Consider the following 119,449-nt stretch of genomic DNA (forward strand, 5'->3'; position numbering starts at 1 on the left):
CTCCGAGTGCTTGCAGGTCCTCCTCGAGCATGATCCATGTCTCGTGTCCGTAGGGAATGTCCATAAATTACGTCACGCTTCTAGGGGGGAGGGGGGTTCAGTAAAGTGTGACAACCCATACAAAAATTTCAGAGGTCTCATACAAAAAGTGTGACATAGGGGGGAGGGGGGTTGAAAATTGGCAATTTTTGCGTGACGTAATTTATGGACGCTCCCGTGGAGGTCCACCGGTCGTATTAGCGTTTTGTACATGGTGCATTTGGTGCGTGGGTGAATCTTTTTCGACCGCAGTTTCTTCTGGAGCCCGTAGTAGGCCCGACTTCCGCTGATGATGCGTCTTCGAATTACACGACTCACGCCGTTGTCAGCCGTCAGTAAAGATCCGAGGTAGACGAATTCCTCCACCACCTCGAAGGTATCCCCGTCTATCGTAACATTACTACCCAGACGGATCCGGTCGTTTTCGGTTCCGCCTACCAGCATGTACTTTGTTTTTGAGGCATTCACTACCAGTCTGACCTTTGCTGCTTCGCGTTTCAGGCTGATGTACAGCTCTGCCACCGTTCCAAATGTTCTAGCGATAATGTCCATGCCGTCCGCAAAGCACACAAATTGACCGGATTTTGTTACAATCGTTCCCCGGCTGTTGAGCCCGGTTGCATCACACCTTCCAGAGCGATGTTGAAAAATAGGCATGAGAGTCCATCACCTTGTCGCAGTCCCCGGCGAGATTCGAATGAACTGGATAGTTCACCCGAAACCCTTACGCAGTTTTGCACACCATCCATCGTTGCTTTAATCAGTCTAGTTAGCTTCCCAGGAAAGCCGTTTTCGTCCATGATTTTCCATAGCTCTGCGCGGTCGATACTGTCTTATGCCGCCTTGAAGTCGATAAACAGGTGATGCGTTGGGACCTGGTATTCACGGCATTTCTGGACGATTTGCCGTACAGTGAAGATCTGGTCCGTTGTCGACCGGCCGTCGATGAAACCAGCTTGATAACTTGCCACGAACTCATTCGTTTTAGGTGACAGACGATGGAAGATGATCTGGGATAGCACTTTGTAGGCAGCATTCAAAATAGTGATCGCTCTGAAGTTCTCACATTTCAAATGGTCGCCTTTTTTTGTGAATGGGGTAGATAACCTCTTCCTTCCACTCCTCCAGTAGCTGTTCGGTTTCCCAGATCCTGACTATCAGCCGGTACAGACAGGTGGCCAACGTTTCTGGGCCCATCTTGATGAGTTCAGCTGCGATACCATCCTTACCGGCTGCTTTGTTGGTTTTGAGCTGATGAATGGCATCCTTAACTTCCCTCATCGTGGGAGATAGTTCGTTTCCTTCCTCCGCTGCACTGGTGTCGTCGTTTCCTCCGTTGCCGTGGTCTCCCGTGCCTACGTTCTCCACGCCATTCAGGTGCAGATCGAAGTGCTGCTTCCACCTTTCGATCATCTCACGTCCGTCCGTCAAGAGGCCTTCGTCCTTATCCCTGCACGTTTTGGCTCGCGGCACGAAGCCGTTGCGGGATGCGTTGAGCTTCTGGTAGAACTTCCGTGTTTCTTGGGAACGGCACATCAGTTCCATTTCTTCGCATTCCACTTCTTCCCGGCGGTGCTTTTTCTCCCGGAAGACGCGGGTCTGCTGTTTCCGCTTCTGTTTGTAACGTTCCACGTTCTGTCGGGTCCCGTACTGCATCATTACCGTCCGCGCTGCGTTCTGCCTTCACTGTACTCCAGCAGTCCTCTAGAGGGGCCTCATCTAGCTCGCCCTCGTCTGGCAACGCGGCCTTGAGATTCTGCGCGTATGCTGAGGCGACATCCGGTTGTTTCAGTCGCTATAGGTTGTACCGTGGCGGTCGCCGGTACCGTACATTGTTGATGACGGGGAGTTTTAAGCGCAGTTTGATCATCACCAGATAGTGGTCGGAGTCGATGTTGGCGCCACGATAGGTTTTGACGTCGATAATGTCGGAGAAGTGTCGTCCGTCATTCAGAACGTGGTCGATTTGAGATTCCGTCTGCTGTGGTGATCTCCAGGTGTAGCGACAAGAGAGGCTGTGTTGGAAAAAGGTGCTACGTATGGCCATGTCTTTGGGGGCGGCGAAATCAATGAGTCGTAGGCCGTTTTCGTTCGTCTACTGGTGGGCACTGAACTTTCCAATCGTCGGTCTGAATTCCTCCTCCTGGCCTTCCTGAGAATTTAAATCTCCTATGATGATCTTGACGTCGTGGCTTGGGCAGCGGTCGTACTCGCGTTCGAGCTGCGCGTAAAATGCGTTCTCGTAAATTGGAGAATCGGCCCTTGATCCTCAACCTGCACATTCTTTCGTCGATCGGCCACTAATCGATCACGCGCCTCTGCATATCACCCATCACGTTCCTAGCTCGCGTGTGTTGCCGCAGCTCTGGTAGATGGTATGATTACCTCTAAACGTTCGCACCATAGATCCTGTCCAACACACCTCCTGCAGCGCTACGATGCCGAACCCGCGATCCTTCATTAGATCGGCGAGTATGCGGGTGCTCCCAATGAAGTTGAGAGATCGGCAGTTCCACGTACCGAGTTTCCAATCTCAAGTCCTTTTTGTTCACTGGGGTCGTTGCCGTTGGGTTTGGTTCGTATTATTCTGTTGCTGATTTTCCGTAACGATGTTTTTTTACGGCTGGCTCGTAGGGCCTGACACCAACCTCCTACTTTCCGGAGGACCATAGTGCACAGTTGAGCTTAGAGTCCTTCCCTGGCACTAACTTGAGGATCAGAAGCTGTTGTGAGCCGCTCCTCCTGGAGAACAGACACTCAGGTTTACCGAAGAACCCCCCCCCCCCCCCCCTTCCCTGTCAGCCTACGACCTAAGTTCCCACCGGGGTTCGTTACCCGATCTTTCCTAAGGTTGCTCATAGTTTCCGGTCGGTACCACGAGGAGGTAGGGATAGGAGATGCTGGGCAGAGGCTAGTAGATCACAATGGGATCTGAATTTGCATTTTGTATGAGAACCTATTGAACACGGTGTAGTTGTCACCTTTCCCTCCCTGATAACGATGGCACTAATTTCCCAAATGGAGGAGACGTGCCTCTGGAGCCGACTTACTGATAGCTGGTGACGAACTAAATTAACCATTTCAAGCTGACGCAAGGACGTGGCCAGGACAGCTCTCGATCGATGGAGTATTGCATCAATCTTTTCTTGAGTCAGTGATTATCCCGAAATCACTTTGTTTTGGTAAACTTAGCGACTGGCTTAATGCTGATGTCGATGCTAATGTTTTGAATACAAGTTGAATCACTAGAAAGTCGAGAGAAAGTTGTTTTAACCTTCACGTACCCGACTCCCGACAACTCATTTTCAAAATGCTGACATTTCGTCAATTTTCATCCGATGTTTTTTTTTTAAGTTGCCGTCAATCAATCATAAATTGGTGCTAGTTTATTATATTCAAGTGGCCATATCTGCAATATCTGGAACTATTCCAGGGATATTTCGGATTGTGCTGGGGTCAGGAGGGTTGCCAAAATGGCTAAAAGTGATTATTTTGTGTATTATTGTGTTTGAACCATCGATTTTCAGCGATTTTTTTACTGCGAACAGTGAAAAACAACTGCGATAACCAGATTTGAATAAGTTGCCCCAAGAGACGAACCAGCCAAGGGCTGAAAATCTCTTTATAAAGACAAATCAATCAATCTATAAGTAGCCCCATCCGGATTTGCCGTGACAGGTTCCGCGGTGCCCCATTGGGGACACTTCTGGTTTTCAACCTAAACATGCTGTGCGACATATCAATCTTCATGATTTCAAATGACTGAGTCAGAAACGATAGACTGAAGTCTGTATCAACTAATTTCGCCACCCTGGAACATCTAGCATAGGTTCCACGGGGGTGTCATCAGGGACATTTCTGATTTGCAACCAAAACATGCCTTACGAAGTATCAATCTTCATGATTTCGGAACAATGGGGCAAAAAAAAATTGACTGAAGTATGCATCAACTGATGTGGCCGTTCCGGAACACCTGGAACAGGTTCCGCGGGGTCCTCTCAAACACAATAGCACATAAAATAATCACCCGCATAATCAAAAACACTTTACCTTGTGGTTGTAACTGCAAATATCATTTATGCCATATTGTGGCTTTTCGTGTTGTCGTTTGTTTATCATTCCAATCTGTGTTTTTCTCGACATTCAAATATATCTAACAAAGACTCAACATCATCACTTGTAGTAAATGTGTGACATATTGCCGTTTAATTGTTGCTCATTGTTCAGATTTTCAAAACTCAACTGCATGAAATTCAAAAAAATGTATGCTTACTATCTCACAAGGTGTAACATTATGTCAAATGTTTTACATATAATTGTTATTGTCATTCAGCAGTACGACGACTGCCGCGCTCTCACAAACACATTGAAACAATTTATTGTTCGATTTTTGCTGGACCACACCTGATATGGTTGAACATCAATTGTATGCGTGTCAATTTATTGTGCAAAAAGTTTTGCCTTCAATGCGCGTTGTCTTGTTTATCGCAAAAAAGTTAAACCCATTTTCGTCAATTTTGAGCAATATAATGCTATAGTTTCCCTGTACCGATGTGAGAGTTAATTGATAAAAATGAAGACGTTTATCCAGGTAAGAGTTTTAAATAAAAATAAATTATAAAATAACATCTGATTAACAGAACATTCCTTTGATTTTTAGCGCTCAAGGATGTTGACTTGGAGTGGACCTACGAGTGGAACCGGGTGTTCCTAGGAGAACTCATCCCAAACCCAATCAAAATGAAATGCTCCGTAAGTCAGCCAGCATTGACCGGAGAAGAATAAGCCCCACCGTGCCAGCGACTGCCGCTGTCCGCAACAATCGCATCCCGAAAGTGCTCCTGCGGTAATCGACGGAGACGTACTCGTGCCAAAAGCACTGCATTCCGCAGAGGACTACGAAACCGCAGGTAAATCGAACAAAATGTACCCGCATACAAACAGCTCGTTAACAGCTCTTGTCACGCCCCCACAGCCGTTGTAAACAATCATCCATCAGTAACAGCGAGCGATGTCCTCATCGGATGAAAAAGACGACGGCGGCGGCGGTGCCGAGGATCGATCATCCGAAGAATCGGAAATCAAAATCAAGGAAGAACCAGATGACGTCATGACGGACGTTGACGGATCCCCGCCGCCGGCGTTTGGACCAGCTGCGCTGGGTTTGCACCCGGTCGGGACAAAGTTCCCGGAGAAAACCACTCCGACGCAGCCAGTTCAGGCGTTGAACGCGCGCGGGATGCCCGCCAGGATACGGAAAAAGAACAAGCTGTTCTTCGATGACGATCTGCTGATTACGATCGGATTCCACCGAAGGGAAGCCCCCGAAAGGGCGGAACGCCAGGTGGATCGGCAACTTCTTCGCCACAGAAGGGATTGGTGACACCGGGGAAGACGCTGACCCGTTCCGGACAGAAGAAGAAGATCTTGTCGCGGTATGTCAAGATGAAGGACAGTTTGAAAAAGCGCAAGGAGGATCCGGATGAAGGCACGAGCAGTACGCCCCTGCGGGTGATCAATCCGATTGCCCTGCTAGACAAAAAGGCGAGCCAACGGATTGGACTGCGGTTGAGGAATCTGCTGAAGCTGCCGAAGGCGCACAAGTTTGTGAGCTACGAGTGGTTCTACAGCAATATCGATCGGGCACTGTTTGAGGGCGAGAACGACTTCCAGATGTGCTTGCGGGAGATGTACCCGGATTTGAAGACGCGACATTTGACGAGGTGAGTTTGGGGTGATTGTTGAAAGGTAACACCTTTGGGTACCCCATGTCAAATGTTGCTTCTCAAGAGAGCATTTGAAATCATTTTAGCAGGAGAACCAAAGATTTGTAGTGGAATTCAATTTGCATTTTATCTTGTCTCCATTTCAGGGCCGAATGGAACCGGATTCGCCGAACCATGGGAAAGCCGAGACGCATTCCGTCTGAGCGGCATCCTCGCGGGGGAACTTTACGATGGATGGACGAGACTGTTTGCCGAGTTGTTTTGTGCAGTTTGTGTTTGCGAGAAGTGATCTATCCGGAGGAATCAAAGTCGGACACCATTTTCGGTACGGTTGGGGATAAGAAAGTTCCAGAAGGCGATGGACAGGTCATTTACATCAAGATGTCATCGGGAAGCATTATCGATCTGGCGCATTCGACAGCGATTCCTCCTTATTAAGTATTAAGTTTAGAAACATTTCGAGATTTTTTTAAATATTAACATGTGATTTGTGATGTGATTGTGAAATGTGATAATAACGGAATTTCAATATATTACCGAGTAGTTACTTTATTATGTTTTCCACTGGATTATTGCATCAATTTTCAGGTGTACATCGCGAGTAAGTACAACTCGATCAAAGACACCCCACTTATGATAATTGTCGAGTCGTACTTTTACTCACGAGGCACACCTGAAAATTGATGCTATAATCCAGTGATAAATAAAATCCAATAGAAATAAAATCAATACAATATGCCGTTACTAATACCATACTGCACAATAAATGAACAACGACGTTTAATGTTATCAAATTTATGGTTCAATAGTTTTGCAACAATATAGCTTACAATTATGCTTGCGGAAAATGAATTATATATCTACAACTTGGCATATTGTTTTGTGAAAATTTTGTTCGAGAAAAATGCTGATTTTTTATTGTAACCTAACTTAACCGCCTATTCGTCATATTGTTATTTGGCCCATTACAATTTGCGAAGTGGTATGCTACAATATACTAACAGTACCATAAGAAGTGATGATGCATTACGTGTCATATTGGTCAAATATAGTCTCAAGTGGTTAAGGACAACATATGAGATAGTACGCTTTCTGTTCACAGCTATGCGGGCACTTTAAGCCATTTGGCAAAACAGACGCCTCTCCCAGACCCCCTGACCCCAGTACAATCCGGAATATCTCCGGAATGGTTCCGGACATGGCCACTTGAGTATAATAAACTAGCACCAGTTTATGATCGATTGAGGGCGACTTCAAAAATATCGGATGAACATTGACGAAATGCGAGCATTTTGAAAATGAGTTGTCGGGGGTCGGGTATGTGAAGGTTAAGGATGTTCATTATATTCTTTTTTTTTTCAATGAAACACAGCATGAAACGAGCTCACCCATTTATGTACACCCATCTTTCTCTCCATAGCTAGTTGTCTACGTTTTTCGACAGAAAACGAAACACAAGCCGAAGCCTGGAAAAATCTTTGAATAGGGTAGTGAACCACTTAGGCAGCTGCCGGTATTTTGGGCACTCTTCGCTATAACTCAGTCAATTCCAAACCAATTGACTTGAAATTTTGTACACGGCTAGATACTATACGTATCTCATCGCGTGTCAATTGTGTCAATTGGTTCAGAATTGGCTGAGTTATAGCAGAAAAGTGCCCAAAATAGGACCCCTGCCGAGATGGTTCCACTTCCCTATTCGGGCGACTACGATATATGGTATGCTCTCCTGCTGCCAAGGCATTCATTGGCTTCATGAATTGAGCTAGTTTTGAATTGAGCTAGTGAACGAATTTTACACTGGGGGGTGGCAAGGCAATCAATTTGTGAAAATGCGATCAGTCTTGCTCTACTACTTTCAACAGATCAGACGAAGAGATGCATTAATTGGGCGACATATCCTGATCTCGCCACTCGACCTTCTCCGTGGGAGTCATGATAATTGATTTGTATTTACATAGGGATAGCATATGATTAGCTTAGATTTATCCTCAAGTAAGGGGCTTTCGCTTTCAACAAGGTTCTCATATATTTCAAAAAAATGGAAAAGGGAAAAAATCCCTTTGAGTGATTTTCTTAACGTTCTCATGTCGTTCTATGGAATCATATGCGCAGCGTAGTCTTTTCGTCTGTTCATTAGTGTGCGAGTTTCCTTTCATTAGGCGGTGATTACTCATTCTCAGTCACCGTGTCATAAGTTATGGTCTCTACCAGCTCCGCTTTCGGCCCTTTGAACTTTTCGGTTCGTTTTTTATGATGTTATTGCCGTTCGTCTTTTTTAGTGGACGTCGCCTGAGCGCATATGATAGGTTTTCAATCGAATCGGTGGCTCCGCGAAGACGAGACGAGACTCGTGGGATTAATGACGAAAAAATCTCGAATCTATTACATAGTATAAATCTCTACGAAAGTAGTCGAAGGAATTAAGCTGAAGTTTTTCTCACTTCACAAGACTTCATTGTTATTGCTCCCTTGAATTGCTTATATCTAAAACAGTTTTTGAGTATTTGAATAACAAAATTCTTAGATATTGAAGTTGATATTTGATTCCTGAATGAAATAGTACTTTTGTTCAACCAAGTCTTAGATTAAAAGTTTCCCATAAAACATTTTTCTACAAATCTTCCACACTTCACATCGTTTCGATCATGGTTGATTTCGGCTTTCGGCAGCACAAAGCGACCTTCTAAACTGTTGTTCTTCGATAATCCATCATCGGTCGGATGCGTTGCTGCGATGTGTGAGTTCGTTTATTTGGGCATTTGGGGTTTCCTGCTGCAAGCAAGAGGGTATTGTATTTAGTGCGGTAGGTAGGTAAGACAGACGAGGAACCCTCTCTTCCCAAAGCTTCGAGCTGATCCGATCATTTTGGGCTGTTTGCATCCACCACCGCCGCGCCGTTCTATGAATGAATGGAACAAATCCGGTGAAGATGATGATAAACACAATTCCACTTGTAGTAATGCGTTGCATGCACGCATAGCCTTCAACTCCATACCTCTCATGTCCCTGCAGTGACGCATCGGCGTGTTTCGTTCTGTGGCTGATGATTTGAAGATTTGAGGTACATATGTACCGAAAGCTTAAGATTCCGTTCTGTGTTTGGCTATTATTAATCATCCCGTTAAGTGCAGCTTAAACGATAATAATAGAAAATTACCTGCTAAGGTATTCTGCATTGCTACGTTAGTTTTGATACGTACGGTACTTGATCTTAGTTCAAAAAGTAGCATTCTAGTAATAGTGATTCTAGTCAGAATATATCCCCTATTTTTAGTGTTATCTAGAAGCATGAGGGTTTGTTGAGATCTTTTTTCCCAGAAGTCTTTATTTTTATTAATTGGGCTTTACTTATTTAACCGATCAGGTTAAGGCCGGGTTGACCTCTGCTGTACATAGTAGCTGTCTCCATTCCACTCGGTCCATGGCTGTTTGTCTCCAGTTTCGCACTCTGCGTAGGGTCCGCAGATCGTCCTCCACTTGGTCGACCCACCTAGCTCGCTGCGCTCCACGTCTTCTTGTACCGGTCGGATGACTCTCGAGAACCATTTTAGTCGGGTTGCTATCCGACATCCTGATGACGTGACCCGCCCACCGTAGCCTCCCGATTTTCGCGGTATGGACGAGGGTTGGTTCTTTCAGCAGCTGATACAGCTCGTGGTTCATTCGCCTTCTCCAAGTCCCGTCTTCCATCTGCACTCCGCCGTACTGCCGGAGATGGTACGCAACACCTTCCGTTCGAAAACTCCAAGGGCGCGTTGTTCCTCTGCACGTAGGGTCCATGTTTCGTGCCCATAATGAACGACCGGTCTAATCAGCGTTTTGTAGATAGTTAACTTCGTGTTACGGCGAACTTTATTCGATCGTAGAGTTCTGCTCTGCGGTGTCCAAAGTAAGCGCGATTTCCGGCCACAATGCGCCTCTGAATTTCTCTGCTGGTATCATTGTCGGCGGTCACCAGGGAGCCCAAGTAAACGAATTCTTCAACAGCCTCGATTTTATCACCGTCGATAGAAATTCTGGGTGGCGGGCGCGGTGATTCCTCCCTGGAGCCCTTTGCCATCATGCACTACAGTTGACTCTCTACATCTTGATATTGAAGGGACCATCGAGATAGGGAGGGATCGAATCTAAGAACCAATTTGTAATGCACACTAGATTGAAAAATCGTCCGTAGCTATGAAAAACCGTCAACAAACAGATGTCACTTCACCTTCCCAGAATGTTTTGATCTAGCAACCTGTAAAAACGGGCATATCGACATATGGAGAGAAAATCTTGAACAAAAACGAACGAGATCGCATCGAGATAGAGAGATATCGAGATAAGGAGATATCGACATGTAGAAAGGTAAAATGTATGCAGATTGAAGGGACCGACCAAACCATCGAGATAGGGAGAGATATCGACATGTACACCCTTAAATGAAACAACACAGCACACGAGTAACTTTCACGCAGCGACCGAAAAGACAAAAGAATTTTCACGCAGATTTGTGTAACACCGGATCAGCACATTTTTTGTGTTGATCCAGTGTTACACAAATCTGCGTGAAAATTCTTTTGTCTTTTCGGTCGCTGCGTGAAAGTTACTCGTTGCGCTGTGTACATCGAGTTCTGCGTGTAGAACATCGACATTAATGACTAATCCGATTCGTCTGGCTTCACTCTTTAGGCGGATGTACGTTTCCGCCATCGTCTCAAATTTTCGAGCTATAATATCAAAATCATCAGCGAAACCAAACAGCTGAACGGACTTCGTGAAAATCGTCCCACTCGTGTTTATCCCCGCTCTCCTTATTACACCTTCTAAGGCAATATTAACTCAAAAAGGGATACCTTCATGGTTTCAGTTTCGTCACCTCGTTAAGTGTGTTCCATCAAAGATGAGCTCTGAAAGGCGCCTGAGGTCCAATGGACCCCAGGTATCCCTTTTAGGGTTAAACAGCAAACACGAAAGACCATCACCTTGCCGTATCCCTCTGCGAGATTCGAAGGGACTCGAGAGTGTCCCTGATACTCGAACTACGCACATCACTCGATCCATCGTCGCCTTGATCAACCGTGTCAGTTTATCCGGGAATCCGTATTCGTGCATAATCGGCCATAGCTGTTCTCGATCGATTGTATCATACGCCGATTTGAAATCGATGAACAAGTGATGTGTGGGCACGTTGTATTCGCGGCATTTCTGCAACACCTGGCGGATGGCGGATGCAGAGCCATGTCAACATAGATTTTTATACTCGAGAACTGCTCCAAAGATAATTATCGCCTGAATCTCATGATTCTGGAGGGGGCCAGGCCCCCTGGCCACACCCTGTTTACGCCAATGTCTATAACGTGCCTCATTTGCCTTTGTATGGTTGCAACATTCTCGCCCATGCTGCATTCTTCTCGTTTTCAACTGTTCACATTCGCCGTCTGGTACGTTTCAACGATTCGGAGGGATTTCTTCTACAAATGTTTCAAGGATTCCTGCTGGAATTCCTCTAGCGATGTGTTCCAGAATTCCTCCAGGGATTCCTTCCGCAATTCCTGTAAGGATTCCTTCCGGAACTGCTACAGGAATTCTTTCAAGAATTCTCATGGGATTTCTTTAGGAATTTCTCCCGACTATTTTCCGGACTTTCACCTGCAATTATTTACGGAATTCCTCCAGAGATTCCTTCCAGAATTCCTCCAGGGATTCCTTCCGCAATTCCTGTAGGGATTCCTTCCGGAATTGCTTCAGGGATTCTTTCCGGAATTTGTCCTGCGAATCTTTCAATATTTACACTAGATATTACTTTCGGAACCCTTCCAGGAGTTTTTTTTTAGGAATTTACCAAGATATTCCTTCAGAAATTTCTACTAAAATTATTCCAGCAATTCTTTCCGGAATTTCTCCAGAGAATACTTCAAGAATGTATCCACAGAAGACCCTAGATGCGAAGCACATCCTGTGATATTCAAAGTACAAGAAGTTCAAGAATTATGGAAGCACCCGGATAAAGAATTTAAAAGCATCCCATGAGAATCTTAGAAGCACCTAATAAGGAATCATTCCATAAGGATTCTTAAACATCCCAAAAGCATTCTGGAAGCATTCCTGGGGGATTCTGGAAGCATTCCATAAGAAATTTTGTAGCATGCCAGAAAGATTCCGGAAGCAACCCAAAATAATTCTGGAAGAATTCCAGAAGGAACCTGGAAGTATCCCTTATGGATTCTGGAAGCATCCCTGAAGGTTTCCGGAAGCATGCCTAAAGGATTCTGGAAGCATCTCATAAGTAATCTGGAAGCATCCCAGAATGATTCTGAGAGCATCCCAGAAAAATTCTGGAAGCATCCCAGAAGGATTCTGTTAGATATGGTCAATCTTTATTGGAATCAGAACTTAAACTAATTATTACAAAGTAATTTTCATCTACGGTTACTCTGATGATTGTTTGGACGCCGCAGATCGAGTCGTCGCGTTGAACGCAACACGTCGCAGAAACGCTAGTCGCCGCTCCAGATGCAATACGCCACAACTACTCTTCCCCCAAGCGACGTGGTGGCAGCACAACTCGATTGTACCTAGTTGCGTACGACCCGGCCGGTGGTGGTTGCTGTCTGGCCCGCTCCTCCGTGTCTGACTCATCCAACGAGCCGTATTCCGACTCTTCACTAGATGCATCTTTCGATTGCGCACCTGCGCCTGTGGATTGTCTTGCTTCATCGTCATAGTAATCGAAAGGGTATTTCAACAACTGATGGCTCCTGCGCTTGATAATTCCTAGATCGTCCGAAACGCATAGGACAGCTCCAATCTTCTTGACGATCCATGCTCGTACCCATAGTGGCTTCTTCGGATTTCGGTAGTCTCTTGCATAGACTGTCTCACTAATCTTGAATACCGTTCTTTTCTGTTTGAGGTGGTGTTCTTCAATCTTCTCGCGTTGTCGTTTCTCATGATTAATCTTCAGTTTGTCGAAACGGATTCTCATCTCTCTTCCGAACATCAACTTGAAGGGACTTTCACTGGTTGTCGCGTGCTTGGTGGCGCGATACATCTCCAGATATGCGCTCAACTGCAACGATACCGACTTTCGCTGGAACGCCGGATCCGATGATAGCTTCTTCAATGCGTATTTAGCTGTTTTGACTGCGTTCTCTGCGGCACCATTGGAACAAGGGCTGTAGGGTGCTGTCCGCAAGTGCTTGATTCCTCGGGATGAACAAAAATCTTGAAACTCCTCCGAAAAAAATGCAGTCCCGTTGTCGGACACCTGTGTACCGACGGAACCGAATCTGGCGATGAATTCGGAGATCTTCTCCACTGTTTCCTTCGAAGTCAGCGTGCGGACACTTCGATTCACTTGCTGTGGCTATCCACCATCACCAGGAACTCAGCACCATGAAACGAGAAATGATCAACGTGGACTCGATCACAGGGGGTGCTGGTTAAACGCCACGGGGAAATTGGATCGCTTCGCTCCGGTCGCTGCTGCATGCACATCTCGCACTTCTTACCCATGTCCTCGATTTCTTTGTCCAGGGATGGCCACCAAAAATATGACCTGGTCAAACTCTTCATCTTCACGATCCCCAGGTGGACTGAATGGAGCTCGTCTAGCAAACTTCCTCAGCTTGGTTGGAACTACGATCCGGTAGCCCCAAAGTAGCACTCCTTCTTCAACGCTCAGCTCATCTCGCTTTCGGTGGAAAACCTTCAGGTCCTCTTCTTGGATCATTTGCGGCCAACCAGATTTGACGTATTCAGCTACACGGCTCAACAACTTGCCACGGCGGCTTTCGACGATGAACTGCTTGCGCTCCACCAATGAACGGGTCTCAGCTTCCGCAAAATTCAGGGAACTTTCCGCTTCGTCCTCGTCTTCTTCGCTTCCGTCGTTATCAATGGGGTGCCTTGACAAAAAATCCGCTGGAATGTTTCGAACTCCTTTCACATGTTGAATCTCGTAGTTACAGTTCGACAGGAAAACTGCCCATCGTTGCAAACGTCCAGCTGCTGTCTCCGGAATACCCTTAGGACTGAAGAAGCTTGTCAAAGGCTTGTGATCCGTCATGAGCTTGAAGTGGCGTCCTTGCAGGTAAGTGTTGAACTTGTTGATTCCGTAATAGATGGCCAGTGCTTCTTTGTCGATCACGGAATATCCTGCTCCGTGCTTCTTGAACACTCTCGATGCAAATGATATTGGTCGTTCACTCTTGTTCGGAAACTCATGAAGCGTCACAATAGAGCTTGATCGGTATGTCCGAGTTGTAATGCACCAGTACCGTGTCCTCCGAGAGCAGTTTCTTGATGGCTGCAAACGCTCTCTGCCGATTCTCCGTCCAAGAAAACTTCACGTCGTCGCTCAGCAGCTCGTACAACGGTTTCATGCACTGGGCCAAACTTGGACAAAACTTCGCATAATAGTTCGCTAGGCCCACGAATGCTCGAACTTCCTTGACAACCTTCGGCGGTTTGACATCCATGATAGCTTGAACTTTTTCAGGGTCCTTGTGCAGGCCATCCTGGTCGATGACGTGACCAAGGTAACCGATTTCTTGTTTGAAAAATTCACACTTCTGCATGTTCAGTACAAATCCCGCTTCCTTGAGTCGCGTTAGCACCGCATTCAGGTTTTCCAGGTGTTCTTCCACGGTTCTACCTGACACCATAACATCATCCAGATAACTGACTGTGCCACGACAGCCTTGCAGAACTTTCTCCAACGTCGCTTGAAAAATGGCACAGGCTGTCTTGGTTCCGAATCCGATAATCTGCACACAGTCTGATAAACGAATCCTTCTTGAGAACGGGGACTAGCGGTGTACCCCATTCTATTTCTGATGATGGCGCTTTCGAAATAATGCCAGACTCTTGCAGTCGATCCAGTTCCGCTTCCACCTTCTCCTTGAACGCGAACAGAACCTTTTTTGGCTTGCAGAACTTAGGAACTGCTTCCTCCTTCAGGGACAAATGCACCTTGCCATGCTTGAAACAGCCCAACTCACCTTCGAATACTTCAGCATGCTTCAGCAGCAATGGCTTCAACTGCTCCTTGCAGTCAACCTTCTTCTCCGACACGTGGCAAAAATCGATCTTCAAATTCCAACGGCACATTGTTGCCGTCCGAGCAGTGGCTGCCTCGTTCCCTCGAAAACGTAGAGCTCTTCTTTGGACACGTGCTCTTTGTACCGCAGCTCCGCCTTGAAAGTGCCAACCGCACGTAAACCAGACCCGTTGTAACAGACGAATACCTCTCTCGAATCGGTGTCCAACGGTATCGCAGAAAACAACTGGTCATACAGATCCTTCGATATGGCGTTCCCGGAGCTCCCGGTATCCACCTCAAAGCGTATCCGTGGTATCCGTTGACACTGATACCAACCATAACCGGTGGGGGCACTTCCAGCTTGTTGATCATCAAATAACTGATCCTGGGTCCTCGCTTCTGTCCACACGGCTTCTTCTTCTCCTTTGGTTGTTCCAACTCCTTAGTGGGACACACCTTGGCAAGATGTCCCTTCTTATCGCAAAGTTTACTCACGTAACTCTTGTATGTATTGGCATTTCCGGAAATCGTGATCACCTCTTCCGCAGGCGAAACACCGTGAATCACTCTTGCACTGCTTCTTCTCCGCACCTTGCTGGATCTTGTGCACGTCCAAAATACCACGCTGTTGGAGAGTCGATTCTTTCTTCAGGGTCTTCATCAAAACGTCGAAGCTGGCTTTCGCTTCTTCCTCGCATACTCGCTCGAAGTCCAACCACGAATAAGTTCTTGATGAACACGTCCAGATCTTCTCCAAAATCGAAATTGACTGTTAGCTTCTTCAACCTCGTGGACCATTCCATTATCGATTCCGCATCACCTTGCCGGGCTTCGAAAAACCGTGCTCGCTCTTGAAACACAACCAGCGTCGGGGCAAACCACTGCTTCAGCAAGTCGCAGACCTCGGAAAACTTCTTTTCTTCAGAATGCACAAATTTTTCACGATTTGATAGACTTCCAAGGAAACCGCAGTCAACAGGAAAGCAGCTCGCCGTTCGTCTTCCGCTTCTTCGATTCCATACGCCACAAAAAATCGCTTCATGCGTTCTTCATAAAGCGGCCACGAATCTACAACGTTGAATTCTGGTGGTTTGACGAAATTCATTTTTCCGGAACTTCAATTTCCTTTCTTGGTCGTCGCCAGAAACTGTTAGATATGGTCAATCTTTATTGGAATCAGAACTTAAACTAATTATTACAAAGCAATTTTCTTCTACGGTTACTCTGATGATTGTTTAGACGCCGCAGATCGAGTCGTCGCGTTGAACGCAACACGTCGCAGAAACGCTAGTCGCCGCTCCAGATGCAATACGCCACAGATTCCTAAAGCATTCCAGAAGGATTCTGTAAGCTTGATGCATACCTGAAAGAGTAAGTAAGTAAGTAAGTAAGTAAGTAAGTAAGTAAGTAAGTAAGTAAGTAAGTAAGTAAGTAAGTAAGTAAGTAAGTAAGTAAGTAAGTAAGTAAGTAAGTAAGTAAGTAAGTAAGTAAGTAAGTAAGTAAGTAAGTAAGTAAGTAAGTAAGTAAGTAAGTAAGTAAGTAAGTAAGTAAGTAAGTAAGTAAGTAAGTAAGTAAGTAAGTAAGTAAGTAAGTAAGTAAGTAAGTAAGTAAGTAAGTAAGTAAGTAAGTAAGTAAGTAAGTAAGTAAGTAAGTAAGTAAGTAAGTAAGTAAGTAAGTAAGTAAGTAAGTAAGTAAGTAAGTAAGTAAGTAAGTAAGTAAGTAAGTAAGTAAGTAAGTAAGTAAGTAAGTAAGTAAGTAAGTAAGTAAGTAAGTAAGTAAGTAAGTAAGTAAGTAAGTAAGTAAGTAAGTAAGTAAGTAAGTAAGTAAGTAAGTAAGTAAGTAAGTAAGTAAGTAAGTAAGTAAGTAAGTAAGTAAGTAAGTAAGTAAGTAAGTAAGTAAGTAAGTAAGTAAGTAAGTAAGTAAGTAAGTAAGTAAGTAAGTAAGTAAGTAAGTAAGTAAGTAAGTAAGTAAGTAAGTAAGTAAGTAAGTAAGTAAGTAAGTAAGTAAGTAAGTAAGTAAGTAAGTAAGTAAGTAAGTAAGTAAGTAAGTAAGTAAGTAAGTAAGTAAGTAAGTAAGTAAGTAAGTAAGTAACGTAAGTAACGTAACGTAAGAGCATGATGCAGATAGTTTGTCTGTAAAGTTAGTTGGCCACATTCAGCTCGGAAGGTTCATTACTAGTTTCCGATTGACATGTCCTAATCATCTGTTAAAATCAGACCCTCGAGGTCATAGAAGCCAGCATGAGACGATTTATTCAGACTTGTTCTACTTTTAATCCAGCATCAATACAACCACTTCCACAAAACATCTAAACTCTAAACCTCACTAGTACTGTGATAACTGCTAGTCGTTTCCTAAGTACATATAGTTGTTGAATGAAATAAAAGCGCAAACGAGCATTAGAACCGCAATGAATCCGTGTATTTACCCCACGAGTAAAGACCCACCTGGAACCCCATGTGAAGGGTCTCTCTCTTTCGAATGATTCAAGTACCGCTTGTTAGCGAGCTCTTTGCATATAAGCCACTCGATGCGCAATGCACAGACGGACAGTGTATAGGCTACATAAACATAAACTTTATTCCTTATGGACTACTAAACCTTTCGACGACTTGATACCGGGAGCAAGCAAAGCGGGGCGCAAGGGCAAGTAGTTGCAAACTTCGATTCGTTCATATGGTGAGGTGATTCCGAAAAGAAGCATGTAACGAGGAAGTGGAGAAGAGGGTGAGATATAAAAAAGGAGACTGAGCTGGTAGGCCGACAAAATGTAAGATCACTTTTCTGTGCGCTCATTGCTACTCGATTGCTCTCTTGCCCTTCATCGAGTGCTGGAGGCACACTGTGTTGAAATTGAAACTTTTAAAAATTTCGAACATTTGGAGGCATTGTATTTCTTTGAGCATCTTTTTCCCAAGGTTGCTCTATAGGTTGAAAAAAGATTTTTAGGGAATTCCCTCATGAACTCATCCAGAGATTTCACCCAGGGATTCGCTCAGAGATTCTTCTCTCCACAACATTCTCAAAACCAGCAACCAGTTTCTGCTCTTTCTTTATGAGGTTCATCGAGAAATTATTCAAGGGATACCTTCCGAGATTCTTCCTCTAGCTTCCAACCTCCTTGATACTAACAATGCAGAGCCTGTCTCTGTCCCTACCTGCAACCATGTATACTTAGATTTCGTTAAGTTAATAGGCTGTATTTATTACAGTTAATGGATACCCAATTCTACAACCCCTTCCAGGACAGTGTTCTGCTCTTTCTGCTACTTGTTGGATCTCGCAGGTCCCAGGCCTGGAGCAGCAGCCAGCAGCGACATGCAACAGAACACCTCGCATAAGGAGCACGGCACGATCAACAACAGCCAGAGCTCAACATCAACACCATCATAATCACTTTGGCAGCCTGGCAGCGTAGGGTTTCTTGCGTATCTCACCGTCGTCGTCGCCTCCTGAGAGAGGGAGAGACCAAAATGCAGCGACACCAAAGGAATGTGTCTGCCTGCCTGTCGGTTGCTTTGCGCTGGCCTGACTCAAGAGAAGGAAACCAGTTTTCAGTTTAGGTCGGTTCGTTGCTCGGCGTGGAGTGTGCGATTGCGTCCGGGCGAATAGTTGAATTGAAGTGCTGCGCGACGACCGTTGTGAATCATAATTTTCGGGCAGTTCGTTTCGTAGGTAACCTAACGTTTGGGAGATTCAAATTTCGTTTTATGGGTCCCACAGCGTGAATGGCCGATAGTGTTTTAACGATCGATTGATGGCGTTCCAGAATTGCGTTCTAGTTGGGTCGTAAAGAGCACGAGTGGTTTTATTAGGGCGGACTAGAGGTACCGTGAGAGTGTTTCTTGATCGTTGTCGCCGTCGTCGTAGTGTTCTTTTTAGCATTTTCATTGCTTAATTATAGTTGTACGACGACGTGAGGTGCTGCAGCGCTCCCATCATCTTTTGCGGAAACTTCCTGCCATTGGATCTCCCTCTCTCCAGAATAGCAGTAGCAAGCGGAGGCGCAAATCTGGGCCCATAACCCGCGATAGTTTATGACCTATCAACTCTCAGAAGGTGGAGTGAACGACATCCCATGAAGTGAATGAGAATATTTCAAACGAAAATTTCCCTCATCCGGCCTCTCGATGGTCGTCATTGAAACAGAAGAAGTGGTCGGTTCAGAAGTTTAAGAAGATCTCGCCGTTTGCTGCTTAGAAGAATTCAATTAAGCCCATTAGTGCATAGTGAAGAATGATGCGGCCGAACGGCGTGCGAAAAGTATGCGTGCTTCGAATGGTTATTAAATCACTTAATTAAGATAGAAGAGTCTCGTGCCGGGCTAGGAGGAGACTTAGTGTGCGCGATCGTTCCAAGAAGCCATTGAAGATTTCTCATCCCAGATCCACAGTGCCTGTGACGGCGGTGTACAGCAGTGATTTACTTTCATATTCGTACCAGGGCGATGTTTTTAGGTTAAACTGGTCAAAATTCGACGAACATTTCATCACATTGAGAATACTTAATCCATTAAAATGATAATAAATCAGAAATAACTTGTCTGCAAAATTAACGCGTTTTCAAATAATTACCAAATTCAGAGATCATTTGTTTATCAGTTGTGCCCTTGGTTGTATATTTTTTGTAAAAAATCTCTATAGGGTCTTGTACCATTGGGGCAAGTGTACCTAAGTAAATTTCAAACCAATTGATCTGAATTTTTGTGTTGGGTTACGTATAAAATTAGGTTATTAGGTATAAAACTGACTTAGTTACCACGTGCCCAAAATAGGTACACTTGCCCTGAACCCTGACCCTATTTGTTTTTCGCAGCAGAAAATCTATATTTCAAATCTGTATCAGCAATTATTGAGACAGATCCGAACAGTTTATTTTCAGTTGCTTTTAAGCTAAAAAAGGTGGAATTCATTTAGACTAATCTTAACGATTGATTTAAGTATAAGTGTCTTACAATTTCGGTGACTTCTAGTGTTTAGCGGTTCAAACTTTCCTTTTCTTGCGATAAATTATCACTGCACTGTAATCTACATGAACAACGATCCTTCAAATTCAATTGCATGAAAAAGAGACTTACAAGTAATGAGATCGAACTGAGGTTACTCTACGATTCTAGTTCCAATCCGTTACGACCGCAGTATAAATAGCTGTAATATTAGTTACAAGATAGTTTCATTGGCCTATTTTACTTCAATTGTACTTACAGTGCCGAATATGTAGTTTTATAATAACAAATTCAATAACGACAATAACAACTCCTATCGTTTTCGTATAAAATTAATCCAAAATAAACAAGTTGGTAATGATGTCTGCCTCTGCTGATAGCTTATCAAATTTTCCAGTCATTATTTGACTGCTTTGATCTTCAGTCCCACGGTTGTCAGATTGAAGAGTGATGAAGATCGCCACTGTCTGTTGAACATGCTTGCATGCGACCTTCCGTGTTGCCAGTACCAACAATATCTGTAAAATTAGTATAATTTCCAAGTTTCCAAAAAAAACTGTAATTCTCTATACACAGAATCTGTATTGAAAAATATCCTCGGAGAGATGGGCATTTTATTTCTTTATTTTCGAACAGTACTTGAGCAATATGAAAAAAAAGTTAATGTTAGCAACCAAAAAAAGGTTACTTTTTATAATTGAAAAAGCAGCTTCTTTCCTCTTTTCAACAACATTTCGTTTAGAGGTGGTTTCTGGAGAACCTTTCGAGTTATAACGGTTTAAATGAGCCACCATTTGACCAAAATCGAGGGGTCTCTAACTAACGGGGGGTCTATCAATTTGGTTACCAATTGCATTTTCCTTACTTTTTGGAGAGGACTTTCAGTAAATCGCCACGTTTTTGAAGACAAGGTGTAAATAGTGGGCCGTTCTCAGCGAGAATTACTCAGCTGTACTTTGTTACAAAAATAAAAGAAATTAATTACTACAAAGGATTAACATATCACAACACATAGAACCTTACAAATGCACAAATAAAAGACAACAAAATTTGACGCAGCACAGCACATTACATAAATGTGCCCTGTTATTCAGATGGATAACATCTTCCGATCACAGGATGACGAGGTTTCATGTATTGGTTTGGGTCCATCAGTCATCCTGGAATTGTATTTTATTTGGCGGTATGCCTTTTAGTTCACAGCATTTGTTGCTGTGTTCATTGCTTGGTTTTGTCTAGGAAAACTAATCCTAATCGGGCATCCCATTTCGAGTTTCGACACTTGAGCTCAATAACTTGAAGTCCGTGGCAGGGAAAGGTTTTTGTCTCTAGTACTTGACCTCTGCCCGAAATGGCCTGAAAGTTGGCAATCAATATTGGATTGCATTTCATGGGCCTCTATTTTTCCAGAACTCTATAAATGTGTATTAAAATTCGGGGAGTATTTACAAGTTAAAATAAAACATGTAACACAAAGAACGCACGAATATAGAATTTATAACACATTTAACAATTATTCTGTCTTATAATTGTAACAAATATTTATACCCGTAACAACTTACACTTTGTACAGCGCCTAAATGTATTCTATTCTAATTCTACTATATCGAACTGGTTGCTGTTGCGCTGCTTTTGCTTTCTACCCTATCATGGTAGAATGATGAGCACGAGGATGTTGATGTGGGGTTGTTGGTTGTTCCTTTTTCCAGTCTGATTGGGGGTCCATTATGAGTTGCCGTTTGCCGATGTCCAAGTATCCGGGTACGTTTGAACCATGGGCTCAGAAGAGGGTCAGTGTCAGCTGCTCTCAGACGGAAAGAGCAACTGACAAAAGTGCCGGGGCTGGGATCGAACCCATGACCATCTGCTTATGGAGCAAACGTGTAACCAATTGCGCCACGGGCCCCGGCTAGAATCATTACTTGTCCAATATTTTTGAACGCAGGAAGTGGAAACTAGTCTTTAACTGTGAAAATTATCGACTCGACATGGTCTCCGAAAATTTTTATCCACGATCTGAATACAGTCACAGCTTGAATACGAGGGGAGTAGTGTATCCGTAAAGATAATAAATGTCCCAAGTAACCACAAGCATTATATCATAACATTAATTCAATCGTATTATAGTATGGCTAATGCAAGATAACATTTACTCTACATCTGTCAAGTAATGAAGCGTTTAATCTACATTATGAATGCAATGAAGCATTACGGTTTTTTGACAGTTAAATTTAGTTCTATATGGCCGTTGTTTAATGCTTTTTTTCATTATCATATTAAAAGCTTTATAGCAAACTATTATGCAAGCATCTCATGCTCTATATGTACCATTACTAAAGTTTACATCATTTGCATCCATTGTAAACAAAATGAACTTTATGTTCGAGAAAACTGAAGAATCGCTTTTGAGAAAATAAATATTCACAAGATAAAAAAAACACATGGAGCCCAATTCATAGGGATTGCGACACACTCAGATCATCATGCTCAGATGTTGCTGTATGAAAAGTGATGATAACATTTTCAGGATGTAGGACGTCAAGGTAATCAGGCGCCGTGAACACTAAAATGATTCAGCAAAACTTTTTTGTTAAGGTTTTGAAACCACAACTCGGTAAGGTTTGAGCAGAGTATACGTTACTTAATATTGCGCATTCTTCCACATGAAAATACAAAGTAATTATAGCACACAGTGTTAGCGCGTCCGGGTTTCATCATGGTACAGGATCAGCGATTTAGGTTCGATTCCCGATACAGAAAAAAAAACTCATCAAAGCGATAGAGTTGGAACAAGTAGATGTAGTTTTTTTTTTCTTCTTTTTTCTCATGATGCCTTACGTATACATTCTATACGATTTCATTGCATTAGCTATATTTGACGTTTCTGGTACAAGCATTTTAAATACTTTAGCAATGACTATAGTAAAGCTTGTTGATGAAGCTTTATATTCACAATAGTAGCGCCACTTTCGACTTTAAATCTACTTTAATGGTATCTTTATGGCAAAACAACTTTATATCGCATGTCACATAATAAACTATAAAGTCAAATTAATGCTCCATATACGGCTTCATGGTTACTTGGGTAATTTGTGGACGGCACCTAAACGACAACAGACTTGCACCACAGACAAACAGACGTTTCACTCCACTCACTTTCCATCGTTTCCCTTTTTATTGGATTATTCAAATATTCCGTAGTTCGCAAATCGCTCGCTCATGGCGCTCGCATCGTTTTTGCTCCTGTTTGACCCTAGCTCACTACCATCTGAAACTCCATAATATGACCTGGAATGTTGTAACACACCCCTGATCAAGGCTGTTAATCGATAAATCATCGTTATCACAAATAAAGTGCAAGCATAGACGTCTCACTTGGAACAAAATGCGATAAAAATCATCGTCACGAAAACGTAATCGCCCATTGCTAATTACGCTGTGGTTCAAAAACCCTCCTGAGTAGATGGTGTTTTACTTTTACATCATTCCAGGTCATATTATGGAGTTTCAGATGGGGTTTTTGAAGCGTTATAGCGCGTTTGAGGAGGTTTTGGGATATCTTAGTACACAGCAAATAATTCTGTAATATCCAGGCGCGTATTTTCTGGCGACGTATCCAATTTCTAACGTAATTTCACTCTGTTGCATCGTTTTCCAACAATTATCACACTCATCATGTACACCGTAGTTGGCACCGAAAAGTGTCAACAAACCTATTTCAGCAGATACCTAGAAGCAGTATCATATTTATTCCCTTCCTCCTCCTCTCTCCTCTCTTCTTGGCGTAACGTCCTCACTGGGACAAAGCCTGCTTCTCAGCTTAGTGTTCTATGAGCACTTCCACAGTTATTAACTGAGAGCTTCCTCTGCCAATGACCATTTTGCATGTGTATATCGTGTGGCAGGCACGAAGATACTCTATGCCCAAGGAAGTCAAGGAAATTTCCTTTACGAAAAGATCCTGGACCGACCGGGAATCGAACCCGTCACCCTCAGCATGGTCATGCTGAATACCCGTGCGTTTACCGCCTCGGCTATATGGGCCCTTCCTCCTAACTCGGTGAAATAGCCGAGAGGTAAGGGATATGTCTCACAATCAACGGTTCAGTGTACGAATCCATGCCAATATTTTACTTATATATGATTCATCTATCGATCCGGTTCTAGCGATTGCTAGACCCACTTTAAAGCTGCGGCGGGTAATTTGCTGCATGGGAAGGATGTAACTCTACATCACTTTTACGACGTGACTGATGTGCAGCGAAAATGATGTGATATCACAAGAATTTTTTGCTGTGTAGTCTCAGCACGCTTATGGGGCTTTTCAATTTCGTTTCAGGGGTTTCGCGGGCAATTTAAGACGTTTCAGAGGGGTTTCAATGCCGTTTTGGGTATTGTCAGAGGCGTAAGGTTTCAACGGGTTTATAAGAAGGGTTTCAGGGGAGTTTCAGAGCTCACCAGGACGTTTCAAGGGATTTCAGTATGGTTTTTAGAAGCATTGCAGGGCGTTTCAGGAGGTTTCAGGGGCGTCTCATGGAATCTCAGGGGTGTACAGAGCATTTTCAAACGATCTGGGGTTTCAGTGGCGTTTTAGGAAATTAGTCGAGCTCAACTGAGTGTGTAGGGGAATTTCACTGTGTCAGGGGATCTCATAGGGTTTCAGGGGATCTCAGGGAGTTTCATAAGCGTTTTAGAGTGTCTCAGTGGGCTCACGAGGTAAGGGGGTTTTCAGGTGCAAATTAGAGCGTTTCGGGGGTGTCGACACATCTTCGCGGGTTCCATGGAATTTTCATGGGGCGTTTTATTGAAACTCAAGGTGCAACGGATACGTTTTTCAACCAGACGACCGCCCGGATAGTACTCATCCCGAAATACGCAATATTAAGAAGAAAGTAAAACGGCAGCTCCTGAACCTTCCTGGAACCTCCCAGTAACCCTTTCAATCGCATCAGAAACGCAGCTGAAACTCCGTGAACCACCTAAAGCCCTCTTAAATCCCCTTGAAGCACCCCCTTAAACTCCCTTGAAACTCCTTCCTTTCAGGCTCCGATGAAACGTCTAGAAACCTCCTTGGCACCTCCAATCTTCCAGGAGCAATACCTGTACATATATGGTAAAATTAAATAGGACATCAGGATTTTAATATATACTACAGGGCGACGCTCAACTTTTTTGGGTTATCCACTATTAATGCATCAGTATTTTGTGAGTATATACTTATGATGGGCAGTGTATATAGCATGGCATTTGTGTTTTCTAATACTTAAAATTTATCTATCTATTATATATTCGATTTTGGTAGGATAGTAATTATTGGAAACAAATGTTTCAGATTTAAAAAATATCGCCTTGTACGCATATGAAAGTAAGCCACTGCAATCAATACGTTATGATGACCGTTCGCTACTACAGTCGGTTAGTTTGTGGTGTAAAATAAACCAGTTTGGTAATCAGAGGAGAAAAGCAGCATCCAGAGTCGAGCCATCACCGGCGGGTTGCGCGCACCCAAAGTGAGCGGAATGTCGCACAACGAAGGAGAAGAAATTTATCACTAAAAGTTCGAAAAAGGAAATTGAATACGACGACCACTACCACTTGGTCTGGGTCCCATAAGTGAACGACGGGAATTTTATGAATTTTGTGTCTTGACCTGGTGTCCAGGACCAGGCTGCTTGCTAGTGCATAATGTAGTGGGACCCGGATGGTGACCAGCAGTGTGATCAATACATCAGAGAAAAAAAAGCAGTTACAGCTGAAGCGATTGCACGTCCCTTGGGTGGGACCCTACAGACAGTAGACAGACGATCCAGTATCCAGGCGACCGGCGAGAGGATAAAACGTAAGTGAGAGAAAGGTCTGATGAAAGCAAACGAACAAAAAATGTCCAATCAATACAAAAACGAATGACGAAAACCGTCGATCTTCGTCACGTTGTGGACCCGAAAAAAAGGGTCTTCTGCTCGATGTCTATATGTTTTATATCAGGTACCGACCGGGGTCCTAAGCTGACCGGTGGTGTCCGTCGAAGTAGAATAAATACAAAGAGGCAAAGGAAAATTGATGCAAGTCGGCCATCATCTCTGCCGTCATCGGCGGCCAGCCTATAAGAAACAGAGAGAGGCCAAGTCAGGGACAGACAGTTTGAAAATATCGGTTTGACCCAAAGCGGCCTGATCGGGGTACAAGTTATGCACACCATGATTGTGTGTGTGCAGCATGCGACGAGAGGGAGGAATGAAGCAATGCAAATTGCATTTTGTTGTCGCTTGCCTTACGCAAAGTTTTCGGGGGCCTGGTTCAAGTGACCGGGTTTCTATGTCGCCAAGTGAGAAGTGAACTGGAAAGATGCTGTGCGGTAATGGTGTAATGATGTTGATGACATCTGTATTATTTTAATGAGAGAGTTGCTTAACGTTGTTATTTTAAAATGTGGACATTATGCCCCTACATTAATTGTTGTACCCGAGCGTTCAACGCTACCTAACTTCCAACACATTTATGATAAAACACCTCATCGGTCTTGGTCTCATGACCGAAGACGTTCATAGATCATAGAAGTGTTTTAAACATACATATGTACTACATTTCTTAGGCACGGTTTCCACTGCCAATCTGTTGTTAGTAAGGATCCAACGTAGACGATTCTTTCACCACGTCGAAGGTATCTCGTCTGTCGTAACATTATTTCTTAGCTAGACGGAACCTGTCGTGTTCGGTTCCGCTTACCAGCATGTTCTATGTTTTTGACGTATTCACTACTAGCCCGACCTTGCTACTTCGCTTTTAAGGTGGGTATACAGCTCTGCCACAATTCCAAATTTTCTGGCGACAATGTCCATGTCGACCGCAAAGCACACATTGACCAGATTTCGTGAAATACGTATCCCGGCTGTAGAGCCCAGTTGTTCCCATTACTGCTTCCGAGATGATGTTGACGAATTGGCATGAGAGTCCATCCCCTTATCACAGTCCCCCGAGATCTGCATCACCTGGATGTTGACCGGCCGTTGATAAGCCGGTTGAAAACTTTCAACGAACTTATTCGTTATAGGTAGGTGATAGAAGGCGAAGATTATCAGGGATTTCACTTTGTAGGCGTCATTTGGAATAGTGATCGCTCGGAAATTCTCACACTCTACTGTGTCGCCTCTCTTCTAGGTAGGGAAAATTACCCCTTTCACCTGCTTCCTTCCACTCCTCCGGTAGTTGTTCCATTTCCCAGATCCTGACAATCAGCCGAAGCAGACAAATGGCCAACTTTTTCGGGCCCATCTTAATGAGTTGAGCCACAATACGCTGGTAGAAGACACGCTTAATGTTCCAGGATTTGACTTCCGTGAGTGTCGGATCATTTTCGTTCTCTGCTACACTAATGTTGTCGTTTCTTATGTTACCCTGATCTCCCGTGTCTATGTTCTCCAAACCATTCAAGTGCTTATCGAAGTGCTACTTCCACATTTCAATCAGCTCACGACGTCCTCCTGTCAAGCGGTTTCCGTTTTTACCCCAACCATGTGGAATGTTGCCAAATAATTTGAACATACAAGTCTGGAAGAAAATCTTTCACACATGTCTGAGAATTTCTGAAAATGGGTGCATAGAACATATCCAACTCATGTATGCGCTTCTATCTGAAAATGTCTTTCATGTAATTATTTCCTTCTTCAAAAAAATATAACTTTGAAACGGTTTGTTGGATCAAAATGATGTCTTCGTAGATGTTTGGGGATGGGAATATTTGAAGGACTTTTACAAAAAAATACACTGAAAGTAATGTTCATCGTGAATCTATGCCAGATGTCATACATTTTCAATTTTCCAAAAACCTTATCCTTCGATTTTTTTTTTTTCAAAATATTGTTCTGTGGAAAGCAGAACTACAGAGAAGATTCGCTCGTTGGGTTGCGACTGCGTCTCTATTAGCGAATCGCATTCATTTATTTGAACTGACAACTGATTGAAATGTTCTAGACACACGCAAAAGACAAGAAAGATGTCACGAAACTGTCACATACTTGCACAAGCGTTATGTGGAAATATAGCAGCTGCTATGTGATGACGGTCAGATGCCAAACTCCTTTTGAAATTGATTTTTATAATGACAATGCTTTTTAGTTGGGTTTTACCCCAATCAGCAAGCATTTTTTCCTCGAATTTTTATGTTTGATATATTTTTAAAACAATCAAAATGTGTTTCATTTTTGAGATTTTTGATATTTTTGATAGTAGATTCTTCGTACAAGCTTCAATTAAAATAAAGACTAGAAATATTTTCCTATATCCAACCATACCTAAGTTACAGCAAATTCAAAAAAATAAAAAAATAGTAAAATATTCGGACCTCGTTAAATGTTATTCGAGATGATCTGAAAACTCACATATCTGAAAAATTATTGATCTTTTCTGATAAATACTATAAAACAGTAAAAAAACGAATAACATTTCACAAGGAGTCATTCATTATTCATAATTTTTAAATTCACTGTTATTAAAGTATGGTTGTATGTAGGAAAAACATGTATATTTTTTCATAAGAACGAACAAATGCCTATTTCCTGATTTTTCTTGGTGAAAAATATTTTCGAACAAATGCCTATTTCCTGATTTTTCTTGGTGAAAAATATTTTCCAATTTTACAAAAACTAGTTTAAACCAAATTTCAAAAAAAAAATTCTGAAAAACTGATAAACATTTGAACCAGGAAGAATTCAGGAAAAAAGAGGAAATCCAACAATTTCGCCTTTACTTCGGTAAAGTTCCGCTGAATTTCGATGATGTGTACTTTTACAGAAATCATTACAACTGAATAAGTAATTCCAATAAAATAGAAGTAAAATAAGAGTGTTCGTGAAGTATATAAATTTAAAAAGGAATCATCAGACCATCCTGCCGTACTATATTTCTAAAAACTCTATTTCCAACTTGATTGATGGATTGATTTCTTACTTGCGAATATGTACACCATTTAATATGCATGATTTGATTTCCTTTCATTTTTAAACTTTCTTTCAAAGTTCTGCAGTAGCTTAAAGTTGGCATCAAATATATTTCCAAAGACTTTGTATAAATTCTATGTTTTAATTCTTTTTGGCTCATTTCAAAGATAATTAACTTAATTTACGTTTGATGTCTTTTATTTAAAGTTTTTAAAGGTTTTTAAATATGAAAATGTTATGTAAAGTTAACACATTTCACCACATTTCAAAAAATGAGGCTATTTTACGTTAAATTTTAGTATGTAAATATTAACAAATATGTGTGGTTCAATGTCTATGCAGTAAGTATCATTTATTATGTTTCAAATAATCCAAGAAGAGTTAAAATTGAATGAAAGATGACAAAGATATCAACAAATCACTTTTCCATGTTTTACGATAGTGACCCCAAACTTTTGGTCGATGCCATCAAGATTAATAACTTTTTTCCAAGATTTTTTAGCAAGTTCGGTAAAAAGCTGTAGAAAGCTAATAGAAAATAGATTATATTATCGCTCTCATCTTAAAATTTGGTTGACCCAATTTCCAGCGACACTGCAGTAAGTTTATTTTCATTTTTTAGAAAATTTGTCAACTTTGGGTTAAGTTTACATACAAATATTTTTGTGAAAGTTTCACGTAAATGATGTTCAAAGTTACTTTGACTTATTATCTCTTGAATGAGACCTAGGCTTTTGAAATCGGACGCAAATTGACGGAGATATTGGCCTAAAAAAATGTCATGTTTTGGGGCAGTCCCCAAACTTGTGATCGGGAGTGTACGTCCAACTTTTCTAAAATGACTTATGATATGGAAATACGTGCTGGTGGAAAAATCCTATAATAATCAAAAGTGGGTCGCAAGCTAGATAAGTTTGAGAGCCCATGCTCTACAGTTCAGTATCAGTTTATACAGTGATGATTCGTTCGTTGAGAGCTCGTTAGATGGGCTGTCTCGATGGTTGAATGTTCACTGGTTGGGGCAAAACCCAACTAAAAAGCACTGTCAATGTCAAAATAGATGTCAAAACGAGTTTGACGTCTGACCGCCGTCGCATCATAGCTCATGTATACAGAACGTTTGCGCAAGTATGTGAGTGTTCCGTGACGTATTTCTCGTCAATTGCGTGTGTCTAGAGCATTTGGATCAGTTGTCAGTTGCCCCAACGAACGAACACGATTCGCTAATCGGGGCGCAATCGTGACCCAACCAGCGAATCCGGACTGTACTGAGCAATGAAATCAAGTGTAACCATCTTCATGATTTCGTTCATTAAGTCCATTCCGTAGGAATTATGACAATCTAGCCTTATCAACACGACGTGCGTCTGAAAAAATCTGTAGAACATCATACCTAATCTTATGTATCACTATTGTGAAAGCAACAACTATCTCCTAATTGTCGGCCAATTAGCAGTCAGTCCCATCAAGAATCCCAACCAGCCAACTTTCCACTCGACTTGTGTCGGAATAATTCTGCTCGCGTTTCAAACCATCACAGTGCAGTGCCAGTGGTGGCAAAATGGGGAATTATAATTCCTTGGAGCCACTCCACCGATCTTCCGAGAACAATGATCTCCGTCCGACTGGCTCTTCACAGCAATTTACCGCGATAATGGTAATCATTCGTCACGCAACGTGTATTACTGCCACCGGTGCGTTGTTGCGCCGACGTGATGCAATGTTTGGATTCCCTTCTTCCGGCGGGGGAAGGCCGCTTTTGTCGTCAAAGACCGCAAATTAGAGAAAACCCTTTTCCATGGCGGCGCAGTCTTCTAATGAAATTGTTGCAGAAAAAAAAAAACGGCAGTTACCCGCACCCAAGCCAGTGAACAGCAGAACAACGACAATCGTCCGTCCAGAAAAAAGGCAACATATGTGCGTAGCCATCTGCGCGCTTGCTCGGCTGTATACGTTCATTTAATTCGCAAATTAATTCATGCTGCCCGCACCATTATTGCTTGACTTTTCGCAGAATTTTCTTCTGTGTCTGGTATGCAGCTGTATTCTTATTTGTAACCGTACTTTTCCATTTAAACATGAACTGCCCCTTCAATTGAGGGTTTTAAGCGTTTTTCTATGCTTTTAGATCAACACATCCCGAAAAGACTTCGAGCACTAAGCAGAAGAGAGCATTTTGACTAGCCTACAGAGATTCCTCCAGGAATTGCTTCAGTGATTCTTCACGGTTTGGGGTAATCGAAATATGGAAGTAGCAGATCGTCAAACATTCGATCACATTATAGATTGTTCTAGAAATTATAAGAACACCTACGCAAAGCGAGAAAGTAGTGATTTTCTTGATGTTTATACTTTTGTTTTTTTATTTTTATTTTAAGTATATTCTTCAATATCTGTAACAAGTTTATACATTAAATCAAGTTTTCATATCCAAAATTTTCATTACAAAAAATCAACTCTTTAAATCTTTGCACATACATACTTTTATATTGATGCCGAATCCTACTGCGAACTATTTTTTCCCAATTTTTTCACATGATCATTTCAAAAACATGTTTCTTGAGATGCTTGACTGACGTTCTTTTTCTGAAAATAACATTTTGCTCGTGTTTACGGGCTAATTGTGAGAAAAGTTGAAAATTCAGTCTTATTCATTTTTTAAGAAATGAGTTCAGAGATTTTGAAATTTTCAAATATGTTCCTACGACAATAAAAATATTTCACTCTATGTACAATGAAGCTTAGGAATTGAGACGGGCTTGGTGGTCTAGTGGATACCGCTTTTGATTCATATGCAGAAGGTCCTGGGTTCAATCCCTGGCCCCGTCCCTTTCCTTCTACTTTGTATATTTCTCTATACTCTTCTCTCTATACATACAACTCATGTATATCCATATATTCATAGCTATCGCTAGAACCAGAAACGATTGAAAGGCCGTTTCTCTTGCTTCGAACTTGCATAGCACAGTGTCAATCTATCAGATAACGCCTACAAGTTATGCAATCAAGCGAACTGTGCCGCTTTAGCTTAGCTTCATAGTAATAATCGCAGTGATCTATCACCTTACGCTTGGCATCCACGCACCAATGTGTGAACCCTCTGCCAACCATATCCCACCAACACTCTGACATCCGCATGAGTTAGTGCAGACGCAGAGGTATATTCGGTCTGATGTGCATACAAACGATTGCAATCATCACTTCCTTGCCCTTCCCCACATTGACCTGCAACCTGACGTGGCATTGTCGCCCAAGATAGTAGATCACCAACGCTCACACACAGATGCGTATAATAACATTCATGAATGAATTTCTTATATTTTTTATGTAGTAACAAGGTTATTCAAAATCAAATTGCAAAAAAGTTTTTAAGGTACAGTCCGAATTCGCTGGTTGGGTCACGATTGCGCCCCGATTAGCGAATCGTGTTCGTTCGTTGGGGCAACTGACAACTGATCCAAATGCTCTAGACACACGCAAGTGACGAGAAATACGTCACGGAACACTCACATACTTGCGCAAACGTTCTGTATACATGAGCTATGATGCGACGGCGGTCAGACGTCAAACTCGTTTTGACATCTATTTTGACATTGACAGTGCTTTTTAGTTGGGTTTTGCCCCAACCAGTGAACATTCAACCATCGAGACAGCCCATCTAACGAGCTCTCAACGAACGAATCGTCACTGTACCTCTAAAGGAGTGTTTTGTCATTTACAAACCAAGAGCCAAATGTATCTTTTCATAACCGGTATTTGATGTAACTGGGGCCTCCAGTTAGTCTAGTGGTTAAGGCTATAGATCGCCAATCCGGAGACGGCGGGTTCGATTCCAGTTCCAGTCGGGAAAATTTTCTCGACTTCCTGGGCATAGAGTATCATTGTGCTTGCCTCACAATATACAAATTCATGCAATGGCAGGCAAGAAAACCCCTTCAATTAATAACTGTGGAAGTGCTCAAAGAACACTAAGTTGAAGCGAGGTAGGCCAAGTCCCAGTGGAGACGTAGAGCTATAAAGTAGAAGAAGAAGACATTAGAGCACGACATGTGGAAAAATATAGTTTTTTCTTACATTCATTCCTAAATGGCTGGGCTGCAAAGTTATGCTTATAATTTCTGGAACAGTCACGTATGTACTTTGCTTACTAAAAACTTGAGCGATTGGTACGAAATGTCTCCACTCAATGATTTCATTATAAACTCATTAACGCTGCACAGCAGGCCTGGCCGCTTTAATGCTTATAATGCATTTCCAATATACTGCAAACATTGATTATGACAAAAAATGGTAGAAGTAGTCGATTCTATCATTTTTCAGGATTCTTTCAATCAATTACTGAATTTAAAATCCTCATAAATTTCGTTGGAAATTTCATTAGGGTATTCTCTTCGGGATTTTTTCATCTATTTCTTTGAAAATTGTCTTGGCAACTACTGCGATATTCCGGCATTTCCAAACTCATTTTCGAAAAATAGTTACGGGGAAATTGAAAAAAAAAAACAACCTGAAAAGATCTTAACCCTAGTAAGATATTGGGGTCAATATGATCCAGACAGACATACTGAATGTGCATTACGCCAGCATGGTGCGATAGTCCTAACATCCTAGGAGGGTTGAAGGTTGAAAAAATTGCCATAATAATTGCTAGATGATTTTTCCAAAAGCATTGCTTGAAAAAATCCTAAAATAATAGGCGAAAATTTCGTAAAGAAATTTGAAGAAATGCCGATAAAATTATCGAAGCAATTTGAACCGATTTCCAAAAGAATTACCGTAAAACGGGGTATCATTGATCGGCTTGACCGACCTCATGATATGTTCAAACATTTTTAATTGAATCAGTTTCGCAATGAGAAACATCCTAAACATTCATGCTTGGCATGATTACTAGACACAATATTGAGTTCAAAATCACTGTATAAGCTCAATATGATATCTCAGAGTTGAATTTAATAAACGAAACCTTTAAGAAAGTGCTCGTTGTCAGTAAAATTTAAGATTAATTCAAAGGAGGCTTTCAATTCCTTAAACAATTGCCTAAATTTAGAAGTTATTCGCGGTTTAGGGGATTTTAATCCGAAAATAACTCAAAAACTTGTAAGAATTTGGACAATATATTTGAAATCATAGACCACAAATTTAGTAAGTAAGGGTATTTTCAACGGTTCTGTCACATTCGCCCGAAAACCATTCGCCCGAATTCCAAATGCCCGAATGACAAACGCCCGAATGTAACAAAGGCCCGAAAGTCATTCGCCCGAATAGACCATTCGCCCGAAAAGACCATTCGCCCGAAATACCATTCACCCGAAAAGACCATTCACCCGAAAGACCATTTGCCCGAAAACCATAATAATCTTGGAAATACTTTTCTGAAATCAATTTAGGCGTCGTACAGGCTATTGCTTTCTTTGAACACAATCTGATATAAGACTTATACTGTTAAAAACATTTTCAACAATATAGCTGTGAAAACATGCATTGGAATTGTCCCTTTTTTTGTTAATAGGCTTTTCTTTCTAGTTCTACTTTCAAGGAAATTAAATTCAATTTGATGTCATTTTTAATCATAAATTTGCCCTTCTTTCAATCATGCGCTGTTCTTTTAATTTGTTTTTTTTTTATGGGGAAAACATGGTTTCAAAAGAACAGCATATTCAAATAAGAATGCTGCATTCTCGCGATTTTGGTGTTTATCTGCATCCGTTAGCTCACACGTTTTTATTTTTATGAACTATTGTTCATTTTAACGATACGTAGTTATTCCGAGTAGATCAATCGTGAATACTTTAAAAGTATTGACTACTCTGTGCTGAAGTTTTGGCGCTATCCTCTCGATCAACAATGCTGTAACAATTGATGACCAATTATGTAATATTTTCACAAGAAATTAGGCCTTCTTCAAAACATAGGCCGTTCTTTCAAACTAAGCTAATATGATTGTTTATTGGCGCTAGTCCAGCTGTTCTTGCGATTGGTCGGATACTAAGTACACCATGCGTCTGTCCTTAAACTTTCATCACGGCAAACTAGGACAAAAACTTGTTCAAAGAAATTGCATGGAATCGGCGGATGACTTTCGGGCGAATGGTCTTTGACAGAATCATTTTCAACACAAACGAACATTGATCACTGACATACCCCAAATCAACAAAATCAAAAATTAGATTAAAAAGCTTATTTTAGTATGTCTTAAAGGTTCATAATACTTTTTCGAGTAACTTAACACATAGGTACTCAGAGGTCCAGTACCGTCAAGGCACCATTCACCGTGGATCTAAGAGGATTCGGGGCAAATAAGAGCTGTCATTTGACACCAGTCTTATAAACATTGTTGGTGCCGCTTTTAATTGCCTTCATTATAGGTTAAAATTAAAGCAATATCCACAGAAGTAGAAAATTTTTCACAAAATTTGGTGATATAGTACAATTAGTAAAGGGTAGTAGGGTCGCCTAATTCCGTGGTAGGTCACCATTCACCGTGGTAGTAGGGACCCATTCACCGTGTATGAGAAATTTTATTCTACTTTGTTTAAAAATGGTCAAAACAACCCAGCCAAGCGAATTTTCTTCGTTTACATTCATTTCAAGTAATAACTTGCAAGATTTTATTAGAAAAACGAATGTTCAAATTTTCGATTTTTTCTAGATATATGGGACAATATGGGGCACGGTGAATGGAGACCATTGATTTTTAGAGTACCCATTTACCGTGCCTTTTTGTTTCAATTAAAAAGTATTCTTTCTTGGTAAACTTTCTTCGGTAATGCAAAATACGTACCTGATATGTGAACTTAATTGATTGTTGGTTGAATAAAAACGTTACTACATTTAGTTTATCGCTTAAATCACCTTAGCGCAGTTTTCGTTTTTTCACTATGAATGCAGTGAACGAGCAGAAACCCGCTTCATGTAAAAACACTTTAGTGTCAAAATGATACTTTTAAATGTTTCTAATGAGCGTTTTGACATGGTAACAATACATTAGTGTTGTATTGGTGAAATTGAAGGAAAATTGTCATATCATTCAATCATAATATGGAAATAATGAAAAAAAATATTCGAAGGCACACGGTGAATGGAGCCCCCACGGTGAATGGCGCCTTGACGGTACTTGTTTTAAAAATATAAAAAATGTAACGTTTGCTTTAACAAGAGAATTATTCAAGATAGATCGAAAATTTTGATCAATGTTACCAAGGATTACGGTACGAAAAGTTTTCCAAATGGATTAATTTAGTCATACTTGTACGACTCATAAAAAATCGACAATTAAATTTTTGCGTTTAGTTGATTTTCAATAAATAATTTTCACTACATTCCATTTTTTTGGATTAGAATACAATAACGCAGTCATAGTCATACAGAATCTGTCACATTTGTGTCAAAATATTCATTGGTAACGTATAATTCTTTCCATTTTCTGATGGAATCAGAATAGTGAAATGCAAGTGGTCTGATTTTAAGTGGTGAATATTATTTGTATGACAAACTAATCGATTGCAGTGTCATGATGTTGCCACTTGTGTTGCCGATGAAATATTTCTTATACACAAAATTCAGATTGGACTAGGGTGTCTGTTCTCTGTGCTTCATATCCAGTGATTCAGGTCTGATTTACTTTATATTCAAGTAATTCAGGCATGGTTTACATGATTTTCAAGTGATTCAGATCAGGTTTACTTGAATTGAAGTGATTCAGGCATACTTCACTTCATATTCAAGTGGTTTATGTCTGTTTCACTTCATATTCAAGTGATTCAGGTCGGATTCACTTCATATTGCGATTCAGGTCTGGTTTACTTACATAATTTTCAAGTAATTCAGATCTGGTTCACATCATGTTCAAGTGATTCAGGCCTGCTTCACTTAATATTCAAGTGGTTCAGGTCTCATATACTCCATATATCGGCGATTCAGGTCTGATTCACTTCATATTCAATTTATTCAGGTTTGATTCACTTTATTTTCAAGTATTTCAGGCCTGATTCATTTCAGATTCGAGTGATTCAGGCTGATTCATTTCATATTCAATTGATTCAGGTCTGATTTACATCATATTCAAGTGATTACGGTCTGGTTTTCATCACCCTCCAGTGATTCAGGCCTTATTCACTTCATATTTCGGTGATTCATGTCTGCTTCACGTCATATTCAAGTGGCTCAGGTACGATTCACTTCATGATCAAGTGATTCAGGTTTAAGTCAATCCAAATTCAAGTGATTCAAGTCTGATTCCTTTCATATTAAATTAATACAGGTTAGATGAATCCAGGTTTGATTGTTATTTTTTTTTATAGCGAAGTAGAATTTGTTTGACATGCTCTAATATATATTCACTAACAGAACTTTGCGGCTAAGCTGTTTGCCTTTCGGATGCAAATGGCCTTGTGAACAACTTTGTCGAAGACACGAACCTTCTGTTAAATGAAGAATGTGTGATACAGCCAATTAAAAATGTTTATATTTACATGCTCACTAGGGTCACCTAGCGGTAAAATTGTGACAAACTTCTTGTCTTTACGATGCCAAAGACCATTTGAACAACTTTGCCGAAGACTTGAACTTTCTATCTTATCGGGATCGTGAAATAGTTAACTCTCTTGCTCACTAGCGTCATCTAGCGGCAGAATTGCGAACTGAACTTTTTGTCTCTAAGATGTAAAAGATCTTCTGAATAACTTTGCTGAAGACTGTATCTTTACAGATTATCAGGATTTCGAGATATAGTAGCATGGATTTACTAGTTTTCAAGAGATGCCACACTTTTCAAGGTGATGCCATATTCAACTGAGTTTTACAATATTTTTCCAAGTGAGTCCGTACTTATGACGGGTAGTGTATATTATCCAATAGATAATTTCCAGGATAATCGGTTGGGAATAGGGAAACAATGCCTTTTTCGCATTTTTTTATGGGTCGTACTGTAATCACAAAACAGTTTTACAGAGGGATTCCCTGGCTCAGAAATTTCAAACGCAATTTTCAACCAAAAAGTTTGCCTGTCTCAAGTATTTCGCAAAAAGTTCCCGATGAAATTTTCCCAAATAATAGGCTAATCAATTTGTATAAGAATTCTCGAAGCAGTATCTTATGTTATCGCTGAAGAAGTTTTCAAAATAATAATCAAAGAAGCTTTCTAAGGAATTGCCGATGGCATTCAAGAAGAAAATAAATCGCTGAAGGATTTTCTTGAGCAACTCTCAAAAGCATTATCTAAGAATTCCCAAAGAAATTGTTTATTTTTTGCTCTTGTGAATTACTGATGGAATCACTAAAATAATTGCCGAAGAAATTTTCAAAGAAATTTGCAAAGGTGTTACGGAATACATTCTCAAAGACATTGCCGAAGGAGTTCCATAGGAATTGCCAGAGAAATTTCTAAAGAAACTCACAAAGTAATTGCCGAAAAAAATAGATATGAAATTTTCGGTCCTATTAAATTATCTAACAAATTTACAAAGGAATTTCTGGATAATTTTCAAACAAATAAACGAATGGATTTTTTTTTAAGTTGAAATAATCGAAATATTTTTCTTAAGAAATTACCAAATGAATTTATGAAGTAATCAAAGGCATTACCGAAAGAGGAAATGTGAAAGAAATGTTCACAGTTATGCCAAAATTCATGCAAAATTCGTCATTAATTACCTAAAAAAAACTCAATATTCTCGGTAATATCATGTGTTCGATCACTCGGGAGATCATCGGACGCGAGTGTGCTCCAGTGGACGACGACGACAACGGTGATAATGCCCGAGCAGAAGGGAATAGCACCAACATAATAAAATTTGTTATTTTGGAAAAATAACTGAGTAGCGGAAAGAGTTATTTTCATGTTATTTACATAACATATCCTGTTATAAACTTGTCTGTCATAAGCGGCAAAATAACAAAAATTATAACAAAAAAATGTTCCTGGAAGACCTGTTTAATAACATGTTTTGTTAGTTTCAATAACAACTTAATAACAGCGAATTTTTAAAATATTTCAATAACAAATTTTGATATGAATACGTTATTGATAACAATCTGAAAACAAAATTTGCTTTTTTCTGTTGCGGGTAGGAACTCCTCCAAAGTCTCATATGCATTCAATGGGATACGCAACAATAGGATCTCTTGTTAATTGTTTCATTCATAATTGGGACGCTATTGTTGTCGCAAGCGATTTCTTATCGAAAACAGAGACAAACAATAGTTCTCGTTTAGTTTTCAAACAACTTACAATGAAAAACTACCGTCATTTTGAAACCCTTTGTTAGGTGGTTCATTGTTTATAAGATTAATTTACATTATTACCTCATTGATTGACACATATATCCTAGTTAATCTAAGTGGGCTCCATGCAGTGAAATCAATAAAAATAAAATGTCTAAAAATAATCAATGGAGTTCTTGATGACTTATTTTTTTACATTTTTGTCGAAAATGTGTTGTTCGTCGTTGAATTCCACCAGTTGATCCAAAATGTTTCATAAAATGGCTAACACTCTATTACACTCTCTATTTTCGTATTCATACCTAACTGAAACTGGGACAAAAAAAAAAACAGGTATACTTTTCAAAGTGCTTCTAAAACAAAAGGCTGATAAGTTGACACTGTCACAGTTAAAACGTAATGTCAGTAAGAAGAGGAAAATAATATTTTCTCTTACAGTTCCTCACGGAATGTTGTGAACAACGAAAATCTCGAATGGTGTAGTTTTGATTGCAAAGCTAGTTATGTTGTAATATTAATGATGAAATATTTGTACAGTCTCAATGACACAATAATAACTGAACTTGTGCTACAACAAAACATGTTATTAAAGTGTAATTTAAAGAAAATATACCAAGAGCACGATCATAACAAAATAAGATTGCCCAACAGTACATGTTATGGAACGGTGATTTCTTAATAAGTTAATAATAACAAATCGAGGTATAAAAACAGGTTTTGTGATTCCGTTGTTATTATTTTGATATTTTCCTCTGCTCGGGTGACACAACGAATTGGTCGGTGAAACGTTTTGAATTTATTTGCTTCTCCCCAAACAGGCAGCGTGCCTGCTGGGGAGCTGACTATTGCTATACAACTATACAAACAGAGTTGGGCTTGCTGCTTTTATACATTCAAGCGAGTACGGAGATGATGCTATTGCTAGTGGTGACCAGGGTTGCCAAATTTAAATCTGTATTTTGGCCTTCCAAAAATCTGTATCATCTGTATGACTACTTTTTCCGAAAATCTGTATGAAATCTGTATTATTTTACGGAAAATCTGTATGAAATTCTGTAAGTTTTTGAAAAATCTGTATAATCTGCATCCTTTTCCAAAAATCTGTAATATTGGTATACAGAATTCTGTATGATAAGCTGCGAAAAAATCTGTATAATTACAGAAAAAATCTGTATATTTGGCATCTCTGGTGGTGACGTGCGCACTGCTTTGCATGAAAGGCGCAAAGCAGAACAAGCAAACAGTGCGCTGGGCTGCTATCATTGCGCTGCCTATTGCAGCAAGAAGAATACCGACTGGCTGTTAGCGCTTCGTCGAGACGGATGGAATGAACAATTGAATGGGCTTCTGTCGTACACTGCGATGCGTGGACGAGATTCACACAACCAGTGTAGACGCTTTTTACTTGTCGCTTTGTGCGATGATTCGTTCGGCACGGGCTTGGTTTGTGTTTGATGAATGGTTTAGAATTCGCATTTGGGATTTGGAAACAGATGACGATTTCGTTATCGAACATCATGAACTGTTCGTGTTTTCACCTAGTTGTGCACACCTTTTTACTGCCGTAACCGTCATAAACATAACAATTAACGCATACCGCAACAAATGTATGCACGGGAAAGAGCACGGTCGGTTAACCGAACCCTTTCCATGCCACAAATGCATCGTTCTGCTTGTTACCTACTGGCGTCTGATGGCAATTAATATCATCTACATGAAGTACGGTTATATGAAGCAACCCCTATTTCCTTGCTGCACCTCTAAATGAGTGAGTGTTCTTTCGCAGAGCCAACAAGGACATCATTGAAGTGTGCGCGTCTTATACACAGCGAGGTACACAATACGATTTACTTTGTACGGCTAAATCCAATGCTAGATTTGAGTATTTTTTTAATTAAAGTATTAAGGCACTAAATTTAATCAGATTTTTGATTTAGATCTAATCATCCAAAATTGCTAATTATGTATGAGATACCTATCAAAGAACTGGGAACAGCCAATTACATAGAACGTTACTTCTCCACAGAGAAATTTCTCTACTATTCTGAAACATTTACATAGGCCCTGAACATCTACTCTTCATAGATTAAGTATAACTTTAGAAAGATAATTTAAGAAACAATAAAACACTGGGTAATTTTGCAATAGAGAAGCAAGAAAATAAAGATGAAAGAGTAACTACCATGTATGAAAAAGCCACTCCTCCTGTCCAACTAATATGTACTATGTAGTTACTGGTCAAGGGGTTCGTCGCTGGAAAAGTGTGTCACTCGATCCGTTGGGCACAGCGAGAAAGGTGAAGGCTAGCAATTTGATTGAGCTGCTGGCGTTGTTCCATGTCCGAATTGTGCGCATAACTCCATTATCACTGTTTTACCAAAACAAATAATTGTGCTCAATACACTAAATTCTGTTTTTACGCGATTGATGCGTTCGCGCAAAAAAAGCTCGTGTAAAAAAAGTTCGCGTAACTTCGAGAAATCGCGCAAAAAAAATCCAAAGGAAATTTTTTTTACGCGATTTGCCCTCCGCAAATGACCAAAATCGCGTAAAAAAAAGTCGCGTAACTTCGAGAAAATCGCGTAAAAAAAGTCGTGCAAAATAAAATCGCGTAAAAAAAGGCGTGTAAAAAAAGAATTTAGTGTACCTTAATACCTACACAGTACACATATATTGAACACTTTCGTCAATGATAGAAGTCGTGGAGAGGGACTTCAGTGCGGCTTTTCAATCGAACCTTCCAATCTTTTGGATTTCAAACTATTAGGGGTCATGCAAGAAATACGTTGATTATTTAGGCTTCTTTGTTTACTCTTATTAGAGCCTCCCAAAACATTTGTGGGACCGTATCATTTGGGTCGTCTTAGTTTTGTTCTGTTAGTTTTTACCCAAGGAAGGATTATGAGGCAAAAAATAAACAAGATAAAATGAGAGTTTTTAAAAATTGATTATTCATACATTATGAACGGGAACTTGAACTAGGCTAGGGACTTGAAACGTCAAAGAAAACGCAGTAGGCAGGACATAGTTTGCCGGGGGCAGCTAGTTACATATATAAACATTTAAACAAACTTCTTAAAATAAACATGTAGACTAGCGTGGTTCAAAAAATCGTTTTTGCTCCACACCGCTTATTCGATTCGTGACCAGATTATATGCCTTCTCACAAAATTTGAGCTCATTTGGTTGAAAATTGAGAGTGCACAAGCCCTTCAAAGTTTGTATGGGAATTACTATGGGAAAACGATGTTTTTCATTCAATCGACCGTAGTATTTTCCCAAGTGCCCTAGAGCGTTGGTTGACCCTTGTTACGTCTAGGCTACTCTATCAGCTACAACTTTGCTGAAGACTGTATTCAAATCGCATGCCTTATTAATTAGTTATAGATTTTTATCCAGAATCTAAATCTTTACTCGTGATGTTTAAACTACTCGGTGGGCATCACTGCATTTTGCAGCGAAACATAGTAGCCATGATTTCAGTGTGCTATCTTTGGCGCCATATGCAGCAATGTTGCCTGCTGGAAGGCTGGAGGATCACTGTTAAAGTTTGTCCAGTTGGGTACAAATCGATAACTAATTAATGAGGCGTGCGATTTGAATGCGGTCTTCGGCAAAGTTGTAGTTGATAGAGTAGCCTAGACGTAACAAGGGTCAACTAACGCTCTAGGGCACTTGGGAAAATACTACGGTCGATTGAATGAAAAACATCGTTTTCCCATAGTAATTCCCATACAAACTTTGAAGGGCTTGTGCACTCTCAATTTTCAACCAAATGAGCTCAAATTTTGTGAGAAGGCATATAATCTGGTCACGAATCGAATAAGCGGTGTGGAGCAAAAACGATTTTTTGAACCACGCTAATGTAGACTTTGTTGAAATCATTGAACATTTTTACGTAATGAATGAACAATCCCTATTGGTTGACCGCCGTATTTCTTTGCTTCCCTTACGCGCTTGATTATCATCATTTTTTTTTTGAGCCGGATATAATTGCGGTTTGATTTCAAGCTATAGGCTACGGTAGAGCTTAGTGGTGATTTTGTTTGGTGATCGGCTTTGCGAAGATCGGAAACTCGCATCGGAGCAGCAGGTCATGAGAATTTGTCGGTCTCGAATTGTGGTAACGGTTCATTGTGCGGTTTTAAGCTCATTTCAAGGGACCATATAGTCGACGGGGTGGTAAATACGCTGGTATTCAGTAAGATCAGAAGTTTGTTCGTGCAGCGCTGAGGCACTTACCATGGCGTGATCCCATCAACTTACCGCACTATGAGGACCGCTGCAGACTACTCGGTTTATCCACGCTAGAAAATAGAAGGAGTGTTGCCCAAGCAGTGTTTATCGCCAAAATTCTGCTCGGTGAATCGGATTCCTCGGCGTTACTAAGTCAGCTCCATATCTACGCACCCGAACGGATTCTTCGCGAACGTAACTTCCTGATGCTGGAACAGAGGAACTCATTGTATGGCGAACATGACCCTATCCGCTTTATGACGACTAAGTTCAACGAAGTGTATGCAGTTTTTGATTTCAATGTTTCGTCGACCACTTTCAAGAACCGCTTGAGGGAATGGTTTCGATAAGCGGCAGACGAGAACCCACCGGTACAAGGATCACTCGCATTAGAATGGAAAAATATTCAAATTGACTTTTTTTTTTACTCAATTGACTTGTAAATTGTATTGTATTATGTAATTTTATACGTGTAATTTGTTGTGTATGCTTGTTTTGTAAACAGATATAGGGTTTTTACGCCGATTTGAGTAAGTTTTGAGAACAATTCACTCAAATCGGCTTTTCCCTGTCCCTTATGTTCATTAAGACCAGCTAGGTCAGATGAATAAATAAATAAATAAATAAATAAATAAATAAATCATGTTGAAGATGACGGGTTCGATTGCTGGTCGGTTCAGGCACTTTCTGAAAGTCTACAATGTTTCAACCCTCACATTCACGTTGTCATGACCATAGAAAATAGAGATATTTCTTCTACATATAATTGGGTCTACCTTTCAGCAGGTGTCGTTCTTACGAAATCTTCTGAGCAAAGCACTTAAATAAATAAACAGAGGGACCGTTAGGTATACCGCCGCCAGTCAATGCGTTTCTGAGTCTTGATCAACCCGGCTCCTTCGATCCGGTGTTGAAGCAGCGCGCGCACACACGCTTTCATCGGCCTCCTTTGTGCTTGTTCTTTACCGGTCCGTGGACGGTCGCAACAAAAATCATATGAAGATGGAACACATATCCCATCATCTGAATCACATTAACATGCGCGCGAGATAAAAAGCAGCCATCCGACCCATCCGAGGGCTCGGCTCGAGGCCCAACCGACCAGGCTGCTTGCTGGAGCTATCTAATTCAAAACAGGTTTCCTTCCCATATACCGATCGCATCGCAACCCGAGCAGGAATGAATAACTGACACATAACTGGAGCATACCAAAGTCAGGTATCATACTAAGACAAGGTATTGGTCGATTATCCAGGTATTGAAAATAACTTATTTTGGTATTTTTTAGGTATTGGCACAATACCTGGACGAGTGATTGGTTTGGTGTTGTGGACTGCTTGAGGTATTATTCAATTATGGAAAAATCGCTATTTGTATGAAAAAATCACCGATTATTATTTAGGTATTGCCATACCTGATGTCATTATTCACGCGTTATGCACAGAATACACACCAGCTATTATTTTAGATATTTTACCTCTTATGCAGGGCTACTAAATAGGTCTCTCATTCAGGTTGTAGGTATTCGGTTTTCCATACCTGAATTAGTTATTCTTCAGCTATTTTCTCCTGCTCGGCAAGTCATCAACACGCATGTGATCGCTCTCACTTCATTTCATCGAGTTCATGTTAGTCTGATGCGTATAGGTACATTGTGGCAGGACATAAGCTTGATTTGCATATGTATTGTTTTAACCTGTTTTCTTTTCTCATTCTATTGCATCGTGAAATTTTCATAACCTTGCCTAGAAGTTCTACATTATCAGCTAACCAAGTACCTAGGTCTTTTCACATCAGTCCCCACTGGGACTTGGCCTGCCTCTCTTCAACTTAGTGTTCTTTGAGCACTTCCACAGTTATTAATTGAAGGGCTTTCTTTGCCTGCCATTGCATGAATTTGTATATTGTGAGGCCAAGTACAATGACACACAATGCCCAGGGAGTCGAGAAAAGTTTCCCGACTGGAACGGGAATCGAGCCTGCCTTGAGGATCTTATGGGCAAATTCCTGGCGGAATCCCAGGTGGAAATCTTGGAGAAATCCCTAGAGGAATTCTGGAAGAAATCCCTGGAGGAATCTCTAGAGGAATTCGGGGAGGAATCCCAGGAGAAATTTGTGAAGAAAATCCTAGAGGAATTCCCCGGGATCTGTATCTGGAGGAATTCTTGGAGGAATATCTGGAGGAATCATCGGAGAAATTTCAGGAGGAAACTCTGGAAGAATCCTAAGAGGAATCCCTGGAGAAATTTCTGAAGAGATTCCTAGAGAAATTCCTAAAGGAGTTTCCAGAGGAAATTCTGGAGGAAATCCTGGAAGAAATCCCGAAGGAATCCCTGGAAAAATTTGAGGAATTCCTGAAAGAAATTTTGAATCCATGGAGAATTTCCTGGAGGATTCCTGAAGAAACTCTTGAAGGAATTCCTAGAGGAATCTCAAAAGGAATTCATGCAGGAATCGCTTGAGAAATTCTTGGAACAATTCCTGGATAAACTCCGGGCGGAATTCCTGGGGAAATTTCTAAAGGAATCCCTACCTAGAGGATTATTTGGAGGCATTTCTGGAGAAATTTCCGTATGTATTGTGGAGGTATTCCTGGAGAAATACTTAGAGCTATCCCAAGAGGAATTCCTGAAGGAATACCTGGAGGAACCCTTGGAGAAATTTGTGTAGACATGCTTGTAGGAATTCCTAGAGGAATCTCTAGAGAAATTCTAAGAGAAATCTTTGGAGGAATTCCTGAAGGAATCCCTGTATACATTCCGTGGGGTATCCCTGGAGGAATCCTTAGAGAATTCCTGGAGAATTCCTTTGAAGAACTACTGGAGTACTTTCAGGAGGAATTCCTTGAGGTATCTCAAGAGGAATGCCTGTAGGAATATCTGGAGGAATTCCTAGAGAAATTGCTACAGGAATTCCCAGACGAATCCCTGTACGAATTTTTAGAGGAATCCATGTAGGAATTACGAGAGAAATCCTGAAGGAATTTCTGGAGGAATCCTTTGAGGAATTCTTGGAGGAATCCCAGAAAGAATTCCTGAAGAAATCCAAGGATCAATTTCTGAGGGAATTCAAAGAGGAGTTTCTGAAGAAATCCCAGGAGGAAATACTGAAGAAATCGCTGAAATTCCAGAGGAATGCCTTAAATGAATCCTATAAAGAGTACGCAGAGTAACTTTTGGAGCAATCCCTGTTGCAGGTCCTAAAGAAATCCCTGGAGGAGTTCCTGAAGAAACCCCAGGAGGAAGCTTGTAAGCAATCCCAAGAGGATTTCCCAAGGAATCTCTAAACAGTTTCTGGAGGAAGTCTTAGAATAATTCCTGGATGAGTTCCTGGAAGAATCCCAGGAGGATTTCCTGAAGGAATCCCAAGGAGAGTTCTCGGAGGCATTTTCAAAATAGTTCTGGAAGTTGTTCCCTAAAGAATCAAAGAAGGAATTCCCAGGTGAATCCCTGGAAGAATCTTAGAGAAATTTTTGAAGAAACCACATGATGAATCCTGGAAGCAATCCCACAAGGAATCCCTTAAGGAATCTCACGAGAGTTTTTTTAGCGAATTCCTGGAAGAAACTCTGTAGGAATCCCTGGATAAAAATTTGAGAAATCTATAGCTGCAGTAATTTCTAGACGAATTATTGAAGAAATAAGGTACACCGGGGCAAGTTGAAACGGGTGGGGCAAGATGAAACAGCGGGTCAACATGATGTTATCCAATGATGGTAAACAGCTCGAACACCATAACACATAGGGTACTGGTTCCCTTATTAAGCATGTGGCTCCCATTTTCATCCTACGAAAAACAAAGGATTGAAGCGTTGTTTGTTTTGTTTCTTATTTTTGTATTTTTTGTTAGGAGTGAGCACGTATGAAAACAAAAAGAACGGAATCAATCGGTGCCGTAATCGCTTGTTTTAGAATAGGATGAATATGGGAGCGTGAGATTACTGATGGAACACATACCCTAGTTTTTGATTCAAACAATCTTTTGTCGAAAGAAAAAAAAAATGCAAATTGTATTCAAATCTATTTCAAAACATCGCGTTTCATCTTGCCCCACCCGTTTCAACTTGCCCCGGTGTACCTTACCTGGATGGACTCCTAATGGATTTTTCCAAGGAATTCCTGGTTTAATTTTTGAATAATCTCTAGTAACACCTTCTGAAACAATTTCTGAAAGACGTTCCTGCAGAAATACTTAGAACAATTCCAAATGGAACTATTGGAGCAATCTCCAGCGGAACTCTGGGAGGAAAATATGTAGAAATCCATGAAGAAATCTCTGAAGGAATATCTGCAGAAATACCTAAAAGGATCTCTGGAGTTTGAAGGAAACCTCGAAAACAGCACCTAAACATTCACAGGAGGAACCTTTAAAGATATCTCAGGACAAATCCGCGAAGAAATGTCTGATGGAATCCCTAGATGAACTCTTAAAAGAATCTCTGGAGGGATTCAAGATGGAATCACTGCATCAAGCCATAGTAAAATTGCTGGAGGATCATTTTGATTCCTCAAAACTGCAATGCCTATTTGCATATTCACATATCGGGCGTCCATGCCGCTTAAAAGTCATTTCAATTCAGCCATTTTATCAAAAAATCTTTTGATTGATTCTTGGAGGTATTCTCACAGGAAATCCTTAGATGAATTGTTGGAAGAATCCATAGAGTAGTTGCTGACCAAGTTTTCAAATGAATTCCATAAACTCTGCCCGCGAAAATTGCGGTAGCAAAATATTCAGCGAAATCCTACTGCAACCCTCGGAAGAATTCCTGGAGGCATACGGGTTGATTCCCGGTAGAATATGTGGGCGAACTGGAGAACTATTCAAAGTAGTTGAAAGCGCTGTTTACTTCTTAATGCTAGAAGTATCCTCAATAGATTCCCGAAAGCATTCCTGAAAGAACTCTTGAAATTCTCGTAGAGTTTGCCTGAAACAATGCTCTAAAGCTTTTCTGTAGATATCTGTCGTGTATTATTTAGAAAGATACTGCTCTATTACTGATTATATTTTCGGAGAGCTGTTACGGGTAAATATTTGTTACAATAATAAGACAAAATAATTGTTTAATATGTTCTAAATGTAACATTCGTGAGTTCTTTGTGTTATAGGTTTCAATTCGACTTGTATATATTCGCCTAATTCTAATGTAAATTTATAGGGTTCTGTCAGAATAGTGGCCCATGAAATGCAATCCGATTTTGATTACCAACTTTCAGGCCATTTCGTTTAGTGGATAAATACTAGAGATACAAACCATTCCCTATCAAGGACTTCAAGTTATAGAGTTCTAGTAATAGAACTCGAAACGAGATGCCCGATTAGGATTAGTTTTCCTAGACAAAACCAAGCAATGAACACCGCAACAAAGACTGTGAACTAAAAGGCAAATAGCCAACAATTCCAGGATGACTGATGGACCCAAACCAATAAATGAAACCTCGTCATCCTGTGATCGGAAGATGTTATCCATCTGGATAACAGGGCACATTTATGTTATGTGTTGTGCTGCGTCAATTGGTGATGTTCCTAATGGGGCCGGATCACAACGTCCGAGGCCATACTGTCCCGGTCGTTAAGTCGCGTTTTTTTGCGAAATAACATCCAAAAGTTTGGGTGCGTCATAATATCCTATGTGCCTTCTTTCCTTGGACTTCGTGACACACTTATATGTTTGGACGTTATGCCCCGAAAAAATGCGCCATAAAGCCCTGGGACATTATGGCTTCGGACGTTATGATACTGCGCCGTTCCTAATTTGTGCATTTGAAGGGTTCTATGTGTATCGTTGTAATAATTTATTTTCTTTTATTTTTGTAACAGAGCATCAAAATTACCTACAAAAGTGAAATCTATATTGAGGAATTCCTACAGGGAAATCTTCCTAAAAATCTCTTCAGCTATAATCTAAAGATATCCTATAGAGGGACTGCCAAATTTTAGAAGAAATTCTTTGATGAATTTTAGAATATCTCTCTGTTGTAATTCTTGGATAAATTTTAGCAGAGCTTCATGGAGAAATCATCGAAAAGAATACTGGATACTCTTAGGAGAAGAAGGGAAGGCCTAGGCCTGGGTAGCCACATATTGTTGAAGAAAACTTCAGTTTTGGATGCCAAGCGCTTAGTAACAGATTTGATGAAAAATCTGAAAAGGAACATACATTTAAAATGCAATGATCATGTTTTATTTGAAAACAAGATTGTTATACTAATTTTACACTATCAAAAGAAATAAGCTAATTTACGTTTAAAATTTCAGTTTTAACTAGATTTTTTAGATATTATACACACTTAATTTTGATTACCGAGTTCGGTAATTTTTTGGTGAGATTAAAACTGCTGAGCACCGACCTCGTTCAGCAAAAATGCATTGTTTACCTTTTGCATACGATTTCGACCGCTGTTTTACTGAACCTCAGTAAAATCGATTACCGAAACTACCGAGATCGTACTGCTGTTATAATCTCGTCATAAAAGTACCGAACAGGCAATTCAGAAATAAGTGTGTAAGGCTATGATGAATCTTATGTTAACGAACGTGTGCTCCATGAGGCCACATCAGTGGTCCGAAACCCCCTACAAATAGAAAGTTGCACGTCTATCGACAATTAAATTTACACAAATTTTTACTTCTCGTAAAGGTATGTTGGATACCAGGAAACCAAATTTAAATAGATTTCCAACAAATGTACATATAAATTGCTTCACAATTGGCGTAATTGCTTAATTGCTAGACCCGTGATCCCAAAACGCTATGTAAAGCCGCCCCTCACCCAGTTGGCGATGCAAGTACATGCGTTTGCATGGCAAAACTTATATGCTTTTCATTTTGATGACTAAATTGACTTTGATCAGTCAAGGTTTCACATTCAAAATCCATTGCTGCTTCCGTTGTTGGGAGCTATGATACGAATATTGGACGTAGACGTAGATGTTGTCTCAGCAGCAGTGAGAGAAGGAGAACCGACAACGGCTCAATAACGCATTGCCTTCCAGAAGTCTATAATTTTGTGCAATGATCGCGCCTAGTTTTCCTCTCCATGAAGTCGTATTTCATGGCAAAATGTCCACCTACCAAAATTGATCGTGGTTCAGAACGCTGCGTTGGGATCGGTCATAAATTATCCTTTTTTAGACGTTGTTTCTCGACTGTAATTTCTTGCTCGGTTGATTTCCCACGTAATGAACCCCGCTGTTTCAAGCTTTGGGACATGCAATTGTTAGCAATTCATTTGGGATATTGACGCCGTAAAGCTTCTTGTAGTAGATTTGTAATAGAACACATACATAAATCCAACGATATACCAAAGATAAGTGACAAGTAAATATCACCCAACTGAAAGAATTCGGTCTATTTTTCTCCCTTGTCTGAAAAGGTATTACCTGGAACTAGCCACCCTGAAGATTATTTGTACAATCACAGGTTCAGAGACAATACAAATTTTCATCCCTCTTTCAGCGTTTCAGGTAGAAAAAGCCATAAAAGATAGATTGTGTTGAAAATTAACAATTACACGGATCTTGCGACACGTCGTCATTTCGTTCCTTTTTCATGCCCTTTCGCTCAGGATGAGTGATTGAAAATTATGAACGCACTTTGACCCGTAGATATGCCAGGAGGGTCTCTGCTCCTAAGATGAATCGATTTCTCGAAAAACTCCGATAATTTAGATGACTTTTCAGTTTGAATTTGCTTTTGCGTAGCGATTTGTGGGAGTCATTTCCTGTGGGAATTTCATTCAGTCAGTGTACCGCGGACTTGTTGGAACGAAATATAAATGGCACATTGAAAAGTTAATCATTAAATCGTCATCAAACGCGAGCAACCAGCGCGGATGCGGCTTTCCATCGACCGACATCTACAGGGGATAGACAAAATGATCGGGACAGGCTAAATTTTCACTTATTAAAAAATGTTCAATTAGCTGTAACTTTTCGAAAAGTGCATCAAATATTCTCAAATTTTTACTGTAAGTTCTTCAACTAGTTGTGTATCAGTGGACAAAATTTGTAAAAGATCGGACAATTCTTCACGAAGTTATAAAGATTTTTGAAAAAGGTAAAATTATCCGACAGTCAACTTTGAGCTGTTATATCTCCGGATTCAATGAACCGAATGCAATGAAATTTTGACCATTTATGACTTATATAATGAGCTATGAAAAACTATTACCTTAACTTAATATTCTTAACACGGAAGAAAATTATAACGATTAGATTATTTTTCTAATAAAACACCAAATTATCCAAAACATCAACATCGTTTCAAAATTCAATATGTAAATTATAGCTCATTTAGTTTCACTCTAATTGACTTTTATATAAATGACACATTCTACCGTGACGTTACAACGTTTTGACGCATTCGTAGTCAGATTTTCCACTATAACTCATGAAAACGAGCGTAAACCTTAAAATATTTTTTCATATTTGGATTCCTTGTAAAATTTCTGATATATTTGACCTATTGAACATTTAGCTTTCATTAGAAAAACGTGTTCAAAATGCGTATTTGTTGCGTGACGTTACAACGCGCTAGAATCCGACCCTCTCTAACGCGCTACCAACATCTTAAAAAATCTGCTCGGATTTTTATTATATTCTGAATTTTTTTTCCACCATTGAAATTTATTGGTTTGTTCTTCAATTCAATGGAATAAAACATTTAAATTTCGGATTTGTTTTTGGATAATCGACTTTTACATTTCGTGACGTTACAACGCACGTTCAGTTTCAAACAGAGTTCTGCTCGCGTTGTAACGTCACGAAAATGCACATCATGTTAGAATCAGAATAATCAGCCAAATTTACCCGAATTTGTGAATACATCATTGCATTATCTTCACTGCTTCAAGGGGGACTTGATTCTATTGAAAATCCGTTTGGTGATAAATGGCTCGGAGGGCCAAGTTATTGCTATCAATAGTATGAATACTCCTTCATGAAGGTTAAAGACACTGGCACCCATCTTCACTTTAGTATCATCCATATTCTTCTAGTTTTGTTCCAAAGACTAGCGCGCTGAGATCCATTATTTAACACCGCCAGATATTAAAAATTTTCAGCATATAACTCACCACGCCGTCGAGATAAGGCACATTTTACCGTGACGTTACAACGTTTCTACGCATTCGTAGTCAGATTTTTCACTATAATTCATAAAAACAACTGTAAACCTTAAAATATTTTGTCATATTCAGATTCCTTGTAAAATTTCCGATATGTTTGACCTGTTTAACATAAAGTTTTCATTAGAAAAACTTGTTTAAAATGCGTATTTGTAGCGTGACGTTACAACGCGCTAGAATTCGACCCCCTCTACCGCGCAACCAACACCTTGAAAAATTTGCTCGGATTTTTATTTTAAACTGAAAATTTCTCCCACCATTGAAATTTATTGGTTTGTTCTTCAATGCAGTGATATAAAACATATGGATTTCGGATTCGGTTTTGGATTTTCACATTTCGTGACGTTACAACGCCCGTTCAGTTTGAAACAGGGTTCTGCTCGCGTTGTAACGTCACGAAAATGCGCATCATTTTTGAATCAGAATAATCAGCCTTAATTGTTGCCCGAATTTGTGAATATATTATTGCATTATTTGCACTGCTCCAAGAGCAACTTTATTCTATTAAAAATCCGTTTTGTCATAAATGGCTCGGAGCGCCAAGTTATTGCTATCAGTAGTATGAAAACTCCTTCATGAAGGTTAATGGTACCCATCTTCGGCCTAGTACCACCCATATTCATCTAACTTTGTCCCAAATACTGAACCGTTGATATTCATTACTTCGCACCGCCAGATATTTAGATTTTGCAGCATAAAACTAATCATGCCGTCAAATGTCATTGATTCAATTAAAAACGCTTTAACCCCTTCGGGACGAGTTTTTTCACCAACCTCGCCGCTGTAGAACGCGTCAGCGAAGTGCAAATGACCCAACCGTCCCGAAAGGGTTAAGATGTGCGAGCAGTTATTGAACGAAAGACATACTTGAGGATCTGCATACCATTTAGGGGCATGAATTTCTGTGATTCCAGAGACAAATAGACCTAATTCTAACAAAAACAAACCATCCTATATATGTCAGAGTTATAATTACTTAGAGAGTTAGTGTCTTTGGCAAAGTTGATAAATCAAAAACTTACAGCTGATTTACTATTGGATGTGAGATTCTGACACACTGGGCGACGCTAATTAAAAGTTTACAATAGTTTACAAACGATTAGAATTTCTCAAAAAGTTTTCAACAAATTTTGACTAATTGAGAAACTATTTTTTGGCAAAATTTTTGGGCACTTTAAAAAAAGTTACAACATGTTAAATATAAATACAAATATAAAGTGCATGATTTTTCAAAATTTCAACTACCACTAGTCAGTTAGAAGCTTGAACCAAACGGCGTTTAAACGGAAAATTCTTGACAAGATAAACAACTTTTTCAAAGACATCAACTTTCTAAAAGTCTGTCCTAAGATATATGGGTTTCAATTTCGTAGGTGTTACGTCTGTTTGTCGGTGATTCTTGTTATATCAAAAATAGATGTAACACTGACGTAATATCCATTCCATATATTTCAAGATCTTAAATATTTAGACAGTTGGTGTCCTCGACAAAATTGTTTGGCTGGTCAAGAACTTACAATTGATGGGCCGTATGATTTCAAATCCGTCCACTAAGTAGGAGGCCTAGAGGGCATACACATTTTTAGTTTTTTAGTATTTTTCAGGATCGTGATTAATTGAAAAGATGGTTGCTTCATTAAAGTTGTTTAGTAGATCAAGGACTTTCAGTTTAATTGCCGTATGGTATTAATTTCTGCCACACAGTGGTGACAGTTGCAAATTTTCAAAAGCATGCCATTTTTATTAATTACCCAAAACACATTCAACAAGTCGTAACTTTTTATAAAATATATCAAAAGTTCTCAAATTTTGACTGATAGTTCCTCATCTTGTTATCTGTAATTTCTACAAATTTAGACTTGATTGATTTGCTCTATAGCCGAGGCGGTAAACGCACGGGTATTCAGCATGACCATGCTGAGGGTGACGGGTTCGATTCCCGGTCGGTCCAGGATCTTTTCGTAAAGGAAATTTCCTTGACTTCCTTGGGCATAGAGTATCTTCGTGCCTGCCACACGATATACGCATGCAAAATGGTCATTGGCAGAGGAAGCTCTCAGTTAATAACTGTGGAAGTGCTCATAGAACACTAAGCTGAGAAGCAGGCTTTGTCCCAATGAGGACGTTACGCCAAGAAGAGAGAGAGAGTGATTAGCTCTACACAAATATGGAGCGCTTTAAGCAGAATCATATTTTTGACTGTTGTTCTATTAACTCTTATTTATATCTTAGGAATAAGTGAATCAAATAAAATTAAATTTTGAAAGTTAAGAATTATATATTGATCTTTGATTACTATTTGATTTGAATACAATGTGTCCAAAGTGAAAAAAGTTGCAGCTTGTAGAATACTTTTCAAGAAATTCTAGTCCTTTTACTGCTTTTGCAAAATGGAAACTAACGTCTTCTGGTGGCAATATCTCGCATCTATTGTTAAATCAACTGCAAGTCCTTTACTTACCAAACAACTTTGCCGAAGAAATCGTATTTCTATGTAATAGAGATCCTGAGATGTATGAAATTTAAAATTTGTAAGTTCTCTAGCGCCGCCTGTTGGTGGAACTTTAAATCCAACTATCCATCAACTGTAAGTCTTTGACCAACTTAATAACTTTGTAATTTCGTCAGTGTTTCGTCTGTTGGCTACTGATATCACAGAAATTTTCGGTTTGAGTGGTATTTGATTACGATTATAAAATTTTACAATATCACAGTACAATATCATCGTAGATTTTGGCCAAACAGCATCTCCCCCGTCCTTTAAAAGTCTACGTAGTTTATGAACGGGCAATGGTACGCTATTTATAAACGATATCTTGAAAAAGAGCTCACACACAACGAGAACGAAACTGTTTTGAGTATAAAACTACGTTTGTTCAATTCAGAAGCCGTCCAAGCCAGAAAGATTTGGTCTTTTCCACAGAACTTTTTTTCGTGACGTTACAACGCAAACTTCAACCAGGTGAAACTCAGGCTTCCGTGAACCGATTTTCTTTTTTTTTTAGTCTCATTTGAAAGATCTTTTCGAGTACAAAGAGCATACAAAATTTCATATTTGTAACGTTTTCCGTGTTTGAATAAAATTTAAAAATGTTGATTTTTCGTGACGTTACAACGCAATAAAAACCCGTACTATGATCAGCCATATTACAAAGTTGTAAAGTCTTCCGATTAAAAATCTTTTTATGCTAAAAAATCTACATACATTTATCTACAAATGGTGGAAGACTTTTGAAAAATCAGTGTGTTGGTGTTTAAAATACGACAGTTTGGATGAAAAGTGTGCCTAAATGACTTAAAATCACGATTTTAATGTTAATCTTAATCGTCGTTCAATGTATATATATTGTCATACTAATATCATGTCGAATACATTTTTGGATGGCAAAAGTAATGTAGAATGTGATAAAAATGTCAAATATGCCATAACTCAACTTTGAAAAATTGGTATTGGCGATACGGGGCCCGTAGAATGTGTCAAATGCGTTTTGAAGGAAAGTAACAACATAGCCGCCAATAAGTTGAAAAAGTAATGGGATGCATGTTAAAAATAGACCAATTTACTAAAAAAATCATGAAAAAATAAAATCGCTATAACTTTTTCGCTTGTCAATAATTTCAAGTTAAGTCAAATGTTTTCTAGAGTTCATTATATAAGTCTTGAATTGTCAAAATTTCATTGCAATCGGTTCATTGAATCCGGAGATATAACAGCTCAAAGTTGGCTATCGGATAATTTTATCTTTTTCAAAAATCTTTATAACTTCGTAAAGAATTGTCCGATCTTTTCCAAATTTTGTCCACTGATACACAACTAGTTGAAGAACTTACAGTAAAAAATTAAGAATATTTGATGCACTTTTCGAAAAGTTACAGCTAGTTGAACATTTTTTGAAAAGTGAAAATTTTGCCTGTCCCGGTCATTTTGTCTATCCCCTGTACATGGTTCCCTGTCCAATAATATTTTCCTATTTTTTCCGATATTTCGTGACCAGTCCACTAAAGCCTGCCATATTTGCTATTTTGTATACTTGATACAAGTCGTGAGTCAAGCGCCTACGTCACACAAAGTTTTCCAGCTTCGTTCCGCGTATCGCAAAATTTCTCGCGTATTCGTCGTTTTTCTTTGATATTGGAAGTTATTCGAGGTTTTTGCAGTGGTGTGCTTCATTATAGATCGATGCACATGAATTGGTGAGTGAGCTCGCAGTTTTTGAAATACAAAATTGTCAACGATGGTATTTGTAGGTATGTAATGTTTATGCATTTTCTTAACAAACATCAGGCAGTTCATTACAATGAGTGCAGCTTAGAAGATTAATTTTGTGAAATCCATTATTTTATTCATATTTTGTTTTTATGTGAAACCTTTATGGTAAATCACTGAGGTGTCGACGCCCTCTTGATTAGAGTTTCTGTTGAAATGCCACCAACCCACATCCAAACTCTGCCACCACTAGGCCTGCCTCTGTCTATACGCGCAATCATATCTTGGCCGTGTTTATTTCCAAGCCAATCCTCGCTGTGTCCTTATTCAGAGGAGTCAATACACTTTTCACTGCATCGTACGCTGTTTAAAAATCTATGAAAAAGCTCTCAACAAACTACAAGCTGTCGGATTTTATCTATCTAGATTAATAAAGACTGGACTCGAAAAAAATGAGACACTCAAAATAATGTATAACTTTTGATTGCGTTCACAAAAATAGCTGAATTTTTAATCAGGAATAGCATGTTATGTGTAGTTAATGCCCTAAAAATTTCATCAAAATCGGTTCAGTCTTGGCGCAAATATTGTTGATACAATAATATGTGATTTTGGAAATTTTGGGCTTCCATTTTAAAAATTGTTTAGGCTATAACTTGGTTGTTAGATCATCAAAACGTCTGAAAATTTGACTGTAAGTTCTTCAAGTAAGTCATAATAAGTGGTGGAAATTTGATTATAATCGGTTCAGTACTTTTTTTTAACAATTCAAACAAAAAAACGGGGTTTTCAAATTTTGGGCACTTTTTAACATTTTAAAATCAGTGTGCATTATTTTGACTGTAGTGTTGGCAACACTGTCCCGATTTTTTTGAAACTTTTTACAGTGTAAAATCGCTGTGTTAATCTGTTCTCAGTAAAAATTTCAGCCATTTTGATGGAACATTTTAAAAGTTAGAGCAGTTTGAATGTCACTATACCAAAAACCACATCTGCTTATTGTGACATAGTGCTACATATATGGCTATAACTTTTTAAAGGTCAAATCAAATTGAATGAAATTTTGACACAATACATTTACATACATACTTTTTGTACAGAAAAATTTTCATTGAAATCGGTTCAGTATTTTTGGCTCTACAGTTTTAGATAAAAAATGTGATTTTTTTAAAGTGTTTGTTTGGCCCAAGATTCTCAAATGGAAAGTCTCTTGTTCCGACGATATCTCCGCCAACACTTAACCGATTTTGATAAAAATTTTATGGCATTAGCTACATATAATGTACTATTCCTGGTAAAAAAAAATCAGCTATTTTTGTGCACGCAATCAAAAGTTATACATTATTCTTTGTGTCTCATTTTTTTCGAGTCCAGTCTTTAGATAGGGTTAACATATCTGATCCGTCGGTGGTTGGCCCTCATGATAACTAGCGATGTATGCGCATACGGATGACTCCTCAAGAGGTATCAGTAGAGCTGGAAATTGTCATGAATTTTTTTCTATGACATTTCCGTGACATTTCACAACCCTGCTCAGGGGCGTTTCATGAGATTTCAGGGGTGCTTCAGGGCGTCCCATGAGGTTTCCGTGTTCCCCTTTTCCAGTGGTGATCTTGGTGGAGATCTCTGGAGCTCCCAGAGGATTTCAAGGAGCCTCAAGAGCGTTTAAAGGGTTCTCAGGAGCGTTTCAGAGAATCCCAGGGCAGTGGTGGGCACGCTTGCCGTTAACCCTCAATGCATTTTGGACGAACACTTGCTTTTATTTCCACAAAGGTCTCCTAAAAGTTTACTATCGATGTTCTCCAATTCGCAAGTAAGGCGTACCATTATATTGAGGTGGAAAAGTTCAATTTGAACTTTTAATTTTTGGATTATTGATGAGCAAACACAATTTAACGGTAGAACTATTCGTTAACCGTCAAATTGAATCCGCCTTTCAATAACTCGAGAACTAGAAGTTCAAATTGAACTTTTAACACGTCAATAAAATATATGTATAGTTCACTTTCTAATGTTCTCCAATTAGTTAGAGATAATTAAAGAACTTTTTTGAAGTGTTTGTGGTAGAATCAAATGTTCGTCCAACATGCGTTAACGTTTAATGGCAAGCGTGCTCACTAGGCTGCGGCTTATTTTTCAAAAGTTGTTGAAACCTGGAATTCGTAAGCTCTTTTGGATTCAAATGACACAAAAATGGAAACCCCTGAGTTTAAGCCAAAAATATTGAGATTTAGAGGTCGCGCAATCGCTTCAAAGTCGAATTTTCGAGTAATAAAGAGGTGTTTTCACTTCAAGTGCCATAACTTTCTCAATTTTCAACCGATTTTCAATCTTTTTTTTATGAATTTCTCACAAATTAAATTTCGAATAAACTCGTAGAACATCATTTTTTTTCCAAAGCCACGCAAAATATGAGCTTTTGAAGATTTAATTAATTTTTTTCTTCTTTTTACAAAAATTTTTAACTTTAGAGTCCTAAAACTTTTTAACCGTTTGATCAATTTTAAATTTTTTAGCTTGCTTTTGTAGATATTGTTGTTGCCTAAGAATGCTGTGAATAAACTATACCTTTAAAACAACGTTTAAAAATAGATAAATACCAAAAACCGTTCAGAAACACGTATTTTATTGGAAAAATCAGATTTTTGTCAAAATTTTAATAGTTTTCATGCTTAGTTTCGAGCTCAAAGTGAAAAATTTATACTAAATAATCATTAGGAAGCCTTAAAGTTCAGCTTTTGGAGTGTTCTGAATCAAAAAATATTTTCATGTTCAAAATGCGAGAAAAAAAATTTGAAAAAAAAATCCTCCAATGTGTTCCATATCCCTAAATATGATGCTAAGTAAAAACTCCAATTATGCATAAAAAAGTCAAGTTTTAAGGCATGTTCTGGCAGTTTTTGGTGAAAAGTATCATAAAAATGACTACTTTGATGAAAAGTTTGTTTAGGACAGAGATAGGCAATAAAAATATCTACAAAAGCAAGCTAAAAAATTTAAAATTGGTCAAACGGTTAAAAAGTTATAGGACTCTAAAGTTAAAAATTTTTGTAAAAAGAAAAAAAATGAATTAAATCTTCAAAAACTCATATTTTGCGTGACTTTGAAAAAAAATGATATTCTGCGAGTTTATTCGAAATTTAATTTGTGAGAAATTCATAAAAAAAAGATTGAAAATCGGTTGAAAATTGAGAAAGTTATGGCACTTGAAGTGAAAACACCTTTTTATTACTCGAAAATTCGACTTTGAAGCGATTGCGCGACCTCTAAATCTCAATATTTTTGGCTTAAACTCAGAGGTTTCTCTTTTTGTGTCATTTGAATCCAAAAGAGCTTACGAATTCCAGGTTTCAACAACTTTTGAAAAATAAGCCGCAGCCTAGTGCTCACCGCTGTCCTAGTGGTTCAAGAGGCATTTCACGGGGGTACCTGGAAAACTCAGAATCGTTTCAGTGAGTCTCAGGGTGTACTTGGAGGACTCAATGGCGTTTCAGCTGTCTCCGGATGGTTTTAAAAGTTTCAAGGGGCTCCAGAGAGTCTCTGGGGTGCACTAAGAGGTCTCAGCGGCGTTCTAGGGGCTCTCAGAGGATTTTCAGGGGAATCCAAGGGGTTTCAGTGGCAGTGTTGGTATAAACTCAAATTCTCAAATCTCATGGTTGAGTTGTTGCACGCGCGATTCTTGACTCGCCAAACTCACCGACGAAAAAATCATGCATGAGTTGACTCATGATTTCACTCATTCCTTTATTTCTTGGTGTTCTTAATGTTTACATCGAAGTTTTTAGGATTGTATGATAGAACAAAAGCAAATCTAGCGTACAACAACATTGAATGCCGTTCAAATTGATTTGGATTCGCTTTACAAGCGAACGAGATTTCGGCGCTTGACTCGTGAGTGCGAGATTTTGCATGAAATTCTCGCGCGTGAGAAAACGATTCAGAATCGCGTGCGAGTTTGCTCACGCAGGAGCGGTTCATAAGTGTGTTTTGAGCATGAGTTTACCAACACTGTTCAGTGGGTTCCAGGAGCGTTTTCAGGATACCTGAAGGACTCAGGAGCGTTTCTGGGACCTCAGGGGGTACCTGCAGGTCTCAAAAACGTTTCAAAAAATTCGAGGGGTTTCAGGGGGTACCAGGAAGAGGTCTCAGGGGTGCTTCAGGGGGTCTCAGGGGCATTTCAGAGGATGCCAGTAATCTCTGGGGCGTTCCAAGGGGGTCTCAACTACGGACCCCTGTTCGGGAGGTAAAAGTTCACCAATTAGGGAACCCCAAGGTGTCAGGCGTTTCGTGCTGGTGATAGATGAATGGTTGAGGGGGTTTAAAACTTGCTCGGTCGTTAACGGAGCCAATAACGTGGGTAGATCATCTTGTCGGATTGAGTTACAGAGTAAGATCTTCCAAACCGAAACCTAGGGTCATCCTATTTTTCAATTTTCGAATATGCGTTCTGGTAAATCAAGGATACATAGTATTAAGTCCTTACTACTGGTGGCTTGGTGACTTACAATCTCTGAAGAAAACAAAGTTAACCAACTTTATTTTACTAATAATTAAAACCCTCGCTATCCATGACTGAACTTAATGCAAAGGAAATCATATTGGGTTAGGAATCAAAGTATGTACTAACTCTTCAATAATTGGTAAATGCTGGTATGCAAGGAACAAATGAACATATTCTTAGGGGCATTGAAGTGGTCTTAGGGGCGTTTTAGGAGTTCCCAGGGGGGTTCTGCAGGTCCCAAGGTGTTTCAGAAGGTCCATGGAGTTTCACAAAGTTCCAGGTTTCAGGAATTTCGTGAGGCTCTAAAAGGCCTCAGGGGGTTCCAGGGGGTCTCCGGAAGCTACATGAGGTCTTAGGGGATCTGAGGAGCGTTTTAGATGTCATGGGCATTTCAAGAGTTCTGAGAAATGTTTCAGGGAGTCTCATGGAGTACCTGGAGGTGTCGAGGGAGTTTCAGGGGGTTCTCAGGCGGTAACTGGAGGTCTCAAGGGCGTTTCAGGGGATGTCGGAGGGTCTTCTGGGCGTTTCACGCTATTGAAACACTCCTAAAACCACAATAATTACTTTGAAACACCTGTTCGCCCTTAAGGTTAAGATATGACGAAGCCACAGCCCGAATTCTCAAGAGCACTAATCTGAACAACCGAATGTCGGTATGCGCTGAAAAGTTGATCGATTGCTCACCGCCAGCGGATAACCAATCGATCAACTTTTCAGCGCAAACCGACGAATGAGTGTAATCAGTTTCGTATCTTTTAATTCCGCCCTATGTTGCTTATCCTTTGACGAAACTGATTACACTCATTCGAAGAGGGTATTCTGCTTAGAGGGTTCGAAAAGTCGGTACAAGAGCAAACCGACGGTTTTTCAGATTAGTGCTCTTGAGAATTCGTGGTGTTGCTTCGTCATATCTTCACCTTAAACTGCTGAAACTCCTTTAGAAAACCCTTGAAACCCGCTTGAAACGCTTGATTGAAATATTGATATCCCCGTAATATATTTGAAATGCTCATGAAAGTAAAGAAGAAAAAGTTTCAGAAAATGTTCCATGATTCTCCTGGAGCAGTATTTATTCTGGTAAGGTGGTGTAGGTACTCCTGGATGTATTCAACCAGCCTCCTGTCACGCGGCCATGTTTTTGAGGTCAGCATCAAAATCCAGGAACGATAATTGACTGTGGCTGAATCATATCAATAACAATTCTAAATTTTATGAAAACTTCCACCCCGTGAAGAAGACGAGCCGGTACTATTACGACTTCATTTTGAAATAAATTATTGAGAAATTAAAAGTCATGTTTTGCCTTTACTAACTGTTTTAAAAGGTGAAAAAAAATTCTGTTGTGTAAAATGATTCGCCGTTTTCCATTATTGCTCCTGGATTAATGTTTGTTTACAAACTTTGCGCTGTCATGGGGAACCAACCGCCCGAGCCGCCGCTATTGTGTTCAATGAGGCGGCTGAAAGTGGGAACCAGAGATGTTGGCTCGTTATTTTCCTGTGGGGCAGTATTGCGGTGACAAGAGGCTGTATTCAACCGAGATGTTTTGTAGCTCACAAGCAAGCAAGGAGCCTGACACGTACGTATTAGCGTGGTTCAAAAAATCGTTTTTGCTCCACACCGCTTATTCGATTCGTAACCAGATTCTATGCCTTCTCCCAAAATTTGAGCTCATTTGGTTAAAAATTGAGACTGCACAAGCCCTTCAAAGTTTGTATGGGAATTAATATGGGAAAATCGGCACCAACATTTCAGAAGGGCGTAACTGCATTTGGAAGTAATACCTTCTTTCAAAGCTGTAGGTCGTACTGCCTCCCTTACACTCAAACCACCGTGGTTGTCGGAAAGAGGAGAGTTTTTCCCATCTGGTACTTGTTGTGAAAAACATGGAAATCATAACACATGATCCACAGCTTTAAAAGAAGGTGATGATTCCAAAAGCAGTTACGCCCTTTTGAAATATATGTGTCGAAATGATGTTTTTCATTCATTCGACCGTAGAAAATCCCCAAGTGCCCTTGCGGATTAGCTGACCCTTGGTAATTCTAGGCTACTCTATCAGCTACAACTTTGCCGAAGACCGCATTTAAATCGGACGTCTCATTAATTAATTATCGATTTGTATCCAACTGGACAAACTTTAACAATGATCCTCCAGCTTCCCAGCAGGCAACATTGCTGCATGTGGCGCCAAAGATAGCACACTGAAATCATGGCTACCATGTTTCACTGCAAAATGCAGTGATGCCCACCGATTAGTTCAACCATCATGAGTAAAGATTTCGATTCTGGATAAAAATCGGTAACTAATTAATGAAGCCAGCGATTTGAATGCAGTCTTCGGCAAAGTTATAGCCGATAGAGTAACCTAGGAGTACCAAGGGTCAACTAACGCTCTAGGGCACTTGGAGAAATACTACGGTCGATTGAATGAAAAACATCGTTTTCCCATATTAATTCCCATACAAACTTTGAAGGGCTTGTGCAGTCTCAATTTTCATCCAAATGAGCTCAAATTTTGGGAGAAGGCATAGAATCTGGTTACAAATCGAATAAGCGGTGTGGAGCAAAAACGATTTTTTGAACCACGCTAGTACGTATGCATTTCTTAAAATATTTAGAACAAAAAGCATTATTTGTTTTTGGGAAAAAGTTATCAAGTGTGAGGAACATTTAGTGGACACCTTTAAAAAGTCCCGACCCTTCATGAAAAATGGTTTATGAGTTCATGAGTTTTGGAAGAAATAATGATAAACTTTAAAGGTGTTCATTGAGAACCCTTAAAAAATCATTTTGTTTATAACTGGTATGCAATTGTTTGCCCTGTTGTTTGCCAAATTAAGTATTATTAAGTACTAGCTGTCCCGGCAAACTTTGTCTTGCCAAGCTGTGGTGGTTTGACAACTGTTGAGCTCATAGCATCACCGCACTCTAGATTGGTTGCATATCGATCGTGTTGATTTCCTTCCCAGCTCATGAAAAATCAGCAATTTATCAATTTTCTTACTTTTCTAATTGATTTTCGTAGCTTTTTGTACATATAAGACACATTCCACGCACTTCTACGCCAAGGGTGTGAAATTTCAAAGTGATTGTTTCGCCCCAAGCTTTCCAGCATATGAAAAAGGGTAGATTCAATCTTAGGAAAACCATTTGTTTTACTTGAAATTCGACTGGTAGCGTATTTAAATAGCTAGGTGAAGTAACAGCATTTTATGTAAGAGAAATGCTATTTTTCATTGATATTTTTCAAATATGCCTGCTTGCATGTTGAAGTTCGAAAACATTAAACCTATTTTTTATTAATATAGTATAATAACGTATATTTTATACATCAAAAGGATACTTTTCATAAAATTGAGTTTTGACATGTTTAAAGCACTTTTTGCAATAGCCGCAATTGAATGGTGTCCCGTTACGAAAATAGTATATTTGTTGTAATAACGAATTTATTACGAACTTTAGAAAAATTATATTCAGGATTCTCTTAGTACTCGTGGAGACCTTTCTTTCAACTAATATGGGTTACCTTGATCGACGCGTTATCTTAGGCGTTACAATGGGTGCGTAGATATGGTGTCCCGTTACGAAAATTTTAAAGACATTCATAAGTGGGATAAATAAGTTTGGTTTGATCAAATATTTAACCAAAAATCTGTAACCATGGTGAAATTATATTATAGGGTGTATATATTTTCATTATCCTTCTTGGTGTAACGCCCCTACTGGAACAAAGCCCACTTCTCAGCTCTTCACGAAAACTACGTAAACAAAGGGCAGGTATTCTGGCGGATCAGTATAAAAAGTGATATTTTATTAAGTTTTGTGGTGACAGCATACTCTTTAAATGCTAAAACCTTTTTAACATGTCCAATGAATTACCACCATGCTGTATAAAAAGGTTTATAGAATCACACAGCGTTCAAAACTTGAAGATCCCGAAGTGATAGTTGGCATTCCTTCTTTACTCCATTCCTCACCGTATAATTCACTTTTATGATGACAAGCATATTTTGAACTTTTGAAGCTTATGTTCTTATTGAAAACAGAAAAGTGTAAAATGCATCACGAAAATGGCTTTGCATTACTTTTTGTGACAACATAAATTAGTAATCATTGATTGAAAGTCTAGCGACCTCCCTCTTGTCGTTTTGGTTGTCAATTTCTTTTTCTTCTCGAAATCCGTTTGTATCGTTACTGGTTAGCTAAATATCAACGAAAAGCCCCTTAAAAAACTTTGTTCTCTCGAATCTCGACCAAACGGCAAGTTCAACGGTTCCCCAAAACTAACATACAATAAAAAAAAATCCCCTTGAAAATGTAAAATTTATTCCAAATGAAATATGCTTCTTTATTCCCATGGCGCATGAGCCTTCAAATAAATGATTAAATAAAAAATGTGTTTTGCAATGGATAAAACCAGTTAGATAAATAAACGATATAAAAGTTAAATATTTGGCAGGATTGTAGACTGGACTACTAAATAAGAGTCCTCGCTTTTATAGTCATTTATACAGTAGGATGATGCTGACAATAAAACTGTTCCTGAGTATCTTGTGCAATTGATGCCTGTTTTGCCAAATGGCTAAAAGTGATTATTTCGTGAGTGTTATTGTGTTTGAGAGGCCCCCGCGGAACCTGTTCCAGGTGTTACGGAGCGGCCATATCAGTTGATGGATACATTTTTTTCTGTCCCATTTTTTCGAAATCATGAAGATTGATACGTCGCTCGGCACGTTTCGGTTGCAAACCAGAAATGTCCCCGATGACACCCCCGTGGAACCTGTGCTATATGTTCCGGGGTGGCCATATTAGTTGATACATACTTAAGTCCATCGTCTCTGACTCAGTCATTCGAAATCATAAAGATTGATATGTCGCACGGCATGTTTAGGTTGAAAACCAGAAGTGTCTCCAATGAGGCCCCGTGGAACCTATCACGGGGATCCGGATGTGTCAACTTATTCAAATCTGGTTATAGCCGTTGTGTTTCACTGTTCGCAAATTTCGTCGAAAATCGATGGTTTAAATAGAACAACACACGAAATAATCACTTTAATCCATTTTGGCAACCCCCTGACCCTAACACATTCCGAAATATCGCCGGAATGGTTCCGGATATTGCATGGCCACTTGAGTGTAATGAACTAGCACCAATTTATGATCAATTGAGGGCGACTTCAAAAAAAATCGGATGAAAATTGACGAAAAGCCAGCATTTTGAAAATGAGTTGTCGGGGGTCGGCTACGTGAAAGGTAAATAAACCTCGAAACAGGTTCCCCAGGGCCCATTCCGTCGGCCACCATAGGGCCATAGCGGGTTTGAAGGCGTTTTTGTGTCCTACCGGACAGCTACCCTTTGTCTGAAAAACATTGCTGAAGACACCAACATTCTATCTAGCATAGCATTTGATCTACAACTAGATGTCTTTAGCCGTAACGGGACACCATTTGCAAAACACTGTTTTCACGCGAGCGTAACGCTGCACTCCAAAAACTGAATCAAGAATATTTCCTCAGCTATACATTTCTCAGTAAAACTCACTTCGGCAATCTTGTCCACATCAATCCAAAGAAGAAATGGCTAGAAGACTCTATTATTCAAAACCTAATAACAGAGCAGATATACGCATTTTAGTTTGATTTTTTTAAAAATAAGATTTTTACGATGGTGTCCCGTTACGAAATGTAACATGTTATATAAAGTAAATTGGAACCAAAACCCCATAGAACAAGTATTGCATCAGGAAGTACATCTAATAAGCTTGTTATAAAACCTGTTAAACCATACGGTCATGAACATTATTTTCGATTGCAGACGTCATTTGTTTACGAAAGTTAGTTCCTCGCGGTGTCCCGTTACGCTGGAATGTGTCTGTAGCATTCAACCTGCAGCCATACTTATACCGTTTCTCGCCCTCTCCCATTCTTTTCCCCAGATATCCTTCGTACCGATGAATGATCGTGCGTAGACCACTCGGGCAACCATGACGATACAGTCGAACCTGGACTCGCCCCAGCAGCACCACCGGGTCATGAGTCGCTACCACCAGCACCATGATCCGGCCTACAACATCACCAGTGCCGAGGCGGACGACTACAACAGCGACAACAGCATTGCCGTCTTGCAGCACCACCATCGCTACATGCCATCTAGTTCCAGCTCATGTGATAACACCAAACATCCCCCGATGCAGGGCTCCAGCGTGCCCGGGTCCTGCGACGAGAATACGCCTAGTGTGTTAGATATTAATTTAGATAGTAAGAAAATTGCCCTGTAAGTATTGGTGCGGAACGTGCTAAAACAACATGCGATCTAACGCCACGATATTTTTTCGAAACGCAGATCCAATCCAAATAACTCGAGACTGAACTCTCCGGCTCGGTTCGACAACGAGAGGAAATATACCAACCACATAGAGATCTACAGCGACAGCGGGAACAACAAACTGGAGGAGGAAATTTCGGAGGACGATCGGGGGCCACCGCTGCCGCCGCGGCCTGCCCCTCGAACGCGAACCCTGCAACGTGCCGAGAGTGGTGAGTGAACATGCACACTAAAAGTTTTTCAGGAACTTGCATTTATCTATCTAAATATGGGGCTGTCCATAAACCACGTGGTCATTATTTGGGAGATTTCGAACCCCTCCGCGTGGTCTTTCGTTCATACACAAATTTTTAAATTTGTATGGACCGTAGTCTTTGCCCGAACTCTCCCCTCCTGAAAAATCATCAATATGTTTTGATCGGAATGGTGTAGCAACATTCTCCTTGCACGAAAATGTGCGTTTTTGAGAGCTCTAAAAGTGGTCCTTTGACAACTTTGATGAGAAATTTGAAATAAAAAAAAATAGAGCAATAAAACAATTTGTTCTAGCGCCACCCTGTGAAAACTGTCGGAAAATTCTCCAAATTTTGTCAAAACAGTTTTTTTGCTTTTTCTTTTTTAATTTAAATTTCTCATCGAAGTGATCAAAGAATTTTCATACGCGAAGAACTATTTTTTCTTGAGTTACAGAAATAACACCTCTCTATTTTTTTTTTCAATGTTTTTTTCTTTTGAATGCTGAAAAAAGATATTTTCAATCTTTGCCCGAACCCGTAATATCACCTTTTGATTTTTGAAGAAAAACGCTCATAACTATAGAACCAAAAGAGATAACGACCAGAATGGGAATCAAACCCGCCGTCTCCGGATTGACGTTCCATATCCTTAACCACGAGGCTAACTGAAGACCCCTTAAAGTACGTTCCTGACTAACTGGGTGGATGTTGATTCAGATGAACGCTCCTGATTAGCGCTGATGCGGCTCTGAGCCCAGTCCTCAAAAAGGCATGGGCCAACACTCGGGTCTCCCTTTTTGCATAGATATCCACCAGAATCATTGGCGACTACTTCATTTGCAGTGAGGGATAGCGGCAACAGGAGCGGGCTACCAAAGATGTTGGTAGTTGCCGAACAACTGGACGAGCAGATCGGCTACACGAGCGGGCGGAAGCTCCGCAAATCGCTGAATCTGGCCAAGAAGTAGTATGATCTCCTGGTCAAAGAGAGAAGTGCGGCTGATACGAGCAAGGAGACACGGTCCACCGCAGGGAAACCAGGCCCCAGGAGGCCAACCCTAACGGTGGCCAACCGAACCAAGGGACAGAGAACCCTTGGATTACGGTCGGAAAGAGGAAAAGTGTGAGATAGGTGAAGCAAAAGCGAGCGATGCGATGCACTGGTCTTCAAAACTGAGGCAGGCACGTATACGTCTCTCACCGCTAGGCGCAGATGTAATAAGCATCCGGCGCTCCAGGACGGGAGAGATGATGCTATTGCTGATGAAGGAGGCGGCCAATAAAGGCACCTCCTACAAACTACTAGCCCAAGAAGTACTGGGCGAAAAAGTGCAGGTGAGAGCCCTAACGGCAGAGGCGATACTCCAGTGTAACAACCCGAACGTGACTGCCGACGCAGAAGAGGTCGGAGCCGCACTTGAACAGCAGTGCGAGGTAGATGTACCAAGTGCATCGATCCGCATGCGAAAGGGCCCGGCTGGCACGCAGATCGTCACGATCAAGCTCCCCGTATAGGAGAGGCGAACAAGGCGATTGCAGTCGGAAAGATCAAGGTTGCTTGGTTAGCGTGCCCGCTCAGCATATATGAGCCGGGTTGCGGTTAAGGCCAAGCTAGCGGCGATCTGTACAACCGGTCGTTTCCCGATCCAGGAAATAGTTCCAGGTCGCACGAGGCATGGCACGAGGAATAGCGAAAATCAATGGGATGTACTACTCTAGTCTACCCAGGTGGCCGATGGACCAGTTCTCATCAATGCTAGGTGCGCTAACAAGCGAAGAGCATCGGCGGAAACTTCAGTGCCTGGGCGATCGAGTGGGCAGCCGATCGACTAACGCGAGAGGCTGGGCATTACTCGAAGCCATGGTTAGACTGAATGTGGACGTCGCGAACGCAGGTGAAAAAATTACCTACAGCGGAACATGACAGCGTCTATCGTTGACGTGACTTTCTGTAACTTGGATCTGAACCCTAGCAGAGACTGGAGGGTCTACAATGGGTACATGCACAGTAGGGTGGGGCTAATTTCAACAAATCTCTCCGGGATATGATTTCCCAAGTGGAAAGTGATCTACTAGTCGAAATAAGTGAGCTGTACAAAAATGAGCGATTTCGGTTAATATTTAGGGGTGGCGCAAAGGGTTCAAGTGAAATTTTTTCTAGAACAAACTTTCAAAAAAACATTTCAAATTTTATTTTCAAACATAACATTTCTAAACTAAATCGGTGATTCTAGAACCCAATTGGGCCAAATTTGTGCTCAAAATTGCGATATCTCTACTGGTTTCTGAGATATTTGTAAAAAATGTCGTAATTCGGTATTTTTTGAATTAGATACCAAAATATGATATTTTTCTCAAATATCTCAGAAACCAGTGGAGATATCGCAATTTTGAGCACAAATTTGGCCCAATTGGGTAAGGCTGTAAGGCTTACAGTTGAGGTCGAAATACGTATCTGTCAAAGGATGCAAATTCTTAGTGGAATTCAAAGGAACAGTACTTAACGCGATTTTCTTTTTTATTTAATGTTCTGATATGTTCAGAATGGCTTTGCAGATATGCCTGGGCAGAGGCGAATTTCCGGAGAAGTGGAAAAGGCAAAGATTGGTTCTATTGTCCAAACACGGGAAGCCACTCGGTGACCCGTCAACATATAGACCTATCTGTCATCTGGACACCGTCGGGAAACTGTTGGACTTGGAACGGATTATTTTGTCGAGGCTGATGGTCTATACCGAGAAACCAGATGACTCTGGGCTCTCTGATAACCAGTTTGGCTTTTGGAAAGGTCGATCGACGGTGGACGCTATTGAGGCCGTAACCGAAACGGCCGAGACGGCCAGGTGCTTTAAGTGGAATCTGCACATATTCGGACATGCAGGTTCCCCCGCATGTCCACAATGCGCAGACTGCGATGAGACCACGGAGCATGTGCTCTTTGAATGCCCACTAGGCTGCGGCTTATTTTTCAAAAGTTGTTGAAACCTGAAATTCGTAAACTCTTCTTGTTGAACCAATGACGTAAAAGGAGAAACCTCTGAGTTTGAGCCAAAAATATTGAGATTTAGAGGTGGCGCAGTCGCCTCAAAGTTGAATTTTCGAGTAATAAAAAGGTGTTTCCACTTCAAGTGTCATAACTTTCTCAATTTTCAACTGATTTTCAATCTTTTTTTTATGAATCTCTCACAAATGAAATTTCGAATAAACTTGTAGAACATTATTTTTTCCAAAGTCACGTAAAATATGAGTTTTCAAAGATTTACTTTATTTTTTTCTTCTTTTCACAAAGAAAAATGAAAATTTCGGCAAAATTTCAATGGTTTGATTCGGGTTTAATTTCGGGTTTAAAGTGAAAAAAATTTTCTAAACAATCATATTGAAGCCTTTAGCCTTAAACATCAATTTTTAGAATGTTCCTAATTAAAAATATTTTCATGATCAAAATACGAGAAAAAAAAATTTTGAAACAAAAAAGTCCTACACTGTGTTCCATATTTCTAAATATGATGCTTAGTATTTGGTTTGGAGTAAAAACTTGCAAACAATCGTCCTATACTCCAATTTTACATGAAAAAAAATGAAGTTTTAATGCATGTTTTGGCAGTTTTTGATGAAAAGTATAATAAAAATGAATACTTTCGAATAGTTTGTTCAGCACAAAGATAGGCAACAGAAATATCTACAAAAGCACGCCAAAAGATTTGAAATCGGTCAAGCGGTTAAAAAGTTATCGGGTCCCAAAGTTGTTTTTTGTAAAGAGAAGAAAAAAAAATAGATCTTTAAAACTCATATTTTACGTGACTTTGGAAAAAAATAATGTTCTACAAGTTTATTCGAAATTTCATTTGTGAGATTCATAAAAAAAGATTGAAAATCAGTTGAAAATTGAGAAAGTTATGACACTTGAAGTGGAAACACCTTTTTATTACTCGAAAATTCAACTTTGAGGCGACTGCGCCGCCTCTAAATCTCAATATTTTTGGCTCAAACTCAGAAGTTTCCCTTTTTACGTGGTTTAAATCCAAAAGAGCCTACGAATTTCAGGTTTCAACAACTTTTGAAAAATAAGCCGCTGCCTAATGCCCACGCTTACTTATACTTATACTAGCCAGCCAGGACCCAAGCTTTCAGGGGAGAGAGGACAACTTAAGGTGGTAGCTGAATGAACGCTTACCAATAGCCCTTTCGGGACGGAGCAGAATAAGTGAAATTTCCATACAAAAAACTCAACTTTGGCTTTCCAGAACTCTTGGATTTCCCAAGAAAACAACAATGATTTCTTTCTCATTTGAAAGAATTACTCTTTGTCTTTCGATTTCTAGCTTTGACTATCTAGATAAATCGGAAATAAAAAATATGCGACAGATGAAACTTTTTTATATTTTACGGTTTTTGTCCACTTTTTGTTTACCTTGTTGTGGTAAATCTCACAGGCAACGTAAACAAAAATTTGTTTACACACATACAAGTATAAGTAATGGCTGAATTATGGAAACAGTTTACATCACAACAAAGTTTAAACAGATGAAAAAAATATGCAAACCTGTTACCGCTCAACAGCACAATAGGGGGCTGTCCATAAACCACGTGGTCATTTTTTTGGACTTTTCAAACCCCCCCCCCCGCGTGGTCATTAGTCCATACAAAATTTTTTATTTGTCCATACAAAATGGTCATTGGCCGAAACCCCCCCCCCCCCCCCCATTGACCACGTGGTTTATGGACAGCCCCTAGGACAGATCGGTGAAGTACTAGATTTGTAGTAATGAGCTGAATTTTAGTATGGTGAGAAGGTCATTGTGCTGGTTCGTCACGAAAGGGATAGAGAGTACTCATGTACAGTCCTCCCCTTCTCGAAGTCATACCTAACGAGCGTACCGCGAAGGTAAAAAAGAGAGAACGAGTTTTTAGTGGTTCGATCCCCACATAACCTGAGGAACCACCTCTTGGATCAGCAGATTTTCTCATTCTATAAAAAAAAAACAGATAAACAAAAACAAGATAAAGACGAAACGTAGCTTCTAGTTTGCCGACTTTGTTGTCGTTCTCCTTTTGCTCATGTTACACCTGTCAAAAGACCTGAGAAAACACTCACAATGGGCCTTTTCATTTGACGTCTTAAATCAGCTGATTTTTCGGGCGTTTGACAGTTCTTCTATGAAGATGACACTTTCTTGTTAGCATCTGTTGTTCAAGCTTTGTAAACAAATGCATGCACGGAACTGTCACATGAAAAGGCCTATATTTAACCCTTCTTTGACATTGGGGTCATTTTTGACCCAAACCGTACACTACGCCAGCGAGCTGTTCCCAACGTGATGCAAAAGGAAGGTTATATGGTTTTCACTTCTTCCGATGCTGCTGACTAATGTTTAATTAAAGGTAAGCCATAAAAATAAACTTCAAAAAATGACAAATTGTTACACAACGATTAATTTTTGAAAAAAAATCAGGGTTCATTTTCAGTTCAGTCGACTTGGAAATTTATATATATATTTGATGAAATATGTTTCGTAAGCGAAAAAAATGGAAACTTATATAATGTTGCCTCGAGGTACCACATATCCCTTTCGTGACGAACCAGCACAATTGTGCTGTTGAGCGCTAGCAGTTTTGCATATATTTTTCATCTGTTTAGACTTCGTTTTATGTAATGTAAACTGTTTCAATAATTCAGCCATCACTTATACTCGTTTGTGTAAACAAACTTTTGTTTACGTTGCCTGTGAGATTTATCACAACAAGGTAAACAAAAAGTGAACAAAAACCGTAAAACACGAAAAAGTTTTGTCTGTTGCATAATTTTTATTTCCGATTTTTCTAGGTTGTCAAACCAAGAAATTGAAAGATAAGGAGTAGTTCTTTCAAATGAGGTAAAATAATTGTTGTTTTGTTGGGAAATCTTAGAGTTCTGGAGAGCCATTGAGGTAACATTTTTTTTGCGCTCCGTCACGAAAGGGATATCGGCATATGGGTTATTCCATATGAAGTGATCGAGAAAAAGTGGAAACGTGTTATCGACCATCACGGATTTTGACCAAATTTTGTTGGAATGTTTGTTTAAATGGAGGAAGAAAAAATCCAAATTTTGGTGCCGATCGGATCACCCCGCGGCCCGTGGCAGCACCCCTCGTCTTTGCCAATACAAGAAAAATCAAAGTTTTCCCTTCCTTTTCTTAATTTATAGCTTTGAAACTATAACATATACACATTTGTGACCTTCGGCATTTTTGAAGAAAATTGTTGGAGAAATCCAGGAAAAATATTATTTTTTTGATACAGTGTTGCCAAATATGTTATTTTTCAGTTTTAAAATTTAAAATCGATTTTTCGTCGAATGAGTATATTTTGATTTAAAAAATTTTGAATCCATCGTGTTTATCAGACATTTTCCAGTCGAAAAAGCTTAACTCCCCGAGGTCTTTTTGGCCGTTCCAGAGATACAGCGTTTTTAAGCTTGAAAATCGTTTTTCTCTAATACATAAAATAAGTCCAGTTTACAAGTTTCGCTAAGAAACCATTATTCAATGCAATTTAAAGGTGTTTTGGGCTGATTTAGACCAAGGAGAATAGAAAACTATGTAAAAATAATAATATGACAGTGTTGCCAGTTTATCAATTATGGATTTATCAGAATGGATAACAATAAATTGCTAAAGTTTAAAATTTATGTATTATAATCCTTATTTCAATTGAAATTCTACGTATGTAAACATTAAGGTTGACGAAAGTGTTGCCAGACATTTTAATTTTATTGTGTAAACCTACATGAGAACTTTTGTATCAAATGAAATTATCAAGCAAGAATCATAAATTCCTTTTTTAAAATTTTATTGCTATTGGCAACACTGAACCTTGATAGTATTCGTTTGATGTGCAATTTTTTATGCTTCGAACAAACCTTCAATAAGGGCAGTGGTAAATTCAAATGTTCACTGAAATTTATTCATGGTTCAGAATTATGCAAATTGATTCCGACTGTTCTTGGTGTATTTTTAGGATTTTTAGCTTTTCAGTCCGATTGTGAGATCAAAAACAACCATATGTTCTCATACTCCGACGCTTCGAAATGGATCGAAACGTTGGAGTAAGAGAACATAAGGTTGTTTTTGATCTCACAATCGGACTGAAAAAGTCAATAAATCTCGAAAATAAGTTCAGCATTACGAAAAACCATTCTGGATGACATGTTATGCCTTAACGTACAAGTTGCTATTCATTGTTTTTCTGTTTATCCATTGTTTTGAACTTGTTTTTAACTTGTACGGGGAAAGGAAAGTTCCCAAAAGTGAGTTCAGTTAACTTTATTACCTCGTATTATACAGACAGAGTACTTAGAGTAGAAGTTCTTTTTACCCAACAGCCAGTTCAAATTACTCAACTATCAATACTATGTCACTTACTCATTTTTAACCAATCTTAATGTTGTTTAGGTGCCAGGATAATTACACCTTGTGCCATCTATTCCTTTGCTTGGAAAAAGGACCATGTGCGAAACAATGCAACTCTACGGGAACTCCAAAATACTTCTCGTGAAACTTTTACATTCAAACTAACTTTTGAGCTATTTTTGCATCCTTGAGTAATTTGAACTGGCGGTTGGGTAAAAAGAACTTCTACTCAAAGTACTCTGTCTGTATGCGAGTTAATGAAGTTAACTGAACTCACTTTTGGGAACTTTCTTTTCCCCGTACAAGTTCAAAACAATGGATAAACAGAAACAAAATGAATAGAAACTTGTACGTTAAGGCATAACATGTCATCCAGAATGGTTTTTCGTAATGCTGAACTTATTTTTAGGATTTTTTGGCTTTTCAGTCCGATTGTGAGATCAAAAACAACCTTATGGTCTCTTACTCCAACGTTTCGATCCGTATGGGATCTTTCTCAAGATCCGATACGAAGCGTCGGAGTATGAAAACGTAAGGTTGTTTTTGACCTTACAATCGGACTGAAAAGCTAAAAATCCTAAAAATACATCAAGAACAGTCCGAATCAATTTGCGTAATTCTGAACCATGAATAAATTTCAGTGAATATTTGAATTTACCACTGCCCTTATTAAATGCACAGACAAACAGACGTAACACTTGCAAAATTTACATGGACCACGCTTTTAACGATCATTTTAAATTTTCATAGTTGTGCCTTTCACAACCAGAGCCACGCGCATCGTTTTTTCTATGCGTTTGACGTCTCACACTAGCGCCTTCTGTTGACGTTATTGTACAACACAGTGATTCGTGCAACTTTGATAATTTGATTTGATAATTTGATTTGATACAAAAGTTCTCATGTAGATTTTCACAATAAAATTAAAATGTCTGGCAACACTTTCATCAACCTTAATGTTTACATAAGTAGAATTTCAATTGAAATAAGGGTTATAATACATAAATTTTAAACTTTAGCAATGTATTTATTTATTTATTTATTTATTTCTATTCTCCTTGGCTAAATCAGCCCAAGTTACCCAAGCCCAAGTTTCTTAGCGAAACTTGTAAATTGGACTTATTTTATGTATTAGAGAAAAACGGGTTTCAAGCTTAAAAACGCTGTATCTCTGGAACGGCCAAAAAGACCTCGGGGAGTTAAGCTTTTTCGACTGGAAAATGTCTGATAAACACGATGAAATCAAAATATACTCATTCGACGAAAAATCGATTTTAAATTTTAAAACTGAAAAATAACAAATTTGGCAACACTGTATCATAAAAATAATATTTTTCCTGGATTCCTCCAACAATTTTCTTCAAAAAAGCCGAAGGTCACAAATGTGTATATGTTATAGTTTCAAAGCTATAAATTAAGAAAAGGAAGGGAAAACTTTGATTTTTCTTGTATTGGCAAAGACGAGGGGTGCTGCCACGGGCCGAGGGGTGATCCGATCGGCACCAAAATTTGGATTTTTTCTTCCTCCATTTAAACAAACATTCCAACAAAATTTGGTCAAAATCCGTGATGGTCGATAACACGCGGTGTGTACACTTGGTGTGGAATGACCCATATGCTAAATTTCGGCATCAGTTTGAATTGCTCAAAGTTGAGCCAATGCGGACGTTGGTTCCGTACATTGTTGATGTCGGTGGGTTTTTGAAGCAATCTGACTATCACCAGGTAGTTGTTGGGGATCAATATTCCGACTAAAAAGTGCATTTCAATTATGCGCGCACTCTGCTCTACATCCTTTTAATTCAATAAAAAACAACCATATCAAATTGAAAACTCGTGCTGCACAGCATCCAATCAGGATAATTATCTCAGTTCAAACCCCTTTCCGTATCATCCACTATATCCTGTTGCGATAAACGCGAGTTAACCAAGTTCACCCCTCGAGTAGCACTGATTTTGACACGCGTCTGCGCATAAATTTGGCACCCGAATCTCGGGGCGCTATAAAAACGAAATACCGTCACATCAAAGCTTGGTTGCGTGCGATATCCTTATGAAGTCGCCCGTAAGGATAATGCAACCTGTCAGACAATATTTATACAAACTCACACAGCCCCAGCAAACACTTCTGGGTACTGCTGCTGCTGCTGGAGTGTATTTTATCTCAGTTGAGAAGTGCATCCTCGAAAGAGGAAAAAGATTCTTTTGGAGGGATCGAAAGGATAGCAATTTTGAGGAATCGTTTCCGATTCGAGTGACGTTTTCTGTTTCTTCACTATTCGGAGTATTGAAAGTTTTCTTCTAATGAATTTACTTGAAATCCAGGTGGTGAAAGGATTGCATCCTTTAATAGAGAATTGATTGGAGCGATTGTATAATGAGCTCAAGTGCGGGAGCGTAGGCGTGAGTGAAAAACTCGAAGAAAAAAATGTCGAATGATGGAATCAGGACCTTCGTCCTGTTAGAACCCGTGGAAGATTGTTAAGCAGAACAGTTTTGGGGGAGTTTATGAGTGCGCCAATCGATTGGATGCCATGCGAAAGGACAATAAAAATGACAAATTAGCAAATAGATAGTACAACACAAAACAATAGGATACATTATAGATTAGTACGCTTAGTTGATGTTGTGAATCCCTCCCTTGCTGTGATTGACAAGGAAGTGATATGTAGCGGAAGGGTGTGGTGGTGTTATAGAAGAGATTGTGTTTTGGGCTGAATACTGTAAACTGTATTCACAATTTAGAGCTAGTACCTTTATCGTCAAGAAGAGTATACAACACTATTTATTGTCATACGACAAAATCATAATGCACGGATATCCGTTCATGCAAGTGGTGCAGTACAGTGTGCCGACCTGTACGTGGGCACCACCCCCGGTGGAGCCACCCCGTCCCCCATCAGCCACTGCGGGTTAATACACAACTCTAGCTACAAATTCCACGAATTAGTTTCTAATGAAGCCCTTTCTCATTATTTCTTCTCCTCTCAATAGCCCCAACGACCTCCGGAGTACGGAAATACGTCATCTGGTGCCTGATATGTGGAGGCATATCCTGTCTATTGGGAATCCTGTTCCTGGGAATCTATTTCCTCCTTAGGTCCTACACCAGCACGGTTGGATACTTTGAAACGGTACCAACATTTGTTCCCGCTACGCTGGTATGTATCTGTAGCCTTCAGATTTAGGATCTTTGTGGTACCTAATTAAACAATTGTATATTTTAGCTGATGGTGACCGGAATTTGTATAATGAGCCTGGCTAGACGACGGAATCGCTATAGTTATTTGGTAAGTACTGCAAAACGGAGTATCATTGATCATCGGGGTAACATCCCAAGTAATATTGTTAAGTCAAATAGTCTAGAAGAGGTTGTCATAACTATCATAGAACTAAAATAAAAGATATTAGGTTTTATGACGGTTATAAAAACCTCCACAAGACTAGTTGGTCATCAAAATGTTACTTGGAATTAATCAGGTTCAAAATCACTGAATTAACTCAAAATGGTATCCCAAAGTTGAATTTCATATACGAAACTTTTATAAAATTGCTCCTTTTCAATATAATATACGGTTTATTGGAGGTTGTCCCTAAACTGCCCAAGAAATTGCCTACCTTTCCCCTACCTTTCACCTACTCTCACTGTGCACGCTTCAAAGATTCTGTTTAACGCTACAATAATGACTCCGGCCACGTCCTTGCAGCCAGGTTGAAAGAGGAAAGGAGTACCAACCTTTGTTATGTGAAGGACGGAAGGACCACATTTTCTACTGCGACTCCACTAAAGCCTCCAGGAAGCAGTGTTTGTTACTAAGGAAGGTATCGTTGGGTCTGGCTTGATGACTTTTTGAATTTGAATCATGCCATACTGACAGTCGCGCTATTGTTTGCCTTACGCGGAGGTGACTTGGAGCTCCTTCTGAGATTCCTCAAGATATTCCTTCCGGGGTTTCTCTACGAATACCTTCAGGAATTCCCCAGGCTTTCTTCCTATGATTCCTCTAGGAGTTCCTTTCTCGGGTTTCCCAGCAATGTCTTCCAGGATTGCTCAGGGTGCTTTTTACGGGATTCTTCCAGGAGTTTCTCCTGAGATTCCTAAAGAAGTTTCATCTGTGATTCATGCAGTTGTTATTTCAGGGACTCATATAGGAACCCTTCCGAGATTCCTATTGAGATTCCTGCCAGAATTTCTTCAGGAGCTAAGAGATTCTTCCTGGAGTTTGTTCTGAGAGTCCTCCATAAATTTCTGAAATTCCTCAATGAATTCTTTACGGGATTCTTCAGGGAACTATATCTGGGACCCTTTACCTTCCGTAACTCGTGCGGTTGAGCACCTCCGCCAGCACTACGCTAATACTGAATACAAAAAGCGAGATTTTTGCAACGTCTTGTACAAAATACAACAGCACGATCTCCAGAGATTCTTTCTGAAATCTCTTCCAGAATTTCCTCTGAAATTCATCCGGAAGTTTCAGGATTTCTCCAGGATTTTTTTTTCATATTCCTCCACGAATTCGTTCCGAGATTCCTCCACGATTTCGTTCCGAGATTCCTACAGGAATTCATTCTGAGATTCTTCCAAGAATCCCTCTCAAGATTCATCCAGGAACTTGTGCCGAACTTGCACCTGCTTCCTACAGGAATTCTTTCTGATATTGCTCCTGGGATTCCTCCAGGATTTTCGGGATTTCTTCAAGAGTTTCGAGGTGTTTCTAGGAACTTCAGAAGGAATCCCTGAAAGAACTCCTCAAGGAATCTCAAAAGAAGGAATCCTTAAAAGGGGAATTCCCGGAAGGAACTACTTGGGGTGTCCCAGAAGAAACTTCTAGAGAAATGACAGAAGGAAGTCATTGAGGAATCCCAGATGGAACCCCTGATCAATCTCAGAGCTGAAGGAATCCCAGAAAGAGCTCCGAATGCAAAGAGGTCCTGGAGTAATCTCAGAAGGCCTAATCCTCAAATGTGCGATCCCTGGAAAGAACTCCTTGTGGAATTCCCTATGAAACTTCTAAAGGAATCTTTGAAGACATTTAGAAAGAAATGTCAGAAGGAACTCCTGGGGAGATCTCGGAAAAGTTTCTGTAAGAACCTCGGAAATAATTCCTGTAGGAACCTCAGGAATAAAACCTGGAAGATTCCCGATACTCCTGGAGGAATCTTGGAATAAAAATTCCTAGAGGAATTCCAGAAGAAAGTTCCTGGATGAATCCAATATAGAACCTCTTTATATATTTCTGAAGAAACTGCTGGAAGAATTCCAGAGAGAACCTCTGAGGTAATTCTGCATTAACCCCTGAGGAATCCCAGATTAAACTGGAATTCCTGGGAGAATCCCAAAAGAAACTTCTGGAGAAATCGCCGAGGGAAGTTCTGGATGAATCTTAGAAGAAATTTCTGTAGGAATCATGGGACGAATTCCTGGAGGAATCTCAGAGCTCCTGGAACAACCCTCCACTTGGAGAAATTCCGGAAACAAACTCTGGAAAATTCCGGAAGGAGTTTCTAGAGTAATCCTGGAAAGAATTCTTGTAGAAATCCCAGTAAGAATTCCTGGGGTATTTTAGAAAGTATTCCAAATGGAATTCCAGGAGGAATCCCGGAAGGAACTGCTGAAGAAAACATAGAAGAAGCTCCTGGGAGAATCTCATCATTACTATGTTGGATGCTCTCCTTATCGACTCACCGTTTTGCAGCTCACTGGGGTCATTTTCATTCATTAGTATAACATCAAATTCAAGATAAAACTGAATCAACAATATATCTCCATTATACACGGCTTGTGGTTGCCGTTCTCCATCCTCGGTCAAAGGTTGAGTACCTAGGGGTATCCTCGAAGGATTTCCTAGAAGAAATCTCGTAATAGAATTTCTAGAGGAACTTCCCTAGGAATGTATGTAGAAACTCACTAGAATTCATAACAGACCTCCAAGAAAAAAAATATTAGAAAAAATGCCGATGGAATTCTCAGAGGGACTTCATAAGGAATTCCTAGCGCGAATACTGGAGAAACAACCAAACGAATCCCTGCTCTCTCCAGAACTTCTGGATGAATGTTTGGGGAAACTCCCAGAGAAATTCATGCACGACTACTGATTCCCGGAAACATGAATTTCAAGAAGAATGTCTGATTGAGTTCTTGTACGAATTCCTGGAGGTATTTTAGAATGAACTCCTGAAGCCTTTCTAGGAACTCCTTAGTGGAGCAGTTCTGGAAAAATCAACATTCAAATAACATTTTAGCTCAAAAAATGTACACTCAAAAATAAATTCTTCAAACATAAGAAAGATACATTTTTGAATGAAGAATAAGCATTTTGATCACCAACAAGTAATGTAAAATTACATCTAGAGGATGTATAAAAAATCCAGAAAATTGCTATAAATACGCGAAAAGAGCGTCAACTTGATTTAATTGTTGGTAACAAAGGGGGGGGGGCTTCGATCAAAGCCAGTTTTTTTAGTATGTGGCGCTCGCCCGGTCAACCATTTCTTTAAATATCTGCATTTCTTTATGAAGACCTTTAAAGACGTTCATATCGAAAATCGATAGCGATCGTCATCGTTTCTTAAAGAAATCTAAATAAAAACAAAGTCACTTCGTTATCGATTGATAAATATGTTTAACAATAGGGGTTCCAGGAGATTGCAGGGGCATTTCAGGGGGTGTCTTAAGGCCTCAGCAGCATTTTAGGAGATTTCCAGGGGAACTTCGGAGCAATTCAGGGGTCTCAGGGGCACCTCAGGAGGTCGTTTGGGGCGATTCAAAGAGTCTTAGGGTTTCGAAGGCGTTATGCAGGCATTATCCAGGTATTCAGAGGGTCTTAGGTGTGTTACATGGAGTTCGAGGGAATTTTAGAAGGATTTCGGCGGCATCCCAAGCAAGAGAAAACAGCAGCAGAATACTAAACTTAGGTATGGAAAACCCAATACCTACAACCTGAATAAGTGTTAAGCAGAGGTAAAATACCTAAAATAATAACTGGTGTGTTTCCTATGAATAGGTATACCACGTGAATAATTACATCGGGTATTGCAATACCTGAATAATAATTGGCGATTTTTCCATACCAGTAGCGATTTTCCCATTATTCAATAACAGCTCAAGCAGTCCTCAATGACAAACCAATAATCAGTTGAGGTTGGTTTTGTTGTTGACTCAATAACTACCATAAACAGCTATTATCGCAACCAGGATAACCGATCTATACCTTGACTTGGTATGATGCCTGACTTTCGTATGCTGCAGTTATGTGCCAGTTATTCGTTTCTTCTCGGGATTTCAGGATGTTTCAGATAACTTTTGGCGGGTTTCACTGACGTTACGAAGAATTTTCCGCGGGTTTCAGAGACATTTCGGTGGTTTCGAAGGGTCTCAGGCAGTGAATCAAAATTCAACCATCGCGCAACAATAACGACAATGTCGCAACCTGAATTTGTTGCGACATTGTACCCAATGCGACATACGTTTGTCCCAACTTGAACAGAATAGGACAAAGATCGTGCACCACGAGTTTAGAGATTTTTAAGGCTTGCATTGTGATTTTCGAGCGGTAACTTCGAATCGGTAAACACTGCAACGCTGCTGAAGATGTATCATCAAAAAGATTCGATTTTGGGATGGCAATAATTGATTATTCACAAGTTGAAAAGTACGCAACAAATTCAGGCTTCGTTTTGTCTGCAACAAAAATTTTCGAGATTATGTCATTATCTTTATCCAGTTGGGATAAAGAATAATCGTCGCGTCTTCTTTGTTGCTTGTTTTGTGCCTCTTTTGTCTGACAATTTTCTTCACTGGTCTCAGGTGCGTTACATGGGTGCTAAGGGGTTTTAGGTAAGGGGATTTCAGGGGCATTTTAGAATGTTTTAGATGATTTTCGACGGGTTTCAGAGACATAATGCAGGCGTTTTCGGTGGATTCGAAGAGTCTCAGAGGCCGTCTATGCGGTCCCTGGGGGGTCTTAGGAGGTTTCAGTGGCTTTCTGGACGTTTAAGAGGATTTTCAGTAAGTTTCTGAGGCTGTAACGTTATTCATGCGTTTGGGGGGGGGGGGGGTTTCGGAGGGTGTCAGGTGCGTTACATGGGTCCGTTGGGGTTTTGGAGGTATTTCCAAAAATTTCATTGGATTTTCAGAGACCACTTCACAAAAATCCTTGAAACGCCTCTGCACTATGGGCCAGAAATCAAAATTTCGCGACAAAATTCAAAAAAAGTTGTTGTTTTTTTTAGATAAATCTATTTTTATATATGTATCATTGTTTTGGCTATGTTTGATTGTATGCCGACTGATTTTTTTGATTCGTAACAAAATTGTATCGTTTTTTGTATGGAGAAACTTCTTGTAAGCGAAAATTCTCAATTTTAACCAATATTAAGAAAAATATAATTTGTGGTGAACAATGTGCCCAACAAATATAACGCCTGCTACATTTCCCAACAGCGGGTCTCCAGTTAGCCTAGTGGTTAGGGCTATGGATCGCCAATCTGGAATCGGCGGGTTTGATACCCGGTTCCAGTCGGGAAAAATTTCTCGACTCCCTGGACATAGTGTATCATTGTACTTGCCTCACAATATACATTTTCATGCAATTGTAGGCAAAGAAATCCCTTCAAATTATAACTGTGGAAGTGCGCAAAGAACACTTATTTGAAGTGAGGCAGGCCAAGTCCCAGTGGGGATGTCGAGTCATAAAGTAAAAGATAAAGATTTCCAGTAAATTTAGTATATTTTGCATATTTGATGCACAAATTGCGATATAGTTTAAATTAAAACTTTACAATATTTACTCAAATTTTATGGTTTTTTTTGCCAAATTGTTCAAAAAGTAGTAGTATTCGACCGTGTTCGACATGCAACTGGTCTAGAAAGCTAGTTGACATTCTTCTTTTTCGGATGCTACCGGACTTTTTTTTGCGGGAATTTGCGGGGAGCCAAGATAGAGTGATTTTAGTGCATGCGTTAATTTTACAAAACTATGTTTTACGCTGTGCTTCAATAACCATCAACACTAAGATCCATTTTTGCCATTACGACGCAATCTCTTTATGGCTTGCGAAACAATACGCAACAAAGGTTCCGTTTCAGGTGAGACTGTGATTGTAGGTGCTTAAATCAATACCACACACTTACTCAAAGTGCAAAATTTCGGTACATCAATTGACCACACGAATTTATGATTTTTAATAAGCTCAATTTATGTATACAGGGATAAGTTTTCGGTGAAAAAATCCGCTGCTCAGGTGTTTCAGCTGTCCGGCATTTGGCCGAATGTCGCTTGGCCGAATTATGTTCAAAATTATTCAGAGACCCCTTTTCACATTCTAGCTTCCAATTTGATCATCATTAATTGTTCCTTTTTCCTTCCTCCAATCATTGATTATTCTTTCTAGTTTTACAATTCAGGGGTTAGTTGGCGTTGAAACTGTCAATATTTTATCAGAGAATTTTCCTCCTTTTAATCATAGGCGATTATTTTGAGTCAATATACGTGGAGAACAGTGGCACGATCGTTTTTCTTCAGACAAACGGCATTCAGCCAAATGGCGTTCGGCCAAGCGGCAATTATCCAAATGACAGTTGGCTAAATGACTCGGAGCCGGTATTTGAACAATAAATAAATTACGCTCGCTCTTCGTACATATGTGCGAGTGGGATGGATATATTTACGATAAATAGAAGTATTTGATTTTCCTTGAAATATTCAAAATGCCGTGTCATTGATTGGCTCGGTAGCTAAGTCGGTAAAGCACTTGTGTAGCATATAAGGGTCGTGAGTTAAAATTTCACTTGAGCTGTGGATTTGGCCGTAATTTCATTAATAATGTATCCATCTGTACATAAGTATGTACGTTGGATTAATTTTAAATTTTAATTGATCACACGGATTGATAAACTTTGCACATTGAGTAAGTGTGTGGTCTCGATTTAAAAGCTTATATCTCGGATACTTTTTCAAAACGACGTATCAACATAGGATTTGCGTGTATTATACGTCGTTTTGAAAAAGTATCCGAGATATGTAATCACATTTATATCTGAAACAAAATCTTCCAGAATGGTAGTTGCTTGTTGCTATGTATATTGTTTCGCAAGTCATAAAATCATTGCGTCGTAATAGCAAGAGTAGATGATTATTGAAGCCCAGCGTGAAATATTGGAAAATTAAAGCAAGCACTAAAATCACTCTAACTTGGTTTCCCGCAAACTCCCGCAAAAAAGTCCGGAAGCATTCGAAAAAGAATAGTCCAAACTAGCATCCTAGACCGGCTGCATGTCGAATACGGTCGAATACTTCTACTTTTGGAACACATTGGCAAATAAACCGTAAAATTTGAGTAAATATTGTAAAAATTTCTTTTTAAACTTAAAAGCATCGCAATTTGTGCACCAAATATGCAAAATATACTTTATTTACTTTTCGGAAATGTATACGTTTTACTTGTTGGGCACATTTTTCACCAAAAATGACATTTTTCTAAATATTGGTTAAAATCGAGAATTGACGCTTATAAGAAGTTTCTCCATACAAAAAACGATACAATTTTGTTACAAATCGAAAAAATCAGTCGGTATATAATCAAACATAGCCCAAATAATCATACAAATATGAAAATTGATTGATCTTAGAAAAACAACTTTTTTGACTTTTGTCGCGAAATTTTGATTTCTGGCCCATAGTGCTCTGGAATGCATTGAAACGCCCCTGAAACCTCCTTAATCCCATATCAGGGGTTCCAAGGGGATTTCGGGAGCACTTTAGAGGATTTTTAACGGGTTTCAGAGACGTTGTCTGAGGTTTAGAGGATCTCAGGTGCTTTACGTGGGTCCGAAGGGGTTTCAGGGGGATTTTGGAGACATTTTAGGAAGTTTAAGAAGGTTTTCAGTGAATTTCAGAGGTGTTGTGCATGCATTTTCGGGGGGTTTAGAGGGCCTCATGTGCGTTACCTGGGGTCCGTTGGGATTTTATGGGGATTTAGGTGGCATTTCCAGAAATTTCAGTGATTTTTAGAGGCCCCTTCACAAATCCCTTGAAACACTCCTGAAACACTAACACTGATACGACCCTACCTGAGATTTCTCGGAATGCTCCTGAAACCTCCGTAATCTCATTGAAATGCCGTGCATCATAACGAATTCGATAGGGTGTTTCAGGTATTTTGGACAGACCGTTACGCGCATATAATTTGGACATTTTCATTTGATTTTGCTGTAAATGTCGAAAATACTATATACGCGTAACGGTCTGTCCAAATTACCTGAATTACCCTGTGCCATCTAAAACCACTTTGAACGTCCCAGAAACACTTTGGAATGCCTCTGAAATGCCCTGAAACGCCCCTGAAACCTCTTTAAAGGCTCCTGAGACTCCCTTCTCCGTGATCGCCGTTAAAGCCCCTAAAATCAATGAAACTCCCTTAATACTGTTGTAACGCCCTTGAACTCCCCGTAATACCATTTAGACGCCAACGAAACGTGATGGAACACCCTTGAATAGCACCTGAAATCCCCTGAAACGTCCCTGATGTTCCTTGGAACCCTTTCTTAGGATTTTTTAAGAACTTCCTGGAAACTCCCTTGACCCCATCTCAAATACCCGGAAGCAAGACCTATGCTTGCGAACAAGATTTCCTCATAGAAGCACTTAATTTATGCGCAAAATTTCTCTTTTTATGCAATTTTTTAAGAGGTTCCATTGTTTACTTTAAGCTAAAAGACAAACATATAAAATAGTGGTTTATTAAGCGAATTATTGTGTGAATACCGTGCAACTCACTGGAACAATCCGTTCCCAGCCATCTTAGCAAACTGCAGTAGAATCACTTGGCATAATACGGAACCTCACGGTGATGACGACTTGCTTCGCCAACAGTCCACTCGTCAAATGAGGCAGCATCACACTGACGACGACCCCGTCATGGTGCTGGCTGTCACTGATGCTTGCTAGGGGAAATACACGCATGGGAAATGCTACTCAGCTTTGTTCATACCCCACATTCTCCCTCTTCTCCGAAAAAAAAAAAAGTTTTCTTACTAGCAGGCTTGTTATTTTTACGCTCAAATCCTCAATTTCGTTCTCTTCATCCCTATGGCACCAATGCAACAAGATACACTTCAAGATACAAGAATTAAGACGAATGGCCACATTTACTTTTTTGTTTAGTAAACACACTTTTGTTAATATCGAACCTATATCATTGATTGATAACTTGCAATGCTAACCAATCATCTATGGGGTTTTGCCGAGCTCCAATAAAAATAACTACAACACACCCAGTTGGGTGATGCGTCTTCTCTCCTTCAAGCGCACGTCTCGTTATGTAGCCGGCCCTGTTTTTCTCTCACTCAAATCAATCGTTATTCACGATTGCGAAAAATCGACGCATTCAACGAAAACGAACATATTTTGTAAGAATTATTTGTCAAAAAAGAAAAAAATACAAGAGATTAACGAATTTGAGATTTATCAGACTAAAGATTCCGTATATCATACAACTCCGTTTTCAATGCTTCAATGTGATGGTACAGATGGACCATATATAACACACAAATGTCCTTCATTATACGAAAATAGATTCTACAAAACGAGTTCGAAAAAGGTTCTACAACATATTTTCAGTAGATATGTTTTCATTGCGTACTTCGAATTTTAAACTGTTTTACGATATTCAATTTTTATGGGCGGTTTTCATTACACGTCCCTGCTCCCTGCATTTTCCTCACGCACAGCTTTCGGCAGTTATCATGCAACGCCATTTCCTTAGACGGGCTTTTTTACACATCGCTGCATTTTCCTGATGCAAACAATTTTCGGCAGTTTTTCAACAACGCCATTTCCTTGGACGGATTTCATTTCACGTCCCTGCATTTTCCTTATGCAGAAAAATTGTCGGCGGTTATCCAACAACGCCTTTACCTTGGACGGTTTTCACTCAGGGCTGTTACAAAAGTGTCGATTTGGAAACCGCAAAATCCGCGCCAAGCCATTTGAAATCCGCGCCGAGGTAATCAAATCCGCGCCAGTGCAAAAACATGTGGTTTTGATAACTCAAACTCTAAAAAGGCAGAATTTTTCAGAGAAGATTCAAAGATTCATGACTTTTGTTGCACTCCAGATGAAGAGCTTTTCTTTTGAAAAATCGATTTCTAACCATTACTAATCCATAAATTTAGATGACAACTTCTACATCAAACAAGAGTTTAAACATGTTGCAAACAGACTAGTTTTTTTAATTAGAATATAATCACAGACAAACAGACGTAACACTTGCGAAATTTCCATCGACCACGCTTTTAACGATCATTTTAAATTTTCATAGTCGTGACTTTCACAACCAGAGGCGCGCGCATCGTTTTTCTATGCGTTTGACGTTTCACACTAGCGCCTTCTGTTGACGATATGGCACAACACAGTGATTCGTGCAACTTTTCCACCAGATGAAGGTAGTGTGAATTGGGCGATGGATTTCCATAAAAATCGTTCAAGGTGTTACGTCTGTTTGTCTGTGATATAATGTTTCGGAACAATAGTTCTATGATTGCTTATCATAGTGTCTACTATTTTACGAAAATGAAAGTTCCTGTTCCCTGAAGCAGTCCCAAAAAAGGAGCATTTTTGGCGAAACTTTTGAAATAATTTTATTTATAACCAACATTATGGTAGAAATCCTAAAAAGAAATCTGACCTAAGTCCCAAAAGACTGAAAAAAAATTTTTTAGAAGCTTTTTGAGAAATTCATGGATTACTTTCTGCAGTAACTTATTTTGTTGAATCTTCACAGTAATACGAGGAGCAATACTAGCATAGACTAATTACTAGTGCAATTTATTGATTACAGCACCAATACATTTTATTTCTATGTAAAATATTTATGAAAAAGGAAGCACTGCCCATGATCGCATATCAGTCCCATCTTTGGTGGGTTTCCTATTCCTATGGGACAATTATGCGATCATAGGCAGAGCATTTCCTGAATATATTTGGCAACTTTTCTAAACATTAAGACAAACATATGCAGAAAAGTATTAATTCATCAGAAATTTATGATAAGTATTTCTGAACATACCACAGCCTTGGGAATTCAGTGAAGATATCAGCAAGAATGTGCTCAGTCTTAGGATTCCGAAAGCTTCAACGATTTCCTCAAGTATTCTGCAAAAAAAAATCGTCCAGAAATTCTACCAAGAAACCCTTATATAACTGTGCCCACAATGCCCATCTCAACGAGTGCTCCGATTGAAAATCAATGAGGAATTTGGGACTGTTCATAAACCTACGTGACTTTTTGGGGGGATGGGGGGTGTCGTTCTGGCCAAAGTCTACGCTTCATACAAATTTCAAAATTTTCTATGGACAAAAGTCTACAAGGAGGGGGGGTGGTCTGAGATTGACAAAATTTGGTCTACGTGGTTTATGAACAGCCCCTTTTACCATTACAATAGAAATTTACGTATTTTTGGGATAATTTTATCAATGATTTTAGTCAAAAATAATCCATTCGACAGGTGTTCCACTAATAACTGTTTTAGGAATTTCGTCAATTCTGTAATTCTGAAACTCACTCACAATCAATCAAAAAATCCTGCATGTTAAAAAAAATCGCTAAAAATATCTTATGATTCATATTTTATCCAGAGTTTTTCAAAAGTTTTTTTCTATGGAATTATTTAAGAGTTCAATCATAAAAATCTCCAGGACGTTTACCTGTATCTTTTTTCAGGAATTTCGGACATAATGTGTCAGAAAACCAATCAGATTCTATCAGATTGATTGCTTATGATACACATAGTCTACAAAACCAATGGTTTTCTTGACGGGATTCTGTTAAATTTGACTACAAAATTCAACCAAAGGATCCTTCAAAATTTCCGTTAGACGTCTTTTTGCAAATTCCATAGAAACATCAATTTTAGAAATCTTGCCATTATTCAGTGTTTTTTCGAACGTCAGGCATTGTTCTATATGTAAGTTCCGTCCAAAATTTAACCCTTATGTGGCCGACCGGGTACCCAGCGCCCATTTAAAAAAGCACGGTGTAGAAAAAAGCAATCAGTTTGTCGGACACATAATGGTTAAATAAAATCCAAAATTTTAGCCAAAAACTGATCTCAGGGTTAAGACAGAAATGACTTCAAGGGTTTGACTAAGAAATTCAGAATATGATCTTCTAAGTTTTAACGAATTGAGCTTCTAGTGCGATGCAACTTAACTAGCACTCTACGCTATTGACTATAAACAATGTTTTTGTTCAAACACAAAATTCCATAACTCTAATTTGAAAATGTTCTTTTTTTCTGATTGTGTTGAGCTCCGTGTCCAAATGTTTGATGTAAGTACATTCATAAACCATTTCCGCAAAATCCGCGCCAAAATTAGTAAAAACGCGCGAAATCCGCGCGAAACGCAAAAACCGCGAAAAACGCAAAATCCGCGCCACCTGTAACAGCCCTGCGACGTCCCTGCATTTTCTTTATGCAGAATAATTTTCGGCGGTTATCCAAAAATGCCGTTTCCTTGGACGGTTTTCATTACACGTCCCTGCATTTTCCTTATGCAGAAAAATTTTCGGCGGTTCGACACGCCATTAATTTGCCCAACCAAAAACCCGAGCAAAAACCAACCCAGCCAACCAACGCCGCGAGTATTTTACGGCAACATTCACAATAGTCAAACACCTCTACAATCATGCACATCAACCTGTTTGCATTTACCGTTCAACCGAGCGACAACACGAGCATGTACGATCCGAGGAATCAACGAAAGCGCGACCATCCATGCCGAGCAAGAACATGAAGAAACATGCATGTCATCATCGACCGACCACCTATCCACAGCGTGCTACCAGTCGACAACAAAAATCAACCACGTCACCGCGCCTTTGTTCATGTGTTTGTGCTAGAACCAAGGCTAAAACAGAACGCGATTGGAATGACAAAAACTTTCCGCGCTCTAGCTTTCGTCATGAACCGCAGAATTGCAACACCCACTTCACTGTGTTTGCAGCACCACCACACACTTCACACACCAAAACGATTTGTTTTCTCTCACTGTTTTTATGCCAAGTGATTCTACCTATTTTATGATTAACTTGTTATTGATTATGATGCACTCCTGGCAGGATCGCCAATGTGAATACCGTGCAACTCACTGGAACAATCCGTTCCCATCTCTTAGCAAACTGCAGTAGAATCACTTGGCATAATACGGAACCTCACGGTGATGACGACTTGCTTCGCCAACAGTCCACTCGTCAAATGAGGCAGCATCACACTGACGACGACCCCGTCATGGTGCTGACTGTCACTGATGCTTGCTAGGGGAAATACACGCATGGGAAATGCTACTCAGCTTTGTTCATACCCCACATATTGTTTCTCACTATGCGAAGGTATGCTTATAATTTCTGGAACAGTCAATAGCCGTCTATACTGCCCTCGGGCGCATAAATGTCACATGTAACAATAGAAAAACACGAGAAAAATGCATTTGAAGTTTCAAAATAAACTTTAGCATTCGATTGGTTCCAACGCAACTCAACTATCGAAATATATATAAATTCATATGTTCACAAAATGGGGTCTCCAGTTAGCCTAGTGGTTAAGGCTATGGATCGCCAATCCGGAGACGGCGGGTTCGATTCCCGCTCCGGTCGAGAAAATTTTCTCGACTCCCTGGACATAGTGTATCATTGTACTTGCCACACAATATACAAATTCATGCAATGGCAGGCAAAGGAAGCCCTTCAATTAATAACTGTGGAAGTGCTCAAAGAACACTAAGTTGAAGTGAGGCAGGCCAAGTTCCAGTGGGAACGTAGAGCTATAAAGAAGAAGATGTTCACAAAATATTTCAAAAATACGTATTAAAATATGATTTTTGACATGAAAAACCTAAAAAATGTCGAAATGTAACATGTGACATTTATGCGTCCGACGGCAGTATAGCGGCCCATGAACTTTTAATAGATAGAAATTTGTGCTAATTCCTTGGACATAGGTTATCTTATGCACAAGCAAAACGATCGTTGGCAGAGGATGCTCTCAGGTCATAACTGTGGCTTCGTGGGCGTGCGGTTAGTGTCACCAAGCATTTAATCTCATCGTGCTAGGGAGCGCGGGTTCGATTCCCGCCGCAGCTGTCAGAAAAAGTTTCCGGCTGCGACACTGGGCGTTGCAGTTGCATGCTAGTCCGTTGTCTAGTGTCGTGCTTCCTTCAAAGAGCGTATAGCTCACTGGAAGCATTGAACGTGTCCGTGTCTTTTTAGTTGTTGAAATTAGGGAGCGTCCACAAATTACGCAAAAAATCCCATTTTCAACATCTCCTCCTCCCCCTATGTCACGCTTTTTGTATGACATATCTACATATCATACATAATTATGATAACTCAGATTGTTGTCGTTTTGGTCGACATCAACAATGAGAGCAGAAAAATGCTCCCGTAACAGCAAGTTGAAAACAATTCCTGTTATCAGTGATAGCAAATTGATAACTGTTTTTGTTATCAGTACGAAAATATGGAAAAATCATTAAATTTTGGGGTTTTTCGATTGATAAGACATTTTTAATGCAGTAAGATAATTACACTAATGATATACTCTTAGAGTTATTGTACAAGACAACAAGAAGTTTGAAAATAACTTAAACATTTATTTTTTTATAATAGTTTGAAGTGACAGCAAAACGAAATCTAAATTTGAAATCAAATTTAGTCAAGACAAACTGATATCAAAATGTGATATCAATTTGCTGCTGAATACAAATCGAGTTTTCGATTTGCTATCATTTTGTTGTTAGACTCTGCTCGGGTGGAAATTCACAGAGGAATTCATAGCGGATCTTCCAGGAAAAAAATCTCAGGAAGCTCCAGAAGGAATTTCATTAGAAATTAATGCAGGATCTACTGACGGCATTCCCGAAAAAAAATTGCATGAATTACAGGAAGAATTTCTGATTGAGTTTTTGAACGAATTCTTAAAGAAAGAATAATAATATGCTCCTGAACCAATATCTATGTGAACTCCAGAGGCAGCTTACGGAGGAAGTCCTGAAAGAAATATTATTAAATGAATGCTCACCTGAAGGATTTTTTCTAGGATTTCCTTACTGAAGGATCTCACGAGGGAATTTCTGAAGTATTTTTTGAGATTTCTGTGAGTTTCTGGGTGCATATCTCTGAAGCAGCTTCCGGAGGAATTCCCAAAGGATCTGCTGATGAAGTTTGTTGAGAAATAACTCTGAATGACGTCATAAAAAGAATATCCCGATGCATTACAAAAAACGGATACAAGGAGATTTTTGATAGGAAATTCCATATAAATAAACGAAGCCTGTTTTTTATGATTTTAGTATAGAAAACTTGAAAATGCCCAATACCGTATTCGTGCTTAAGAAAATCGAGAATTATATTTGATTGTCGTATCATCCTTGGTAGAGCCATTAATCTCATACTAATCGATACTTTCTTTCAATCTCTTTCCACAGATCAAATTATCCGGTGCATGCGGACTGGCATCGGCTCTAACCTGCGCGCTCGTCACAGTCACCACCACGGTCCTGCACATGAGCCGCCTCCAGGTGCTCAGGGAATGTGAATACACGCAGAAGACACGAACCTGCACTTGCTACTCGGTTACGGCCGAGAAGCAAGCCGAAGGTATGGATGATAACGTGCGGTTCGTGTTCGATTCTACGTCGGATTGCGGAGTCGTACACGGGGCACTGTACTCCTGCTTGAGGGCCGTCTTTGGCCTATCCGTGGCCGGTGTACTGGTGGCGGTATTCAGCTGTATGCTGGTCTACCAGCTGCTGAGTCACGAGCGGAAGAAAATGTATTGGGAACAGCTGGAGCTGAGATGTCGATCGCTGTACTCGGGGCAACAGGGACCTTCGGTGTTGCCATCTGGGCCTATGTTGGCGGCCGGTAGGAACGGGAACTGTCGATGCTGCGAGCAATGCCACGCCCACCGTAACGTGATGCCGTCGGCTTATCCTTGGGAAGGTGATCAGCGATTTTGGGCCCCAGGTCAGGCGGGGAACTTTTACTCGCCCAACCCGGGCGGAGAGGAGAACGCAGGGGGCAATAGATTGAACCAAAACGGTCGAAGAATGCCCGGATGGAGTTGGCCAAGGATGCCGTGGCAACGCAACGATTCACAACGCATGTCTCCTCACAGTCCGGATTCACAGTATGGATTTTCTAATAGGGCAAATGCCGCGGAACCAGTTCCGGTTGGGGCTAACCAACCCAGGTATAACGTCATTGAGCAACAGTATGGAATTTGGGGACCACCTCCACCGTACAGCGATCCAAATAGTCCAGCTCGACGGGGACGCTACCAGTATATTCATCCAGCGCAGTGTCAACCGATGATTGAAACCAATGCTCCTCCCACTAACATAGCCATCCTGGAGTGTCATCAACATCCAATGACGTCCGAAAACCATTCCATCCAGCAGTACAACAATGCCACCCAACAGAATGCATTCCGGAATCCGGGAAAGCGACAAGCCTTCAAACCGGCTAAGGACAACTACGAAAACACTCCATCGGATAGCGACGGTCCGAGGGATCGGTTCTCCAATACGCTTCCATTGAGGAAGACCAAAAAGCGGGTGGAGGCCGGTGCTAAGAGTATTGGACCGAACCAACCTGCTCCAAGAGTCAACGTCCAGAATGTGTTCAACTCCAACGCGTCAAACACGGCACAAAATTCCGTAGAGACGTCGGAAAACGAGTATAACGAACCTTCGCTGCCGAGCAATGAGCCCAGCTGTAGTGGACAATCGGCGCCGGTGCATGCCAAAACCAGGCGGATGAAAGCGGGCGTGGAGAATACAGGGTTCCAGACGGTAGAAGCACTTGAGGCGGATGCCATGAACGGGAAGGTCATGGAGCCAACCGAGTCGGAAGTGTACTTTGCCGATGTTAGTAGTTGTTGTAACATGTCCGTTAAGAATGACAACTACTATGAGGATGCTAACCAAAGACGTAGGAATATGAAGGATAAGAACAAGGTTGCCCAAGAACAGGAGCAGTTCAGCAAGGACCAAGCCGATGACTACATCGCTCAAAGATTCGGCAAGCGAGAACCTTCCGTCCGCAGTAGGTTACCCTTCCCACAGATCATCCCGGAGACGTACGAGAAGCCGGCAGTGATGCCTCGTCCTTCGCTGATGCACAAGGACATTTCCCGCCAGAGTATGTGTTCTGTCGAGTCGGGCGAAAAGACTGACTACACCGATCTGTCCCCTGCGACACCAAGTACAAATTTTCCCTCGGTAACATATCCCCAGCAGGACTCCAGCAATAACTTCAACGCTCTGTCGCAGCCCAGTAGTAGCGGTGGTGGTCCTACGACGTCCAAAGGAACTGTTGCGGACTTCACCACGGAGCCAAACAGCTCCAATTTCATTGCATCCTACCCGTATTCGTCGAACGAGCAAAGCCAAGAAGCCCACCGGCGTTCGACGAAGAATCTCCAGGACATCTTCTTGGCGCCCGACTCACAATACGAGGTAATCAAGGAATCCAGTAAGTACAATGAAACCACTCCGCTAACCCTGTCCTACATGACCCAGCAGGACATGCCGGCCCAGTTCTCCTACCTCCCGAGCAAGATGCCAACACCGTCGACCCGTGAGCATCTCAGCTTCCAGCATCAGCATCCGTCGGTCTCCTCACAGCAGCTAATCCAACAACCCGGACAGCACTTCAAGCCGAAATCTCCGAAAAACCTGAACATCACGCCCATCAAACGGCAAAGCTTGGGGACCAACATAAGCTCCATCATACAGAATCTCAGCAGTAGCGACGCGGGCCTGCTCTATCCGGAAGGTCGCGGCAACCACTGTCAGAGCTCGCCAGTAGGTGGTGCGACGGCAGGGGGCAGCAGTGGTCCACCGAGCGGATTGATGCGGGATTTGGAGCCACCGAACCAAGGGCAGCAAACCACCAACCGAGTGGACGACAGCAGTAACGACGAGAACGATCTCTCCTCCGATCCGAGCGATCGACATCGCTTGTGAGACGAAGTGTACGTGTGAGCGAGTGAGCCATAGTAAGGGAAAGGGCGGAAGATTGAGCGCAGTGAAGGTGGGTACCCAGCGGGGTATCGCGGACGTCAACCACGAATAGATGAGCCGTAGTCCACATGAATTTGACATGTTTGGGAAATTGACACTTTTGGGCACTCTGACAGATCTGGGATGTGCACGACATTAGAGAATTAGTCATTTCCATAAGTTACTACTTAAGTAAAACGTGTAAAACTAGCAAAGGGTTCTCAAAATTTTAGCGTGCAATCGTTCGAAATTACACGACAACGCGGAAATAGCAAATGAATTAGTAAGAAATTGTGTAATGTATCAATATACAGCACAAACAATTTTGGACGTGTTTTTGTTGTGAGCTACGGTGATTTTGGCTTTCGCTGGCCCCCTGTGGGTACCTCCTGAAGCAGGTGTTTGAGTGATTCTTGGCTGAAACCGGGTTCATGGTGGGGGTGATGTTCATTGTTCACGCATTGGAACAAAATATTAGGCCGTGAGTGAGCACAGGTATTCGAATTTGATGTCTGTGTTAGGGAATACGATTCAGGCAGTTTCAAAGCCTCATGCATGATGATAATGCAATGTAAACGAAATCATGTTGGCAATTTCGAAAGTATCTTCAATGCCACAACTTTCTTGGGTATTTGATGAATTACACGTATTAACGATAAGTCTTCACCAAATTAACTAGTAGAGAATGATTATCAACTGGGTAAAGTTCAGTTGGGCTTAGCTTTTAGGGTATAAATTCACAGGGTCAAATATTTGACAAGGAAAGAACAAAATCTGTTTGACACTAATGAAAATTCGATCGAGTTAAACAATGTTTGAGCATTAATTTCTTTTTGGACAATGTTTGATCCTGTGTACTGGGACCTTTAGTACCATTGGCTTCTCTTCGATAAAAGCAGCATATGAACGGTCTTCCCATACCCTTGTCCTGGAATTTTCATCAAAATTCAATTTAATTGTGATCGTGGTCCTACGGCATATGGACAACATAACCAGCCTACCACAGCCTGCCGTTTTAACACCTTTACGAGCTGCAACCAATGCCATTAGTATCGTCTGGCCCAATAAACTATGTAACATAGAAACTAAGTAGAACCGGGTTTCAGCCAAAATTGTTCATTTCAGGAAATACCTTACTTTCAAGCGAACGACTGAGCAAACCATTCGGGTTTGCCGACATGCAAGTAAAGCAGTATTGTACAGATTCCCTCCTCCAAAAGCAACCATAACCGTTATCGATGTTCCCTCTCAGAAAGATAGTGTTCATCCGTACACGCTATGTCTGAACCAGCAGATTATAAAAATTGAATGTACATCGGGTTTCTTTCCATAAAACATCAGTATTCAAGCTATATTTTCATTTACAGAAGGTTTTAAAATATTCTATCGGTGAAAATTTTTCCATACATTTTGTATGGGAGAGAAATTGACCGAAAATGAGGATTTCAAGCAAATTTGTATGAAAATCGGTCAAAAAGATGGAAAAATCAAAATTTCCCCGATAGAATATTTTGAAACTTTCTGCAAATGAAAATATAGCTTGAATACTGATGTTTTATGGAAAGAAACCCGATGTACATGCAATTTTTATAATCTGCTGGTTCAGACATAGCGTGCCGTAACGTAACACACGTGTATAATAAACAACAAATTACATGATAATACTTATACGGAAAAAAAGTAGCGAAAATTATTTGCATAGGAATCCAATATTACGTTAGGCTAAACACCATTATTGTTGTTTGTAGCGTATTTAGTTTGTTCAATCGAGCTTCAATTGAGAGTATTTTCATCCGATTCCTTCCATTTCAGCAGCACGTTAGCTATGATGATAACACTTGTTGATCGATTCATTCTTCGGAAAGTATTTGCTAGCGAGAATTAGTTTAATAATTCTTAAACCTTTCCCTACAAAACAGATGTGGGAAACCCGCAATGCCATCAAAACAAACAGATTTGGATTGACAGAGGATGGCAACAAACAATAAACGTAAATTACGTTACAAGTTCATTGAGACTAAATAGATTAATATAGGATTTTATAACGTAGAAAAAGAAAAACAAATTTAGAGACCAGAAAAAGTCCTAACGAAGATTGATCTCTTCTAATTTCGATTGCCAGCTTTAATTTATGATTTTAAAAACTAATCAATCTGCTATCGCTAATAAGGATTTCATATGAAGTTGTAAAATGCGGTGCAAAGCTCGCTGGCGCCTCTGAAAGAATATTGATATTTGGTGATAAGATGCTTTGAATAAAAGAACTTTCCAACCGTTATGTTCAAATTGGATTGCAATCTCAATAATAGTTCAGTGTTAGGGCAGATTATTGTAGGAACCCATATTGTGTTAACAAAGTCCAGCTATATTAGGCTGTATATATGTTATTTACGATTATCCCTAGTAAGTCGGAACAAAAAAAAATAATTGAATGGAATGATATACGCTCATATTCTTATACAAAAACATAAAAAAAGGAATAACAAACTGTATGAATTTGTTAACAAAAGAAAGGAATAATGCATGCAATTTTGCTACTCGTTTTCAATGCAAACATCCGAAATTCCATTGTCTTAAAGAGTGTTATGAATGAATCTAGAAATGACCGTCACTGTAGCTAAAGCACGGATCTCTCCGTCCACACAACTCATCGAGCTGAAAATGCTGCTCATTACTTACTCAAACGCAGTAAGCATTGAGTATAGCATTTTCAACTTCACTTCAACTGGTCCACGAACCAGATTTACGAGGAAAGATGCATTCAACGCCTTCAAATGAGTTTTTAGGCAAATATGGTCTTCTACGAAGTTGTCCCTAATAATAAGGCCCTTTTTAAAATGTGCATGAAAATTAGGGTGGTCCATATTTTCAAAGAAATTGGTAGCCAAACTTTTTTATTTGCAAGAATAACTGTATACATTCTTCGGGAAAGTTGTAGATCTAGCAATTTTGAGCAAGTTTGCTGTAGACACTTTTTATGTAGCTTTTAAATTGGGTGGTTCAACAAAACTCGGTTTTCTGGCGTTAACTTTTTCAGTTTCGATTTTTCATCAAAGTCGCCCAAAAAATACTTGTAGATCATTTGAAGACGCGTCGTTTCGTGCACAGAGATGGTCGTTTTTTTTTTTCAAGTTTGTTTATTTGTAAGGCTCAGTCGTGTGTTACACTTTACGGAGCCGATATCGAAGTTTTTTAAAATAATAAAAACATTTAAAAGACTAATATTAATTATGATACACGTCAACTAAATCTATTGGAATGTTGTAGGCGGCTGCTATTCTTCTCTTGTCTTCATCGATTACTTGCCGGCGTTCATTCACATCTTCAATCCACTCGTATGACGGAACTTTAACCCTTCTCCTAGCGGAAGGCAAGTCCGGATCCGCGGTGATGCTACTGTCACTTTCGCTCGGTTGTGGATTAACCTCGTTTTTCTTCTTTACTTGTTTTTCGGTATCCGAATCAGATGATCGTTGTCGCTTCGTTTCACATTTTTTCGCTTTCTTTTTCAATTTCCCTTTTGACAGTTTGCACTCACCGGAGACGGGTTCATCCATCCCGGCATCTTTTTCATTTCCTTCCTCGACATCTGTTGCTGGATTTTGCTGTGTAATATCCTCTCCCCGACCATCCTGGAGCAACGGACATGATCTTTTCAGATGCATATCCGATTGGCATCTGTAGCACCTCAATTTCTTGCCATCGTAATATATCCTCCCTTTTCGATGACGAAAATAGAGCACATCGGGAATTTCCTTCTCGACCTCCATGTATAGCCCACGTATTCCAGTGAACATATCCAGCTGAAATTCAGCAGGGAAACGTTCACGAACCACACGTCGAATTTTCCCGTACTTGCACAGCACCGATGACAGATCCTGGTCCGAAATCTCCGGTGGAAGATCGAAAACCCGTACATATCGAGTGGTCTCTCCAGCCATCGACATACGAACAGTGACACTTTTCCCATCAGAATAACAGAAAACAAGCAGCTCGGGATTCTGTTCCAAGGAGTACTTCATGGCTCTTTCGGTCTTGAAACGTATAAAAATCGACTTCTCGTCAGAGATTTTATATACGGTTTCCATCATCGCCTGGTCGCCATTGATTTGCTTAACAAAGCGGGCCACGTCCGCCAGAGATGGTTGAGCGGCATCTCCGGGGAAGACAAAAGCCAACGTGTTTTTAACTTCCATCTCTCTCTCCACTTCGGCCGATGGGGAGAATAATTATCACTTCGACTGCAAACGCGCACCGAAAGCAAGCACGAGCGAATAAACACGTCTGTTCACATCGGGATGTGATCGTTCACTGAGAGATGGTCGTTATCTCATTTGGTTCAAAAGTAACAGGCGGTTTTCTTAAAAAATCATAGTTTTTTAAAACGGTTTATGATGGGTTGGGGCAAACATAAAAAATATCTTTTGCCCGCATTCCAAAGAATAAATGTTGTTATAAAACATATAAAAAAATTAGAGGGGTGTTATTTTTGTAACTCAAGTGAAAAATACTTGAAAAGTGCCTATTTTTTCTAGAAAATCGTCAACATCTTTTGAACGGAATGAGGTAGCGTACGAAAATGCGCGTTTTTGGAAGCTCTAAAAGTGGTTCTTAGGCGACTTCGACGAGAAATTTGAAACAAAAAAGATAAAGCAATAAAACGATTTGTTCTAGCGTCACCCTATGAAAACTGTGGGAAAATGCTCCAAATTTGGTCAAAACAGTTTAAACGCTTTATCGTTTTTGTTCCATATTTCTCATCGAAGTTGTGTAAGAACCATTTTTAGAGCTTTAAAAAACGCACATTGTCGTGCACTGAGAATGTTGCTACGTCATTCCGTTCAAAAGATATTGACGACTTTCTAGAAAAAATAGGCAATTTTCAAGTATTTTTCACTTGAGTTACAAAAAAACGCCCCTCTAATTTTTTGATATGTTTTATAATAACAATTCTTCTTTTGAATGCTGGCAAAAGGTATTTTTTATGTTTGCCCCAACCCATCATAAACCCTTTTAAAAAAGCTATGATTTTTTAAGAAAACCGCCTGTTACTTTTGAACCAAATGAGATAACGACCATTTCAGCGCACGAAACGACGCGTCTTAAAATGCTCTACAAGTGTTTCTTGGGCGACTTTGATGAAAAATCGAAACTAAAAAATTTAACGCCAGAAAACCGATTTTTGTTGAACCACCCAATTTAAAAGCTACATAAAAAGTGTCTTCAGCAAACTTGCTCAAAATTGATAGATCTACAACTTTCCCGCAGAATGTATACAGTTATTCTTATGAATTTCAAATAACTCAACGTACATATGTACAGATGGGTAAATTATTGGTTAGATTGGGAAAAACTCCACAGCTCAGGTGAGAATTGAACTCACGACCCTTATTCGCTAGACAAGTGCTTTACCAACTAAGCTACCGAGCCAATTAATGACCCGCCAACTTAGTTGTCATAAGGTTCAATTCTAATCTCATCGATCTATATCATCTTCCCCTAAACCGGTTTCAGAACCGGTCAGAAAGTGGCCACTTCCCTGGGGACACCAGGTTTCCGGAACATTCGGAGATGTGGCCAGTGTATCCGAAATCTCTCAAAACATGTACCAATAGTCTTGTTTTGAAAAATCGTGAAGTTTAATATGTCTCAAGCTAGGTTTCAGAACCGGTCAGAAAGTGGCCACTTCCCTGGGGGCACCATGATTTCGGAACATCCGGAGACGTGACCAGTGTATGTGAAATCTCTTGAAATATGGTCCAATATTCTTGTTTCGCAAAATCATGAAGTTTGATATGTTGCAAGCTTGGTTTCAGAACCGGTCAGAAAGTGGCCACTTCCCTAGGGACACCAGGTTTCCGGAACATCCGGAGATGTGACCAGTGTATCCGAAATCTCCCGAAACATGTTCCAATTGTATTGTTTTGCAAAATCATGAAGTTTGATATGTCGCAAGCTAGGTTTCAGAACCGGTCAGAAAGTGGCCACTTCCCTGGGGGCATTAGGATTCCGGAACATCCGGAGACGTGGCCAGTGTACCCGAAATCTCTCAAAACATGTAACAATAGTCTTGTTTTGAAAAATCATGAATTTTGATATGTCGCAAGCTAGGTTTCAGAACCGGTCAGAAAGTGGCCACTTCCCTGGGGGCATTAGGATTCCGGAACATCCGGAGACGTGGCCAGTGTACCCGAAATCTCTCAAAACATGTAACAATAGTCTTGTTTTGCAAAATCATGAAGTTTGATATGTCGCAAGCTAGGTTTCAGAACCGGTCAGAAAGTGGCCACTTCCCTGGGGGCATTAGGATTCCGGAACATCCGGAGACGTGGCCAGTGTACCCGAAATCTCTCAAAACATGTAACAATAGTCTTGTTTTGAAAAATCATGAATTTTGATATGTCGCAAGCTAGGTTTCAGAACCGGTCAGAAAGTGGCCACTTCCCTGAGGGCACCATGTTTCCGGAACATTCGGAGAAGTGGCCAGTGTATTCAGCATCTCTAGAAATATGCTCCAATACTTTTGTTTGGCAAAATCATGAAGTTTGGAATGCCGCAAGCTAGTTTTCGAAGGCGAATTATAGGTTGCACCTCTATCTGATAAGGAGGTTAACCCCCCAGTACTCACGGCCATAAATCCGGAACAACGGAAAAAATCGGAACCATGATACCGGTTCAATAAACTAGAAGGATTTTGTGATCAACTGTCAAAATTTCACAAATTTTCATTTAGAAACGGCTGAGAATCAGATTTTTAAAGTTTTGAAATAGGGTGCAAAATGAGGCACAGGCACATAGGTGTTAATTGATATTTATAATAGCTAAAAAAAATTTAACCAAATTAGGATGAACACATAGTTTAAGCTGAAGTATGTAAAAATTGATTGAGATACCAATGAAGATTAATAAAAAAAAATAAAATTAAAAAAAGGAATTGTCATTTTAATGAATATTAATTTATCTTTGACATTACGTCAAATACAGTATGCGGCAGGAAAAAATGCGAAAGTGTTTTTCAACTTCAAACCTCATTATCGTCCATTTGACATTAACCAATCTATGTTTCAACGTTCCATGATCTATAATAGGCTAGTTTTCTGAAAAGTTAATTAAAAAATTTCCCATTTTGGTCACTAACCTTTACAGGGCGGCGCCTGAAGATGAAGACAACCAGAATTTTCAAACCGCAGAAAATCGCACAGGTCGCTAAATTTCGCATCTGATAAAACAAAATTTTTGATTTTCTCTACAATATCATCAAATATATGTACTTATTTCATCTGCTATGTGAAACTACATGGCTCTGGATCAGTGTGGTCTGATTGTTCATCGAATTTGAGCTAATTTTGTTACTGTTATAGTCATTTTGTTTAATGACCATTGGGTGCGCAGTTTATTGATATCCGCTTATTAGGCCTACATTATCACATGTTAAACATCAAATGTGTTCATTTTTATTTTCCAGTGCTAAAATATAGACTTTGACTGATACACTGTCATGAAAAAATAGTCATATATATCCCATATTTAGCGTGTAATAGTGCCTTGAACTTTTCGCATTTTTTCCTGCCGCACCCTGTATGGTTGATACTTGATGTAACAGTTTTCTCTGCGTGTAAGACATGCAAAAGGTAAGTTTAATATCTCCATAATTTTTCCTTCAATTTTAGTTTGTTTTGGCTTATACTAAAGATAATAAACTAAACTTACATAGCATGCCTTCAGTTTACTATATCCAATACTTTTACTCATTAAACAACTTTCAACAAATATTTTTGATTTAACGTCTGTGCACTGTGCAGTTATTGGCTATTATCATTCATTATGTTTAAAATTTTCTCCCAGACTTTTGATAGATGACGTCAACAACATATTCACAAAAAAACTTTTGTCTTTTTTTCGAACACTTAAAAAATACGGTATATATTACTCACTCTAATCTTGGTCAACCCAGAATCCAGCAAAACTATCTTAATTGTTAATTTGCAACCTTGGTCGCAATTTTGAATATTTATTTATACAAACACGTTTCAAAAAATGTCTAACTTTTTTTAAATACCCAGGTAACCATAAAACGTTCTAGTAGTCCCTATCATTTTGATCAACATATAGGACGATAAAAATGACGTCACTTGTTTATGTCCAAAACTTTTGTTTACCAATAATTGCCTACCTTGTCTTATTGTATGCCGTGTATGTGTTATGGTAATCCAATTGTTCTAACCTTGGATACCATTACGTTAACTCTCTGGTTCATCTCATCCCACCCGTTTCAATTTGCCTCAGTGTATCTTATTTTCGGTGTTGATAAGATAGTTCAAGTCAGTAAATGTCAAAAAAGACATGCTCTGTTTTTTAGAATTTCTTGAATTGGAATAAATATTGATATTCTTACGTAAGATGTTCGTAATCGCGATTTGAATTTGGTATGAATCAACGTATTCGCCTTTATTCACTTTGCCACTGTTTCCTGGGATGTTTCACTGGTCCAGGACTCATACGTCTTCGTGTAGAAAAATAATTGAAATATCGATAGGAAAGTAAGATAAACGCAAAAATATAGCTCAATATATTTTGTGGAGAATATCTTTAAAAAATCAATAGGCAGTAGGAAGCTTGTCAAGAGAGCTAGCTTTAATCTTTGCTAGTTAATTGTTATGTGGAGGGATAGAATAACAAAAAATAAAAATCAATTAATGGTGTCACCATAATTCCATAACACAATCAAGACAAAAACTTGTTGAGCATGTATGATTTTTACTTTGTAAGTGTTTTTGGGAAGTTCTTATGTGTCATTTTTAGAAAAAATACCTAAAAATTCAAATTTCACCAAATAATAAATTGTGAATAACTTTAAAACGGATAGAAAAAACGCCATGCTGTCTTCGGCAAAGTTTTTCACTATAAAATTTTCCATCTTTTTATGGAAATTGTTTTAAATTAGCATAAGGTTCAGATACTTTCTATGATGGGTAAAATGCACAGTATATCAAAAATTGACAAATTTTAGTAAATTCAAAAATTCAGTATCAAAAGCTATCTGCAAAACCTGTCGTTAATTATTTTTCCCAAAAAGTTTGGATCCATATCAAGCTGTAAAAAATATAAAAATAGTGGGTATTGCCAATTTTTGTACGGTAAAAAATATTTGTGTGAAATTTATTACGAAAAATGGCCATTTTTCAAAAATCTCGCCGGGGCGACCTCTAATCGTCATTTCTGAAAGTTGCCGTCATGCAAAAGTTTGTTTCTAACACCCTTAGCTATCATTTGCAGGGTGGGCCCCAAGCTTTTTGACCATGTGAAATTTTGGGACAACCTAGTGCAGGGGTTCTCAAACTTTTTCAGCTTGCGACCCACTATTGATTGTTATAGAATTTGGCGACCCACCAGCACGTATTTTCATACGTGGAAAATTTGGACTGATTTTTGTAATACAGTTTATAGCTTTCGTAGGCTTTGATTAGCTACCGTTCCGGTAGCACCTTATCTTGCAAATTTTAAAGGTTTTTTTTTCTTTCAATTTACATATATTGTTTCATTTGTTGGTCAAAATAACGTTAAGGTGCCTAAGTGATCGGTTTTGATTAAATCTTTGTCTTTTAGGGATGTTTCCAAGTTTTATATTCAAATTTAATCAATCTAGCTCCATGTAACACTATTAAACTCCACACATTTTGGGTATTCTATCACACGTTTCAGAAATAAAGTGACCATAGTATTTATACAAAATCATTGAAAAAAATTTATGCTTCTGAAGAACTTTTCGAGCTGAAAATGGTTTTTTTAGTTACGGCTAGAGGAGTTTTCAAAATTATTATAATAAGTATATATACTTATGATTGGTCACATGAGTCAAAAATATATTTACTTATCAATGGCCAGATGAGGTTTTGAAATTTCGAAAAGGTAAAATTTACGAAATCTAGAAGAATTTTACTGAAATTATGCTTTATCGAAGTTCAGTTGAAATAAAGAGATAGTTCGATGAATATTACCACACGTTTGTTGGTTTCTTGTCGGAATTTGGTCATTTTTTGCTGAATTTTGGTAGATCAATTTTTAATTGTAATTCAAACTGCTGAACTGGGCGTGTAATTCTAACTGAAAATGCAAATTGCAGGCGAATACTTAAACTCATTGTTTTCCAGACCACTAGGAAAATCTAAAATTTTACCTAAATCATACACCTTCTTGTTGATCTCATAATTTTAGAATCGATTTCAGAACGCAGAAAGTAGTTTCAATATTGAAATAACTCAGTCCATTCTCCAAGAGAGTATTGTAAATTAAAAAATGGCTTACAACATTATTTGAATAGTTAACTAAGACATTTATTACAATATCGCCCAAGCAATCGCGACCCACCAAAACTCTGCCCGCGACCCACCAGTGGGTCGCGACCCATAGTTTGAGAAACGCTGACCTAGTGTATAACCAAAGTGAATAGTTCTTTTTTACGGCGATAAGTTACTACTAATTTGCTATAGTGACAGTGAAACTAAGCTCAGCTAAGTAATTCCACCAGTGATATTCATCAGAATGTTCTGAATTCTGACTCATCATAGAACCTTTCACTCCTAAATGTGCGTAGCTTAGCTGCCTGATTCAGCTATAATTAAGCTGAAAACCATTCAAAGAACCTGTATACGGGCCGGGTAAACCTGATTGCTGCAAGCATTTGCCTCCGCGCGGCATACATGATCGCGTGGCAATGTTCTTATAGTGCTTCAACGGGCCGCAATCATTGGTTCTATCGGTTCTATCTCAATCATACGATCGAGATCGGGTAAAGTCTGACTCATTATAGATCAGAAGCGTTGATCTACATAGATAGAAACTTGAAGTTGAAACTGCATGCATCGGTGCCTCATTGGAAGGACAGGGCAGTTCAGTTCGCTATCGAAGGCTGATGCAAAAAAAAGTCTTCGATTGGAAAGTCTTTGCTAGCTATTAGTAAATCTTAGCAATTCTCAATACCGGTTAAACGTCACTTAATAACTTGCTTAATACATCTTAAAATGTTTTTCAATTAGTAAAGAAACGACAAACACACTCTGGTTTCCCCTACCTCGTGAGAACCTTTCCACGCGCAGTCGTAAGTATAACATGCACGCCTGGAGTTGATCTATCGCGTCGCATGATTTGGTTTGCGCTGCGCTGCGCGTCGTTTTCTTCCAAAATCCTGTGACTGTGTGAACTCAACACCACCATAGGGACTGCACTGCAAGTGTTCCATTCACACCCTAACTGAATACATTGAATCGAAACAGCAGAGCCTTTCCATCCAATGTTGTAGGTTTTCTGGTTGGGACGACCCAGCTATTCAGCGTACCTCTGTAGGGTGAGGTAGTCAGTAGTGAGATGGAATATCTATCTTGTAAGAATTAACATTAATTATAGTTGAATTCCTTATGATTTGCTCTCCGAGGCCTAGTTTATTTCAAGTATTGTTATGCAGTGGACTCCCGTCCACTAAGGAAGCGTTCCGCCTAAAATTCCTAAATTCAGCATGGTCACGATCGAGGTCACGATATCAGGAAATTCAGTAAAATAGACAATACCTCAATAGAAGATGATAGCCGAAAGAATACGGTCGGATATGGCTCGTGCTCGGGCTCGAGCACAGAGATGTTATGCATGTTATGGGGTAATGCATAATCTCAGGCTGCAAAACGGTGGGTCGATAAGGACAGCGTCCAACATAGCTCTGGTCCTCAGAAGTTCCTACCTCATGCTTCCACGGGTCAAGCGATGACAAAGACCGCCAGCTAGAAGTTGTGTGCTTAGCTGGTGATAAGTTCACTTCTGAAGATAACGATATTCTCCCAGTATCAAATAAAACACGTCTCAACTTATTGCCAGTCTAAACAGTTCTGATTTTATTTCAGTTCCACTCTACACCAGTTTCCTATATTTCCCTTTTCTTTCCAGACTCTCACTCTCAATTTCACTCACTCTCTTAATCTACTTTCTCTTCGCCCGACTCTATGATTTATGTTTTCAACCTTCGCGAGGTCGCTACAGTCCTCCACCCTAAGATTTTCCATACTTACAAAAGTAATATCTATCAACAATGTTCAAACCCTTCAGCAATATATTTACATAGCAAGACTTTCAATTCAACTTAAAAATAGATATAATCATTATAACGCTTCTTCTTCGTTTTTCTATTAGAAATTCTTCTGGTTACAACTTTTTGTGGAATATGTGTTTCTTGATCTTCATGCAACATTTCAGGTACTTCATCATACATATTTCGAGGTTCGTGCAATTTATCCGAATAGATAAAGGAATCGGCCGGAAATCCATAAAACTCTTCCTCTTCTTCGGATATCCGTTCGTGCTCATCCTCCTCTTCTCTTCTTCTTTTTGTATTTCTACTGCATTCCCCTTTCGAACTTGCGTTAGAAAAATTCTCTTCACTGGTTAGATAAAGTTTTCTCCTTCGAGGATGTTTTACGTGTGGCAGCTTCAACTGGCGTTTGTGCGCCAAAATGATTCTGCCTCCGAGGGAAATCTGAAAGGTAGTATCGGAATTTCGATTTAAAAATTTTGCAGGTAACCAACGTCGTATGTCTGTGTTATTAAAATTCTTGTAATATATCAGATCACCACTTTTGAGTTTAGTATAATCATCATTTCCTTCTACTTTTGCGTTAGGTTCAAAATTATCTGTAGTATTTTGTCTGTCTGTTGTAGTCTGCCTGTGTTTATGTCCAGTTTTAGGGTTTATCAAATCCAATAGGGTTTTGGGCTTGAAACTTAAAAGCTTTTCAGAGGGAACTTGTTTGTCGTCTAAGCAAATATTGCGATAATTAAACAGAAAATAAGAAATTTGTTCATCAGTATCCATTTGTCTTATGTCTGGGTCAAGTAGAAGCTTTTTTAATGCATCCTTTACAACACGAACCATCCTTTCTGCCTGGCCGTTGCTTTCCGGGTGATACGGCGGGCTTTTCAAAACTTTAATTCCCTGGTTTTCAAAAAACTTGACGAAATTCATTGAATTAAAAGGAGGTCCCCCATCAGTCACCAAGGTATCTGGTAGTCCAAATCTGGCAAATATCCGAAGGAAGACTTTGATTACCTTTCTGAGATCAGTACCGTACTTCATATGTTCAATTTCGATCCATTTTGTAAAACTGTCCACTACCAACATAAAAATCTTCTTTTCGAAATAAAAAAAATCAGCATGAATTCTGCTGAATGGTTTATTGGTAGGAATCCACTGGGAGTAATGAGCCTTTTTTGTTACAACATTCATCTCATTGCAAATTTTACAACTTTTTACAAAATCCTCTACATCTTTATTCAACCCAAACCAGTAAACCGTTCTACGCGCTAATTGTTTTATTTTATTGATGCCTGAATGATTCATGTGTAGTAGTTTGAGTACTTTTGTTTTCATAGATTCTGGTACAATTACTCGGTCTTGGAATAATACACAGCCTTCTACTTCTTCAAGGTCTTGATAGTGGGAAAAAATGTCAGTAAAACACCTATCTAACCTTTTGGGCCATCCTTTTCGCAGATACTGAAGCAACGTCTGTAAAAAATCATCTTTAGATGTTTCTTCTGCCACTTCTTTGTAATTTATAGGAAATTCGTCCGAAAAATTCAAGTTTTTAATATATTCTATTGATAAATTCTTTGGCACTTCTTGTGATAGCGGAAAGCGGGAGCAAAAATCAGCGTTACCTAATTTGGAGGAAGGACGATAAACTATCTCAAAATCATAAATCGCTAATTCCATCACGTATCGTTGTAAACGTGTGATGGAAATTGGATGCTTCCCTTCCTTTCCAAAAATCCCTATTAGCGGTTTATGATCCGTATAGATCGTAAATTTCATTCCGTATAAAAATTTATGAAATTTTTTCACAGTGCTAACCACCGCCAAGGCCTCCAGATGAAGAATAGGATATTTTTTTTGGGCATCATTTAGAGAGAAGGAAACAAAACTTATAGGCTTCTCAGCTCCATTCACAACATGGGAAATAACTCCACCAAGGCCATAATTGCATGCATCCGTTACTACGACTACCGGCTTGTATGGATCAAAATACTCAAGAAGATTAGGTTTCATTAGCATTTGCTTACATTCGTTGAAAACTTTCCCACAATCATGACTCCAGACATATTTAACATCCTTTCTTAAAAGATTGTAGAGACAACTTATGCGGGAGGACAAATTTGGAATAAATTTGGCGTAAAACGTTAACAGTCCTAAAAATGCCTTCAGCTCGGTCACATTTTGTGGGGCTTTTGCTTGGCGAATTGTCTCCACCTTGTTGGGACAAGGGAGTAAACCTTTATCGGTCAAAACATGTCCTAAATAGGGTAGGTCTGTAACAAAAAATTTACATTTTTTAAAATTAACTTTAATGTTTGCTTTGGCTAATCGTAAACCAATAAAAGTTTGTTATAGCAGTCATTGAAATCTTTTCCCGCAATAAGTACGTCGTCTAGGTAGCATGATACGTTTTCTAAACCGGTCAAAACTTGGTCCATGACCTTTTGAAAAATTGCCGCACTGGATGACGCCCCCTGGGGCAATCTGTTATAGGAATACAATCCTTTAATTGTGTTAATTACTAAAAACTTCCGTGATCTTTCGGACAAAACCAGTTGGGTGTAAGCCCCCTCTAAATCCAAAGCACAAAATACTTTTGAACCCGACAGAGTAGCAAATAAATCCTGGGCCAATGACAATGGGTATGTGTTCGGCACTATAACTTTGTTTATAGAGACCTTACAATCTATTACGAGTCGAATGTTGTTGTCCTTTTTTATTATTACCACTACCGGTGAAGCCCATTCACTGGCTTCTACTGGCGTTATTACTCCGTCCTTTTCCAGTTCGTCCAAATAATCCAAAACTCTTTGACGAAGTCGCAAAGGAACCTGGTATGCTTTTTTAAAAATTGGTCGATCTTCTTTTAAAATTAAGTCACTAGTAAAACCTTCTATTGGACTTGAAAAATCCTTATTGAATACACTAGGAAACTTACTTTTGATATTGTCGACCAAACTCTCTTTGTCTTTCGATGCGATGTTTCCAACCGGCAATGTCAAATTTGTGAAAGTGTTTCTCCATCCTTTGTAAAACTCGTCCAACCATGCGCGACCCATAAGTGGTATGAAATCATTTTGGCAACGTAAAACCACCAAATAAAGTTTTTTCTGCATTCCATTCAAGTGTGCTGTGACCAGGACCTTTCCTAAAACTGTCAGCTTGTTGCCATCAATGACTACCAAACGTTTGTTGCACTTTTCCAAACTCAAATGTTTAAAATTCCTTTCAAAAAGCTCCTCCGGTATTACACTTTCCGCTGATCCGCAATCCACTTCCATGGTTAAACGTCACTTCTCTATGTTGACCTCCACATAGCAAGGCTCGTTGCTTTTACTTTTCGATAAAATGTTTAAACATGGAGAATCTTCATCCTCCGTGTCTGTAGAAATATCCTTTTTTAAGCGCTTAAAAATGTCTGATGTATCCGTTACCGGTGGGCTTGATTTTGGAGAATCAACAAATTTCACACTGTACTTTTCTCTTTGTGGACTCTTTGCGTTTAAGCGGTAGCAAAATTTTCGGGTGTGTCCCGATTTCTTGCAGAACGAACAATAATATGAAGTTTTTCCTGAATCATATCTGTTTCTGTTTGGATATCTGCCGCTGCTCCTGCCTCTGGAAAATGAGTTTTCTCGATCGTAACTCCTACTTCTACTCCTATATCTACCCCTGGGAATAACCGGTTTAGGACCCAATCTATTGACAATACTAACTCTCTTGTCATCGTCATTCAGTAATCGTGTTCGACTGGAAGAAATCTCCTGATTAAGGATGATTTTTTCCGCTTTGGAAGCTGTTAATTCTTCCTCGTCAAATAAGCGTTTTTGTAAAGTTGAGTTGTAAACACCAATCACTAGCATGTCCCGTATCGCTCTCTCTTTAAATTCCCCAAATGCACATTTCTCCGCCAAAACCTTGATAGCAATTACAAAATCTTCTAACTTCTCATATTTAGCTTGTCGTCTTGTCCAAAATTTATAACAATGTATAACTTCCGAATCGACCTTGTCGTATCTTTGCTTCAACTTGTCGGTCATTTGTTTATAAGACAAATCTCTAAGTTCTTGCGCGGGAAACAGCTTTTTTAGTTCGGTAAAAACTTCAATTCCACATACTGCCAAAAAAGATGTTTTGTAACGTTCAACGGGGTACTGGTTATGTTCGAACATATATTCTAGCTGTTCAAGATATTGCGAAAACGGTATGGATCCAGGCAAATATGGTTCCGGGGCAGTAGCCATAGCCATGCTTTAATGTAAACAAAACGGGCACTCAATGTAAAAAAAAAACTCAAACTTGTCTTCAAATAGAAATAGTAAAATACACGTACCTGTGGTAGTAGAAACCTACTTTACAAGAAGTTATCCAGCGAGCGGCCCGAAAAAACAAAAATAACCGGTGGTAAAATCAACTGCAGGAGCCTCACCGAACAACAGCAGCCGTCTCGTCGAACAACAGCAACAGCAGCAGCCTCGCAGAACAACAACAGCAGCAGGCTCGCAGAGTAACAACAGCAGCAGCAAAAACTCAGCGGTAGTACGCCCAGCAACAGCAGCAAACACCAAATTCCCCAGCACTCAGCAACTAATTCTTCCAAACACAGTCGCACTACAGTTAAACCAGATTTTTTTTAGACCGTCTGCACTCAAACTCCTTTCCGCTATGCACTTGCTGTATGCACTTAAGTGCACTATTCTTCACTGTCGGTAGGCTGTTTGTTTACACTCCTCAACTCACTGGTGCCGAATGCCGAAGAGCCTTCTCTCGTTCAATGCTATTGGGGACTACGAAGGTGATGATTTTGTTTGCGGTTTTCTTTGAGAAAGTGAAGGAGGGAAGATTTTTTGCTTTTTTTTCACTCATACTCCCATAAGAAACCCCGTAGGAAGAAAGAGTGTTTCCCGGCTCATCAACCTTCGTAGTCCCCAATGGGTGACACTATCACCGTTCCGTTTCGCAATGTTCCTTGCTATGCGTTTGTGAGATGCAGGGGCGAACTGAGCGGTGCAAGATGGTCGAGATGTTTCTTAAAATTCACTATTTCAGCACGCAATAAACTTACTGGCTAATAAAAATTCACTTAGTTTCAATATTTCAACTGATCTAAAAAAAATTCTTCTTATTTATCCTAGTCGCCAGCTGATAAGTTCACTTCTGAACATAACGATATTCTCCCAGTATCAAATAAAACACGTCTCAACTTATTGCCAGTCTAAACAGTTCTGATTTTATTTCAGTTCCACTCTACACCAGTTTCCTATATTTCCCTTTTCTTTCCAGACTCTCACTCTCAATTTCACTCACTCTCTTAATCTACTTTCTCTTCGCCCGACTCTATGATTTATGTTTTCAACCTTCGCGAGGTCGCTACAGCTGGTAGTGCAGCCTGGGCACTGTTGTCCTTCTGACTTCAGCTAGATTGAGGAGGTACGACCCGAGCGTCTGCTCACCAAGGAGTTGCGGCTCAAACAGCGTCTGTTCTGGCATCCAGCGACTGAGTAAGAAATGTTGCATCACGCCCAGCTAGATCCAAGGTGGTAGCCCCATCAGCGTGGTCGTCCCAGTGTTGGTTGAGACGTTAAACAGAACTGGTACGATGGTCCTCCAGCGAGACAGGAGTGTTGGCGTAGGCCCAATAAGCCACCCGTAAAATCCCCATTGCGAATAACATAGGAGAAAATACGACTCGATACAATCGGCAAAGACCCACGCGACGAAATAAGGACTACGATTGGAAACTTGGAACATGAATTTGCAAGTCACTTGGTTTCGCAGGATAGTTTACGACGAACTACATCCCCGCAACTTCGACATCGTGGCGTTGCAGGAACTTTGTTGAACTGGACAGAAAGCGTGGAAAAGCGGACATCGAGCGGCTACCTTCTACCAAAGCTGGGAACAGAATTTATAGTGTTGGGCTAGATGCGACAACGTGTGCGATCGAGTGGCAGCCGATCAACGCAAGGATGTGCATGTTAAGAGTTAGGGGCCGTTTCTACAACTACAGCATCATCAACGTACACTGCCCACACGAAGGGAGACCTGATGACGAGAAAGAAGCGTTCTACGCGCAGTTAGAGCATACATACGATGGTTGCTCGCCGCGTGACGTGAAAATCGTTGTCGGTGACATGAACGCGCAGGTAGGAAGAGAGGAAATGTACAGACCGGTAATGGGGCGAAACAGCCAGCACGCCGTATCGAATGATAACGGCCAGCGATGCGTAAACTTTGCAGCCTCCCGTGGTATGGTAGTCCAAAACACCTTCTTCACCCTCAAAGATATCCACAAAGCCACCTGGAGATCCCCGACCATCAAACAAAAAACCAATTCGATCACGCTCTAATCGACGGTAAATTCTTCTCGGATATTACCAATGTCCGCACATACAGCAGTGCGAACCAGACATGGGCAAAACACCAAACCGTGCCGCACCGGTGGCGTGTTTGCCCGTAAACACACCACCGTGTGTGTTCATATCACCACCTTCGTTCAGCTTCTACTGATGAACACGCAGTGCGACCGGCGAAACACTCGTGTCGGTGTTATAACTCGAGCCTCAGTTTCGGCTCCGTGTTTCAGTTTTGGTTGGGCACGGAGGCCGAGTGTTTCCGATTGTATGAAACACCAAAGCAATGAGCTCGGCCACAGTGCTTGGTAGCTTGGCTGCATCAGAGCCACTGAACCAGAAGGGACGAGAAAGACACAAAAGGAGCCGCCAAGTACTTCACTCTCGTCGTCGACCAACAGCATTTGCAACTGGTGCTGGAGAACGAACGGCACTGAGCGCTTGAACTCGCACGAGTGTTTTGCATAATCGGAAACACTCGGGCTCCGTGTTACCCGAAGCGTCAAACACCGTGCCCAGTGCTTGAGCCCGCCACCGACACCGGTGTTGAGCCAGACACGGTGCGTGTTCGTTTTGAAACACGGAGAGCTAGGTGGTGGCTTGGCACCCACGGTGGTGTGTTTGAGCATCGACTCCTCGTGCAGTGCAGTACTTGGACAAGTCTGGTGCGAACATAGATTCGGATCACTACTTAGTCGCTGTACGCATGCGCTCAAAACTTTCGACGGTTAAATATTACCACGCGTCGAAGTCGAACGCCGCGGCTCAACATCGAGCAGCTGCGTAACGTAGAAGTGGCTCAAGACTACGCGCAGCAGTTAGCAGTGGCCCTACCAACGGAAGAGCAGCTTGGCGCAGCTACACTTGAAGATAGCTGGAGGGACATCCGATCCGCCATAGGTAGTACTTCGGCTACAGCACTAGGCTTCGCGACCACGAATCACAGAAACGACTGGTACGATGGCGAATGTGAACAGTTGAAAAACGAGAAGAATGCAGCATGGGCGAGAATGCTGCAACACCGTACGAGAGCGAATGAGGCACGTTACAAACAGGCGCGGAACAGGCAGAACTCAGTCGTCCGGATGAAGAAGGGCCAGCAGGAAGAACAAGATCGCGAAGCGATGGAAGAGCAGTACCGCGCTAAGGACACACGAAAGTTCTATGAGAAGCTGAACCGCTCGCGCAGAGGCTTCGTGCCACAAGCCGACATGTGCCGAGATAATTACTGGAATATTCTCACGAGCGAGCGTGAGGTGGTCGAGAGGTGGCGGCAGCATTACGATGAGCACCTTAATGGCGACGTTGCAAGTACCGAAGGTGGCGTGGTAACAGATTTAGGAATATGTGCACAGTACGAAAGACTTCCGGCCCCTGACCTCCAAGAGATTAAGGAGGAGGTTGGCCGGTTGAAAAACAACAAAGCCGCTGGGGCAGATCAACTACCAAGCGAGCTTCTAAAATACGGTGGAGAAGCACTGGTGATAGCACTACACTGGGTCATTACCAAGATTTGGGAGGAGGAAGTATTGCCGGAGGAATGGATGGAAGGTATCGTGTGTCCCATCTACAAAAAGGGCGACAAGTTGGATTACGGGAACTATCGCGCGATCACACTACTGAGCGCTGCCTACAAGGTACTCCTAAATTTTATGCCGCCGTCTATCACCGATTGCAAGAGAGTTCGTGGGGCAATATCAGGCTGGATTCATGGGTGAACGCGCTACAACGGATCAGATGTTCGCCATCCGCCAGGTGTTGCAGAAATGCCGCGAATACAACGTGCCCACACATCACTTGTTCATCGATTTCAAATCGGCGTATGATACAATCGATCGAGAACAGCTATGGATTCCCGGATAAACTGATACGGTTGATCAAGGCGACGATGGATCGAGTGATGTGCTTAGTTCGAGTATCAGGGACACTCTCGAGTCCCTTCGCAGAGGGTTACGGCAAGGTGATGGTCTTTCGTGCTTGCTGTTCAACATTGCGTTAGAGGGTGTAATATGGAGAGCGGGGATTAACACGAGTGGTACGATTTTCACGAAGTCCGTTTAGATGCTTGGTTTCGCTGATGATATTGATATTATTGCTCGTAAATTTGAGACGATGGCGGAAACGTACATGCGACTAAAGAGTGAAGCCAGACGAATCGGATTAGTCATTAATGTGTCGAAGACAATTGCACCTCAATGGCGACGTTGCAAGTACCGAAGGTGGCGTGGTAACCGATCTAGGAGTATGTGCACAGGACGAAAGACTTCCGGTCCCTGACCTTCAAGAGATTGAGGAGGAGGTTGGCCGGTTGAAAAACAACAAAGCCGCTGGAGCAGATCAACTACCAAGCGAGCTTCTAAAATACGGTGGAGAAGCACTGGTGAGAGCACTACTCTGGGTCATTACCAAGATTTGGGAGGAGGAAGTATTACCGGAGGAATGGATGGAAGGTATCGTGTGTCCCATCTACAAAAAGGGCGACAAGTTGGATTGCGGGAACTATCGCGCGATCACACTACTGAGCGCTGCCTACAAGATACTCTCTCAAATTTTATGCCGCCGTCTATCACCGATTGCAAGAGAGTTCGTGGGGCAATATCAGGCTGGATTTATGGGTGAACGCGCTACAACGGACCAGATGTTCGCCGTCCGCCAGGTGTTGCAGAAATGCCGCGAATACAACGTGCCCACACATCACTTGTTCATCGATTTCAAATCGGCGTATGATACAATCGATCGAGAACAGCTATGGCCGATTATGCACGAATACGGATTTCCGGATAAACTGACACGGTTGATCAAGGCGACGATGGATCGAGTGATGTGCGTAGTTTGAGTTTCAGGGACACTCTCGAGTCCCTTCGAATCTCGCAGAGGGTTACGGCAAGGTGATGGTCTTTCGTGCTTGCTGTTCAACATTGCTTTGGAGGGTGTAATAAGAAGAGCGGGGATAAACACGAGTGGGACGATTTTCACGAAGTCCGTTCAGCTGCTTGGTTTCGCCGATGATATTGATATTATTGCTCGTAAATTTGAGACGATGGCGGAGAAACGTACATCCGACTAAAGAGTGAAGCCAGGCGAATCGGATTAGTCATTAATGTGTCGAAGACAAAGTACATGATGGCAAAGGGCTCCAGGGAGGAATCAGAGCGCCCGCCACCCCGAATCGACGGTGATGAAATCGAGGCGGTTGAAGAATTCGTGTACTTGGGCTCACTGGTGACCGCCGACAACGACACCAGCAGAGAAATTCAGAGGCGCATTATGGCAGGAAATCGTGCCTACTTTGGACTCCGCAAAACTCTACGATCGAATAAAGTTCGTCGTAACACGAAGTTAACTATCTACACAACGCTGATTAGACCGGTTGTCCTCTATGGGCACGAAACATGGACCCTACGTGCAGAGGACCAACGCGCCCTTGGAGTGTGTTACGTACCATCTACGGCGGAGTGCGAATGAACCGGACTTGGAGAAGGCGCATGAACCACGAGCGGCATCAGCTGCTAAGAGAACCAACCATCGTCCATACCGCGAAAATCGGGAGGCTACGGAGAGCGGGTCACGTCATCAGGATGTCGGATAGCAACCCGACTAAAATGGTTCTCGAGAGTCATCCGACCGGTACAAGAAGACGTGGAGCGCAGCCAGCTAGGTGGGTCGACCAAGTGGAGCACGATCTGCGGACTAGTATGGTACTCGCTTGTATGGAAAAAATAAATCCTTGCTCCAGTCGCCTTTTTAGATCCCATTTAGGTCCCATATGAACTGTACAAAATTTCAGCGCAATCGGTGAAACTATAATTTAGCGCAAGCGGTTCAAAGTTTGCATAGGATTTACTATGGGAAAAGTTACACTTTCAAACAAAAAATCCTAGAGGTCACCCTTTGTCTCCTTAATTCAAATCGATCAATGTTACTTGTTTAAAAATCACTTATGAAACTTTTCTTCGAAGACCGCAAAACGATTGGATGCTTGTGGAAAAAGTTATTGATTTATTACCAATTAGTGATCCAACGAACGGCTTTTTGTTTTGTTTTATCAGCAGCACTGCTGCTGCCGTTGTTGCATGTGGCGGCGGGCGGCATCACCACCCCCAGAAACAGCAGCAGCCAAGGCAGCAGCTACAGTGCTGCTGATAAAACAAAACAAAAAGCCGTTCATTGAATTACTAATCGGTAATAAATCAATAACTTTTTCCACAAGCATCCAATCGTTTTGCGGTCTTTGAAAGAAAGTTTTATAAATGATTTTTCTATAAGAAGCGTTGATCGATTTAAATTAAGGAGACAAGGGGCGACCTCTAGGATTTTTTATCTGAAAGTGTAACTTTTCCCATAGTAAATCGTATGAAAACTTTGAACCGCTTGCGCTAAATTATAGTTTCACCGATTGCGCTGAAATTTTGCACAGTTCATATGGGACCTAAAAGGAATCAAAAAAATCGACTGGAGCGAGAATTTGATGTTTGTCCCATACTACTGCGGACCCTACGCAGAGTGCGGAACTGGAGACAAACAGCCATGGAACGAGTGGAATGGAGATGGCTACTATGTACAGCAGAGGCCACCCCGGCCTTAGCCTGATCGGTAAGGTAAGTAAGTTTATATTTAACAAGCCGTGTTGATATACCAACAGTTTCATTATTACAGCTTCTAGCTGTAATGATATCGCATAACGGCCTTCGAAACGCTACGGGCCTGTCCATAAACTACGTAGACTTTTTTCGGCCATCTCAGACCCCCCTCGTAGACTTCTGTTCATACATTTTCAAAACTTGTATGAAGCGTAGACTTTGGCCAGACCCCCCGTCCCCCTCTAAGAGTCTACGTATTTTAAGGACAGGCAATACTGGCTTGTGGATCTATCAGTACATATTACGAATTGTACTGTATAGTAGCAGCTGTTTTGTTAGTGGTGATTCCTATTCGATTTGTTAAAGTTTTCATATCTCCGGGAAATCATCCGGAGTTGGAATAGAGTACAATAAAGGCAGCCCCAGTGACAAGTGTTTGATTTCTGAAAACCGA

At 40.2% G+C, this 119,449-nt stretch overlaps 2 protein-coding genes across 11 annotated transcripts; both read left to right on the forward strand.

Annotated features, from left to right (window-relative positions):
* The first annotated feature begins 4,063 nt into the window (after positions 1 to 4,063).
* LOC109419098 (uncharacterized) lies at positions 4,064 to 6,312 on the forward strand. The gene is given in 5 exon segments (XM_062848948.1): positions 4,064 to 4,630; positions 4,700 to 4,949; positions 5,015 to 5,338; positions 5,341 to 5,762; positions 5,912 to 6,312. Coding segments are annotated over 3 exon segments (1,002 nt in total). The 5' UTR covers positions 4,064 to 4,630; positions 4,700 to 4,949; positions 5,015 to 5,050; the 3' UTR covers positions 6,204 to 6,312.
* An 11,787-nt stretch (positions 6,313 to 18,099) lies between these two features.
* On the forward strand, positions 18,100 to 98,506 carry LOC109405151 (uncharacterized). Of its 10 annotated transcripts, XM_062853279.1 has the most exons (8): positions 18,100 to 18,468; positions 25,151 to 25,577; positions 66,909 to 67,246; positions 67,316 to 67,509; positions 77,919 to 78,085; positions 78,152 to 78,214; positions 93,407 to 95,440; positions 95,507 to 98,506. In XM_062853279.1, the coding sequence occupies exons 3-8, from the start codon at positions 66,957 to 66,959 to the stop codon at positions 95,948 to 95,950; spliced, it is 3,192 nt and encodes a 1,063-aa protein (XP_062709263.1). In that variant the 5' UTR covers positions 18,100 to 18,468; positions 25,151 to 25,577; positions 66,909 to 66,956; the 3' UTR covers positions 95,951 to 98,506. The 10 variants fall into 10 exon arrangements, with proteins under 10 accessions (XP_062709263.1, XP_062709256.1, XP_062709257.1 ...); XM_062853272.1 differs by having other exon boundaries at positions 18,100 to 19,134; positions 93,407 to 98,506; XM_062853273.1 differs by having other exon boundaries at positions 18,100 to 19,056; positions 93,407 to 98,506.
* Positions 98,507 to 119,449: the final 20,943 nt, after the last annotated feature.

This window comes from Aedes albopictus, chromosome 2 (genome assembly GCF_035046485.1).
Source record: "Aedes albopictus strain Foshan chromosome 2, AalbF5, whole genome shotgun sequence".
In the NCBI taxonomy this organism is placed as follows: Eukaryota; Metazoa; Arthropoda; class Insecta; order Diptera; family Culicidae; genus Aedes; species Aedes albopictus.

What these genes read in the sequence shown, in the direction of transcription:
- LOC109405151 (XM_062853272.1), top strand. Translation starts at nt 66,957, where the DNA reads ATGACGATACAGTCGAACCTGGACTCGCCCCAGCAGCACCACCGGGTC. An exon ending in CATTTGTTCCCGCTACGCTG is followed by an intron (nt 78,086 to 78,151) that starts GTATGTATCTGT and finishes TGTATATTTTAG; the next exon opens with CTGATGGTGACCGGAATTTG. An exon ending in GGAATCGCTATAGTTATTTG is followed by an intron (nt 78,215 to 93,406) that starts GTAAGTACTGCA and finishes CTCTTTCCACAG; the next exon opens with ATCAAATTATCCGGTGCATG.